Source organism: Ovis aries, chromosome 6 (assembly GCF_016772045.2).
Source record: "Ovis aries strain OAR_USU_Benz2616 breed Rambouillet chromosome 6, ARS-UI_Ramb_v3.0, whole genome shotgun sequence".
Lineage (NCBI taxonomy): Eukaryota > Metazoa > Chordata > Mammalia > Artiodactyla > Bovidae > Ovis > Ovis aries.
In genome coordinates, this window is record NC_056059.1 from 171,453 (window position 1) to 315,631 (window position 144,179).

A 144,179-nucleotide genomic window follows, 5' to 3' on the forward strand; every position below is an offset into this window, starting at 1 on the left:
CCCCCCCTCCCCTATCTGCTTACAACACCCAACGTTGAGATAAAATAATTTTCCAGTTATTTCAACCAGATCATCAGGTGCTCTGGACCAAACCCTAGACTGTCAGATTTGTACCCTTTGTATATTTCCTCAGGCTTCCCAGGTGGTTCAAGTCGTAAAAAATCCGCAGGAGATACAGGTTTGATCTCTGGGTCGAGAAGATCCCCTGGAGGAGGAAATGACAACCCACTCCAGTATTCTTGTCTGCAAAGTTTCATGGACAGAGGAGCCTGGTGGGTTACAATCCACAGGGTTGCAAAGAGTCAGAAACGACTTAGCCACTGGACACACACACACACATGTAATTCCCCATATTTTGTCTTTCCTCTTGTCATGATGGGCATTAAAGTCTTAAAATGAAGAGGGTCTACAAGCTTTTTCTCAGGGACAACCAGGAAGGATGGCAGCTGACCAACTCACTCAAGATGGCTGTTCCCTTGCTCTCTGTCCATCCCTTGCCAGATCAGTGCCTGCTTCATTTACACTTAGTCTGACCTTCCTACATACTTGCCTTGGGCCCCAGCTAGTGATTGTTCTTATCAAAGTGGTGGTGAGGGATGTGCCCTTCTATTGGTTTCCCTGGTAATTGATGAGCCCATCTGGTATTAAATCCCCTATAACTGGCAAACTCCCCCTCCACCAGGAGCAAAGAATGCTGCCACGTCCTGAAGGTGTCTGATGCACAGGGTTGGGGGGAGGGTGTTGCTCCAGGACTTTGCTTCAGACACAGGAGCTCCCCATCTGTCAAACCACTGATGTCTCTGTTGCTTGATGGATGTGTGCATGCTAAGTCACTTCAGTCATGTCTGACTCTTTGCAACCTTATGGGCTTTAGACCGGCAGGCTCCTCTGTTAATGGGATTCCCCAGTCAAGAACAATGGAGACGGTTTGCCATTCCCTTCTCTAGGGTATCTTCCTGGCCCAGGGACTGAATCCCCATCTCCTGTGTCTCCTGCATTGCTAGTGGATTCTTCACCGCTGAGCCACCAGGTAAGCCCTCTGTTGCCCAATACAGGCTTTCTTCTGTCTTAAAGCTGGGCAAATGCAAGTTTTGTAGGCTTGTGAGGTGCAGTCCAACAGGTGGGCATAAAGAGACCAGCTTCCTTAGCCCCTCAGGAAGGGCTGAGAAACTTGACAGTTTGGGGAGGTGGTGACAATTACCAAGAGGAGATGTGGTGGGGCAGGGGAGTCCCTGGGACCAGCCAAGGTGGAAAAGGAGAGCTTGAGAGGAGCTTGGCTGGGCCTGTGGATCTCCCCCTGCGGGGACTTAGGAGAAAGGGTTCCTCAAATACAGTGATAAATATTATTTGCCCTGTAATAGAATTCCATTTGAAACTGTTACAGCTGAGGTGTTACAAGCCCATTCTTGTGTCACAGAAAGCTAGGTCGCTCCTCCATTTGGAAGGTATTATTTTATTTTCCTTGTTCCTAAAATAGCACAAAGGAAGGCTTCTATTTGTTCTCCCACCTTGTGCTAATCTTAGAGCAACATGAAAATGCTTACTGTGTGTGGATCTTGAAACAACACTGAAAACTTCCAACATGGGAAAACAATTAATTCCCACTCCTTCCCCCTTTCCTCTTAGATTCCAATGACTGGCTGTGTTTAACCCTAATTTTGCCTACTCCTTCTCAGAAAAGTCACAGTAACATGCATGGATCTACTAGCAGGATCATAAATTCAGTAGGGTGTGGGATTCCAGCTTGATTCTCCTGGGGCTGACATCTCATCAGAGAACAATGAGTCCTAAAAAGCATATGTTCAGTGCTGGGTTTGGGGGTCTGCATGATAATGGCTTCAGGAATGCAGCTCAGACAAAAATCCCTGAGAGTTTAAACACTCAAGCTTCTTGGAGAAGGTGGGCCTCCAAAGATAGATGTAGAGAAGAGTAAAGAGAGCTGGTGAGTAAGTCAGAAAGAAAAAAACAAATATTGTATATTAATGCATGTATGATATGCATTATGGCAGGCTACAGTCTATGGGGTCTGTATGACCAAAGTCATGACCAAAGCAACTTAGCATGCATGCACCACACATATATACATAATCTAGGAAAACAGTATTGATGAACCTCTTTACAGAGAAGAAATGGAGACACAGGTGTAGGGAATGGACTTGTGGACTTGGCAAAGGAAGGAGAGGCTAGGACAAACTGAGAAAGTAGCATTGATGTATATACACTCACTCACTCTCAAAGTCACTCAGATATGTCTGACTCTTTGAGACCCCATGGACTGCAGCCTGCCAGGTTCCTCTGTCCATGGGATTTCCCAGGCAAAAATACTGGAGTGGGTTGCCATTCCCTTCTCCAGGAGATCTTCCCAATCCAGGGATCAAACCAAGTCTCCTTCATTGCAGGCAGATTATTTACCATTTGAACCACCAAGGAAGCCCCATGTATCCTCGTAACTTGTGGGAGGCTGCTATATAGCATAGGGAACACAACCTGGAGCTCTGTGATGACCTAGAGGGGTAGAATGCAGGGGGAGGGAGGTTCAAGAGGGTAGGGGGATATATATGCATATATATATATATATATATATATATATATATATATGCTGCTAAGTTGCTTCAGTGGTGTCCGACTCTGTGTAACCCCATAGACAGCAGCCCACCAGGCTCTGCTGTCCTTGGTATTCTCCAGGCAAGAACACTGGAGTGGGTTGCCATTTCCTTCTCCAATCCATCAAAGTGAAAAGTGAAAGTGAAGTTGCTCAGTCGTGTCCAACTCTTCGCAACTCATGGATTGCAGCCTATCAGGCTCCTCCGTCCATGAGATTTTCCAGGCAAGAGTACTGGAGTGGGGTGTCATTGCCTTCTCCGATATATATATATATATATATATATATATCATTGTGACTGATTAACATTGATGTATGGCAGAGAGAACCACAACACTGTAAGGCAATTATCCTCCAACTAAAACATATATATAGAGAGAGACAGGCAGGTGGAGGGTACAGGCAAGAGCAGCCTGTATGGGGCATCTCTGTGGAGAAAAAGGGACCCAGTTCACTGGAGACAGCAGTCATAGCTGAAGCAATTTCTGATTCAGTGAAAGCCTAAAGTAGGATTTTCCTCAGACTAATGGAAACCCTGTGTGTTACAAACATATCCATCAGAACATTAGAGGGAGGTAATGGATGACCTGACTCCTGGGACCTACCAGCTGAATATGGAGTTAGGAGGGGGACCGTGTTCAGAGAGGCTCAGCCTCTGTACGTCTGCTTTCTCTCCCGTGTTGCTCTGCCCAGTCGGGGCCGAGATACAGGTTCATGTGCCCCCACTTGTTCCCTGTAAACTCAGCTCGTATCATGTCTTTCTCTCGCTCTCTCCCTTCCTCTGCCTTTTCTGCTCATGGCCAGACGTTGAGAAGTCCTTCCTCGTTGTGAATTTTGGATGGAATGTCCACCTGTGACATCAGTCTTTTGTGTGCATGCCCAGATTAGCAGGGAGCATAAACAATGGGAACTCTATCAATACCCAGCTGGTCTCAGGATCAGGAGTCTCCAGGCCCAGCCCTAACACCTTTTAGCTCCTTGAACTCTGGCACTTCAACTACCTGTTCTTCAGTTTCATTTATTTGTAAATTGGAGACATTAATAGCTCCCTATCTACCTTACACAATTTCCTTGAGGCTTAAATGAAATATGGTTGTGAAAGTGCTTTGGAGACAAAGAAATATATTTATTAAGAGTAACTCAATACTTGAGGGGTTGCATGAGGGGGAAGGTGGTAAAACTGAGACATCTCAATAAATCCCATCCCGTCCTATGATTTTATAAAATTGTTTTATACTACTTTGTCGTTGATTAGTAACTAGGTTGTGTCCGACTCTTTTGCAACCCTGTGGACTGTAGCCGTCCAGTCTCCTCTGTCCATGGAATTCTCTGGGCAAGAATACTGGAGTGGGTTGCCATTCCTTTCTCCCAGGGATTTTCCCAACAGAGGAATTAAACCCACATCTCCTGCTTGGCAGGTGGATCCTTTACCACTGAGTCACTAAGGAAGCCCTTTATATTCCTTAAATAAGCTGAATTAGATAGCTTTTCCTGCTTTTCTAACAACTCTCACTCTAAAGGTATCTTTTTTCCTACCTAGAGCTCCTTAAAGGCAGAACCCAGGGCCTCCCTACACATTCCCGCTCACCTTGCTTGGCTTCCTCACCAGCCACTGGGCCTCCCAACCACTGAAGCAGCAACAAAAACTCTCACACAGCATCTCCAGAGGCTCTCTGGACTTCAGTCATCACCCCAGGCCTTCCAGCAGCAGCTGATGTAAAAAAATGTGAAAAGATTTTTCCTAAGACAACAAGATGCTCTACACAGAGACTTGGATGTCACTTGGCTCCTCGCTTAGAAATGACTTAGGAACCTTACTGTGAAAGAAAGTCCTGCAGTATTTCAGGAACAGGTATTCACAGCACAAACGTTGACATATTTATAAACTTAGGAATGTGATGATAGATACCATGGTGTGGATAAAGGAACATATGATAGTGTCCTTGGTGAGGTCGGCTGTGTGAGACCAGGTCTGAGAAGGATATAACCAGCACATCCCCAAGGTGCCACAAGCGGTTTAATGATGGGACAATTAACCGTGGTGTCATAGTTTGCTGGGGCTGCTGTAACAAAGTATTAGTCTCTTTAGGCTGCTGAAACAAAAATACCATTGATAAGTGGGCTTCCCTGATGTCTCAGAGGTAAAGAAACAGCATGCAATGCAGGATACTTGGGTTTGATCCCTGGGTTGGAAAGATGCCCTGGAGAAGGAAATGGCACCCACTTCAGGATTCTTGCCTGAGAAATCCCATGGACAGAGGAGACTTGTGGGCTACAGCCCACAGGGTCACAAAGAGTTGAACATGACTGAGTGACTAAATCACCACCACCATTGATGAGTGGCTTGAAAACAACAGACATTTATTTTCTGGAGGCTGGGAAGTCCAAGATTAAGATGTGGGCAGGGTTGATTTCTTTTGAGGCCTCTTTCCTTGCCTTGCAGACGGCTGCCTTCCCCCACAGACTGTCTTCTTTCTCTGCTTGTCGACGTCCTAATCTTCTGTTACTGTGTATATGCTAAGTTGCTCAGTCATGTCCGACTCTGGCACACCATGGACTATAGCCCGCCAGTCTCCTCTGTCCATGGGATTCTCCAGGCAGGAATACTGGAGTGGGTTGCCATGCCCTCCTCCAAGGTGATCTTCCAGGCCCAGGAATCGAACCCATATCTCTTATGTCTCCTGCATTGGCAGGCGGGTTCTTTACCACTAGTGCCACCTGGGCTTCTTATTATATGGACACAAGTCAGATTGGATTAGGGTCCACCTGTATGACTTTGTTTAACTTTAATTACCTTTTTGAAGACACTCTCCTAAGACAGTCACATTCTGAGGTCCTGGGGGTTAGAACTACAACATAGGAACAGGGGGGCAACGGTTACAACTCAACCCTTAACTCACACTGTGGGCAAGGTAAAGAGAATCAAGACGAATGGAGAAGCCACTGGAAACTATTAACAGCAGAAGCCTCTATCATCCTTGAGCCTGGAGAAACAAAAGAGAAAGGGTGTGCTATTCCTAGAACCCATCCAGAGCTGTGGTCATAGGGGAGGGGCTGCCCAGCATGGGTGCTATATGACAAAGGAAGGCACCCATGGTGGAGACCAGGCTCTGGCAGAGAGGGAGGGAGAAGACCCACCCCTCTCTCTCCCCGCCCGTCATACTCCTGCCTTCACACTCTGATAGTGCTTCCCTTTGGTCAAGAACCGAGAAATAGGCACTGAGAACAGCAAAGCCCGGAGGCTGCAGCTTATAGATGTCAGGCTTTGAGGCAGGGAACGGGCTGACAAGTGTGGCCAGGGGTGGGAGGGAAATGGTAGGATTTGAATGGGACAATGGAGAATTGCCAGCTCAGTGGAGAAAACAAAGACATTTGCAAAGGAGGAATTAATTATGCATACTCAGGTAACATAAATGGACTTTAAAGTGTCATTGGAAAACAGAAAATGCTACTTAACTACAAAAAAAAAAAAAATTAGTCATACATTCAAAACCGAACCGCATATTCATGTAATCATTTCCAGTCCCAGAAGTTTTTAAGATACTTGTTTGCAGAAGTAAAGCAGAATTATAGAAAAATAGGTTTGTCAATTTTGTCATATTGAGCACTGATGTTCTTAAAATGGAATGGGAAGTATTATTGGAACTGTTTTGGAATAGAAAGCAGCTCTCTGTTTCAGGAGGGTGCCTTGTGACCATACCCATTAATGGTCACACCATGGTTATATGAACTGGGTACATCCCCTGTGTTATCCCGCTGGGGTTGCCATAATAAAGTACCATAGGCTGGTGGCCTTGACAACAGAAATTCGTTTTCTTATCACTCTGGAGGCTGGAAGATTGAGACCCAATGTTGACAGGGTGGATATATGCTGAGAGCTCCCTTTGGGAGTTCCTTTTCAGTGTGTGCTCACATAGTCTTTCCTGGGTGAGTTTGCAGGAGGGAAAAGCAAGGGGATGGAGGGAGGGGGAGAAAGGCTGATCTCTTGGTGTCTCGTTTTTTTTTGTTTTTTTGTTTTTTTTTTTTTCCTAAGTTCTAATCATCCTGATTTTATGATCACAGAAATACTACAAATATCCACAGTTGGTGAACACCATTTTAACAAATACAGATAGAAGGATGGATAGATAGCTACATAGATAGAGTGACTGTAACAGGAATAGGCTCAATCTGCAATGCTGTTTTTAAAGTATAGTGTTGAATTTAATGTTACTTGAATTTTTTAAAAAAATTATTTGGCCACACCAGGGCTTAGTTAAGGCATGTAGAATCTAGTTTCTTGACCAGGGATCAAACCCAGACCCCCTGCACTGGGACACAGGCTTGATCCCTGAGTCAGGACGATCCCTTGGAGGAGGAAATGGCAACCCACTCCAGTATCTTTGCCTGGAAAATCCCATGGACAGAGGAGCCTGGCGGGCTACAGTCCATGGGGTCACAGAGTTGCAGACGACTGAGCAATTTAGCACACACTCATGCATTTCCCTAAAGGCCTCACGTCCAGATACAGCCGCTCTGGGGGTTAAGACTTCAACATATGAGTTTTGGAAGGGACACAAACATTCAGTCCATAACATCCCATTCATATAGTGATATGAAATAGATGACACTTGATATGTTGATACTGATAGTCATTAAATCAAGAAAACTTCATTGCACACCTACTGTGTGCCAGAATCTCTGCTAGGCTCTGAGATTATAGGTTAAAAAAAAAAAAAAAAAACTGTCTCAGTCTTTAATGAGTTTATAACTTGAAAAGAGACAGAGAAACGGTTAAAACACAGGGGTCACTACAAAGAGAGCCTGAGAATTTGTGCTATGTCACTCGGTTATGTTTGGATTTTTTAAATTTAAATTTATTTATTTTAAATGGATGCTAATTAATTTACAATATTGTATTGGTTTTGCCATACCTCAACATGAATCCTTCATGGGTGTACACGTGTTCCTAATCCTGAACCCCGCTTCCACTTCCCTCCCCGTAGCACCCCTCTGGGTCATCCCAGTGCACCAGCCCTGAGCATCCTGTATCATGCATCAGACCTGTACTGACGATTCATTTCTTATATGATATTATACATGTTTCAATGCCATTCTCCCAAATCACTCCACCCTCTCCCTCTCCCACATATCTCTTTGAGACCCCTTGGACTGTAGCCCGCCAGGCTTCTCTATCCATGGGATTCTCCAGGCAAGAATACCGGAGTGGGTTGCCATTTCCTTCTCCATACCCAGAGATCGAACCCACGTCTCTTGGGTCTCCTGAACTGGCAGCAGGTTCTTTTCCACTAGCACCCCTGATGGCTCAGATGGTAAAGATTTCATCTGCAATGCAGGTGACCTGGGTTCTATACCCAAGTCAGCAAGATCTCCTGGAGGAGGGCATGGGTGCCAATATTCTTGCCTGGGAGTTCCATGGACAGAAGAGCCTAACAAGCTACAGTCTATGGGGTCGCAAAAGAGTCAGGACATGACTGAGCAACTAACACTGTCACTTTCTGTTCAGCGCCTCTGGGAAGCCCCAGAGCACCTCAATTCAGTTCAGTTCAGTCGCTCAGTCATGTCCAACTCTTTGTGACCCCATGAACCGCAGCACGCCAGGTCTCCCTGTCCATTGCCAGCTCCCGGAGTTTACCCAAACTCATGTCCATTGAGTCAGTGATGCTATCCAACCGTCTCATCCTCTGTCGTCCCCTTCTCCTTCTGCCCTCAATCTTTCCCAGAGAGTGCCTAGATGGGATGAGTAAATCACTCCCTGGGTGCTGCAGAAGTGATGTGCAAGCAGAAACAGAGGATGAGGAATATTGGAGAGTAAACACGGGGTGGGGCAGACAAGGGGGAGCAATCAGGATTGAAGAAGACGATACACAGAACTAGGGTGACCAGGATCCTGGTTTGCCAAGGGTTGTCCTGGTTTTAGCACTAAAAATCCCACATCTGGGAAAGCTCGGGGTCGCTGAGCCTTATATGCTGCTGCTACTGTTAAGTCGCTTCAGTCATGTCTGACTCTATGCAACCCCATAGAAGACAGCCCACTCAAATGAACTCGAAATGAAAAAGGAGACATTACAACAGACAACACAAAAAGAGAAAGGATCATAAGAGACAATTAGAAACAACTGCATGACAATAAAATGGATAACCTGGAACAAATGGACAAATTCTTAGAAAAGTACAATCTTCTAAGACTGAACCAAGAAGAAATAGAAAATATGAATAAATCAAGCACTAACACTAATCACAAGCTTTAAATATGAACACATCAGTTACAAGCACTACTATCTGTGATCAAAAGTCTCCAACAAACAAATGCCTAGGACTTCACAGATGAATGCTCTCAAACGGTAGAGATGTGATAATACCTATGCTGGTCAAACTGTTCCAGAAAAATGTGGAGGAAGGAGCATTCTCAACTTATTCTGTGAGACCACCATCATCATGAACCGAAATGAAGCAGAAATGCCACATAGAAAAGAAAATTACAGGCTAACATCACTGATGAACATCAATGCAAAAATCTTGGGGAAAATTCTAGCAGAAACAAAACAAAAAACACATGAAAAGGGTCATACACCAAGTTCAAGTGGGGTTTACCCCAGGGATGCAAAGATTTTTCACTATCTGCAAATCAAGCAATGTGACATACTATATTAACAAATTGAAAGATAAAAACCATATGATAATCTTGATTGATGCAAGGAAAGGTTTTTACAAAATTAAACACTAGTTTATGATTTAAAAATCATCCCATAAATGGGTATGGAATAAACCTACCTCAACATAATAAAGGTCATATAGGATGTAGGAAAATCTTTCAGCAAACATTATTCTCAATGGTGTCAAGATTGAAGCATTTCTTTTAAGATCAGGATCAAGACCATGGTGCCCACTCTAATTCCTATTAATCAATACAGTTTTGTATGTCATAGACACAGCAATCAGAGAAGAAAACGAGAAAGAATGCATATTAGAAAAGAAGAAGTCCATCTCTCATTGATTGCAGATGACCTGTTTCTATTCACAGAAGACCCTAAAGGTAGAACCAGAAAATTACTAGAGCTAACCAGTGAATTTAGTAAGGGCCAGGATACAAAATTTATACACAAAAATCCTTTGCATACTTATAGCACAACAAGAAAAATCAGAAAGAAAAACTAAGGAAACAGTGCCATTCCCCACTGCAACAAGAATAGCATAGCTAGGAATGCTGCTGCTGCTAAGTCGAGTCAGTAGTGTAAGACTCTGTGCAACCCCATAGATGGGAGCCTACCAGGCTCCCCCGTCCCTGGGATTCTCCAGGCAAGAACACTGGAGTAGGTTGCCATTTCCTTCTCCAATGCATGAAAGTGAAACGTGAAAGTAAAATCACTCAGTCGTCTCCAATAATTCAGGAGCCCCTAGACTGTAGCCTATTAGGTTCCTCCATCCTTGGGATTTACCAGGCAAGAATACTGGAGTGAGTTTCCATTTTCTTCTCCAAAAGCTAGGACTAAACATACCTAAACAGACAAAACTCATGTATGCAGAAAGACAGGTTGTATGATGAAAGATAGCAAAGATGAAATAAACAGATAGAAAGATATGTCATGTTCTTGAACAGAAAGAAATCAATGTTGTGAAAATGACTATACTACCCAAACCAATCTGCAGATTCAATTCATCCCTACCAAACAACCAATGACATTAAAAAAAAAAAAAAAAGAACTAGGACTAATAATTTTACAATTTATATGGGGGGAAAAAAAGACCCAGAAAGGCCAAAGCAATCTTGGAAAGAAATGTGGAACTGGAGGAATCAGTCTTTCTAACTTCAGACTATACTACCAAGACACTATGGTACAGGCACAAAAACATGAACATAGAGCAATGGAACAAGACACAAAGCTGTGAGATAAACCCACACTCCTATAGGCACCTTTTCTTTGACAAGGGAGGCAAGAATATAGAATGGAGAAAGGACAGAAAAGAGAACCTCATCAGTGAGTGGTGCTGGGAAACTGGACAACTACATGTAAAAGAATGAAATTAGAACACTTCTTCACACTATACACAAAAATAATTCACAATGGATTAAAGACTAAAAGGCCAGAAACTATAAAATTCTTAGAGGAAAACAGGCAGAACACTGTTTGACATTTACCACAGCAAGATCCTCTTTGATCCACCTCTGAGAATGACTGAAATAAAAACAAAAATTAAAAAAAAAGGCACCTAGAGTATTTAAGCAGCAAAGAAAACTATAAACAAGATGAAAAGACAGCCCTCAGAATAGGAGAAAATAATTGTAAACGAAGCAATTGACAAAGGATTATCTACAAAGTACACAAGTAGATCATCAAGCCTCAAATCAGAAAAAAAGAAACCAAGTGAAAAATGAGCAGAAGACGTGAACAAACTTCTTCAAAGAAGACATTAAGAAGGCCATCAAATACATGCAAAGATGCTTCACATCACTCATTATTAAGGAAATGCTTATTAAAATTATATGAGGTGTCACCTTACACCAGTCAGAAAGGCCATCTCAACAATTCTATAATAATAAATGCTGGACAGTTCATGGAAGAAAGTAAACCCTCTTGCACTGTTTGTAGACATGTAAATGGATACAGCCACTATGGAGAAGGAATGTAGGTTTCTTAAAATAGTAGGAATAAAACTACCACGTGATGCAACAATCCCCTACTGGCCATATACCTGAGGAAACCATACGTCTAAAAAGACATACATACCCCAATGTCCATTGCAGCGCTATTTAAAATATCCAGGGCATGGAAGCAACCTAATGTCTATCAAGAGAACAATGGATAAAGAAGTTGTGGAACATATACACAATTAAATATTACTCAGCCATGAAAAGGAACAAATACGAGTCAGTTTAACTGAGGTGGAGGAACCTAGAAACTGTGATACAGAGTGAAGTAAATCAGAAAGAGGAAAACAAACATAGTACGTTAATGCATACACATGGAACCTTGTAAAATGGTACTGGTGAATATTTGAAGAAATAGATACACAGATGTAGGCCTTGTGAACTCAGCTGGAGAAGGAGAGGGTGGGACAAATTGAGAGAGTATCATTGAAACATAGCAACTACCATAAGTAAAATCACTAGCTAGTGGGAAGTTGCTATATAACATAGGGAGCCCAGCATGGTGCTCTGTGACGACCTGGAGGGTGGGATTGTGGGAAGTGGGAGGGAGGCTCATCAAAGAGTGGATAATATATTTATGGTCTATTCATATTGTTGTATGAGGAAAATCAACCAAACATTGTAAAGCAGTTATCCTTCAATTAAAAATAAATAAATACAATCTGAAAACTTTCATTCAACACATCTGTACTGTCATCTAAAGCTATATGGGATCATCTTCTATTCCTAGCTATTTTTCCACTATAAGTGCTTATAAATGTCATTAAATGTTTTAAAAATATGATTTTAATAGCTAAACAGTATTGCTTAATATCTCATACATAAATAATAAAGTTTCAGCCTCAACATAGAAACAATACCACAAAAGGTTTCCTTTAAACTAAAGCTTGCATTTTAATTCAGTTCAATGATAATTTCCCTGAAGATCTAAAATTCTTATGAAAAATTAATTATGTGGAGTCTTTCTTGCTTTCATCTGTTATGCCTTATTGTCATTTACTTTTAAGGACTCTTGGACTTTCAACAGTTTTGCCTTAAACTGTATTTTTTGACTCTTGAGAAATCTGTACGCAGGCCAGGAAGCAACAGTTGGAACTGGACATGGAACAACAGACTGGTTCCAAACGGGAAAAGGAGTACGTCAAGGCTGTATATTGTCCCCCTGCTTATTTAAGTTATATGCAGAGTACATCATGAGAAACGCTGCACTGGAAGAAACACAAGCTGGAATCAAGATTGCCAGGAGAAACATCAAGAAACTCAGATATGCAGATGACACCACCCTGATGGCAGAAAGTGAAGAGGAACTAAAAAGCCTCTTGATGAAAGTGAAAGAGGAGAGCGAAAAAGTTGGCTTAAAGCTCAACATTCCGAAAACAAAGACCATGGCATCTGGTTCCATCACTTCATAGGAAATAGATGGGAAACAGTGGAAACAGTGTCAGACTTTATTTTGGGGGGCTCCAGAATCACTGCAGATGGTAACTGCAGCCATGAAGTTAAAAGACACTTACTCCTTGGAAGAAAAGTTATGACCCAACCTAGATAGCATATTCAAAAGCAGAGACATTACTTTGCTGACTAAGGTCCGTCTAGTCAAGGCTATGGTTTTTCCTGTGGTCATGTATGGATGTGAGAGTTGGACTGTGAAGAAGGCTGAGCACCGGAGAATTGATGCTTTTGAACTGTGGTGTTGGAGAAGACTCTTGAGAGTCCCTTGGACTGCAAGGAGATCCAACCAGTACGTTCTGAAGGAGATCAACCCTGGGATTTCTTTGGAAGGAATGATGCTAAAGCTGAAACTCCAGTACTTTGGCCACGTCATGAGAAGAGTTGACTCATTGGAAAAAACTCTAATATTGGGAGGGATTGGGGGCAAGAGGAGAAGGGGACGACCGAGGATGAGATGGCTGGATGGCATCACGGACTCAATGGACGTGAGTCTGAGTGAACTCTGAGAGATGGTGATGGACAGGGAGGCCTGGCGTGCTGCGATTCATGGGGTTGCAAAGAGTCGGACACGACTGAGCGACTGAGCTGAACTGAACTGAAAATCTTAAATTTAGATATTAAGAATGTCAAGAAGCACTCTTATAAGTGTGAATAACTCAGTCATATCCAGTTATTTGTGACTCATAGACTGTAGCCCACCAGATCATCTGTCCACAGAATTTTCCAGACAACAATATTGGAGTGTGTAGCCATTCCTTTCTCGAGGGGATCTTCCTGACCCAGTGGTCAAACCTAGGTCTCTCGCATTGCAGGCTGATTCTTTACCATATGAACCACCAGAGAACACTGACCCTGGTGTACACGGATGTAAAAATCCTCAAAAGAATATTAGCAAACCAAATTGAAGATACATTAAAAGAATTATACACTATGATCAAATAGAATTTATTCTGTGCCTGCAAGCATGATTTATTATCTGCACATCAATCACTGTGATACAATATATGAGCAAAATTAAGGATGAAATCATGTGATCTCAATAATTGCAGAAAAACCTTTTGACAAAGTGTAACATCAATTTTGATACAATCTCTCAATACAGTGGTTATACATGGAACATCCTAAAGGGTATATAAGACAAGCCCACAGGTAGCATCCAACTCAGTGGTAAAGAGGTGAAAGATTTTCCTAGAAGATCAGGAATAGTACAAGGACGCCCACTCTCACCAATCTTGTTCAACATAGTAGTGCAAGTGTCCTACCCAGAATAACTAGGCAAGAAAAGGAAATAAGAGCATTCCCATTGGAACAAATGAAGTTACACTGCCACTATTTGATTATGACAGGATTTATATGAAACTATAAAAACTCCATCAAGTAACAAGTATTAAAACTAATAAACCCAGGAATGTAGCAGGATATGAACCATCAGAGAGAACAGAACAGTATCATATACAAATGCATCAAAAAAAAAAAAATAAATTTAACTGAGGAGCAGAAACACCTGTACAGTCATGGGCTCCAAGACATAGAGTCTGGATTCAAATCCCACCTTACCCACTGACCTGAAAAGTGACCCAGGGCAAATCACACAATGATCTGAAGCTCAACATATTCAACTGTAAAATAGACATAAACCCAGTATCTCCTCCCAGGGCTGTGAAACTCCAAGGAAATGCTTATTTAGGCCTGGGGTTGGAGTGTCTCTGGAAGCCTTTCCTTGTATGAAAGTCCTCTAGAACTGGGTTCTCCTGATCCTGTGGGTAAGGGTCAAGTATAGAGCCTGGGAGCCAAATGGGACTGGACAAGGACGAGGACAAAAAAAAAAAAAAAGCTCTGTGTCAGGGAGGGAAGCCACCTCCTTTCCAGATCTCAGAGTTGTTCCTGCACCAAGGGCCTGGGGGTTGCACAATCAGATGTGAAAGCTGAACCCCCCACAGCAGGGATGGAGCCTTTCTGGCAAGAACCTTCTCTCTGGTCCAGTCTCCAGTGTAATGTGGTGCTGCTCCCTGTGTTCCCCATGACTCCATCAGGCAAAGAGCTCTTGGGACTTGGAGGTCTATTAAACCACAGGTGCCTGAGAGTCAGAATGACACAAGGACTAACAATATTGAGAATTATCTATATTTTTAAAAAAATGACAGAATTACAGATGAGGCAGGGGATGTGAAGAAGAAGAATTAACTACCTCTGAATCCTTTAGCAGAAATATCTCCACACCAGCTCAGCAGAGCTCACTGAAGGAAAATATAATGGAAAAGCAGGCTATGGGTATATCTCTACACTGCTGGACCCAGGGACCCAAGTCCCAATCCACCAACATTGTTTTTGTGTATCCAGACACCAAAAGGAAGGAACACAGGCCTTGCCTTAGGAAGTCTTAGCCAGACATAATATTGGGCTTGCTGAGCATGGTCATACGGTCACTATGGACTCAGACCCTCCTCCATGCTCACATCCTCTGTCCTCACAGAAACATACACGGTTCACTACAGAGAACCCTCTGAGGGTACTTGTGTATACTAGAAACTGGCAATGGTGAAATGCGAAGAGAAGACACAGAAATGGAAACGTGCCTCTGGGGTGCTGTACAAATTTCCAAAGATCTGAAGTTCTTGATACTCAGCATTTTTTAAAAAAGCTTCTTAATGTATAAACACAGAAAGGACATTTCCAGGAGAAAGGACAAAGGAATCGTCCCATTGGGACAATTTGGTATCCATGTGGGAAGGTAAGTTGGATCCCTACCTCAAAAAACACCACCAAACGAATTAGGCACATACTAAAAACCAACAACTGAAGGAAAAACTTTACAAAATTTCAAACCATTTTTGATGAGGGAATATCTTTTCTTTAAATTGAGGTATTGATGATTTACAAAAATTTGTTTAAGGCGTACAGCAAAGTGATTCAGTGATTCAGACTCTCAGGTGCTTCCTTGTACACAATTCAATCCCTTTGGGAGGCCCCTAGGCTATGCCCTCTACTCAGAACAGCTAAGAATCCTGAGTAGGCAAAGCAGCATGTTGTGGTGCTCAGTGGGAGTTTTTAGACTGAATAAATTACTTTAGAATGATACAAGAAACAAGCCCAGAGTTTAAGAGAGAATCTCCAAACCTACTTTCCAAAAGGAGGTCTTGCTCCCTTGTATGTGGGTACGTGAAACAGCGCTTGGGAAGGGAAAATGTCTGTTATGAATATTTGGTCTGCAGAGGGGACAAAGTGGTGTGTAGAGAGGATGTGCAGGCACGTCCCAGGATACTGAGCACATGGACGCAGTTACTGGACTCTCAGTCCTGCTCTGGGGGCATTGCACTGTCTCCACCCTGGACACAGGGTTAGCAGCTCACACAGGTCCTGGAGAGTATGGTAATATGACCTGGACCTGGCCAATCGGTGTGTTCTATCTTCCTTGGAACCGTGATTGGCTCAGGACTGGGGCGCTGACCAGTCAAGACCCAGGGCCAGTCCTCATGCTGGAATCAAGGGAAGAGGAGCTCTTGTTCAGAAGGGGTGGAGCTGGGTGAGATCAGGCTACAGCAGTGGGAGGGGCATGATGTCAGCCTGGGGCAGTTGGTGGCCTTCCCGCGCCCATCAGGGCAGAGCCACTGGCCTAAGAAAGAGGGCACTGCCGAGCCCAGGGTTTGAAAGCGCCAGTTCCTGCTGTGGTCCCAGAGCTCAACCTGAGACCGGAGGGAAGCCGTCTGCCCGTGAGTCCTATCCTGCTTGTCTGTCAGCTTGTTTGAACCACGCTGGGTTTTCTGTCCAGCTGGCTAAGTGGAAACCCTGGAAATGCACCTGTGTGGGTTTATGCTGGCTTAAGGGAAGAAATGCAAGATGACACTGGGAGACTGCAGTTTAATCTGGATTCAGGTCATATCTCTTGAAAGTGAAATGAAAGTCCCTCCGTCGTGTCCCAGTTCAGGGACTGAACCCAGGTTTCCTGCATTGCAGGCAGATTCTTTACCAGGTGAGCCACAAGAGAAGCCCAAGAATACTGCAGTGGGTAGCCTGTCCCTTCTGTAGCGGATCAGCATTCCTGACCCAAGAATCAAACCGGGGTCTCCTGCATGGCAGGAGGATTCTTTACCAGCTGAGCTATCAGGGGAGCCCAGTATCTCTTAAGGCCAGCTATTCATTGTAGGATTACCCTAATTAGTCTTCATGGGTTTAAGGTAGTAACCTGCTAAGGTAGCACTAGATGTCATTTTTCTAGAGGACAAAACTGGGGTTCAAAGAAGGGGGTAACACAGCTACAGCAAGGAAGTGTGTACCTAGACAAAACCCCCAGATCCTGCTGTTAGAACTCAGGGAAGCCCTATGGTGTGGCTTGTCCATGTGACAGGGGCCAAGGTAACCAGCCCACACTGGATACGGTGGGGACCTGACTTGGTAACTGCCTTCTGGCAGCTCTGAGACTCAAAAAAGCAATTTGCACTGGAGAGAGGAAGGACGCATTCCTCCATCCACCCCACCACGCCCTCCAGGTACTCCCACACCCTGCCCCCTTTCTCTTGCTTTGTGAAGGGATAAGAGTCATCCTCATGTGACCACATTGGCTGTCAACTGCTCACAAGCTACCAACTGGAGCTGCTACAGGAGAAGCCAAGAGAAATTTCTCCTGAGTACCTCTCTTTCCTTTGCACCTTGGGGGCCCTCCTCCACACCTGCACACCAGAGCCCTTTTCTGAGACATGCAGGGACCCTCCTTCAGTTTGCAACAGGTTGCATCCATCACTGTCCTTTCAATGCCTCCCTTGAAACTCAGCTCATGAGCTCCTTTGTCTGCATTGCGGCCCACCTGGCTGCCACAGGAGGGACAGAGCTGACAATGAACCCAAAGCTCAGATCTGACAGGCAGGAATCTGTGTATAAACGGATCCATAACTAGGGCTTGAGCCCTAGTGACTCCACAGCTGTTTTAATGCCTGGGGAGGGTCTGGCTCTAGTGGGGGTAGGGTGAGTCTCCTGAAGTTCTGAAGGTCCACTGTGTGCAGGTTCATGGCACACAGAAAAGACAAGGGGGAGTCCTTCCCTGGAGGTGGTTACAGCTCATGGATGAGCCAGACAGGCAGGGCACAATAGCACCTGAGCTGCCTTCATGAATGTATGGGGTAGGGGCAGAGGAAGAGAATCAGGTCTGCTTCCTTACTGGAGCCCAGGGCAGGTTGTCACCAGACTAACCACTTACTATGTGGATGACCGTCACTGCTGTCTGCAAAGGGTTTACATTGGTGTGTGACTTCATCAAGTGGTCAGGCCACCTCTAAATTACACTGGCCATGGGCATTGCCTCTCCTTGGAACTTGACATGTTTCCTCTCTTCCTTACTGAACATTCATTTCCAAGAGGGTTTTTGGTCCACAATGATATTGGTTTTTTTCTAGGTCTGTCTCATGAGGAAAGCTTTTCCACTTGGCGTGGTTTGTTTTCCCAGCTCTCTTTCTTGGCTTGTTTTGTGAATTTGTTTCTGCCAGAGGAAGAGCTCAAAATTTGCCTTCTGGCTGAGATGTGACACTTACAACAGCAACGCCTACCTGGATATTATGACTACATTTCCTGAAAAGGCTTTGTTTTGCAGAAGACATCTTGAAAGTACCCACACTGTCTTTTCAGATACCCGAAGGCTATTTGAAATGAAAGAAAAAACAAGAATTCTCAAGTTTAGTCTTACTATATGTGGTTCAAGTGAAGTCACTCAGTCGTGTCCGACTCTTTGTGATCTCATGGACTGTATCCTACCAGGCTCCTCCGTCCATGGATTTTTCCAGGCAAGAGTACGGGAATGGGTTGCTATTTCCTTCTCCAGGGGATCTAACTGACCCAGGGATCAAACCCAGGTCTCCCACATTGGAGGCAGATGCTTTACCATCTTTGCCACCAGGGAAATCCCGTGGAGAAGAGAAACACTACCCACTCCAGTGTTCTAGCCTAGAGAATTCCATGGAGTGTATAGTCCGTGTGCTCACAAAGAATCAGACAAAATCTGATGACTAAACAACAACAACACCAAAGCTTCACCATTTGTCAAACAGAAATAACAACAGTATTTACATGACTGTGTGCATGTTCAGTGGCTCATTCACGTCAAATTCTTTGCAGCCCTGTGAACTGTAGCCCCTAAGATCCTCTATCTGTGGAATTTTTCAGGCAAGAATACTGAAATGGGTTGTCATTTTCTCCTTCAGGGTATCTTCCCGACCAAGGGATTGAACCCAGTTCTCCTGCGTCTCCTACATTGGCTGGTGGGTTCTTTTCTGCTGAACCACCTGGGAAACAAGTCATTACATCACTGGGTTATCATAAAGTACTGAACTTAGAGTCTGCCACTCGGGAAATTCTCACTGGTGATGTGCATACTCAGTCGTATATCATTATTGCTCATATGATAATGGAATGGCCATGCTCACAAAGGAGAAAGAAGAGCTTTTCCTAGTCCAATTAAATCCTTCACCACACATCTTTTTTAAAAACTTATTGACTTTGAAATGAACATCAAACATAAAGACATTGGTTATGGCCTCCAGAAAAGATCAAGCTGTACCAATAAGTGATGAAGATTCTTCTCCCAGTTCCAATATGCATGTGTTGTTTCCCCGGCACCACCGAGCCCTTCTCCAGTGGGCTCAGAGAGGCTGAGTCACTTACCATAGACAACACAGCAGCAGACCAGGACTCTGGCCCAGGTCGCTTAAACCACGTCTCCCTCCTGTGCCCATCTGACTTGCCCCCTCAGGGCAACAGAAAGATCTGGGCTCCCTTGGCGTGAGCCTTTGGGCCTGCCTCCACTCATCCATGCTGGGATATGTCCATTTCCAAACCATGCTCGGTGTCTCCTAGCCCTGGGCTGTCACGTCAGGCTCCAGGCTCCCTGCAGGTGAACTCCACACCCACAAGCACACCTCTGAGCCCTGCCCATCTGATCCCTGTGCCCGAGTGTCCTGATCCTAAGTGTGTTCTTGAGGCAGCCCCGGGACTGAGATCCTGGAGCCCTGCTTCTTTGAAGCTCCCTGCACCAAGCCCAGTGAGGCTCTGCCCTGTGGCCTCATGACAAGTGTGGTGGGCTGAGTGGTGGTTCCAAAAGCCATCCATCCTTCTGCAGTCTGCAAAGGTGGCCTTATTCCAACGAAAGTTCTCGGCAGATGGAAGTAAGTTTCTGACCTCTGCACCAGATCACCCGGGATGCATGTGGACCCTAAATCCGATGATGGGTATCCTTGGAAGAGAAGAGAGAGTGCTCTGAGGCACAGAGCCACCCAGGGGAGAAGGTTTGTGCAGTCAGGGTGATGTGGCCACAAGCCCAGGGAGGCCTGGGGTCCCCCAAGGGCTTGACCAGGCCAGAGGGACCCTCCCCTGGAGCCTCTGGAGGGGAGCTCAGCCCTACCTACACCTTGATTGCAGGTTTCTGACTCCAGAACTGGGAGGAAATGTATTTGTGTTAAAGCTGTCCAGTCTGTGGCCAGTGTCTGCAGCCACCCCTGGACACTGAGAGAGAACTTGCTGGCTCCAAGGTGAGAACAGTGGCAGGACTCGGCCCCCCCCCCCCCCACACACACACACACTCTCTTGTCATGAGGTTAAATAAGTTAATATGTGCAGATGCCTGAATCAGGGACTGACATTTGGATCTCAGCCACCTTCACCTCCTCTTCCTCCTCCTCCTCCTCCTCCTCATCATCATCATCATCATCGTCATCATTATTAGGGGCCCTTATCCAATCTTTCAGTGGACACGCAGTGCTCCTGCATGGCCCCGATGTGGGAAGTGAGGCCATAGAGCCAGGAGGCTCAGCACAGGACTCACCCTGCCTGCTGAGACTGCATGGACAAGGCCTGTGCAGTGACACAGAGGCCCCGGGAAAGGCTGGATCCTCTGGTCGTGGGAGGCATGGGTGCCTCATCATCAGAGGTGGAGGGGTGGGCTGGGTTCATCCTGGGGGCTGCAACACTTCATTCAAAGTGGGGGAAGAACCCCACGTGGCACCCAGTGTCCACTGTAAGGCTCGGAGAACCTCTGAAAAGGACACTCAGGGACAGCCTCTAGTGGACTGACAAAGTTTATTATCCAATTGTGTAGTTTTATAATTTTCAGGGAATAGAGCATAAGGCTGTTTTGCACATAGCCATTCCAGATAAACATTAAAGCTTTCAAGCATAAAATACAGTTTCCACTGCCCAAGCCATAACATAACTTTGGTAAGACTCTAAAGGGAGTCTTATCATGAAACAACAGTCCTTGCTCTCAGAAACAGGTGGTGAGAAGGAAGCCTTCAAGTGCCTCAAGGCTGGGTGTATTGACCCTTCGTCACGTGTTCCCAGCCTTGGGCACTCAGTAAACGCTCATTACCCTTTGTTTTGCTCGTCCCAGCTTCCAACCTTCGTCATGAGTGGAGCAAATACAATTTCAGTATTTGCTTAAAGCCTTCCAGCTCCTCCACATTTTTTGCCTTTTTCCTCAAGAGCAAGGACTGCTGCAGCCATGGTTACTCCTGCTTTTGGGGTGGCGGTGGCTCGAGCACATAACGTTCAGAATCCTATAAGAACAATAACAAACAATAAACAGATCAGTGCATAAGAAGCCATCGTATTGAGTACCCAATTTTTTGGATTTAAAAAGGAAGTACTAGCAGATAGTGTATTATAGAAGTCAGTGTTATATAACACAGGGGGAATGCTGCTGAAGGTAGACGTGATTTTTTTCTTCAGTTTCTCTATGTCTAGACTAGTGTTTGATTTTGAACCTAAAAGATGTAACTTTATTTGTTCCCAAGGATATTCCGTGACATTGTATTGCATATCAGTCAAACAGAAAGTAGTAAAATTCCAGTGACACCACAACTTCAACTGTATCTGTAAAGCATGCAGATTATCCCCCACATACATAAGGGCAGCTTGTAGTTCATCTAAGTATGTTTGTATTTGTTGATCTATCTGAGCTTGCCAGGCCCAGAGGTCATGAGAATCCTTCCAAGCAGTAATGAAATCATGATTTTGAATAGAATTGTACAATGCCATTCCAGAAACTGTACCAACAGTTACAACTGAAATAATACCCATTATGGCACCTATAATCCAGCCAATAAAGCATTTGCTTCTTTTTAGGGATTCTCTCAGAACAAAAGACAACAACATGGAATCTGACCAAGGTTCAGAAATCTTAACTGGAACCCACAAATCAGTCCTTTGCTGGACTAAAAAAACACTGTCTTTAGTAACATTAATTGGCACACTATGATTTTAAAAAAGTATACAAACGACACTCAGTACAGGACAGAATTGAGCCATTACTCCTAAATTGTCCAATAGCAAAAAGATAGGGCACATTTACACAAGTACGAACATAACCAGTATAATTATACTCAATAGTATAATTTTGTGGGATGGAAACATGTGCATAAGCATATGAGACCCTAAACCGAGACAAAGAAACAGGAATTTTCCAAAGATACCAGTGTTCAGGCCCCAGGACTGGACTGATTTTCTGGGGTCTGGGAGTTGAAAGACCTCCATTGTACTAGTTCAGAAGTTCATCGTGTTGATGCCAAAGTCCTGTTTGTGTTCTGTTAAAACGTGGTGCTGAAACATTATACTATTGGCAGGTGTTATTATTTTCTTGTGATTCTGAGCAATTCACAAAGAGTCCATGAGGTGCCGGGAGCCAGTGTGAGGAATCCCGCCCGTGACAAGGTCATGAGGAAGGAAGCTGACATACGCAAGGCGTGCTCAGACTTCAGGGGCCCCTCTGGAAATTCCTAAGCATGTACCCCAACAAAAATCTGCCGGTTTTTGTGCTCTGCTTTTCCACTCTTCTGACATTCTCTGGAAAAAGTCAATTCAGGGCTTTAGTCTTCTGCATTTGAAAGAGTGTTTCAATCCAAAAACCTCTCTGATGGCTTTCTAGCCTGCCTGCAGGACTCGTACAGCTGCACGTGTGATTGTTTGAGGCCTCCTGTCCGCAGGAGGCACAGGAAGCTTAAAACATCCTAGGAATGTAGGGGCAAAATATTTAGAATATTTAGAATAGGACTGATTAAAGGTTTCATTTGTTGAGCCAATGCTTGCTGCCAAATTTTCATATCCTTTATTTTTAGATATAGTTGGTATATAGAAAAACAAGTAGTAGACCTGGTTTTAGCAACATTAGATCTTTGAGTTAAGTACCTTCTTTGTTATAACCCACTGCACCTTTGTTCTATAGAGATGTAACTTTAGCGCTTTAAGGAGATGTAGATTAAAGAAAAAACACTTCAGGGGAAATGAAATTAACATTCATTAAGGAAGAGAGCCAAAAGTGTTAACAAGCCTCTTGGCCAGAAGATAATGTAAATCACCTGAGACCTTTTGTATACAAAAAGATATACAGAAAGAGTCTGGGCTGCGAATGCTACATAATTTTGTATTACCCATCGATCTCTATGTATAATCAAAAGTATAAAAGGCCTTGAAGGACAATAGAAGGAGAGCCAGTCGCTGGACTGGTTTCCCCCCTGTCTCCTCTTTACTATAATTTCAGGCTGAATTCCCATCTGGGGCGTGGAGGCTCACTATGTCTACTTACTTGTCCCGGCTTTTAAGATCCGTAAGAGAGAGAGCCCAAGGCGGGACACTCTCCGATATTCAAACGGGCACCTGCGGCCTAACGTAGATGGTGCAAGCTCCTTGTCTGGAACTTTATTGGCTTTCTACATAACCCAAGTTAATCAGCCTCTTTTCCCCACTTAATCTTCCTACTGCACTATTGTTCCTCAATCTAATCTTATATTAATAAACAAGTCTTTCCACGCCAATGCTGTCCACCCTTTGAATTCCCTGGATCCACCGGGGCTGGACCCCGGCAATGAGGCCCCCAATCAACAAAAGTCGTGTTGGCATGAACAGAAACTTTTCCAAACCTTCCTCTACAGATGGACCAGTCCATCCCTGGCACAGACAATTTTTTCTTCCAAGATACATTGTCACAAGGAGGCTCAGAAGGCTTAAATAGATAGTGAGTGAAGTTGGCTATTTGTCCATGATAGGTAGTCTCTGTCCAATTAAAAACAAAGGTCATGGTAGTGAACATTCCAAGACGGAAAGAGCCATTTGAGAAACAGTAAGCCCACCATTGTGGATATAGGCAGAGACACAAAGGGAGAGCACCAAAACAGATGGGGAGCACTGGATACATAAGTGTTAAATTAACTGTCTTTCCTTCTTCTTTTATTCGTGGTCCTAGATCCGACCAAGGGGCAGAAAAATGTAAGCTATCATTTGTGAAAGCCACAGGAGATGATTCTGTCCAATCCACCACTAGTAAAAGAGGTGGGTTGGGGATATAAGCCCAATAGGTGTAATTACCGCTTACCCCAGAAGCACAGGTTAAAACAGCCATCATGGCCAGCAACGGTTTTTCCAGTGTTACCTCACTGTTGGTCATCAACAGAGTATCCTCAGCTCATCTGGACAGATTTTTCATTTGTGCTCAGGTCAGAAAAGGTGCATTGCGTCGGGGATGTTTCATTTTCTAGCCGTCTTTCAGTGTCATCTGTTGCAATTTCTGTTTTAGTGCTGTTGCCGGTTGGGGGGTGTGGAAAAAGGCCTGCCTGTCTTCTGACTCTTCTGAGTGGGACCCACTGTTCGGTTCCATCATCTAAAATGACAAGACAATATCCCTTGCCTATGAACTTAAGTGTTCCTGGTTGCCATTGATCAAGACATTTAACCCAAACAGCAGTTTTTTCAGGCATACGCAAGGGTGAATCAGAAAAATGTCACTCTGCTCGTGTTTCCTGACTGTGTAGAGGCAAATTAAAATAAATGATTGTTAAAAGGGCTATAGGCAAAATGGCTTTAGGTCCATAGGGACCCCTTAGTTTATTCCCCCTGTTTTGTTTATTAAGAATGAGCTTGAGTGTATAGTGGGCCCGTTCAATGATGACTTGACCTTGGGGGTTGTATGGGATGCCAGTAAGATGGCAAATACCCCATTGATGCATGAAATCATGAAAAGCATTGGCTGTAAAAGCAGGACCATTGTCCATTTTGATGGAAGCAGGGATCCCCATCACTGAAAAACATTGCAGAAGAGCTGTGACAGCAGCTTTAGTAGTCTCGGCAGTGGAAGGAACTGCCCAAATGAAGCCGGAAAAGGTATCTATGACTACAAATAACAATTTAAAAGGGGGCAGTTTGTAATGTGTAAAATCAGCTTGCCATAATTCATTTGCTTGTAAGCCTCTAGGATTAGCCCCTTGGGGACTAGTGGTTAAATGAAAGGGGACACATGTGGCACAGTTACGAACAATTTTTCTAGCCGTTTGTAATGGTATCTTATATTGAACATGTAGTGCATTAGTGTTAGTATGGAAGAGCTGATGTTCCTGTTCAGGGGAAGAAAATATAGGGGCGATGAGGCAATCAGTCAAATCATTGCCTAAACTGAGGGGTCCTGGTAAATGGGAATGAGCACGAATGTGAGTAATAAAGAAGGGATGGGGTCTAGCTCTTATTTCTTGCTGAATCAATAAGAACAAATGTATAAGATCATTTTCATTGGATATAAAATGAGCGGTTACAAAAGATGGGAAAAGATGTGCCACATAGTGAGAATCAGTTAAAACATTCAATGGGGTTTTTATTAGAGTAAGTATACAATACAATGCGAATAATTCTGTTTTTTGAACGGATTGATAAGGACTTTTAATTTTCTTTTGCAGGTCGGGACCTATTATGGCTGCCCATCCTGCCTTATTTCCATCTATAAAATAATTAGGTGCATTCATGAGAGGGTGTTCAGAAACAATATTGTTGATGATAAGAGAAGTATTTTATAAGAAATTCCATAACTTTCCTTTAGGTGGGTTGGCCAATAATTCCCCTGAATAATCAGCAAGGGCTATCTGAATGGTAGTAGACACCTGGAGAGCATTATCAATTTCTGTTTTTGTCAAGGTAGGTAAATCTGAGTAGAGTCATATCCAGTTATAGTGCACAAACGAGACCGTGCAAGAAAAATTATTTTCCCTGTCAAGTCTATAGAGGAAACAATGCATTTAGTCTGTTTGGAATGGAGATATACCCATTCAATAGGGTGATTATCCTGCACTATAATGGCAGTAGGAGATATCTTAGTACCAAAGACATATATCTGAAAAGGGGAATTGTAATTAATACGGTAAACAAATGCTTGTTGAATTCTCTGTTCTACCAATTGTAATTCTTCCTCAGCTTCAGGGGTAAGTTGTCGGGGACTATTCAAATCAGAGGAAACTTCTAATAATTTGAATAAGTTTTGTAAAGCATATGTGGGAATTCCCAAGGTAGGTCGTAGCCAATTAATATCCCCAAGAAGTTTCTGGAAATCTTTAAGTGTTTGTAAATTATCCCTTCTAATAGAAAGTTTCTGTGGCTTTACAGTAGAGTGGTCCACAAGATATCCAAGATATTTAAAAGGGGAATGGTGCTGCAATTTATCTTCTGCTATTAGTAGCCCATGATTAGTTAAATTAGTTATGACCTCATTACCTAATAAACTTAATTGAGATTCTGAGGGAGAAGCCAATAAAATGTCATCCATGTAATGAATGAGATACGCCTCAGGGAATTGCTGTCTGATGGGCTGCAAAATTTTATCAACAATGAATTGACAGACCGTAGGGGAGTTCATCATACCTCGGGGCAGGACTTTCCATTGATACCATTGAGCAGGGGATTGATTATTAATAGAAGGTATTAAGAAGGCAAAACGTTGCCTGTCATCTGGATGTAAAGGCATAGTGAAAAACAATCTTGTAAATCAATAATCATAATAGCCCAGTCCTTAAGGACCATAGCAGGGCTTGGGACTCCTGGTTGTAATGCTCCCTTAGGAATCATTATAGTGTTAATATTCCTTAAATCTGTTAGCATTCTCCATTTACCTGATTTCTTTTTAATGACAAAAACTGGTGAGTTCCATGGTGATTGAGTAGTTTCTATTCTATTTTGTTGTAATAGTTCAGCCACCAAAGTATGCAAAGTGGACAGTTTCTCTTTTGATAGGGGCCACTGAGCTGTCCAGATAGGTTTATCAGACTTCCATTCTAACTTCAGTGGTTTTATCTCAGTGACCCCTAAGAAAAAGTTTCATTTAATTGTATAGTCGCTTGAGCTTGTTGTAGAAAGTCTCTTCCCCACAAACTTAATGGTAATGGGGCAATGTACAGTTTAATGTAAGCGACTAATTGATCAGGGCACAGGGCTTGTAAGTAAGATGAACTAACATAAGTTTGAGCTGCATCTGCAGTTCCTATTCCCACCAACTGGTGTGAGGCTAAAACTGCAGGCCAATCCAAAGGCCATTCCTCTATTCTTATGATGGAAATATCCGCCCCAGTGTCTAACATTCCTTCAAAAGTTCTTCCTCTGATTTTTAATTTTAACATGGGCTTATTGATTTCTTTTATAACCGTAGAAAGGGTTGCAGTAACATTGGTACTCCCAAAGCCACCTGTTCTGGTGTCTGCTTTTCTATTAAGTAGGGGCACATAAGGTAATAGCAATAGCTGAGCGAATCTGTCACCCTTTTGTAAATACAAATTATGAGTCACATGTAACATTACTGCAATTTCATCCGTGTAATCTTCATCAATGATCCCAGTATGTACAATTATCCCACGCATGGTGCTGCTGCTTCCTCCCAACAGAAGGCCTACAGTATTTTTTGGTATAGGGCCAAAATATCCAGTTAAGATTTTCATAGGATTATTTACCATTAATAATTTCATATCTCGGGGAGCAGGAATGTCTACACATGTGCTATGTCTGGTAGCCGCTGTTAATTCAGTAATATTTGGTCATCCTCCTTGTTTAACAGGGCTAGAGGAGAGCCCCTGTTCTAGTTTCCTGAAGGAGGTGTCTGAATGGGTAAAGCATTACTTTGTTTATCAAATCTGGAGCAGCATTCACTCAGCCAACATCTTGGGCAGAGCCCGGGGGGCTTAGTTTTAATAGCCCCTCCTTTGTCAAGAGAAAGACCTGTTTGTCTAGGCAAGTGACACTGCTTGCACATGTGTCCTGGCTTGCCATAGTTAAAACATTTAACTTTTGACTTTGGGGAAATATTTAAGGTTTCTAAAGTGGCTATTTTAGCTTTATGTTGAATCATACCCACATTCCTGCATGCTTTCAAGTATTCCATAACTCCTCCTTGCTCCCTAATAGGTCTGATAATAGCCTGACATTCTTCCTTAGCATTATCAAAAGCCAGTTGTTTCAAAATGATTTCTCGCAAAGATGCATACATAAGACTGTGATCAATGGTCTCCTTTAATTTACCAATAAATTGAGCATATTCTTCAGATGGTCCCTGCAATATTTTCACCAAAGATCCATTGGAGGTGGAACTCTCGATTTTAGCCCATGCTCTGATAGCTACTTCCTTAATCCAGTATAACATGGGCGGCTGCACAAATTATAATTGCGCAAAAGTTTCAGCCATAGCTCTGGTGCCAGTGAGAATTTCAAAAGTCCAGGAGGATTTCCCCTGCTTTGATGTTCTAGCAAGATTAATTTGGCTTCATCTGTGACCCACATTTGCCATTGTAGTAGCTGTTGTGAAATCATAACCATTTTAGCAACTGCAAAAAAATCTGCATGAAGCCATTCATCTGCCCAGCCCCTAAGAAATTCCATACAGTAGGGTGAGGTAGGCCCATATATCATACATGCCTTTTTGAATTGCATGAGCAAATCAAATTCAGGTGATTGCCATTGATTATGTCCAGGTTGAGAATTATTAAGTTGAACCGGAAAAGCCCACGCAGGAAGAGGCATGTCCCGAGGAGCAATGCTAGGAAATAGAGGGGCAGTAGCAGCAGCGGACAGCGTTGCAGTGGGCGGAAAGGCCGGTGTTAGAGGCTTGTTAATATGAGCTCACGAAAAGCAAGGTAAAGCCGGATCAGGGGCCTCTGGCAAAATTGATTGTTTGACTGCTTTCAGCATCTGTGACTCTTGTTTGTCTGTAATCTGCTCTAGGATGACATTTTTCTGATTTAAAACCTCTGATAGATCTTTCTCTTCTAATTCACATTCATGCAGTGATCAAACAGTTTCAACCTCTAAATCTTCTCCTGAGCCATCTAATTGCTCCATAACAGCCCATAAAACAGACCAAGTTACCCACCATTGTGGGGGAATTTTTACCCCCTGTCTATAAGCTTTTAAAACATTATTCTTTACTCTTGTCCAAGTTTGTAAATCCAAGGTTCCTTCCTCCGGAAACCATGGATATATTCAACCACTGTCTGGTAACAGCTAGTTAACTGCTCTTCAGGCAGATTAACCCCGTATTGTTTCAAGAAGTGATGCATGAGATGAACAAAAGGAATTTTATTTGACTGATGTCCCATTCTGCTTACCTAATTTCTGGAGGAGTGTGGCCCTTTTTCAAAATCAGTCTGCTGCTTCGAGCCCCATGTTGGGTGTCAGTTGTAAGGCTCTGAGAACCACACTCTGAAAAGGACACTAAGGGACAGCCTCTAGTGGACTGACAAAGTTTATTATCCAATTGTGTAGTTTTATAATTTTCAGGGAATAGAGCATACAGCTGTTTTGCACGTAGCCATTCCAGATAAACATTAAAGCATTCAAGCATAAAATACAGTTCCCACCACCCAAGCCATAACATAGTTTTGGTGAGACTCTAAAGGGTGTCTTATCATGAAACAACAGTCCTTGCTCTCAGAAACAGGCGGTCAGAAGGAAGCCTTCGAGCGCCTCAAGGCTGGGTGTATTGACCCTTCATCATCTGTTCCCAGGCTTGGGCACTCAGTGAACGCTCATAACCCTTTTTTATGCTCGTCCCAGCTTCCAACCTTCGTCATGAGTGAATCAAATACATTTTCAGTATTTGCTTAAAGCCTTCCAGCTCCTCCACAGTCCAGGAGCCTCCCTTTGCCCGGCGGTCTACGGGCAGAGCCATGGATGACCCGGAGTCTGCATCTCACTAGGGGCCAAGGCTGGCGCTGAGTGAATCTCCAGTGAGGATTTTTTCTTAAAAACCATCCTAAGTGACTTCAGCTCCATTGCTTTTTGCCAAAAACCTACAATGACCCCCAGAACTTTGTACACTCCAAGACTGGTGACTGGACGTGGAGCCCAGCACAGACCCAAGTCAGTCCTGCCCTGAGTCCCACAGGCCAGCCACATCATCCCCCTTCTGTGGCCTGGCTTTCTTCTGCCAGGACCCCCAGAATGGTGGAAAGGAAAGTGTGGCCTCAAGCTGAGGGCCCAGCGTGGACTCCAAGCCCCTGAGGGTCCCCTTGGGAAGTCTGCTGGACCATAGTCCCTACTGCCATTGGGCAGCTCTGTCTGGGGGTAATGTCGTGTTTCGTTGCTTTCTGTTGTGATGGGGCACTGCAGTTATCTCTGGGTGATTGGGAAGTCTGCTGGTGTTACATGCTCCTGCTTTAGATGGGGAAACATTATTGTAGCATTGATGCTGCTCACTCAATACTGGGAATCTGTTAAACACAAATGGCAAGGGGAACAGAGAAAAACAGAAAAAGAAAAATGGAGAGTTGCTGGGTTGCTTCAGGTCTCGCCTGTGATTAAAAGCATGTACAGCCTGCACATAAGTCCGAGTTCCCACACCTGCCAGCTACCAGGTGCCAGGCGCTGATTTTAGATCACCAGCTTCACTAAGGAATCATTGACAGAAACAGTTTGTGTGTATTTCAAGTCTACATTGTGATGACTTGATGCCCATAGACATCTTGGAATGATTACCCAACATGCACATCACCTCACACGGTTAACTCTTTGTGTGTGTCGTTTATGTTGATCTTACAATCCATGAACACAATATAGATAGCTCTCCATTTTTTAGATCTTCTTTAATTTATCTTAGAAATTTATAGTTTGCTGTATGTCTTGCACATGTTTAATTAGATATCTTGATATTTTCAGTGTCATTATAAATTCCTAATAGATAGAGATAGAATTGACTTTTCTATATTCACTTGCTAAATCCATTTATTTCAAATAATTCTAATTGTATTTATTTATGTGTACACAATTATGTCTGCAAATAAGTTATTTTTTCCCCCTTTGCAACTGTGATAACCCTTTTCTTTTTCTTGCCTTATTGTACAGACTGGGATCTCCAGTACAGAGTACAGTGGTGAACAGGATTAGTGAGAATAAGTATCCTTGTGTCTTTCCCATTATCAGAGGAAAAGCTTTCAGTATTTCACCATCACACATGATATTAGCTTTTTTGTAGATATTTTTTATCAAAATATATAATTTCTTCTCTGTTAATTTACTAAGAGTTTTTTCTTAGTCATGAACTAAAATTATTACATTAAATTTTCTTGTTTATTTTCTGCAGATTTTGAAACAGGTGATTTTTCTTTTATGTGGTGATTAAACTTTTAAAAAATTTTTTGATTCTAAAACAACTTCAAACTAATCTTGATGTATTCTCCTTCTGTTGGACTTTATTTGTTAGTGTTTCCTTTAGGATTATTTCATCTATACTCACAGTCTGTAATTTTACTTTCTTGTACTTCTTCTTGGTTTTAGTATCAAGGTTATGCTAGTCTTATAAAACAAGGGTGGAGGGTGTTCCTTGTTTACCCTGAGAACTCCTGTAAGATTACTGTTTTCTTTCCTAGAGTTTTGGAAGAATTGATTGGCAAAACCAGTTGGTTTCATTGTAGGAAATCTTTAAATTTCAGATGTAATTTTTTTCATGCAAATAAAATTTTCTGATTTTGTATGTATTCTTGGGTCTATTTAAGTAAAGCATTTCCCCCCTAATAGGAATTTATTGAGGCCAGCAGACTCTCCAATTAGTAAGTGTACTGTGGTTCATAATATCTGTCTTATCTGCCAAATGTGTTGTCTCTCTTTTTAAAAATTCTTGATACTGGTGATTTATGCTTTGTCTCTTTTTCTTAATCAGTCTCTCTAGGGGTTTATTAGTTTTAAAGAGCCAACTTTTGGCTTTTTTTTTTTTTAAATTTCATATTTGCTTTCTGTTTCCTTATTTTCTGCTCATTTTTTCCCATCTGCCTTGTGTTTCTTTTGCTTTGTTTTTTTCTGGTTTCTAGAGATAGAGGCTTAATTGATTTTTACCCTTCCTCCTTTTCCAATATATGTGTTTAAGGCTTTAAGTTACCCTCTAAACACAGTTCACTCTGTCCCACAAGGTTGAATAAGCCATATTTTCATTATCTTTTATGGAAAAGTATTTTCTAATTGTCTTTGTGTTTTTTTTAAAATTATTATTCATTATTATCATTTAACTTCCCAATGTTTGGGGAGGTTTTTCTAGTGACCCTTTTTTAATTTCTAGCTTAATTCGATGAAAAGGCCAGTCTTTGTCTTTTGGGCTACTGTTATAAATACCATAGACTAGCTGATAAACAACAGAAAGTTGTTTCTTATAGTCCTGGAGGCTGGGGAGTATCAAGATCACCAGCAGGTGCCACATCTGGTGAAGCCTGTTTCCTACTTCCTAGACTGCCTGCTGATTCTCCCTGTCCTCGAAGCATGGAAGCTCTTTCCTTCCTGACCTGACCCCTCCCAGAGTGCCTACCTCCTAGGATCATCACCACATGCTGGGTGAACTTTGAGGGCACATAAACCGTCAGCCTGTTGCAATCCCTAAGTATACCCTGCATTATTTCAGTCCTTTGAAATAATTTGAGCTTTCCTAATGGCCCAATATATATTCACTTTGTTATATGCTCCCTGGGCTCTTGAAAATAATATGTATCAGTGGGAATGCAATGTTCTATGTGTATCGGTTAGATCAGGTTTGTCACTCACGTAATTCAGATTCCGGTAGCCACGTTAAGTAAAACAGAAATAGGTGAAATTACCTGTAATATATTTTATTTTAGCACAACCAAAATGTATCATTTCAGTGTGTAATCAGCATGATAAAACCTAATGAAATATTTCATGTTCTTTTTTTCATGCTATGTCTTAAAATCCAGTGTGTGTTTCATGTTTGCAGCACATCTCATTTTAGAGCCAGCCACATTTTAGGTACTTCATAGCTGCAGGTGACTACGTACCAGGGAGCCCAGTTCCATGAGAGATGTGTCTTTTTTTTTTTTTTAATTTAGATTTTTACTTTTACTTTATTTTACTTTACAATGCTGTATTGGTTTCGCCATACATTGACATGTGTCTTTAACATCTCCCACTGTGATTATGAACTTGACTGTTACTCCTTTTCTATTTCTGTCAGTTTTTATGTATTGATATTTTGAGGTTATGTTATTCAGTTCAGTTCACTTCAGGTCAGTCGCTCAGTCTTGTCCGACTCTTTGCAACCCCATGAATCACAGCAACGCCAGGCCTCCCTGTCCATCACCAACTCCCGAGTTCACTCAGATTCATGTCCATCGAGTGAATGATGCCATCCAGACATCTCATCCTCTGTCGTCCCCTTCTCCTCCTGCCCCCAATCCCTCCCAGCACCAAAGTCTTTTCCAGTGAGTCAACTCTTTGCAAGAGGTGGCCAAAGTCCTGGAGTTTCAGCTTTAGCATCATTCCTTCCAAAGAAATCTCAGGGCTGACCTCCTTCAGAATGGACTGGTAGGATCTCCTTGCAGTCCAAGGGACTCTCAAGAGTCTTGTCCAACACCACAGTTCAGAAGCATCAATTCTCTGGTGCTCAGCCTTCTTCACAGTCCAACCCTCACATCCATACATGACTACTGGAAAAACCATAGCCTTGACTAGACAGACCTTAGTCAGCAAAGTACTGTCTCTGCTTTTGAATATGCTATCTAGTTTGGTCATAACTGTTCTTCCAAGGAGTAAGTGTCTTTTATTTTCATGACTGCAGTCACCATCTGCAGTGATTCTGGAGCCCCCCCAAATAAAGTCTGACACTGTTTCCACTGTTTTCCCATCTATTTCCCATGAAGTGATGGGACCAGATGTCATGGTCTTCGTTTTCTGAATGTTGAGCTTTAAGCCAATTTTTTCACTCTCCTCTTTCACTTTCAGGTACATTCAAATTTAGAATCCTCATCTTCTTGCTAGATTGAACTTGTATCAGTATGAGATGTTCCTTTTTATCACTAGTAATGCTTCTTTCTTTAGACACTATTTGCCAGTGATATTGCCATATCAGTTTTCTGTCCTTGTTTGCCTGCATATCTTTTACTTTCACCTTTCTAAAAGACCTTCCATCTTAACATGTACCTCTGTGAATAGTGTATAGTTTTCATTGTAATCAGTTTGACACTATCTTTTGAGAGTATTTGCTCTATTTATCATGCTGATATTTCAGTGTGTAGATACCACGTGACTGTTTGTTTTCTTTTTTTTTTTTTTACTCATTCTTTTTTTTTTTTTTTTAGTTTTTTATTTTTTAAATTTTAAAATCTTTAATTCTTACATGCATTCCCAAACATGAACCCCCCTCCCACCTCCCTCCCCACAACATCCTTCTGGGTCATCCCCATGCACCAGCCCCAAGCATGCTGCATCCTGCGTCAGACATAGACTGGCGATTCAATTCACATGATAGTATACATGTTAGAATGTCATTCTCCCAAATCATCCCACCCTCTCCCTCTCCCTCTGAGTCCAAAAGTCCATTATACACATCTGTGTCTCTTTCCCTGTCTTGCATACAGGGTCGTCATTGCCATCTTCCTAAATTCCATATATATGTGTTAGTATACTGTATTGGTGTTTTTCTTTCTGGCTTACTTCACTCTGTATAATTTACAAATTCAATGTTTGTTTTCTGTTTGTCCCACCTATTCTGTGTTCTTTTCTCTTGCCTTCCTTTAAAAGTATGAAGTGTTTTTCTAGTTTTGTACTCCTATCAGGTTGTTGGGTATACATTCGCAGATACAGTGTGTGTTTTACATTCAAGTCTAACTTAGTACTTTTACTGCTTCCTTGGCACGACTGTTTCCTCTTTGTCACTGTTACACTTTAAATTGTTAGATATATTTTTGGCATTAACATTATTGTTTTGTAAAGTTAGTATTTACCCTCACAGTTACCTCGTTGTTGGTCTTTACTAGTTTTTCATATTTCCATCAGAGACTACTTTTCTTTTCCACAATATTTTGTTAGTTCATGTCTGTGGGTGATGAGTGGTCTCATTTCCATTTACCCTAAAAGTCCTTATTTTGCTTTCACTTTTGAAGAGTGTTTTTCTTGGGCATAGAATTCCAGGTTGGTGGTTATTTGTTTTTCAGCATTTTACAGATGCCAGTCCATTATCTTCTGACTTCCTTGTTCTTGAAGTCAGCTCTTGGTGTTGTTGTGCCATTAAAAGCCACACCCTTTTTCCTCTGAGTGCTTGAACATTTTCTTCTTGCCTTAGGCACCGTAGAGAAACTGAAACCAATGTGTGGTTTTCATTTTTGAGTCAATGATCTGATTCTTGAACCAAATCTTGCCACTGTCCCTGTCAGTCAGTTCAGTCACTCAGTGTCTGACCCATTGCAACCCAATCCCATGGACTGCAGCATGCCAGGCTTTTCTGTCCATCACCAACTCCCAGAGCTTGCTCAAGCTCATGTCCATTGAGTCGGTGATGCCATCCAACCATCTCATCCTCTGTCGTCCCCTTCTCCTCCTGCCTTCAGTCTTCCCCAGCATCAGGTTCTTTTCCAATGAGTCAGTTCTTCGCATCAGGTGGCCAAATTCTTAGAGCTTCAGCATCAGTCTTTCCAGTGAACATTCAGGTCTGATTTGCTTTAGGATTGATTGGATGGATCTCCTAGCAGTCTACAGGGCTTTCAAGAGTCTTCTCCAACTCCCCAGTTCAGAAGCATCGATTATTTGGCATTCAGCCTACTTCATGGGCCAACTCTCACATCCATACATGACTACTGGGTAAACCATAACTTTGACAAAATGAACCTTTGTCGGAAAAGTAATGTCTGTTTTTTAATAAGCTGTCTAGCTTTCCTTCTAAGAAGCAAGCATCTTTTAATTTCACCATCTGCAGCAATTTTGGAGCCCAAGAAAATAAAGTCCGTCACTGTTTCCATTATTTCCCTGTTTATTTGCCATGAAGTGATGGGGCCGGATGCCATGATCTCCATTTTTTCAATATGAGTCTTATGCCAGCTTTTCCACTCTCCTCTTTCACTTTCATTAAGAAGCTCTTTAGTTTCAACCCCTGGAGGTTTTTTTGCCCCCTTTCTGTCTTTTCTCCACCATGAGTTCAGTTCAGTTCAGTTCAGTTCAGTCACTCAGTCATGTCTGACACTTTGCGACCCCATGAATTGCAGCAGGCCTCCCTGTTCATCACCAACTCCCAGAGTTCACTCAGACTTGCATCCATTGAATCAGAGATGCCATCCAGCCATCTCATCCTCAGTCGTCCCCTTCTCCTCCTGCCCCCAATCCCTCCCAGCATCAAAGTCTTTTCCAATGAGTCAACTCTTCACATGAGGTGGCCAAAGTACTGGAGTTTCAGCTTTAGTATCATTCCTTTCAAAGAAATCCTAGGGTTGATGTCCTTCAGAATGGATTGGTTGGATCTCCTTGCAGTCCAAGGAACTCTCAAGAGTCTTGTCCAACACCACAGTTCAAAAGCATCAATTCTCTGGTGCTCAGCCTTCTTCACTGACCAATTCTCACATCCATACATGACTACTGGAAAAACCATAGCCTTGACTAGGCAGACCTTAGTCCGCAAAGTAATGTCTCTGCTTTTGAATATGCTATCTAGTTTGGTCATAACTTTTCTTCCAAGGAGTAAGCGTCTTTTAATTTCATGGCTGCAATCACCATCTGCAGTGATTTTGGAGCCCCCAAAAATAAAGTCTGAGACTGTTTCCACTGTTTCTCCATGAGGTTCCCCATTTATAGTTTTTAACAACGTAGTTTAACAAGGAGCTCCTTCAATATATTCTATACTTTTTTCCCTCTTACATATATTTTTTAACTGACCCATCCTTCAGTTCACTGAACCTCTCTTCAGCTATGTCCAATTTGATGTTAAGCCCAGAGACTGAGTTTTTAAATTCAGTCACTGTTATTGTAAACTTCTGGAATCAGTTTTGGTTCTCAGAAATTTTTCCTTTTGTCAAGTATATTTTTGAACAGGTGACGTTTGCATCTGATGCTTCTAGCATACCTCTGATATGTTGATATACATCTGATACCTCTGGATCTGGTTCAGTTCTCTTTCTCTTGGTCCTATTGGTTGTTACAAACTCTTTTTTTTTTTAATTGCATGTTGGACATTATGTTTGGAAAACTCTAGAGGTTCTGGTGATGCTGTCTTCTCCAGAGTTTCCTCTGATGCAGAGCTGTCTGTCCCTCAGGCCTTTGAGGCTGGAGGATCCTTGTAAGCTCAGTCTCAGCAGCCTTCACCTACCTTCCCCCTGACCCCAGGGAGGAGCCTTCCAGAATCTCCGTCTGGAAGCCTGGGGTGCCTCTCAGGGCCCCTCCTTCTTGGCAGGTCCTGACCCACCATCTGTCTCCTGAGCACCATGAGGTGACTGATACTCAGCACTCAGCTGGTTTGGGCAGAGTGTTGTGTACATTTTCTGACATCCGGACTGACTTGTCAGGCCTGTGCTCGAATTTTTGTCTTCCAAGCCCAAGGAACAGTCCAGAGCTGTGTTAGCCAGCCCCCTCCCCTTGAATTTTTCTCTGCCTTTTCTTCACAGAGTGAGCTTTGTTCAGATGCCCCGAGGGAAGGAGTGGCCCTCTCAGTCTCCAACTCCCTCACTGGGCTTCCATTTCATTTGAAATTTTTTTATTGTGGCTGCCTAAGGACCTCTTTTAAAATGTATTTCTAGCTCTTGGTAGGCTGACCTACAAGCTGCTTACATCTGTCACTGGAAGTGGGGGTGCCCTGGGTGTCTTCAGTCATCTGAAGCCACATGTAACTGTCACAGTAATTGTATTGATCATCTTTATTTGATACCAGGGAAGACAAGAACCAGGGGTCCTTGCTTAGTACCCATGGTTGTGTTTCTGATCAGAATCCCCAGCTTGCCTGGGCTCTTTCAGTGCCACGTGAACTTGGGAAGAAGGTGGAACAAGCAGCCCACATGGCCTGGAGACAGAGGAGCTGGTCTGCCCTCTTCCCCTGCCCCTGCCAGCCCAGGCCTTGCGATGACAGGCTGCTGGTGGTGGAGGAAAAGGCCGAGGAGGGAGGGTGTATTCTGTGACATGATCACACTGTGGACTTTGTTTTTTGTTGTTGTTGTTGTTTGTTTGTTTGTTTGTTTTTTCAGTTTGGAAAATGACTGCTTTTAGTCAGTTTCACTTTAAGGTTGAAAATGAAGATTTTATTCTTAAAATTGAGCAAGTGATTTTTCAGTCTCTTTGAAAACAACAGCTGAGATTTTAAAAAGACATCTCAGCGAACTCTAGTAGATAATGTCAAAAAAAAGAGAATGTGTTCAGGGTGAACAGCGGGCGGGACCCCAAACTGTACTATGTCTCTCCCAGAGTGTGTAATTGCTGAGATGGGTGGATATAGAACCCCAAGCACCCTGGGAACCAAAGTCCTCAAGTGACAGCAGGGGTCCTGGCTGATCCAGGGATGGTGTGGCCTATGCACTGGCGAGTGGAGAGCCACGAGGGTAGGAGTGGGGCCAAGAGATGGGTGGAAGACTTGGGGGTGGAGGGTGTGGCAGCACCTGGTGGGGTCTGGAAGGCACTGGCTGTCACGGCTCAAGGCAGGAACACCCCTGAACCTCCACCATGCAGCCCCCATGGGGCAGAGTCATCTGGCAGCCCAGGGTCGAAGTTAAGAGGGCGAGTTTGCAGCAGGTTAAATGAACCCCTGTACCCACTGTGGGTTCATTTTAAGTGCCTGGAGCTAGGTTGGTCAAGCCCTTGTTGAGCTCGAGTGAGACAGTCAGTCAGGGAGGACCAAGCTCAGGGTGAGAGTGAGGGGCAGCTAGCGTGGTGAGTCCACCTCAGCTGAGTGGGTTCTGGGGATACCCTTGAGTTCAGGGGTGCCCCTTCAGTAGCCTCACTGGAGGCTTGTTTGGGTGTTGGAGGGGGAAGAAGCCCACTTAGAAGACGTGCTCATTCCTAGTGGTGGTGGTTTCTGAAGCAGTTTAAACTATTCAGTTCGACTGTGACCCAGTATCTTGCAAGGTCATGTTTGATGGTGGGCGTGAGCTGTGGGCACGGCTTTCCTTCTACCACACCCACAGTCAGCTGCCGTCTTTTTGGCAGCTCCTCCCCCCTCTGCATCCTTGACAGCGGGCCTGAGCCCAGCCCGCTGTTACCACGGAGCCCCTGGTGACTGAGTGGGTTCTGGGTTTCTGGATCCTGGGAGATGTGCTGTTGGCAGAGCCTTTGTGCCATTTCTTCTTGAGACAGTGTTGCTGGTGGTCATAGGGTGACAGCAGTGGTCATAGTGTGAGAGTGGTGCGTGTGAGAGTGGTACGTGAGAGCGGTGCTTTTGAGATCAGAAGTGAAAGTGGTGTATGTGAGAGCAGTGGTCATAGTGTGAATAGCGGTTGTCGTAGTGTGAGATCGGTGGTGATAGCTCGGGTGCTGATGTATGAGACCGTGAAACAGCAGTTGCTCCTGAGTGGAGGGCTGCCCCGATTCGTGAGGATGGGTCACAGCAAAGCCTGCCTGTGAGCTCTTTTTCAGTGCTGCAACCCCAAGGCAAAGGCCAAGACGAGGAAGAACTTGGCCTTGGCCCAAGTCCTGGAAGCAGAGTGGCCTGAGGTGAGAGCAGCTGGGGGCTGGACCGGTCGGATTGGTCCTCACCCCATGAAGCATTGGGGTTGTGTTTCATTTTGTTTCCATGGTTGTGGTCCCTGGCTGCCAGGACATTTTGGCCTTAGTGGGCAGGATCGACCCCAGCAGGTTGACCTTGTATGAGGTTGTGCAGGTGCTGCATGGAGGGTAAGCGAAGGCCCCACAAGAAGGGAAACACTGCCTGGGGTATTGAGGATTAAGCTAGAGAGTCAGTCCTTGAAGCAGTAAGGCTAAGCATCTTAATGTTCTCTATCCTACAAAGCACAGACCAGGGTGTCCAAGATTTTAATGAAGAGTACCTATTGTTTACATGTATAACATACACCCTCATAGCTTCAAATATCTACTACATGCCTCTTACAGGTGCTGGGCACTGTCTTGGGTGCTGAATACTCAGTGTGTAGTAGGGGATATGTAGCCCAGGATGTTTTGTTTTGTTTTGTTTTTAATCTGTGCTAAGAAAAATAGAAGAATGAAAGACTCAGTGGTTCAGTTTGAGCAAGTTCACCACGTGGATGGCCCCAGGTGCACGCAAATTGTGGTAAAATACACAACCCAGATAATCACGATGGTGTGACCACTCATCTAGAGCCAGTCATCCTGGAATGTGAAGTCAAGTGGGCCTTAGAAAGCATCACTACATACAAAGCTAGTGGAGGTGATGGAATTCCAGTTGAGCTATTTCAAATCCTGAAAGATGATGCTGTGAAAGTGCTGCACTCAATATGCCAGCTAATTTGGAAAACTCAGCAGTGGCCACAGGACTGGAAAAGGTCAGTTTTCATTCGAATCACAAAGAAAGGCAATTCCAAAGAATGCTCAAACTGCCACACAATTGCACTCATTTCACATGCAAGTAAAGTAATGCTCAAATCCTCCAAGCCAGGCTTCAGCAATACATGAACTGTGAACTTCCTGATGTTCAAGCTGGTTTTAGAAAGGGCAGATGAACCAGAGATCAAATTGCAAACATCCGATGGATCATCAAAAAAGCAAGAGAGTTCCAGAAAAAAAAAAAAAAAAAACATCTATTTCTGCTTTACTGATTATGCTAAAGCCTTTGAATATGTGGATCACAATAAACTGGAAAAATCTGAAAGAGATGGGGATACAGACCACCTGACCTGCCTCTTGAAAAACTTGTATGCAGGTCAGGAAGCAGCAATTAGAACTAGACGTGAAACAACACACTGGTTCCAAATAGGCAAAGGAGAATGTCAAAGCTGTACATTGTCACCCTGCTTATTTAATTTATACACAGTACATCATGAGAAAAGCTGGACTGGAAGAAGCACAAGCTGGAATCAAGATTAATGGAAGAAATATCAATAACCTCAGATATTCAGATATGGTTTTTCAAGTAGTCATGTATGACTGTGAGAGTTGGACTGTGAAGAAGCACAAGCTGGAATCAAGATTAATGGAAGATATATCAATAACCTCAGATATTCAGATAAGGTTTTTCAAGTAGTCATGTGTGACTGTGAGAGTTGGACTGTGAAGAAGGCTGAGCACTGAAGAATTGATGCTTTTGAACTGTGGTGTTGGACAAGACTCTTGAGACTTCCTTGGACTGCAAGGAGATCCAACCAGTCCATTCTGAAGGAGATCAACTTTGGGATTTCTTTGGAAGGAGTGATGCTAAAGCTGAAACTCCAGTACTTCGGCCACCTCATGCGAAGTGTTGACCGATTGGAAAAGACTTTGATGCTGGGAGGGATTGGGGGCAGGAGGAGAAGGGGACGACCGAGGATGAGATGGCTGGATGGCATCACTGACTCGATGGACGTGAGTCTGAGTGAACTCTGGGAGTTGGTGATGGACAGGGAGGCCTGGCGTGCTGCGCTTCATGGTGTCGCAAAGAGTCAGACAAGACTGAGTGACTGAACTAACAGATATGAAGATGACACCATCCTTATGGCAGAGAATGAAGAGGAACTAGAAAGCCTCTTGATGAAACTGAGATAGGAGAGGGAAAAAGTTGGCTTGAAGCTCAACATTTAGAAAACTAAGATCATGGCATCCGGTCCCATCACTTCATGGCAAATAGATGGGGAAACAGTGGAAACAGTGTCAGACTGTATTTTTTTTTTTTTGTTCCGAAATCACTGCAGATGGTGAGTGCAGCCATGAAATTAAAAGATGCTTACTCCTTGGAAGGAAAGTTATGACCAACCTAGATAGTATATTGAAAAGCAGAGACATTACTTTGCCAACAAAGGTCTGTCTAGTCAAGGCTATGGTTTTTCCAGTGGTCATGTATGGATGTGAGAGTTGGACTGTGAGGAAAGCTGAGCACTGAATTATTGACGCTTTTGAACTGTGGTGTTGGAGAAGACTCTTGAGAGTCCCTTGGACTGCAAGGAGATCCAACCAGTCCATCCTAAAGGAGATCAGTCCTGGGTCTTCATTGGAAGGACTGATGTTGAAGTTGAAGCTCCAATACTTTGGCCACCTCATGCGAAGTGTTGATTCACTGGAAAAGACCCTTATCCTGGGAAGGATTAGGGGCAGGAGGAGAAGGGAATGACAGAGGATGAGATGGCTGGATGGCATCACTGACTCGTTGACATGAGTTTGGGTAAACTCCGGGAGTTAGTGATGGACAGGGAGGCGTGGCATGCTGCGATTAATGTGGTTGCAGAGAGTCGGACACGACTGAACAACTGAATTGAACTGGACATATAACATAAATTTAACATTTTAACCAGTTTATTGAACAACTGAGTGACTTCAGTGGAGTCAGTCTAATAGATGGCCTTGGGGTCCCATCAGTCTTTTTCCCAGAGGAACACTCCAAAGCCTGGTGGCCTTGTAGGCCTTACCTCTTTTCTTCACTCTCCCCAGTGGTTCTAGGTCAGTTGTCTATGTGTTGTTTAAGAATTTCTTTATCCACTTTGTTGTTAGGTTTATGTTTAGGAAAGTTTCTTAGACATCCCTGGACGTTCTTGAGAAGGCAGGCTTGGATTCCGGGTTCTCCCCTGCTGCATGCCTGCCAGGTCGAGGTGGAGGCTTAAGGCCAGTCTGAGTTGTGGTGGTCTGTGTGGTCTTGGTGTCAGCGGACCCCCTCTTCTCTGGAGGGGCAGGGAGATCCTTTGTGTGGAGCCTGGAGAGACATGTCAGGGTCAGTCTTCAAAGTCTCACTCTCTTTTAAATTTGTGTTTGCATTTAGTTACACATTTAACTGTTTTCTAGGAGTGTCCAACTCCTACTGAAGAATTAAATATATGCAAGGAGCAGCTTCTTAAAAGAGAAGAAGAAATAGCTGTGCTGAAAGTGGAAAGGAGCAACACCAGGGTCAGTAGGGGGATTCTTACGTGTTGACATTTGCCCCGCAGGGATCGCCACTGGACTCCGTGTTGTTGTCTTTAAACTCTGTCTTATTTTTAAGTCACTTTCCGCATCTTCCCACTGAGCAGACCAGGGTGGATCAGTTCGGGGTTCTCATACCTTGCTTCAAATTTATGGTGAGAGCTAATGTAATTTTAGGACATTTGAGGGGGGAGTTCTCTCAACTTACATTTTTATCCAAGCTACACTTTCTGTGGGATCTTAGTTCCGCAAGCAGGGATTAAAACTCATGACCCATGCAGAAGTGTAGAGTCTTAACTACTAGGCCACTGGGAAAGTCCACTCTAACTTTAGACTGAACTGGCAGTATTCCAATGTACCTTAGCATGTTTTTGGCTATAGCATGAGGCTGAGAGGTGTTATCTGCCCTGAATTCAAATATGAAGTTGAAGGTGTTCCTTTGGCCCTGCCCTGCACCTGCTGCTGAAGCACCTGAAGTGCCTGGTTTCCTGATACGTGCCATCCCTCCAGATGACGGCGGGCAAGCAGCAGGTGCAGTCCCCAGCCAGCATGACCAGTGAGGTGGAGGTGCTCAGGGCACTGAAATCTGTTCGAGCACCACAAGGTCCTGGATGAGAAAGTACCAGCCACCCGGCTGTCCTGGATTTGTACACTTGCTGCCTTGTTAGGTGGATGAGTCATGTATTTATGTAACTAGTTGACTTTTGAGCTTCTTGAATTTTTGTAAATACATTTTTTTTCCATAAGAAGTCAGAGTTTTATGTGGTTACAAAGTGTTGGCTGTGTATATGCTCAGTCATGTCCCAGTCTTTGTGACCCTGTGGACTATAGCCCACCACGCTCCTCTCTTCTTGGGATTTCCTAGACAAGAATACTGGAGTGGGTGACCATCTTCTAAGCCAGGGGATCTTCCCAACCCAGGGATCGAACCTGCCTCTTGCAATGGCAGGCGGATTCTTTACCACTGAGCCACCTGGGAAGCCCCCAGTTAAAAAGTATTAGTTGGCATAAATATCTCAAGATTTATTATATTCTGTATATCAATTTGCAGTTTAAAAACTTGGCAATAGAATTAATTTAGGATAACATTTTGTTCCCTCAAACTTAGAATTTAAAGCTGTTAACAAGCAGATTTTCTTGACGTTAAGATCAATGAGAGACATTAAAGGTATTCTGTTACAGTAGCCATGTATTAGGGTGAGTATACAGTCAGACATGCACTAACATATATACACACATCAACACACGGTGACTCAACCCCTTTTATTTCAGTTGAGAGAGTGATTATGACTAGCAATCTAAAGGTGTAGTTTGTTAGAAGAAGAATTATGTGCTACACATAAAGAGGTAAGTTTGATCAGTCATCGTGTAATTTCGGTTAAGGGTTTGTCATTTGTATCCTTTCATTTTAAAAAAGTATGAAGGCTGTAGTGGTGGACATCAGATGTTATTTATCTTTCTGATTGAAGACAAGCCCACCTGGGTTATTTTAATAACTAGTAAACTAGACTTGTGGCTCAGACCTGCAGGATCTCTTAAGTACCCCTTTGTCCAGTAGAAGACAAATTCTGACTCTAGTCACCTGGTTGTATTCAGGATGGATAGCATCACCATGTATTTTCTTTTTATGTTATGTTTTCAGTTTTAGAGTTGAGTTTTTCCAGGTGGAGTTTTGCTGTCTTTACTAATTTCTTTACTCTGATTCAATTTTTTTGGTTTTAGCAGATGATTCCTAAAGAGAATAACCAGGAAAAGATACTAATGGACGGGGTGTTTGATGTAAATCATGAGCAAGAAAACATGCCAAGCGCCAATGGAAAGGCAAGTCCTTGGTCTCACTCTCTGTCTGGTTCTCATCTTACCATCCAGTCTGTGCGGGGCTGTTGGGACCTCTCACCAGTGCACCATGTAGGTCTGCGTGGCCGTGAGGCTCCTGTGAGCTCCCAGAGTGCAGAAGGCAGAGGCTCCTGTGAGCTCCCAGAGTGCAGAAGGCAGTTTTGACCTCACCAATTGCCCAGAAGTGCTGTGTTCCCTCCCTCCAAAAACAAGGCTGTCTAAGGCTTCCTTTCCCCCTTAGAGACCCTCCGACAGCTCTCTAAGCCATGAGGAAGACCTGGCTAAGGTGATCAAGCTCCAGGAATTCATAGACAAGCTGTCACAGGAGCAGAACCAGATGAAGGAGCGCCTGGCAGCCCTCTCTGTCCAAGTGACAGAGCTGGAGGAGGACCTGAACACAGCCAGGAAGGACCTCCTCAAGTCTGAGGAGGTGAACATGAAACTGCAGCGGGATGTCCATGAAGTGAGTGACAAAGGCTGTGTCTGTTCTGAGGTGGAATGTGGGTTCCTTGTTCTCCTGGTGATCTCAGCCTTGGGATGGCTGCGTGAGTAAGAGCAGAGCACTGGTGAGACCATGACTGGCTGCCTCCCTGCCTCTGCATCAAGGTTTCTGGGGCAGAAGAGGCCTGGTCCAGGTGGTCTGTTGGCAGTGGACCAACATGAGTGTAGCCCTAGCATTGTGCTGCACTCTGGGTGTGGACTCCTCATTTCTACAAGTTCTAGGGGGCCCAGTGTGTTCCTTTTTTAAAAATTCATTCACTTATTGGTGTACAGTTGCTTTACACTGCTGTGTCAATTTCTGCTGTACAGCAAAGTAAATCAGTCATATATAATATATATATATCCCTCTTTTTTAGATTTCCTGCCCATTTACTTCACCACAGAGCACTGAGTAGACTTCCCTATGCTGTATACTATGTCCTTACTCGTTGACTTTATACATAGTATCGGTACTGTATATATGTCAACCCCAGTCTCCTGGTTCATCCCTCCTCCCCCGCCACCTGCCTGTCGAATGTGTTCCTGATGATGCTGAAATTTCCTTCTGATTCACTCAGGCGAGTCTGATGATGTCTGTGGAGCCCGTTCTCTTGGAAAGATGGGAGCATGCTGTGTGGGCTCTGCTGAGGCAGCTTTGCTTGGCCATCTTCTCTAGTTTTCTGAGGTTCTGCTCCTTGAAGGGATGTGTAACAGTGATATCAGTGGTCAGACAAGTCGAGTGGCATTTCCTCACCCTCAGATCCTCAGGCCCAAACTGTGTGACCATGTGGAAGTGTGATGTTTCTGGTGGTCATGTCTGCGGGTTTCATGACTTATGAGAAACTGCCTAATGGTAACTGTGAAAACAGAAGAGTGCTGGGGTTCAGGCCTCCTCCTGTGAGCCTCACCTCTCCTTTGTATAGTGCCCACCATGCCCCACCCTTCCCCATGAGACTGTCTCAGACAGAACCCCTTCAACACGTGGTACAGCAGGTGTACTTGTTTAGTAGCTTGGTGTGAGTAATTCTATGTGAGAACTCAAAACAGAAACATTTGCACATGTTTGTATAACCTATTCACACTACTCTTTGGAGATTAGGTGGCAGAGTTTAATATGTAGAGAATTCTGGAAAAAGCATTTTTAAGAACTTTCACTTTTAATGTTAGGATTTTGCCCACATTGGTTACTTAGTGACCAGGGAGGGAACTGAAATGGATTTTGAACTGGCGGATAGGAGTTGCACCAGCAGCAAGTTCTGGTCCTGGTTTGAGCATTTCATACATGTGGTGTAACTCTGCTTTAGAAATAGGCTTGCTTGAGAAGGCTGCTTATAGTTGTGTTACACTTTGACTTCTGTTTCCACTTGTTAATATTCTTACTTTAATTTTGAGGAAATTGCATGAGATTTTCCCAACTTTTACCTGAGGAAACGAGCCTCAGAACTCCCTGTTGGGTCTGTTGAAGATCCCTCCCTGTTGGGTCTGTTGAAGATCCCTCCCTGTTCTGGGTCAAGCCTGCCTGTATGGTGTAGCAGACAGAGGTCCTGATTTCATGCCAGATATCTTTCCTCCTGGAATTCTTGTAATAACAGGGTAGTTTGGTATACTTTTTGTTTGCTGTTTGGGATTATTATGTAGAAAATAAGCTTGGTAAACAAAGTGGCCAGACAGAACATTAAGACAGATTGGTGCCAATCGTGGCAGATGTGGTAGGCACTTTTTGGCCTATGTCCAAGAAAACCGCCATGTCTAGCACTTTGTTGTTGTTGTTGTTGTTTTTTAAAATTTTTATTTTTACTTTATTTTACAATACTGTATTGGTTTTGCCATACATTGACATGAATCCACAGAGGGCGTACATGAGTTCCCAGACATGAACCCCCTCCCACCTCCCACCTCCCACCACATATCATCTCTCTGGATCATCCCTGTGCACCAGCCCCAAGCATCCTGTATCCTGCATCGAACATAGACTGGTGATTCATTTCTTACATGATAGTATACATTTTGTGGGTGCTAACTTTATGTTTGATTTGAAACTTAGGATTTAGTCCAGCTTTCTTTTTACTCTTAAGTGTATCGGAGTGTTCCATGATAATGGCTTCCCTTTTCTCCTCTGCAATGCCAGATGTAGGCCATGGCCCTGTAGGAGGACATGGAAAAGAGCATCACTACCCTTGAGGAATGTTACCTCACTGCACAGTACAAAGCCACCTCTGTGCACGACCTTAATAATAAACTTGAAAATGAAATTGCAAATAAGGATTCTATGCATCAACAGGTAATGGGTTTTACTGAACTGTGTCTGATTTTTATAGTAATGGATTACTCAGGAAGGAATGTTAAGACCTTTTCCTGTGACTACCACGTTGGAAATCAAGTCCTAGTGTAATGTTCTTATGACCCTAAAATATTGCATTAATAACTGTGGATGTACATCATGGTAAATCAGCTGTACTGGAAGGAAATACATTTTTTTAAAAAATTGGGGGTGACTGCAACTTACAAGTTTGAATTATTTGGGACTTGGTTTAACTATTTTGTGGAATTCCACTCCTGACTCTTTTGTTTTACTTGACTTGAATCTGTAGGCTTGTTAGCATTTTTCCTGAAAGAGCAGAGAGCAGCAGGGAACTTCATGGCAGCTGGCTGCCTGCTGGAAACTGGGGTCACTGTGACAAAAGGCAAGGTTAGAGCTCTGGTCTGATTAGGGTTTATCCTTCCTGCGGTTTGGTGAAACTTACTTGCTCCTGTTCCCATGTGGTCTCAGATAATCAGGACTTAACCAGGAAAACCAAATCTGGGTTCTCCAAAACAAAGTGAGTCAGTCTGGTGTGTGCCAAAGTGTATCATTGTCCCCACCACAAAAATAAAATACTAGAAAGCCATTGAAAAGTATGATGTGGGATGCTAATTAAGAGCATATACAAAACAATGGCTGTAAAAGGCAGATCAGAAAATACTACATACCATATGTTATTGTTTTCTGAGGATTTTAAATCATATTGTATTGTTTGTGTATGTATGTACATAGAGTCATACACACAGAGAAAAAATATGAAAGCTGCTTAGAAGCAAATGATAACCTCTCAGGAACCTGAACTTATAGATAAGTTTTTTTTTTTCTTTTCTAAAAAAGTGTTTGTCTAAATGTTCTACATTGAAAGTTTTTCAGAGTAAGAAAATCTATTAAAAGAATAATCGTGCATTTACAAATATTAGTTGACTGGCATTTCACCAGACCTCTAATCAGGTCTGTATTTCAGAGGAAATGAAAGCCATATTTTGGCTTACAGGCCCATGGCCATCTGCGGTCGGTAGGATTCTCTTCAAATGATGATTCTAGTGATGTTTTAAGAAGGGTCTCTACTGAACCTTTCTTCCCTTAATTTGCCAATAAGAATGAATAAGATTCTACAGAAAACTGATTTTCTTTAATATATAAGAATTTTTTTTAAGACTTCTTTGGGGAACATCTAGGAAAAGCAAATACTCTGGCAGGAGGTGTTCTGCTTACTGAGACCAAGCCCAGGAACACTGAGAGAAAATTTATTGTGACGCAGCTTCCTAAACAGACCTAATCCAGTAGACACTAGACACGTGCATTTAGGCTTTGTCTCAGCTTACTTAAAGTGGCAGTGACTACACCATTCGGCCTGTTTTGATCCTCTGCTCTCCCTTTGGAGACGGAGGATAAGAACCATCAGTTGCAGGAGCGCCTGGAGCTGGTGGAGAAGCTGCAGCAGATGCTGCAGAGGGAGACGCTGCCCGAGGTGGAGGCTGAGCTGGCGCAGAGGGTGGCTGTGCTCTCTAAGGTGCTGCTCTGTGTCCTGGAGGGGAGGGGGGGCGGGCGCAGAGAGGGCCTTTTCCCATGCTGTCCCACTGTGCCCCTGCCCATGCTGCTTAGTCCACACAGGAGCGCAGACGCGGGGGTCGTGCTGCCCGTCTGAGATGGGAGCACTCCCTGAGTGTCAGACAGTGCCCGCTTCTGTGTCATCCCTACGTTAATTTCCCTCCAGTTTTGTCCTGTGTTCTGTGTGTCCCCAGGACTCTTCAGCTCCGAGTCACTGCTGCTCAAAGTTCAGTCAGCCACTCAAAGCCTAGCAGGATAGAGACCTAGAAAAATCCCATTCTTGTTTAAGAGATGGCCAAAATAGCTCTATAATGAACACAGTTTTAAGTCTTTATTGAAGACTTCTTTACTTGTTGAAGAAGTCACAGAGGGGCATATGCAGACCCGGGGCCCCACTCCCAGCTTGCCATCCCCAGGAGCCCGCAGGTGAGAGGCCGTGTCCCAGGGATGTGGCGTTGTTGGGAGCATTGTCCCCACTGCCAGCCAGCCAGCCACTCCGTCCTTCTGGTGGGAACAGTGTTGCCCCGCACTGCTGGTGAGCACTGGCTGGGCATGGAGAGTCGGGTGGGCCTGTGTTGGCGCAGCTGTTGGGTGCATTGCCTGGAACTGAGTGAGCGGCTGAGGGGCCCTCTTGTCTCGGGTGGCCAGCAGTGTTGGGTGCTCACAGACCCTCCCAGGCCAGGGTCACTAACAGCAGCCAGGGGGGAGCCCTTCTACCTGTGATCTTCCTCTCAAGGCTTGCTTTCTTTCCCCTAGCATCTCTGCTGTCCCTCCCCAGACGGTCTTGTAGTCCGACGTTTTGTCTTCAGGAAGCTCTGCCACTAAGGAGACTAAACGGTTTGAACTTACCTCCCAGATTAGGAACGTAGAACGTGTGCCTCGTGTGTCCCACACTTGCCACTGCCTGCTGCCCACGCTGGCTCGCCACAGGCAGTCAGACGAGCGGGTGCAGTGGCCGTGGGTGCAGGGCCCAGGGCATGGGGGAGTGCGTCTCCTCTCATGAGCCAGGCACCAGCACCCTCCCTGACCCACGTGTCACACAAGAAGCTGCGTAGGCTGTGTGAGCAGGCATGCGGGCATGCCCCCCGCCAACCTGGGGCCCATAGTCCCCATGGCCCACTTGCCACCCCTGCAATCACAGCCCGCAAGCCATCAGAACAGGGTAGTTTCCAGCAGAGCTGATGCTGTTCTTGACCAATAGGCGGGAGAGAGACATGGCAGCACAGAGGAGAGGCTGTGCCAGGTGGAGGCCCAACTAGAGGAGAAGAACAAGGAGCTGCAGTGGGTGCGTGTGCTGACAGGGAGGCTCCGTCTGGGTGGCAGACACAGCTTGGGCAGGGGGCATTGCTGCCTCTCTCCGCTGCTCCCATCTCTGCCTCCAAGTGTGTGCATGTGTGGCCCCATCTGCTAATCCAGGCACCCACCTCCTCGGGAACAGGGCCAGAGGTGGTCGCCCATAGGCAGTGGGCAGAGGCCAGGGCGTCCCCATATTCAAAGAGGCTTGTTGTTGGTCTGAGCAGCCAGTCCAGAGAGCTGCTTGGGATACAGGTGGACCTCACGAGTGCCCCTCAGACAAACCTGTGGGTGCCAGCCCGAGGCCCATGAAACTGAAGGCATGGCACCCAGGTGTGGAGCCTGCTTGCCTTGAACGTGGCGCTTGCCTTGGACGTGGCGCTTGAGTCCCACATACCAAACTGCTTGTCCAGACACAGTATGTGTGTAGGATGGCTGCTCCTAGACAGGAGGAGAACCATAGTTGCACTGAGACAGAAGGCACGTCAGGAAAGGGTGATGGTGGAGGCTCGCATGACCAAGTCCTGAGAGAGGTTTCCTGGAAGGGCTGGCTCCACGTCAATACAGACCATCCAGGAAATGGAGTGGGGATCCCAGGTCCAGCCTCACATGTCAGTACTGTCCCCACTATGCCTGTGTTCTTGGGCCTGGACCACAGAGCCTCACACGCAGGCTCCTGGGGGGCAGTGATTCTGACTACCATCATGAGACCAATGGTGAGGCACCCTCCCCTCTTAGGCAGAGAGCTCAATATCTCCCGATCAGGGTGTACTTCCTTACTTTCAGAAGTGCTGCTCAGAGGCTGTTGAGATCGGGATGCTGTTTATGACTAAGCCAATTCAAAGTAAACTTTTGGTTTGTTTTAAAAATATTTGAATGCCAATGCTTTATTGTGGAAGCTGTGACAGGTTTTGTTTCCTTGGGCTCAAAAAGCACTGCAGACATGGTGACTGCAGCCATGAGATTAAAATATGCTTGCTCGTTGGAAAGCTATGACAAACCTAGACAGGGTATTGAAAAGTAGAGACATCACTTTGCCGACAAAGGTCCACATAGTCAAAGCTATGTTTTTTCCAGTAGTCACGTATGGGTGTGAGAGCTGGACCATAAAGAAGGCTGAGCACTGAAGAATTGATGCCTTCGAGTTGTGTTGCTGGAGAAGACTCTGTTTTAACAGAAAATTACCCGTTTGTTTAATTTTTTCTGGTGGAAAATTTCAAACATGCCCAAAAGTGGATGGAGTAGTATAATAAATACCCATGACCCATCAATTAGCCTCAGCAATTTCTAACACAGGGCCAATCTCAAATAGATCATTCTTTTGTCTTCTCTCCATTTTTTTTTAAACAGCTTTTTAAACCATGAAATTGATGCTCAATTTATAAAATACAGACTTGCCAACTTTGTTATTACATTTAAAATTGCTTGAGGTAATTATTTCATTTTTTAATACGAATTTTCATATTGGAAAAGACCCTGATGCTGGAAAGATTGAAGGCAGGAATAGAGCGGATGACAGAGGATGAGATGGTTGGACAGCATCACCAACTCAATGGACATGAGTTTGAGCAAGTTCTGGGAGTTGGTGATGGACAAGGAAACCTAGCATGCTGCAATCCATGGGGTTGCACAGTCAGACACGACTGAGCAAGTGAACTGAACTGAATATGAATTATCATTGGCAGAAAAGCTATGACCAACCTAGATAGCATATTAAAAGTAGAGACATTTCTTTGTCATCAAAGGAACACCTAGTTAAAGCTATGTTTTTTTTTTTTCCAGTAATCATGTATGGATATAAGAGTTGGACCGTAAAGAAGGCTGAGCACCAAAGAATCGATGCTTTTGAACTGAGGTGTTGGAGAAGACTCTTGAGAGTCCCCTGGACTGCATGGAGATCAAACCAATCAATCCTAAAGGAAATCAGTCCTGAATATTCATTGGAAGGACTGATGTTGAGGCTGAAGGTTTAATACTTTGGCCACCTGATGCGAAGTACTGACACATTGGAAAAGACCCTGATGCTGGGAAAGATTGAAGGCAGGAAGAGAAGTGTGACAGAGGACTAGATGGTTGGTTGGCAAAACAGACTCTATGGACGTGAGTTTGAGAAACTTCTGGGAGATACTGAAGGACAGGGAAGCCTGGTGTGCTGCAGCCCATGGAGTCACAAACAGTCAGACACGACTGAGTAACTGAACAACAGCAATCGTTACAAAGAATTCAAGTGATGTTGCATGTAAAGAAAAATATGTGAAAGTCTATTTCCACTGGCTTTTATCCCAAAATGAATTTTCTCAGCTTTTGCTTTATAAACTGAATATGCTCCTTAATCCAGACTCAAGCTTCTGTTTATATACTGGGGAAATTCCTCTACCAAGGTGTGTGTAAGCTGATCCCCTTTAAAGTCTGCTTGTTTCTGAGTGTAAATCTGCTTGCTCCCCAAGCCCCTGTGACAAGTAATGGCTGGTGACGCTAAGGTCTCCTAGGTGCTCTGTCAAAGAGAAGCATTGGGAGTGACCTTTGACAAGTGAAGTCCCTGCCTCCTCTGCACTTACCAGTCTGCTCTGGTGATTCCCAAGAGCCCACCAGAGGTGGCCATGGGAGGGGGCCTCCTAGGGAATCAGGGCACAGGCTGCTCACGTCGCTGCTCCACAGTGCTTTTATTTTTTTATTTTTTAATTTTTTTTTATTTCATTTTACTTTACAATACTGTATTGGTTTTGCCATACATTGACATGAATCCACCACGGGTGTACATGTGTTCCCAAACATGAACCCCCCTCCCACCTCCCTCCCTATAACACCTCTCTGGGTCATCCCCGTGCACCAGTCCAAAGCATGTTGTATCCTGCATTGGACATAGACTGGCGATTCGTTTCTTACATGATGGTATACATGTTTCAATGCCATTCTCCCAAATCATCCAACCCTCTCCCTCTCCCTCTGAATCCAAAAGTCCACTCTACACATCTGTGTCTCTTTTGCTGTCTTGCATACAGGGTGGTTTTAAAAGAAGGACCGTACTTGCTCTTGAAGTTTATGAGTTTTGGGTTTTTCTTGTTTTAGGCAAGGCAGAGAGAAAAAAATGAATGAAGAACACAATAAATGTTTATCAGATACCGTGCATAAACTTCTGTCCAAATCAGAGGAGAGGCTTCAGCTTCATCTGAAGGACAGAATGGCTGCTCTGGAGAGTAAGATGAGCCAGCCCCACAGTCCCTTTACAAAGAGGCACATCTGGCATGGCCCGGCCTGGCCTGGCCCAGTCTGTGTGAGGGGGAAATCTCCAAGCCAGAAGTTGGAAAAGTGTTCCCATAGAGGGCCCCAGAGTGAATGCCTTTACTGGTTATGAATAACTGAGTAGCAGCATTTCATGCTAGTCAATAAGCGTGGCAGTGTGTAAAGGAATAGACAATAGATATGTGCCTGCAACCCTTACAGAAAGCATCAGTGAGCCAGATCCACCAATGGCCGCGATGTTACCAGCTGCTGTGCTAGAACTTTCTTCTAGATCCACCCTCACCCCTTCGTTTCTTTCTTAGAAGTTTATTTCTGGGGCTTTTCTGGCAGTCCAGTGGTTGAGAGTCTGCCTGGCAAGGTCAGGGATGCAGGTTCGATCCCTGCTTGGGGAGCTAAGATCCCACATGCCACATGGCAATCACATCAAAGGAATCCTGTGTGATGTAGCTAAGGGCTGATCCAGCCAAATTAAGAAGTTTAGTTCAGGATCTTTTATATAATATGATAGAAAAGATTGGAGCAAGTAAAAGCAAGCATTCTTATATTCCAACTCCAGCCTTCTCTCTTTTCATTTGCTTTGGAAAATGTCTGAGAACCTATATCAGAGCAGCTCAGTGGGCAACAGTCCAATTCAGGTTTGGTGAAAACATGGCCTAGCTGCACTAGTGCCCTAAAGACGAGGCCCAGAATCATCCCTGATGTCGGCTTTTCTGAGAGAGACCTATGGTCACTGCAAGTACTGTGGCACATTTTCCCCCCACAAAACCCAAGATGACACATACACTTCACTAGAGACCACACAGGGTTTTCCTCTCACTTCACCCTGACCTGTGGGCTGGCCCTGAGGTGGGGATAGCTTTGTCTCAGGTTTGAATTTGGCATGTGAAACCTGTGCCAGTTTCCTGAGTGACCACCGAACTGCAAAAGCTGAAAGCAAGTATAAAGTAGTTTCACTTACCCCAGGGACCTGGCCTTCTTGTACCTAGAAGATCAGTCGGGGAGGGAGGAGATGGTTTGTGTATAAGTTAGTGCTAAAAGTTGTCAACCGGCCTCGTGCTGGCACTTCACTCTGGGCGCGAGGCCCGCCCCTTCTCCCAAGGTGCTTTATGCTTTCAAACAGAAGAGTAGCCATCCCACAGTCCACGCAGCATCTGTAAGAACTGACCCTAAAGCAGTGTGTGTATCTTTTTCACAATTCTCTCCTATGGGAAGTTGAAAATGCGAAAAAGCAATTAGAAGAAATGCAAAATGACAAGGTAGTTTAATGTCTAAATCCTTTAGAAATTTGGTTAAGAGCTGAATTGAGCTGGGTTTGTTATTACAGTCACTAGAGATGCTTAGCGGAAGTCAAGTTACATTTTCCTTATGGCTAATCCACTGCTGTAACAAGTATAGCATTTCTGGTTTTGAACATTGAATGTGTTTGCATTATAGGTGGATTTAGTGTGTGTGGCCATTGTGTGTGGTTCAGAATTCTGAGTAGTCCTTTCTGGGTTCACCCGAAAGCTGAGACAAAGCGTGAGTCTTTCAGATGGATGGTGCTGTTCTTCAGAAAGATAATAAGAGCCACATACACAATCTAAAATTTCCTAAAAACCAGTGGACTGCTTGACATCCTTCTTTCACCACAAGTCTTGAACTCTTCTGTGTGATTTCCATATCGAGCTTTGCACCAGCCTGTCTCATGTACTCAGGTGCTGCATGAGGCAAGCGACTGCCTTGGCCGACAGCACAGAGCTGCCAGGTTAAGTCAAGTGACTCAGAAACTTGGCCCATTTGTCTTGTTTTACCCTGTGAGAAAGTGAAGTGGGGTGTAGAAGAATTAATGTGAGGAATGCCCATGAATGCAGGTGAGCTCCATGGAGCCAGTTTAAAGCAAAGAGAGAAGCGAGGGCAATAGAGTAAGTTCTGTCCCCTGCCACCCGAACCCCCGCCCCAAGTCCAGCTTCTCTCTGCAGACTTCATCGTTGTTGACAGCTTGCCATGTTTCCTCCAGAAGCTTTGCTACACATGAGATGGAACTTCTTACTCATTATGATTTATAAGGGTTAATATTGTTCTGAGTGTTTATATTTGCTGTGGGACTCTTAGAGAACATTTTCTCAGAATTAAAATGTTCGAAGTTGATAACTGCTAATGTAACCTGTTATGCACATTTTGATGAAAGTCATTTTACATCCGGAAAGCAAGTGGTGCAGGCTGTGTCATTTGCTGTTTCGTAGGACCAGCTGATTCTAAACTTACAAACCCTGAGAGCCGAACTGGACCAGACAAGGCTGTGAGGGGCTCCCCTCCACCATGGGTAGGCTGCTCCCCCGGGCAGCTCCCCTCAGCACTGTCAAGTGTGACAAGGGCCTGTCTGGTGTGTGGACAGTATGACTGGGTGTCTCTCATTGTTGGACCTCAAGGACCCTGTAGCCTGTGGCCAGCGAGAGGGAAGAGACAAGCATTGATCCTTAGGGTTGAACTTGGTACCAGGAAAAGTGGTGGTCACAGTATGGACAAAATTCACAACCACAGGCAGAGGTTTGGAAGTGGGGGGCCAACCAGTTGATATTGGGTGTATTCATTTGAGGGGCCTGACAAACTGTGACACTGATGTTTCTTAAGAGGTGCAGAAGGTTAATGACGTGTAGTCTTTTTTATGTGAATGGAGACTGAGACATGACTTGCCGTTGACTGCAGTGGGAGGAATCGCCTGGTGAATGAGGCCAGCAGATTACTGAGCATCCTGAATTTTCATTACTTGTTTTATAGGGGCAGTAATTCTTATTAAGTATTTAAATGTTTCTGTGGTTTCTTGATGGAATATGGTCACAAGTGAGAGATAAACTTAAGCAAAAGTTATTAAAGTGCTTAACTGGTGACATTCATTTATGTGTAGGAAATCGACTGCTGCTTGAATCCTGAGTTAGGAGGCAATTTGGAGCCCATATGCATATTTATGTGTTTGTGTGCTTAGGGGATCCTTGTGGTCCAGGGCCCCTGCCCAGCCATCTTCTGAATTAAGGGGATATCATTCAAGACAAAGGCAGAGTCAGAAAATGGCCCTGTGTCTGAATCCATGGTGGGTGGAGTTCAAGGGGAGCACATGCCCTGCAGAACGGATAAGGGACATGGCCGGACTTGCTGGCAGAGCTCCTCCAGGGTGAGGGGCTGGTGCTGTCAGAGGTGGAGAACCCCTGCTCCCAGGATAGATGAGGTGAGTGTGAGGAGGACTGTGTAGACAGTGGAGTAAGAGGAGGTGGACATGGCCTACTGCTCTTGGGGGAATTGGGTAAGGATGGGGGTGCTGCTGGTGCTGGGACCCGAAGGCCTGGCATGGTTAGGGGGTTCAGATGGAGAATACTGGAACCTGGTCACCAGTCCCCTGTGTGTCAGTGAGAGTGAGAAAGGAGAAGAGGAAGCCGCCACGGGGCAGGAGGGGCCGCTGTGCTCTGAAGAGAGTGGGCCACAGTGGCTGGTGCAAGGGAGGGATGTCTCCAGGAGGCAGCTCTTGAGGGGTCATGGCAGTAACTTAGCAGCACAGGGGGTCCTTGGAGTGGGGCTTACAGGCAGTGTGGGCTGGGTGGGGGCCACTATGCTGTCTCAGGAGGGAGAGAGTGTGTACTGAAAACCTGGCTCACAGGCAGGGCAGGTTTGGCGTATTTGGCAGGACCTCCCAGTGCAATTGATCACCTTGTCTCTGAGACCTTCTCCTGGAGGAAAGCACCTCGAGTGAGAAGGGGGAGAGAGATGGAGGCTGCACTCTGCCAGGGGACTGGGAGGTAATAGTTGGGGGACAACCCAACCCAGAGGCCTCTGTGGCCCTCAGAGGATCTGCGAGGGTCTGCAGCCCATGGCGGGACCGTGTCATACCTCCCACCCAATTGCCGAGTGTGCTCTGGCCCCAGGCCCTTGGGTAGAAGTGGAGCAGAGAAAGGAATGGTTCTGTCAGGAGGGAGGGGAGATGAGAGGGATACAGGTGTGGTTCGGGGAGATTCCAGACTTCCATCTCCTGTGCAGTACAGTTTTCCTCGCAAAACCATTGAGCAGAGCAGAGTGTGAACCTGAACAGGCTGAGCTGGTGGTTGGCCCTGGCCACTCTGTAGATGTATGGGGTGTCCTGTCCTTGGAGGAGGGCTCTGTCTCCCTGGTTTAGGGACTCCTGCATGTGAAGGCGCCACCCTCTTCCCAGAGACAAGACTGAGCAGAGCCCAGGCAGTCCTGCAGTGCAGTGGCTCACAGTCAAGGAGGGGTTGTCCTGCCTCTCAGCAGGCCCCTGCTGAGTGAATTCCTGGCACAGGCAGGCCCAGGCCTTAGTGATCAGGGCCTGAGCATCTGTCCTGAGCCTTGTTCAGCCCAGAATCTGGTGACACGCTCATCTCTGCTTTTGATGGGAGACACCAATGTGGCTCAGCTCCGAGCTGTGGGTCCGAGGCCTTTCTGCTGCAGGCTGTCTGAGGTGCCGTTAGAAGCACTGAGAGTGGTGCAGACAGTGTTCCAGGTAGACAGGTGACTGTGATCCACAGACTTCACATGGGAAAGGGAGGTCAGAACAGGTGCAGCGAGAGGGGAGGAGGGGTGCCAAGGAGAAAGCAGAGCAGGTGCAGGCCCCGCCCTGGACCTGAGGGTGGGCTCCAGACGTCCCAACCCCAGACAGCTGATCCTGTCCTAGTCAGCGCCACACCCTCGCTTCAGCACTGCCTTCCCCACACACGGGACTTTTCCAGCTGGTGGGGCTGAGCCTTGAGTGTTTGTGGGACAGCGGAAGCCTGTTACTATTGGAACCAGGAGGGCAGTGCCCTCCTGGGGACCCTTTTGCTGTGAAATTGCCGATCTTCCAAATTGACAGGCTGTGGCTTGACTGACAGAGTAAGCTTCTTTCTTTCTCACAGTGCTCTTCTTTCCCTTGTGTTTCAGCTGACCCTACTTGGGCAGCACCCCGGACTTCAGGTTCCCTGTGGCAGACTGGCTGGCAGACTCCTCCAACAGCACTGCGCTGCTGCAGTGCCCCCAGAAAGGCCAGCTGGCAGCACTGTGTGATGAGCCATCTAAGACAAGGACCCCTGGCCCCTTCCCATCCCTGGTGGGCACCTCGTGAGGCACCTGCCCCCTCACACTGTGGTCCTGAGATGGGTTTGGAGCAAAGCATTGATAGATCGCTTTATATTTTCCCTTTTCTGGCTAAGAGTTTACTTTGCAGCATGCTTTTTTTTCTTAAAAGAACCAGTTTTGATAACTTGTGGCCTACTGTGAGGCCAAGCACGGTATAAATAAGCACAGTTTTGAAATCATCCTACAAGTAAGTGGATACATATATCCATCATCTTTTAGTGAGAAGAATTCTCATTGGAAGTTTAAGTGCCTTTATATTTTCACCTCATTCATGGCATGTATTTTTTCATACATGTCTGTGTTTTGAGCTTCCATATTCAGTGAGTAGCTAGTCTGTGCTAGACATCGTCAGAAGTATGACTCCAGCATTGAATTAAAAACTGTGTGTTCTTTATCCACTACTACATAACAAATCACTGCAAAGCTTAGTGACTTCCCAGTGAACAGCTCACAGTCCACAGTTCCTGTGCATTGTAGCAGGTGGGCCTGGTTCAGGGCCTCCTGAGGATGCAGACATGAGACGGCCCCCCAGGGCTGGATGGCAGGCTTTCAGACTCACCTGGTTGCTGGGGACAGGCCCAGGTCCCTGCCGTGTGGACCTTTTCACGGCCTGGCTTTCCTTGGAACTCCCTCTGAGAGCGAGAGCATGGGGTGTACCCCGGGGCCTTGCACGCCCCAGTCTTGGAAGATGAACACCTTCACTTCTGTTTGTGAGAGTGAGCTGAGAAGTCCTGCCTCACTCAGGGGCTGAGCAGGAGTTGCCCCCTCTGCCTCTTGAAGGGAGGAGGATGCAAGAATTTGTGGAGCCATTTTTGAACCCACACAACCTGTCGGACAGTGATGAGCAGGGAAAGGAGACCAGAGTGCCCAAGTTGTCCGAGGAGGAGGGGACGATCGTGTGTGAACAAGGTGGCCAGCGAGGTGACTCCAGGAGGGTGACCTTGAACCAGAGACCCAAAGGCAGGAAGAGAAGTAGCCACTTGGAGATAGAAAAAGGGTAGTGTCAATAAGCGGGGACAAGGGAGAGAGCGGCCTGCATTAGGGAGGACCTCAGGCTCAGGCGTGAGCATCTCAAGGCCAGAGCCTATTTCCTGAGGTGAGGAAGGCTGCCGGGGTGGGGAGCTAAGATCCCTGTTGAGGTGGACAAGCCCATGGTGTGTCCAGGGGACTTGTCAGGAGAGCAGCTGAGTATTCCAGTCTGCATCCAGGAGAGGATTCACTCAGCTCAGGGTGGACCTGGGGTCATGGGCATATAGATGGCATTTAAAGGCATGAGCATGGTAAAGTCACCAGGCAGGTGCCGGTGGAGACAGATGGGGTGCAAGGGTAGAGCCGTGGGGCACCCCACATTCCAAAGTTGAGAAGGGGCACAAGGGACTGAGCAATAACCCCAGGGAGGGCGGGGCCTGGAGCCCAGGGAGAGACATACTGAGGGGTCCTAGGGGAGGGCAAGGAGAGGAGGGGGCTTGGTAACATGGGATCTTTGAGCCCCCAGGGAGCTGCCTTGTGAGGGAGGGCACACCGCCTGCTTGCAGAGGGCTGGGCACTGGGTGGGGAGGGGGGCAGTATAGGCCGCTCCCAGGGAACTTTCAGAGACCCACAGTAGGCGCTACAGGGAGCCCTGGAGGAGGAATCTGCTGGTTCCCCTTGTGCAATTTGAAGGCGAGAGAAGGGAGAGGACATGCTGACCAGGCTGATGGGAGTGAACCCATAGGCAGCTGGTTCGCTGGAGCAGAGCAGGAATGATGGCGGGTGGTTCTTAAGCCAACGAAGGGGGTAGGCCAGCTCTGGGGAGGGATCGTGACAAAGACAAGGGGTGAGGGCATTGGCCACAGGGGAGAGGGAACCGGCAAGGCAGAACCTCGTGGCTGCCCCTCGGTTGCTTTGAAGTCATGTCTGGGAAAAGAAGGCAGGACCTGGGTGACAGTGGGGCAGGGGGAGAACTACGGAGAGAAGGATGTGAGGTGTGAGAGCAGGAGGGCAGCACAGGGCCCCGTGGGCACTCTCCTGTGTGTCTCTGATGACAGAGTCACACTTGCGGTGCAAGGAGCCATCCCCCAAAACAACCCAAGGGCCTGTGCCCCAAGAGGAGAGACGTGAGGGGCTGGCCTTCCCATCCCCTGACTACCCCTGCTCTCTCCTGTCTGTGGGTGTTCAGACCAGCCTGGGAAACGGAGGGCTGGGAACCTATGAGGACAGTACTCCTTGGTGAACTGGTACCAGTGATGACCAGTGAGGGGGACCCAGTGGCTGCAGAGCTGAAGGGTTATTTTCTCTTATTTTCCTTCAGCCTGGCTGATGGAGGCATGGATGTATTTTTTTTTTTTAATTTTCAGTTTTTGTCTCTGCCTCCATCAGCCCACCCTTGTGAACAACCTCATAGGATTGCCTTCCATCCACGCTAAGACCTGAATGTCACCAGGCCATCTAGGAACTGGATTCTCCTCCTGCCCCTTTGTTCATTACTGCTCGCGTAAGAGATGGCAGTGTCTCATAAGCATGGCCCATTTATACAGTTAGGGCTTCCATGTAAAATTGTGTTCAGTTCCTGATAGACTTGAGCTGCTCTAAATGTTGCTGATGAGACATGGTCCTCTCGTGTCCAGGTGCAGACCCTGAAGGAACAGGACTGGGAGTGTGCAGCAAGCCAGTGTGCTGGTCAACGTGGCCCAGGCATTCAAGAGTGACGAGGGCGTGTCGAGTGACGAGCGACAACAGGGTCACTCTCTTCAGCTCGGCCACTCAACTGTCGCCCAGCAGGCAGGCCAATGCCGAGACTCTGACTTTGATGCCTCGGGAGCAGCTGAACGCCATCAACAAAGAGATCCAGTGGGTGCACCTGATCCCAGCTCCCTGGAAACTCGGTTTCTCTGAGGAGCTGTCTTCTCCTTAGAGAAGCCTGAGTGTTCCACAGTAAGAAAACTGACTTCAGGTCTGCTTCAAGAATTTTCAGTTCCAAGATTGCCCTTGATTATAAAGCTCAGTCAGTGAGGGCATTCGGTCCACAGTGTGGTGTCAGCACTCTGGGGGGGGGGGCATTATGGGGTGTCCCTCCCCGTCTCTGAGCCCTAAGGTGGGTGAGGTGCTGAGGCAGTGTCCCCTGCAGCCCGTGCACCTTCCAGCACTGAGAGTTCACCCTCGTGTGTCCCTTGGAGACTCCCACGTTCTGGTGAAAAGCCACTTGGAACAGAAAAGCTGGGGTTTTGGGGTTGGAAAAATTCCCACTCAAATCTGCATTTTCCTTTTTAACTTAATACAGTGTGAATATTGGCTTGTTGTAAGACAGTAGCCCAAGGACATGTGTTTGAGTTTTTCTCAACTCATAAATATATTTAAGATATTTTCTTTAGACACCGCCTTGGCAGTTATAACAGTTTACAAAACATGATAGAATCAAAAGACCAGCCTTGTGGTGAGCATGGGGCCTTGGGTCTGGGTACAGCCAGGTGGCTGTGGGCCCCAAGGCCTGCCTGATGCCACACCCACATAGCTGTGCCCCGTCCGGAGTCCACATCCAGAGTGGCAGCAGGCTGGTGACCCTGCACAGATAGAGCTGCTGCTCAGACTCTTCTCATCACGTCAGCCCAGGCCAAGGTCCCCGTTCCTGTTTGCCTAGCACGGGGTGCTTGGGGGAAAGGCAGGGCCTGAATGGCACAACCAGCAAATGCAGGTGGTGCCACCTACACATTTGACGCTGAGACAGACTGCTTTATGGGCCTTGCTTGAGCACAGACAAGCTCAGAAAGATGGTCTTTCTCCATCTCCACAGGAAATACAGAACAGTTATATATTAATGTTTTTATTTTTACAGCAAGTTGTTAGGTAAAAGTGATTTTTCCTTATGCAACAAGTTGACTTGATGTAAATGGTAAATTCTCTCCATCAACTTGTTATCACCAGTGAAGAACTTTCAGGACATAGAAGTAGAAGTGAAACTGGATAGGTTACAACCTGCAAGAATCTTGTATTTTATTTAGAAAATCATTTTAAATGCATGATTGTATATTTAAACTGCTATATAAAGTCATCCATGACACATTAAAGGAGAAGAGCAGTAACCGTGAATTCTTGGCTAATGCCGGCACATTGACATGAATGCAGAAACTCACATAAAGCCGGTGGAGAACTTCATCAAGTGATGAGTTTGTACATATACAACCTTAAGAAAAAAAAAAACAAAATAAACTAGGCACTTCATCTGGTCTGGAGACTTGTGTTTAGAAACTCCAGCTTGTTCATGAATCAATGTTTCGATTGTACAGAGTTCCCGATTTCCAGTGGAAAAGACTTGAGGCACTGACATGCATCTCTGCCCTAAGAGGGAAGGGAAGGTAAAGGTTATCAACTTGAGGCATCTCCTCACAGGGAGAGAGTCACCACCCAGGAGTTGCTGCCCCATCAGAATGTTAGAGTAAATAAGTCAAATCAAACGTGAATGATCAGGGGACAGTTTGTAAGACTCAATGATAAGTTATTCTAAGTTTGAGAAAATTCAAAAGAGGGAAAGTCGAAGCGTTTTGCTGAGCAGCTGTTCCTGGAATTTGCTAATTGTGTTACAGAATGCCAGCCCAAATATGTTATCCAGACAGATTTCTCTGCTGACAAAGGCATGTGACGGGTTTTATTCTATCTTAGGTTGATGCAAGAAGGAGAACACGGAGCAGCGAGCCGAGGAGACTGAGAGTAGGGTGGGCGGGGGGAGCTTAGGCAACCTCCTTCATTTTAAATCCTTAAACTCCCTCAAGTTGTATCCCACCTCCTCGCTTGCTGGCTCCTGCCCACCCAGCAGTGTGCGCTCCACGCCCCAAAGGAGGCGCCACAGCCCGGTGTGGGAAGTAGACAAGCTGGGCATCATGACTCTGGTATGTGTCTGCCTCCTCCCTGCCACATCCCTCTTAGTTTTTTCTCTTTTTACCCAGGAGAAACTCAGGTACATTTGCTACACTCAGAGGTCTAAATTTTTGTAAAACTGCTTAGTCTTTAATCATTCCATAATCACACAGAGACAAATGTCATGATATTTGGACCGCTAGCTTTGTGTGTCATCATGAACTCAGCCAGAGCCTGCCTCTGTAACATTGGGCCTGGCCTGTGCTGGGCATAGCAGCTGCAGGGAAGTTTCTGTTCTCAGGGAGCAGACAGCTTTGTGAAAGTAATCATAGGCAGCTCTCATGGTGTGTGAAAAACATGCAGCACATTTTCCATTGGGGATGCCTGGCTGCAGGGTGCAGGGCATGCTGTGGGAACAAAACCAAGAATCTAAACTGGTCAGCTTGCTGATGGGCCTGGCTGCATGCTCAGGCCAGCTCTGCGTGTGAAACCAGGTTAAAAGCCTGGTACCCCATGGCCCCAGGAAGAAGTCGGGCTTCCTCACTCTTCTGAGTCTAAAAATGGGATGACGACCTAGGGCCTTTGGTGACAGAGTGTGTGGCTCTAAAGCTCATGTTCCAGCTTTCTTGCATGTTTAGCTTAGGTTTTGTGAGTGCATTGCTATTTAACCCCATGAAATCATGTGTACAACACTCTGCTTTGTAACTGGACTTGTATTATCACTTTTTTTGGTTACTACCCATTTCATGTTAGCTGCATTGTTAGTCAGCATATAATTAAATTAACTGTGAATCATTTTAGATGAATGTGAAATGTTAACTAGTCAATTTTGTGGTCTTTTGACACACTGTTTTTATAATTTGCATCATTGGCTAATTAGCTGATATGTAAAATTATTTGACCATTTCTCTGTGGTTTCTTTCTTGATTTCTTTCTGAGCATTTGTAAAAGAACAGTTCTGTATATGTTTTCCTTGTTGGAGTTCTCTGATGGTTTGTCTGCTTTCCTCATTGGTTTTGACTTCCTGTCTCATCCTGTTGTCTGTTCAGTTCAGTTCAGTTCAGTCGCTCAGTCATATCTGACTCTTTGTGACCCCATGAATCACAGAACCCCAGGCCTCCCTGTCCATCACCAACTCCCGGAGTTCACTCAAATTCATGTCCATCGAGTCAGAGATGCCGTCTAGCCATCTCATCCACTGTCGTCCCCTTTTCCTCCTGCCCTCAATCCCTCCCAGCATCAGGGTCTTTTCCAATGGGTCAGCTCTTCGCATGAGGCAGCCAAAGTATTGGAGTTTCAGCTTCAGCATCAGTCCTTCCAATGAATCCCAGGACTGATCTCCTTTAGGATGGACTGGTTGGATCTCTGTTTAGTCTTCGTCAATCCAGACCCGAGCCTCCCCTCCTCCCCTCCTACCCCCCGCCCCCGAGGCTGTAGTTTACCCATCCATCTCCTCTCCCCCAACCTCCCACTTGCTCTGGTCATAGTAGTGCTATGGTCCACAGCGTGTGTCCCTTTAGTCGAGTTTGTGCTTTGTCTTCATATCTCATTAAATGTTTTTCCTCATAGCAGTAAGTTTGAATTAGGGTATCACTATGCAGTTAGAGTAGAAGGCAAAGCAACCCACTCCAGTACTCTTGCCTGAAAAATCTCATGGATAGAGGAGTCTGGGAGACTGCAATCCATGGGGTCACAAAGAGTCGGGACACGACTGAGTGACTTCACTTTTCCTTTTCACTTTCATGCATTGGAGAAGGAAATGGCGACCCACTCCAGTGTTCTTTCTTGCTTGGAGAATCCCAGGGATGGAGGAACCTGGTAGGCTGTTCTCTATGGGGTCACACAGAGTCAGACACAACTGAAGCGACTTAGCAGCAGCAGCAGCAGCAGCCTGCAGTTACAAGCATAATGTAGATGAATCCTAAACTACATATCATGTGTAATTCATAAATGAGATTATCCTTATATAAAGAAATGATCCTCTTAAGTGTAGAACTAATGGACTTTTGACACAATATCATTTCTATGTTGGTGCTTGTATTTAAGACTGTAAATCACATCAGCTTTTGCACAGTTAATGTTTCTTTTAAAAGCTATCTTCTATGGTTAATAAAATGTAAAGACTGCACCTGCTATTATGCAAGCTTTTATTCTTACATATTTTCACAGGGAACCTGCTTTAATGAATTTATTTTGAGAAGTTTTATATCAAATTATATGTCAGGATTTCACATTAATGTCAAATAGGTGGTTAGATTTGTTCAATGTTAAAATAGGTATTATGGTAACGTCCTCATCAGTTAAATTACTAATTTAAAGTATAACATGGTTTTTATTAAGAGAAACTAACATATAGAGAAGTTTGGCTGAGAATAGACAACTGTTAAGGCCCTTTGTTGTACAGAATGCTGTGCTTTAATAAATCATGATGTTGTAATAGAATTGTATCTTCCTGAGTAATAATTTATAGTGTTTCTCTAGTAAATATTCAATAGCTTATTTAACTTCTGTGGTCCCCCCACCCCAAAAAAAAAGTTCTGTTACCAGTCACATGTTCTCTAAATCTTCATCTCACTTATATGTTTGCCATCATTTTGCTTTACTGTATTTGCCTATAATGATTTTTTTTTAATTTTTAACTTCAAATTAACAATAAATCTGGTTTCTCTTCACATCTGTGCATGCATCAATCAGCCTAGTGGTTTAAGGAAGCAGCGTTGAAAAGTAAAGTATTCAGTAATTTAGCATGCCTTTTTTCTCTGTGAAGTATTAAAGAGTCCTTAACGTTTAACATGAATGAACACTCTGTGCTTATGTACTGGTGAATAATTGACGTTTTAGTGGAAGTAATGAAACTCACCCACCACTTAAAATATGCTGATGGCTCTGTTGGAAATAGGTCATTCATTGGGACAACTGTAACACTTTGCCTTTCTGCCATTTGTTTGCCTTTGAATCATTTCATGTTTATTTATAATAGACACAGTATTATTTATTATTTTTAAATTTTTCTTTACATGCTGCACAGCTTATGGGATCCTAGTTCCCCAACCAGGGATCAGACCAGTGTCCTGACAGTGAAAGTGCCAAGTCTTAACCTCTGGACCACCATGGAATCTCTGCTTAGTGTTTTCTTATAAGAAATGACTGAATCAAAGCCACAGATGTTAGATTTGCAGGAAGCCAATTTAATGATGGTGGGTAGGAGTGTGCAGGATACTCTGTGCACTGGGCACCATGTCGAGTGCTTTCCAACCCTTTCGTCTAATCCTACAGACACCCATGTGAGGTCCAGGCTGCTGTTACCCCCATTCAGCAGACATGGACACTGAGGCTTAGAGAGGTCGGGAACTCTGCACAAGCTCACACACCCAGCAGTGTGGTACAGACTGGTCTGATCAGAGCCTGGACACTTAACCATGGTGCCATCCAGCCCACTTTCCTGGAGAGGCTCTCGTGTCCATCACAGCATCACTGATGGAGGGAGCAGCAGGAGGGAGCTCGCCCCCTCTCCCCTCGGGTCACTTGGATGAGCCCCTGTTGTTGGAGTCCAGTGCCCTGAGGGCTGGCCTTCCTTGTCCCTCTCCTACTCCCAGCCCACTGATCGAGCACTCCTGGGGCCTTCCCACAGGACTGGGGCAGCCGTGCTCCAGTTCAGGCAGCTCAGTGCCCAGGAGCCCTTCTGCTGGGCACAGCAGAGCAGCTCTGTCACCATAGGGTTGGTGACCTGGGTGTGCCGCTTGTCTGTTGTGTGGCCTGCTTTGCCCTCCTGTTAAGTGAGGACATGTGGGCACCTAGTGGGGTGGCTCCCACCCTGAGGGAAGCCGGCCAAGCTTGGGACCCAGAGGCCTTCCTCAGGAGGAGGCCTGGGGGAAGGGGCGTGGCCGCGGTCCCTGACTTTGAGGCATAGTCATTGAGTCCATAGTCAACCCAGGTGTGTCACTTCCATGCTCTGTTCTTTGTTGTTTTCTGATTTCTTTAAATGCTTATTTAACTGGAATTTGAGATTGATCCCTGTTCAGTTCCATGTGGATAATTTCTAGCCTTCTGTTTTCTGAGGGTTGCTGTTAGAGATCAGGAGAGGGTGCACAATTTATCCAGGTGCTGTTAAATGAGTTCAGCTGTATTTTGCACTAAGTTACTTTGTTGTCACCAAGCTCCTGTGGGGCTGCAGTGGATCAGTATTGTTTACAGAATCCCATTAAAAAGGCACAGGTTAGTTGGTTAAAACAACACACTCATTTTTATAAAAATACTTGCCATGCATGTTTTCTAAAACTTTCCCAGGCTTAACCACACACACAAATGTATAACTGAGACCTGTCTGGACCCTGAAGGGGATTATCTGTTCCCCACACTGTTGCCTCCATTGTCTTTCCTGTCCTCACACCCAGGCCCAATGGAAAAGGTGGGAGTCCAGGAGAGATCATCTTTTTCTTTTTTTTTTTTTTAATTAGTTTATTTTTTAATTGAAGGATAATTGCTTTATAGAATTTTGTTCTTTTCTGTCAAACCTCAACAGGAATAAGCCATAGGTACCCATATATCCCCTCTCTTTTGAACCTCCCTCCCATCTTCCTCTGCATCCCACCACTCTAGGTTGATACAAGGTCATCTCTTAGTGAAGACCTAGAGGTGCTTTATGTAAACCACACTGAGCAAATTATACTTGAACAGCGTGTAAGACTTCAATGTGTAGCCCCCAGTATGTATGTTACTGAGAAATATGAGCCAGACACATGGTGTTCACAGGGAGGGGTTAGGTACCTTTTCTGTGTTTCACTTGTTGTCATGGGTTCCAGTAACCTGCATCATCACTACAAATTATTTTGGGTGGTGACAGAAGCTGTGTCCTTTTCTCCTTCAAACAGAAAGATCTGGACAACTTTGCTGAGAGGTTTCTTTCTCTTGCAAGTGGTGCTTCTGAGTAGCACCTTGTGATGAGCACAATTGTTTCATCAGGGCAGTTCATGCCATCATGCAGGGTTCACAGTGCCAGTGTCACTCTGCTGTCCTGCCTGGTGGGGCCATCTGGTTGCTGGATTCCAGGGAGGGTGGAGCCCGGCTGCAGGTAGTCTCCCGTCCAGGGTCTCTGTGCTCAGTCAGGTGCTCTCCCTGCCACATGGTCCCGCGTCTCTTGAGCAAGACAGTCCTTTAAGATGGAATTAAGCTAGAAAAAGGGTTTGTTTTTTTTTGTTGTTGTTGTTGTTTTTGTTTGTTTGTTTTTTGTATTTTTGTACTTGAGGGAAAGCATAGCTAATAGATTTTCAAATAAGTTTCTGGTTATAATGTAAAGCTCCTAAGATTGCCCTTTTCAACAGTCTATTGTTAGCCAATTTTAAACTTACCTCTCATTCAGCTGCCAGCTTTATGGGAAGAGGTACGAGATGACAAGAGAAACAGCAAATGTGAGACCTTGACCCTTGCCTCTCTGCAGTCCCTTCGACTGGACCAGCTGCACATGGGGGCTCTGCACATGGCCACCCACGAGGACATCAGGGAGGCCCACAGGTAAGGGGCCTGCTTGCATGTCGTCAGTTTTAGGAGCACTGTGCCTCTTTTCTTGGAAGAGTTGCAAGGATGATCATAAAGGAATCCCACTGGGTTTGGTGCCTGTGTTTAGTGGTGAACTTCAGATGCTGGGGGAGAAGAGCTCAGTAACTGCAGTTATTTTAGAAAACCTGTTTCTTTGGATTGAATCCTGTGGGAACTTTCTTCCTGCTCTTGCTAGCGGTCTGCCCGGCCCGGGGTGCATTTCTAACGGTGACGGCCACGTGCCCCTTGGGTTCACTCTTGAGAGTCCCTCCCTTTTCCATAGGGGTCTTCTCTCAAGAGACTGTCCCCTCCTGTGACTGACACTATCCTCACTCAGACCACCACATGCTGAGCTCCTGTCCTAAGCCAGGCAGCACTCGATGGATGGCACGTGTGGTCACCTGACCAGCAGCCCTGCACGGTGACCGTCACTCCCCTGCCAGGGCCGGGAACGGTCACCCTGTGGGATGCCGGGGGAATTGCCCAGAGCAGGGGAGCTTGCCTTCTCCTGGAGCGTCCTCATCTGCAGAGCAGTGACCCTAAGGAAGGGTTGGAGCCTCCTCTGCACCAGCTGGCCTGGAGTCAAGCCCTCCTCAGGGGAGAGCTTGAGGCAGGGAATCTCAGCTTCCTGCGGTGGTTGTCTGTGGCCGGGAGACTGTGTTGCTCGTGTAGAGTGTGGTTGGTGAAGGAGACTCTACTGTCTGCTGTGAGGTTGAGGCCCAAGTGTTTCTGGGTTCCTGTATCTACCAGTAGGTCTTGTGGAGGCTGTGTGTTTGCACAAGGGCACTGGATAACAGTCGTTTTCTCTTCCCGAAGCTCGACAGGCTGTCAGTACAGCCCCAGGAGCAAACCCAGCAGCAGCACCAGCAACCAAGACATGCTGCACAAAGCCCTGAAGAAGAAGGGCATCAAGTCCTCCATCAGCTGCTTGTTTAGCAAAAAGGAAAAGGGCCAGCCTGGACACCCCCGCAAGGAGGGGCTACGACTAGGTGGGTGCTTCACTGTTCAGAGGGAGGAAGGCCTGCTGGCATGTCCCTTCTGTGTCTCCCCTGTTGTCCTCACGAGGCTTCTGTCACTCACGCTGGGGGTCCTCCTGGGAGCAGGAGTGGCGGAGGCATCTGTCTTCTTGGTGGGTCCGAGATGATCAGATGAGTTAATGAGTGGATGGGTGGATGGATGGATGGATTAGTGAGTGGGTAGATGGATGGGTTAGTGAGTGGATGGATGAATGAACATATGGCTGGCTGCATGGGTGGATGAACGGGGCATGGAATGAATAAAACAGATGTTTATACTCCAATGCTAGAAACATATTCTATGAAATTGATTGAGTAGGAGCTGGGCAATGATTGTTTCCTCCAGAATAGTGACACGTGTTTGGAAACGGCCTAAGTGCTCATCAGTGAAGGGTGAGGTAAAATCTGTGGACACCCCACAAGGAACAGACACCCTCCTTCCTGCCACCTTCCGCATCCACAGGAGCTCATCAGGGGTTCTGCCCATGCCCCCCACCACACCCCACCCCACAGCCACACAGGTCCTCCTGGGGTTTCCTCATCACACAGGGTTATCATCAGGCCCCCGTCTCGCTCAGCTTCATCTCCTTGAGGATAGGGTATGTCCCTGCCTCTTCAGCCACAAATTTGTTGAGTGTCTCGTTTGTGCTGGGTGTGGGATTTCCAGGGGTAAGTAAAACAGATGTGGTCTGGAGCACAGTTAGGTGACAAGAGAGAAAAAGGAGAAGGTGATTAAATGCTATCCCTATTATTAATAAATACAACGCTGACATGGATGGTACATTGATTATATATCAGATGCTGTGTGTGCCCCTCAGGAAGCAGGTGCTGCCACCTTCCAATTTACAGAGGAGGACACATGGTTAGGGAGTGGTGAGGGCAGGTTCACACCCACGTAGTGGGCCCAGGCACTTTGCCAAGCCCCAGCCACCTCTCTGGCGGATGCAACAGGAATGAGGTGGTTCTATGGCATCACTGATTCAATGGACATGAGTTGGAGCAAACTCCAGGAGATAGTGAATGACAGGAAAGCCTGGAGTGCTGCAGTCCATGGAGTGGCAAAGAGTCGGACCCACCTGAGCGACTTAACTAAAGCCTGAGTATGTGCTAAAGTGCTTCACTCGTGTATGACTCTTTGCAACCCCAGGGACTGTAGCCCACTAGCTCCTCTGTCCACTCCAGGCAAGAATACTGGGGTGGGTTACCATGCCCTCCTCCAGGGTACCTTCTCGACCCAGGGATAGAACCCAGATCTCTCATTATCTGTTGCAATGGCAAGCAGGATCTTCACCGCTAGCACCACCTGGAAAGCCCCAGTGAACGCTGACAACTAGGAAATGCAGAAAATAAGGGCTGCTCCTAAGTTAAACTGGAAGAGCAGCAAGCACAGGTTGTAAAGAGGAAACCACATGATGAACGACAAGAGTGCCGACAGAAACAAGCCTGGATGCGATCACCCGCATAAAGAAAATATCTGTGCCATTCAGAAGAGAAGCCCATGAGCCCTTGGAGGGACAGTTGGAACCGGAATGAAAACTGAGCCCATGGTCACTAGTGCCCACCCACACAGCCCGAGTGGAGTGGTGTCATTCACTGGACTTCCTGCATCCACGAAACTGCTGGTGGTAACATCTCTGAGTGCTAGGCTGGGCAGCATCCCTGAGTGAGCTGTCATCATTGCTCTCCTTCCAGTGCTGCTGCAGGGCCCTCTGTGGGCGGCCAGCCTCATCCCCTGCCCTCCCACCCGCTGGGGCCCGGCTGTCCCACTTGGATCCTTTCAGCCCTTGAGCTTGGGTGTTCCCAGCCCTCTGACACGTCAGACTGGGACACAACTCAGTACTTGGCTTGAGATATCGAGGAGACCATGATTCTGGAAGGGGACAGCCCTGGGGCCAATGAGAGAGCAGGAGATCAAAGCCCCCACTGGGAGGAAGCAGAGCTGGGGAATGTGCCCACAGCCTCCACTGCCGCCTCTACAAGTGCCTCTTCTTTGCCTCTGCTTGACCTGAAAAAAAAAAAAAAACCCACCACCAACAACAGCTGCTGCTGCTCTGCAGGTGATTCCTGAAGATGCACCTCCAGCAAGAGCTAGCGTCCTGCTGCTCTGGGGCTGCCTGAGTGTGTTCAGGACCGTCAGACAAGTAGGGCTGCCACACCTCATACCGGAGGTGGGGGGCCTGATACTGGGGAAGGGTCTGAGGCTGGAGGAGGGTCTGACGCTCGGGAAATGTCTGATGCTGGACTAGGGCCTGATGCTAGGAGGAACGTCTGATGCCTGGGGTGGCCTGATGCTGGACTAGTGTCTGATGCTGGGGGATGGCCTGATGCTGGAGGGAAGGCCTGATGATGGTGGACAGCCTGCTCCCAGATGTACACGGAGTGTAGGATAAATCTCTATGATAAATCATTTTTTCATACTTTCTGACCACCTTGCTGTGTTCTTTTTAACTTAAGGATAATTGCTGTGCAATATTGGTCTGATTTCTGCCATACATCAACATGAATTAGCCATAGGCGTACATGTGTCCTGTCCCTCTTGACTCTCCCTCCCACTTCCCCTTGCTACAATGTTGTTTCTGTGGATATATGAATAATAAAGACTGTTGACTAAAATTTCATGAAAAGCTCCCACACACAAGCGTGCACACGCACACTCCCTAATACATCATTCGGGTCCACGTCAGGGTTGCTGTCGGCCACCCCACCCTGGGACCGACGGTGAGCCTTGACACCTGCACTTTGTTCCCACCCTCGGCCTGCTGCCCATGCCTCAGCAGCACAGGGGCCCTGTCCCCACAGATGGTGAAGTGGTGGAACCTCTTTTCTCCAGAGCCAAGGGCATGAACACACTGTCGGTCGTCCTTTGGGGACACCTATGCTTCTGCCTTCTGGCCCTTCCATTGTATCCATCCGTTTCTCTTAACAGAATGTCCTTGTGATGACACGGGCTCCTATTACTGGCTCTGGTTTGTTCTCAGTGAGAGTACAGCTTACTCTCGGCACTCTTTATGGGCAGTGGGAAATTTTGCTTCAGTACTTTATTGAAATAAAGCAATAAATAATACTGTGATAAAAATAGTTCAAAAGTAGACTGTACATACTTTGTCACATATTCAGGAAGTCCACAAAAGATTAATAGGAAAATAGAACAGTAACAATGAATTGTACAAGTAAATTAAAGGCAGAACCCACATGTAAAGAGACATGGTGTCTCTGTCAACCGAGATACCAGCTGCATAATAAATATTCCACCATGATCTGAACGCATCTCTTGTTGGCTTTTTTAATGTGCCGCTGAAAAAGTAAAAGTTACATTTGCTACTTATACAATCCAGAATGGCTGTCATCACAATCTAAAAATGTATGCCTAGGTCCACTCTTTAAACATGTTTACAAACAGCTGTAAAAACCTGATTTACATAAAAATAAGGCCTTTGTCAGGACTGCACTATGCTGTCTGTCTGTAGGGGATGTGGCACCTTCACCGTCCAACGCACCGGCGCCACAGCAGGTGCAGGGCATCGCAATTGGTCCCCGAAGAGTCTCACCAGAGAGGAGGGATCCGGGTCTACAGAGACCAGGTTACGGGAGAGATTTTCATAGTCTTCTTCTAGCCATCCTTTCAGCCCAAATTTCATTAGAAGCTCACATTTAACACCCAGTACTTTTAAATCACTTCACGCTGCAGACAAAAAGCATTTCTTGCCAGAAAAGGTACAGTTTAGGTCAGTCGTTAAAACACAAAACACCTGGTTGAAATTAAGTTTGCTCATTTCAGAGTGATTGTTGGAGAGCTCAGTTACATTCTGGAAGGATAATGCACACCGTGTCATGACGATTTTACAATCTCAGGAAAACCCCTTCTCTCATGGCTTAACATTTAAAAATTAAACAGGAATAATTACAATAAGTGCATCATTTACAAAAGTCCTATATTTGTTCATAGGATTTACACAGACAAGCACTGCAGTACATTCATTTGAAAGACTAAAATCAGGTATCAGAACATGAATTGATATGAAAGGATGTTTAAGCCTGATTATACAAGAAAAAGTAAGTAATTATATAAATGAAGCCATAAGTTTACATAAATATAAGAAACATTAAATTCTAAAATATTTTCTTCTATGGTATTCATGAATTTATCACTAATTAAAAACCCTGTAATAAAATATCTTCTGGTCCATATAACAAATATTAACACAGTATAAAGATTGCATTCAGTTAAAAATGTAGTTTTTGTCGTATTCTGGATGCTATATAATCACCTGTATAATTAGCGTGGGTAAACTGGAAACAAACACACAGATGAGTCAGTCCTGGGATGGTGGCTGGTGCCTGAGCCCCTGCCCCTCCAGACATCCCCCGCCCCATTCTGGGTTTCAGCTGCTTTGAGAATTCAGAGAAACATGGAGGACCAAGCAGATCAAGGCGGTAACTCTGTGGCTGACTTTATTCTGACATATAGCTAAAAGCTGCTGGTATAAAACTCAAAACCCAATCCAGCTTTCTAGCTGAGATGTGAACAGGACAGAGCAGACAGCCTCCTTCCCTCAGAGTGGCTCGAGCAGGGCTGGGCCCCCAGGCCGGACCCACCAGAGGACTACCCAGAGCAGCACCTGCAAGGGAGGGTGGCCCCTCAGTGGCGGCCGAAACCCACATGATGGTGCACCTCCATGTGAAATGCTGGCCTCCGCACAGAGAGGCCCAGGGCAGGGCAGCCTCGTGAACCCTGACGCTCTGGGCTCTGTTCCCTCCGAGAACGTGCACACAGGGCATGGCCGGCAGCACTGCCACTGTGGGAGGGACACCCATGCGCACAGACGCGAGGGAGCCTCGGGCCGTGCTCTGATCACTCCAGCGACAGCTGGGCGCCAAGGTCACGTTCTCTGCTCCTGAGGGCTCTCCCGGCTGGCCTCCAGAGACCCACTGACCCTCCACTCCCAGGGCGTGGCCTCCGTGCCCCCGTGGGACCAGGCCGGCCTGTACTCACCCCAAAGCTCAGCAGGAGCAAATCCTGACTGTAGTGGAATCCAGCCTCTGCATGCCTGCCACGCTGCCTGGTCCCACGAGCGTGGGAGGAAGGGTGCAAACACCTTCCTTGCACTAACCTAATGCGCTTAGTCATGCAACAGCACACGGGGCACGGGGACACACACTCACACCCGCAGCAGTGCCCACTCCTGCTGAGGGTCTGGGGAAACTTCTAGAGGGTGGATGAGCCAGAGAGAGCGAGCCAGGGGTCTGCCACGTAACGGTCCCAGCCACCCGGGGGGGATGGCGGTCACACTAGAGCAGCAATGGCACGTTCGATGACAGAAATGCCATCATGGGGCCAGCTACTCCAGGTGAGCAGCTGCCAGTCTCTCCTTAGACCTCCAGACTCACAAGGCTGCTGGACCTCTCTTCCAGCCCTCAAGATTCGATCTGTGAGACTGGATGGGGGGAGGGACCAGCTGCTTGGGGGTCAGCAGATGGGCACTGGTGGCCTGGAGCCTCGCGATTGCTGTCCTGGGGGGCCAGGCCGCTCTACCCAGGCTGCTTCAGGGAGGGCCGTGCACGGGGCTGATCTAAGAAACCAGAAACTCAGTCTCAGCCTCCCTCGGAAATATCACCGCTGACGTTGTTTTCTCATCACAACCCAGGCTATAGGGCCCAATGGGTCAGCCTGGACCCCCGCTCCAAGTTGACTAAGGAATCTCCATAACCCCCTAGCAGAAACCCGCTGCTCCCAATTCAACGATTTCTGTCTTCCCCTGGGCCCATCAGGAACATATCTGATGAGTCGCTTGCCAGGGTTTCAGAGAGGGCTGAAGACAGCAGGGGCTGCTGATGGAGAAGGCCACCCATCAAAGCCCTTCTGATTCTAGGAGCCCCAGACACTTGCTGCACTGTGACTTCAAAAGCCATAAAAACAACCCAGTTACACAATTTATGCCCTGCCTATATCACGCGGTTTGTAAAAGGTCAGATCCTGTACATCATATTCCCAACACCTCTTTCTAGCATTATTTCTGATTTATCTAAACTCTAATGTCTACGTCACCATGTGCATCTGACAGGGAAATGTTGGATTTATAATGAGGAAAATGGAAAATATAAAAGCTAGCAGTTCGACTCTTCAACCGACTGAAAGCTAAGCTACAGTCAAGATTTGTAAAAATGAGCTGCATGCTCCTTGGAAGAAAAATGCTGTTCAAAAAAGGAGAGAGTCACTGGGTCCCCTCCACCCCTGGTAAAGCGTATTAGTGAGTTCTGGTGATGAGACAATGCAGCTTCCCCATAAGTCCCCTTACTGAATGTGCCCAGCTTAGCACAGGCTTTACCTAAATGTACTTTGCTCTGTGAGAGCAAGTGAGAGCAAAGCTTATAAATCTACTCATGGGAAGGGCTAATAACAGGGAAAAAAATGGCACCAAAGAGATCCTCCAGGCCCCACCCCGATGGGGTAAGTGCACACTCCCTCTGGGAACCCCCAGTGTGGCTGGCACAGGTAACCAGAGAGAAAGGAGCCACTGAGATGCACCTGTCATGGATGAGACACTGGGCGGCAGTGGGGGGTCGGGGCGTTGGGCACATGCATAAGGCATCTCCTGAGCCACAGAGCCTGACCCCAGCCCAGGCTGTCGGGCCATCTATCTTGACATCAAGTGGGGACACAGCGGCCCTGAGCATCCAGCCTGAACTAGCAGTGTTCTCTGGCAGAGTGGCTGTCAGAGGGAAAACCAGGACTGGGTTTGAAAGGACAACTCCCAGGATGGTGTACACTGCCTGGCTGAACTCGGGAGAGGGCCTCTCCTGGCCTTAGCTTCTTCCTTTGCCCCATCGACTGACAGTGTGCAAGGGACCGACAACGGTGGAGATGAGGACGGGGGAAGGACAGGAAGGTGGATGCTGCTGTCACTGAATATGGACTCGGCCATCCTCCCAGTGTGGAGATTCGTTGAGAGGCAACTGTGTGGCCTGAGAGTGACCCTACTGTTTTATGGAAGAGCTCTTGAGCACTGCCGGCCACACACACATCCCTACAAGCATGGGTGTCAATCTAATGCTCTGAGAACACACATGAGTCTCAGTTTTATTAGTTGGAAGAATATGCTAATATTCAACCAGACAAGAATTTGAAAAAAAGAAAAGAAAAACAACAACAAAAAAAAAACAACAAAAAACACATGACTGTTAAATGTTTATAAACAGATGTTAGGATTCACTGTAGAGCACTGACCCTTGGGCATGCAATGGCACTAAAGAGACCTGTAACCTGAGAAGCAGGCCATTCCAGCTCATCACCATTCTAGCCCAGGGCTGTGCACTATGCCTATCCTGTCACCTACTGTCCGGCTGCATCTTCTTTGCCTGCATCGAAGGTGAGGGCAGAGAGGACAGGACCCAGAAGCTTGCAGGCAGAGTCTCTGTGCATGCAGCAGCTAAGCCATGGACATCCATTGGTCTGAATGTTTTCCTCCAAGAAGGTGCCCTCCTAAAGCTTTTATCATCGTGCTTGGAAATTACAGGACAGAAAACAAGACCCAGAATTTAAAACAAAGGACAAAAACAAAAAGCCACCAGCCCTTTAAAATGGCTGAGTTTCCTACTGCACTTTTGTCCATGTGTATTTGACCCCATTTGTGATGACTGTGTGACTGATATGCCCAAACTGGGAACAGAGGAGCGTGACACAGGGTGGGGTAACACACGTACTGGGACCCTGACTGGACCCTAACTGCACTGCCCTGCCTACCCGGGTGGATGTTCCTCCTGACAGTTAGCAGGTTTCACTTCTCATCGTGGAGAAATCACCTCCTGCTATATAATACAACACACTGTCATTTGCCATGGAAATATTTTCAAGCTGTAACCAGTTCTGTCTCACTCTGGGACAGAGCCAATGGATGCTTCTTCAGGTGTCCGATTCTTCTTGTCAAACTCAAGTCTCCTTAAGGTCCAATGAAGAGAAGAACGATAGTGTGGGAGTGAACGAGTCATGGTTGTGTGTCAGGGGAAATTAGTGTTTTGTGTGTTTTCAATACACTTATGAAACAGTCCCCCAAAGCACACGGGCCCTAGAATAGGGTAAGGGCATCCAGTTGCTCCCCAAAACACAACTCACAGACAGCATTCCTAAGCGGAAACCAATGTTTTAATATGAAATATTTTTGAGGGGGCTAAAACTTAAATAGCAAAAACAAACAAACAAACAAACAAACAGACCTAACCCACCCTCTATCTTACTAGTGAAGACACTAGTTTTTTAATGACTCATTTGTTGATAAAATTTTAAGAGCAAAGTTTAACTTGTAAGATAAATTTATCTCCAAATTTAGAAGAGATACCCTGACTACATGGCTCATACAAGTGTAATAAAATAATTTCCATTAAGGCAACTTTAAAAATCATTAAGCTGAACACTTACTTCATCGAACCTTCTGTCAGTTCCCATGAAGGACTTGATGCCCTTCTTCTTCGGGGCTTTGTGCAGCAAGTCCTGGCCGCTGGTGCTTCTGCTGGGGTTGTTCCTGGGGCCATCGAGAGCCTGTCGAGCTTCGGGGAGAGAAAATGACCTTTAACCAGCACCTTCATGCAAACACACACCCTCCACAAGACCTACTGATAGAAATGGGCACCCAGCAACACCTGTGCCTCAACCTCACAGCAGACAGTGGAGTCTCCCTCACCAACCACACTCTACATGAGCAACGCAGGCTCCCGGCCACAGATAACCACCCTGGGAAGCTGAAATTCTCTGCCTTGAGCTCTCCGCGTAGGAGGGCTTGACTCCAGGCCAGCTGGTGCAGAGGCGGCTCTGACCCTCCCTCAGGGTCACTGCTCGGCAGGTGACGACACTCCAGGAGAAGGCGAGCTCCCCTGCTCTGGGCATTTCCCCGCGCCTCCCGCAGGGTGACCGTCCCCAGCCATGGCAGGAGAGCGACGGTCACCATGCAGGGCTGCTGGTCAGGTCGTCCTCCATCGAGTGCTGCCTGGCTCAGGATGGGAGCTCAGCAGGTGGTGGTCTGAATGAGGACAGTGTCAGTCACAGGAGGGGACCCAGAGCCTCTTGAGAGAAGACCCCTGAGGAAAAGGGAGGGACCCTCAAGAGCGAACCCAAGAGGCACGGGGCCGTCACCGTCAGGAACGCGCCCCCCCAGGCCGAGCAGACCACTAGTAAGAGCAGGAAGAAATCTCCCGCAGGAGTCAATCCGAAGAGACGAAGGTTTTCTAAAATCACTGAGGTCACTGAATTCTTCTCCCCCAGCACCTGAAGTTCACCACTAAACACAGGCACCGAACCCAGTGGGATTCCTTTATGATCATCCTTGCAACTCTTCCAGGACAAGAGGCACAGGGCTCCTGAAACTGACAATGAGGCACGCAGGCCCCTTACTTGTGGGCATCCCTGATGTCCTCGTGGCTGGCTGTGTGCAGCACCCCAGTGTGCAGCTGGTCCAGCCAAAGGGATCACGGCGAGGTAGGGGTCGAGGTTTCACATCTGACGGTGCTCTTGTCATCTCGTACCTCTTCCCGTAAAGCTGTCACCTGAGTGAGAGAGGTAAGTGTAAACTTGGCTTACAACAGACCGTGTTGAAAAAGCAATCTCACAGGATTTACATTATAACCAGAAACCTATTTCAAAATCTATTAGCTATGCTATCTGCCAACTACAAAACAAATAAACAAACAAAACAAAACAAAACAAAACAGAAAACCTTGTTCTAGCTTAGTGCCATCTTAAAGGACTGTCTTGCTCAGGAGAAACGGGGGCGTAGGGCAGTAAGAGCATGTGACTGATCGCAGAGACCCCGGAAGGGAGCCTCCCTGCAGCCGGACTCTGCCCTCCCTGGCATCCAGCGACCAGATGGCCCCACCGGGCAGGACAGCAGAGTCCCACTGGAACCGTGAACCCTGCATGGCATGAACTGCCCCAATGCAAGGACTGTGCTCATAGGCAGATGCTGCTCAGAAGCACCACAGCTAGAGTAAGAAATCTCTCAGCAAAGTTGTCCAGACATTTCTGTTTGAAGGAGAAAAGGACACAGCTTGTGTCACCCTCCAAGATCATTTGTAGTGATGATTCAGGTTGGAACCCATTACAACAAGTGAAACACAGAAAAGGTACCGAACCTCTGCATGTGAACACCATGTGTCTGGCACATATTTCTTGGTAACACACAGACTGGGGGCTGCACACTGAAGTGCTTACACGCTGTTTGAGTGTGATTCACTCACTGTGGTTTACATGAAGCACCCCTAGGTCTTCACTAAGAGATGATCTTGTATCAACCTAGAGTGGTTGGATAGGGAAGGAGATGGGAGGGAAGTTCAAAAGGGAGGGGATATATGGATACCTATGGCTGATTCATGTTGAGGTTTGACAGAAAAGAACATAATTCTGTAAGGCAATTATCCTTCAATTTAAAAAATAAACTAATTTTTAAAAAATGATGATTTCTCCTGGATTTTTCCGCTGGTCCTGGGTGTGAAGACAGGAAAGACAGTGGTGGCAACTGTCTGGACCCTCAGGGTCCAGACAGGTCTCAGTTATACATTTGGGTTTGTGGTTAAGCCAGGGGAGGTTTTAGGAAACGTGCACAGCAAGTATTTTTATAAACAATGAGTATGTTGTTTTAACCAACTAACCTGTGCGTTTTTAGTGGGATTCTGTAAAGAACACTGATCCACTGCAGCCCCACAGGAGCTTGGTGACAACAAAGTAACTTAGTGCAAAATACAGCTGAACTCGTTTAACAGCAGCTGGATAAACTGTGCACCCTCTCCTGATCTCTAACAGCAACCCTCAGAAAACAGAAGGCTAGAAATTATCCACATGGAACTGAACAGGGATCAATCTCAAATTCCAGTTAAAATAAGCATTTAAAAAAATCAGAAAGCAACAAAGAACAGAGCAGGGAAGTGACACACCTGCAGTCCAAGTGACTATGGACTCAATGGAAACAAACACCTGCCTCAAAGTCAGGGACCATGGCCACGCCCCTTCCCCCAGGCCTCCTCCTGAGGAAGGCCTCAGGATCCCCAGCCTGGCGGCCCTCCCCCAGAATGGGAACCTGCCCCACAGGTGCCGACTTGTCCTCACTTAACAGGAGGGCAAAGCAGGCACAAAGTGGGTGAGTGGCACACCCAGGTCACCAACCCCAGGGTGACACAGCTGCTCTGCTGTGCCCAGCAGAAGGGCTCCTGGGCACTGAGCTGCCTGAACTGGAGCACGGCTGCCCAAGTCCTGCGGGAGGCCCCAGTAGTGCTTGATCAGTGGGCTGGGAGCAGGAGAGGGACGAGGAAGACCAGCCCTCGGGATACTGGACTCCAGCAACAGGGGCTCATCCACGTGACCCACAGGGATAGGCAGCGAGCTCCCTCCTGATGCTCCCTCCATCAGGGATGCCATCATGGACACGAGAGCCTCTGGAGGAAAGCAGTCTGGATGGCAACATGGTTAAGTGTTCAGGCTCTGATCAGACCAGTCTACACCATGCTGCTTGGTGTGTGAGCCTGGGCACGATCCTGGCCTCATTAAGCCTCAGTGTCCATGTCTGCTGAAATGGGATAACAGCAGCTTGGACCTCACCTAGGTGTCTGTGGGATGAGATGACAGACTGGGAAAGCACTCAACACGGTGCCTGGCGCACAGAGTCTCCTGCACACTGCTACACCCGTCATTAGTTTGACTTCCCGCAAATCTAACATCCATGGTTCTGATTCAATCATTAAAAAAAAAAACAAAAAACTGTAAGTGGAAATTTCATGGTGGTCCAGAGGTTAAGACTTGGCACTTTCACTGCCGGGACACCTGTCTGATTCCTGGTTGGGGAACTAGGATCCCATACACTATGCAGCATGGCCAAAAAAAATAAGCAAGATTTTTTTTTTTAAGTATTAAATAATACTATGTGCGTGTGTGTTAGTCACTCAGTCATACCTGACTCTTTGCGACCCCATGGACTGCAATCCACCAGGTTCCTCTGTCCATGAGATTTTCCAGGCAAGGATACTGGAGTGGGTTGCCATTTCCTTCTCCAGGGGATCTTCCCAACCCAGGGATCGAACCCGGGTCTTCTGCACTGCAGGCAAATTCTTTACTGACTGAGCTACAAGGGAATGTCTATTATAAATAAGCATGAGATGATTCAAAGGCAAACAAGTGGCAGAAAGGCAAACTGTTACAGTTGTCCCACCAAATGACCTATCTCCAACAGAACCATCAGCATATTTCAAGTGGTGGGTAAGTTTCAAAACTTCCATTAAAATGTCAATTATTCACCACTACATAACCGCACAGTGTTCATTTTCATTCACGGAACACGATAAGGACTCTTTAATACGTCACAGAGAAACAAAGGCCTGCTAAATTACTAAATAGTTTACCTTTTGACGCTGCTTCCTTAAATCACTAGGCTGATAGATGCATGCAAAGAAGTGAAGAGGAACCAGATTTATTGCAACTTTGAAGCTAAAAATTCAAGAATCAGTATAGGCAAATACAGTAAAGCAAAAATGGTGGCAAGCATATAAGTGAGATTAAGACTTAGAGAGTCCCTTGGACTGCAAGGAGATCCAACCAGTCCATTCTAAAGGAGATCAGTCCTGGGTGTTCATTGGAAGGATTGATGCTAAAGCTGAAACTCCAATATGCTGGCCACCTCGTGCGAAGAGTTGACTCAGTGGAAAAGTCTCTGATGCTTGGAGGGATTTGGGGCAGGAGGAGAAGGGGACAACAGAGGATTAGATGACTGGATGGCATCACCGACTCGATGGACATGAGTGTGGTTGAACTCCGGGAGTTGGTGATGGGCAGGGAGGCCTGATGTGCTGCAATTCATGTGGTCGCAAAGAGTCGGACACGACTGAGCAATGAAGTGAACTAAGCTGATATTGCATGTGCGTTCTAATTATTGTTCATTCTTGCCAACCTTTAATATTGTCATAGCAGACATTTTAATATTTTCAGGTTGGTGGTTGAGTAGGGGTACTTCATTTTGTTATGAATTCAACTCCACTTTACGAATGTGGTTGATTTCCTATAATTTAGTTATTAGTCATTTGACTTGTCTTACTTCTTTGTGAAGGGCCTATTCAGTGTTTGTTTGTTTTTGTTTTTTTCCTTTTTATCTATTTTTCTATTAGGTTGCTAATACTTTATTATGAAATATGTATTTTATTATGCATTGTAAATAAAAGACCTTTTATGTTTGTATCGTGAATATTTTCTCCTAGATTGTGGCTGATCTGTTTACTCGGTTGGTGATATATTTAGGTGCAGACATTTCCTTATGTTTAATGAATCATTATCTATCAAACTGTTTCTTTACACAGTGAAGTGCTTCTAATACCTTATTTAGGATTCACTTCTTACCTCCAAAAGAGTAAAGATATTCTCATATTTTATGTGCTGAATTAGCACAAAATTCATACAGTATTATATTTTATATTCTACTTCTTCTATTTTCAATTTGGAGCTTTATTTTCTCTTTTTACATTGATTTTTAAATTTATTTCAAGCTGAAAGTAAATTTTGATGGGGCATGACTATAAGCCAATTTTATATTTTGACTTATTTGTGTATATTTACCCCTGAAATCCGTATTGAAAAATTCAATCATTGTAACCCTGCTCTGTGGTGCAAGAATATTCATAAAGTAAATATCAGTATATCTATAGTTCTGTTTCTAGACTTTCTGTATGCTTCTAGGTGTTTTATAATCAGAACTACCCTTAACTAATAGATTTTAACATCAAGTTGAGCAACTGCTAAAACGTTACTCTTTATCTTGCAGAGTTTTTAAGATATTCTTTATCTTTACCTTTTAAATCAAACTTTAGAATATTTCTTGTTTAGATCTAGTGTAGAAAAACAGTAGAATTGTAAATCTATTGGCAGAGAATCATGCAAATTTTGATCAGAAATTTGTTAAAATATGTTACCATTTCAAAATATTAAAGGAATTCAGTTCAGTTCAGTCACTCAGTCATGTCCGACTCTGTGCGACCCCACAGAAACAACATTGTAGCAAGGGGAAGTGGGAGGGAGAGTCAAGAGGGACAGGACACATGTACGCCTATGGCTAATTCATGTTGATGTATGGCAGAAATCAGACCAATATTGCACAGCAATTATCCTTAAGTTAAAAAGAACACAGCAAGGTGGTCAGAAAGTATGAAAAAATGATTTATCATAGAGATTTATCCTACACTCCGTGTACATCTGGGAGCAGGCTGTCCACCATCATCAGGCCTTCCCTCCAGCATCAGGCCATCCCCCAGCATCAGACACTAGTCCAGCATCAGGCCACCCCAGGCATCAGACGTTCCTCCTAGCATCAGGCCCTAGTCCAGCATCAGACATTTCCCGAGCGTCAGACCCTCCTCCAGCCTCAGACCCTTCCCCAGTATCAGGCCCCCCACCTCCGGTATGAGGTGTGGCAGCCCTACTTGTCTGACGGTCCTGAACACACTCAGGCAGCCCCAGAGCAGCAGGACGCTAGCTCTTGCTGGAGGTGCATCTTCAGGAATCACCTGCAGAGCAGCAGCAGCTGTTGTTGTTGGTGGGGTTTTTTTTTTTTTGTTTTTTTGTTTTTTTGTTTTGTTTTGTTTTGTTTTTTTCAGGTCAAGCAGAGGCAAAGAAGAAGCACTTGTACAGGCGGCAGTGGAGGCTGTGGGCACATTCCCCAGCTCTGCTTCCTCCCAGTGGGGGCTTTGATCTCCTGCTCTCTCACTGACCCCAGGGCTGTCCCCTTCCAGAATCATGGTCTCCTCGATGTCTCAAGCCAAGTACTGAGTTGTGTCCCAGTCTGGCGTGCCAGAGGGCTGGAACACCCAAGCTCAAGGGCTGAAAGGATCCAAGTGGGACAGCCGGGCCCCAGCGGGTGGGAGGGCAGGGGATGAGGCTGGCCGCCCACAGAGGGCCCTGCAGCAGCACTGGAAGGAGAGCAATGATGACAGCTCACTCAGGGATGCTGCCCAGCCTAGCACTCAGAGATGTTACCACCAGCAGTTTTGTGGATGCAGGAAGTCCAGTGAATGACACCACTCCACTCGGGCTGTGTGGGTGGGCACTAGTGACCATGGGCTCAGTTTTCATTCTGGTTCCAACTGTCCCTCCAAGGGCTCATGGGCTTCTCTTCTGAATGGCACAGATATTTTCTTTATGCGGGTGATCACATCCAGGCTTGTTTCTGTCGGCACTGTTGTCGCTCATCATGTGGTTTCCTCTTTACAACCTGTTCTTGCTGCTCTTCCAGTTTAACTTAGGAGCAGCCCTTATTTTCTGCATTTCCTAGTTGTCAGCGTTCACTGGGGCTTTCCAGGTGGTGCTAGCGGTGAAGATCCTGCTTGCCATTGCAACAGATAATGAGAGATCTGGGTTCTATCCCCGGATCGAGAAGGTACCCTGGAGGAGGGCATGGTAACCCCCCCCCCCCCAGTATTTTTGCCTGGAGTGGACAGAGGAGCTAGTGGGCTACAGTCCCTGGGGTCGCAAAGAGTCATACACGAGTGAAGCACTTTAGCACATACTCAGGCTTTAGTTAAGTCGCTCAGGTGGGTCCGACTCTTTGCCACTCCATGGACTGCAGCACTCCAGGCTTTCCTGTCATTCACTATCTCCTGGAGTTTGCTCCAACTCATGTCCATTGAATCAGTGATGCCATAGAACCACCTCATTCCTGTTGCATCCGCCAGAGAGGTGGCTGGGGCTTGGCAAAGTGCCTGGGCCCACTACGTGGGTGTGAACCTGCCCTCACCACTCCCTAACCATGTGTCCTCCTCTGTAAATTGGAAGGTGGCAGCACCTGCTTCCTGAGGGGCACACACAGCATCTGATATATAATCAATGTACCATCCATGTCAGCGTTGTATTTATTAATAATAGGGATAGCATTTAATCACCTTCTCCTTTTTCTCTCTTGTCACCTAACTGTGCTCCAGACCACATCTGTTTTACTTACCCCTGGAAATCCCACACCCAGCACAAACGAGACACTCAACAAATTTGTGGCTGAAGAGGCAGGGACATACCCTATCCTCAAGGAGATGAAGCTGAGCGAGACGGGGCCTGATGATAACCCTGTGTGATGAGGAAACCCCAGGAGGACCTGTGTGGCTGTGGGGTGGGGTGTGGTGGGGGGCATGGGCAGAACCCCTGATGAGCTCCTGTGGATGCGGAAGGTGGCAGGAAGGAGGGTGTCTGTTCCTTGTGGGGTGTCCACAGATTTTACCTCACCCTTCACTGATGAGCACTTAGGCCGTTTCCAAACACGTGTCACTATTCTGGAGGAAACAATCATTGCCCAGCTCCTACTCAATCAATTTCATAGAATATGTTTCTAGCATTGGAGTATAAACATCTGTTTTATTCATTCCATGCCCCGTTCATCCACCCATGCAGCCAGCCATATGTTCATTCATCCATCCACTCACTAACCCATCCATCTACCCACTCACTAATCCATCCATCCATCCACCCATCCACTCATTAACTCATCTGATCATCTCGGACCCACCAAGAAGACAGATGCCTCCGCCACTCCTGCTCCCAGGAGGACCCCCAGCGTGAGTGACAGAAGCCTCGTGAGGACAACAAGGGAGACACAGAAGGGACATGCCAGCAGGCCTTCCTCCCTCTGAACAGTGAAGCACCCACCTAGTCATAACCCCTCCTTGCAGGGGAGACACAGAAGGGACATGCCAGCAGGCCTTCCTCCCTCTGAACAGTGAAGCACCCACCTAGTCATAACCCCTCCTTGCAGGGGAGACACAGAAGGGACATGCCAGCAGGCCTTCCTCCCTCTGAACAGTGAAGCACCCACCTAGTCGTAACCCCTCCTTGCGGGGGTGTCCAGGCTGGCCCTTTTCCTTTTTGCTAAACAAGCAGCTGATGGAGGACTTGATGCCCTTCTTCTTCAGGGCTTTGTGCAGCATGTCTTGGTTGCTGGTGCTGCTGCTGGGTTTGCTCCTGGGGCTGTACTGACAGCCTGTCGAGCTTCGGGGAGAGAAAACGACTGTTATCCAGTGCCCTTGTGCAAACACACAGCCTCCACAAGACCTACTGGTAGATAGGGCTGACAGTCAAAGTGACTTTGTGTTTTACACAGTCATTATTCCTATTCTGAAACCCTTGAACTACAGCTTGGGGAACAAAGAAGTAAAAAATGCATCCATAAGATTAATGTCCACAAAATCACTTTGTCATGCCCCCTAATATTCTTACATTCATTATTCTATTTCTGAAAAAAGCTTATGAACTATGCTACAGATTGTTCCATTCTTGTAGTGCAATTGATGATTCAAATCTTTTAATAAATAAGCTTTTAGTTAATATATCTATGGCAGGACAACTTTTTATTGGTAGTTGTTTATTGATTGTTACATTCATCAATGTTTAGTAAAATAGTTGTAAAACACATGTAAACCTTTGTTGTGCAGAAGCTTTTAATTTTAATTAAATTCCATTTGTTAATTTTTGCTTTTATTTCCAGTATTCTGGGAGGTGTATCATAGAGGATCCTGCTGCAATTTATGTCGGAGAGTGTTTTGCCTATGTTCTCCTCTAGGAGTTTTATAGTTTCTGGTCTTACATTTAGATCTTTAACCTGTTTTTAGTTTATTTTTGTGTATAGTGTTAGAAAGTGATCTAGTTTCATTCTTTTACAAGTGGTTGACCAGTTTTCCCAGCACCACTTGTTAAAGAGATTGTCTTTTCTCCATTGTATATTCTTGCCCCCTTTGTCAAAGATAAGTTGTCCATATGTATGTGGATTTATCTCTGGGCTTTCTATTTTGTTCCATTGATCTATATTTCTGTCTTTGTGCCAGTACCATATTGTCTTGATGACTGTGACTTTCTAGTAGAGCCTGAAGTCAGGCAGGTTGATTCCTCCAATTCCATTCAATGTATGGCAAAACCAATACAGTATTGTAAAATTAAAAAAAAAAAAAAAAAAAAAAAAAAACCTTGGTGGATTCATGTCAATGTATGGTAAAACTAATACAGTATTGTAAAGAAAAATAAAGTAAAAATTAAAAAAAAAAACCCATATAAACCAAAACAAACAAAATTTTGACTGTTTTTTTTGTAATATTTGTAAATTGTTTTACAAATTGATTGAATCAAAATTTATTAACAGTTTATGGGTACAGGGTGAAATAAACTATTTTTCTGCCTTAGACAGTTGACATGAACATCATAAAAAAGGATGACTAAGGAGAAAGTTCATGTTTTATGCCAAGAAGGCATAAAACTATTTATAACTCCCTTTTCAAAACACAAGTCTGGGAAAATTAAAGACAGGAGGGCAACGTGGACTCCAAGAACTAATCAACTGAACACTCAATAGCAATAAAATATGAGTAACCAAACAACAACACAATTATACTAATCATACAATGACCAAACGTTGTCTTAGACTACAGTGTTTAGACATGCATGACAGCAATCTAGAAAAGAAGACACTTGGAGTCAGCAGGGAGAATAGAGCTTGATGAAAATTATTAGGTTTTGTTTCCCCCTTGGCCCCTGGTAACCCTGTTTCTTTTTCATTTTTTTAGGGTTCAAACTCGTACTTTATGAAAACAATCAGATACTATCAGTTAGAGTCACAGCCATGAAAATCAATTTTACTTCATATGTTTTGCTATTGATAATAAAAATGTCAACAATAGTAAGAGCAATTGTTAATCAAAGCTTTTCAATGACTGTTATTAATTAATTAATTTATTTTATTTTATTATTGGAGTATAGTTGCTTTAGGAAATCTTTACAATAAAGAGCATACTTTTATATGTGTGTTTCCAAAGAAAGGGCTTCCCTTGCAGATCAGCTGATAAAGAACCTGCCTGCAATGCTGGAGACCTGGGTTGGTCCCTGGGCTGGGAAGATCCCCTGGAGATGGGAAAATGTCAGGAGCCATGTTAGGTATTACTGACAAAATGGAGGCACGGCCCCAACCCCCTCTCCTTGTCCTGCAGGCGTGGACCCAGGATGAAAGAGTTAGGCCTTATAATTCTGACTTGCTTTTTCCTCTTCTCAGCTGAGTTGACTAAAAAGGAGTATTAAGGTGCTTATTGTTTTTGAGAGGAGCATGAGAAGGCACAAAGCCTTCTGCAGCTGTGCTCAGAGAATAATTCATAAAATTAATCATTGACATTTGTTCAAGGACATTTACAAAAGAGGGTTCCAGGATGAACACCTAGGCTGCAGCTTGAGGCCATGGGAGGGATTGCTATCTGAAGCCTATTTGTGAGGAAAATGTTTAAGGCAAAGGAGTTTATTGAATTTAGGGCTTAGAAATAATTAAAATAGTTAGAAGTTAAAGATTTAAGGAATGTTGTAATGTTAACATATTTTACTATAGCTTATAGAGGTTAGGAATTTTAGAGATACTAATAGCTGGAAGTATTTTTAATAGTTAGTGAGCTCAGGATACTAGGGGCAAACAGGACTTAGAAAGATAAGAAATAAGCTGAGGCTTGTGGTATGCATCCCAGACTTGAAGCACAAGTTACAATATAATCATGAGTTAAAGGAAAAACTATTCTGAGAGAACCGCTGAAGCAAGAACTCTGTTTGAAGGGCAACAATGATTTATAGAGATAATAAATCTGGGTGAGGGGGAACTGAAAATGTCAAACCTCTGACCTAATGCTTTTGGAAAAATATAAAGGAGAATCTTAAGCTTGAAATAAATAGGCAGTCCAAGAAAACTGAGAGGCTGCCTCAGTTTCTCACCAACACCACTCACCCCTTCAGGTTGAATCCCTGGCTGCTGGAGTTGGACTCTGGAAGGAAAGGCTATCCACTCCAATATTCTGGTCTGGAGAGTTCCAAAGGGGTCTCAAAGAGTGGGACACGACTGAGCAACTTTCCTTTCTAAAGAAAAACTGATTCTCAGCTCATCAGATATATGCAAGCCAAACATAAATCCCTAGACTAGGAATCATACTCCAGAGCTGGCTTAAGCAAATATTGTAGTTTATAATGAATCATTTGATAATCATTGCATAATAAATGGTAGAAGTCAATTTCTATTCATGAAATATAAAGCCTGCTGACCAACAAACACAATTAAAATATCATTCTACTTTCCCCATGTTCAAATCCTCATTTTATTACAAAAGCTTTTCCAGTAATCAAGGCAATAGGAGATGAGTCTAATAGGGTACCAAAATGGACTCAAGTGTCTCTGGTCATTTAAATTTCAAAAATACCTGCTATTATAATTCAATAGAGAAATGATAATTTTCAATAAACAAGGCTGAGATAACTGAATATCCACATGGAGGAATAAGCTCTTATTTTTACTTCATAACATACACAACTATTAACATGAATGAAATAAAATGAATCGTTGCTGTTGTTCAGGTACTAAGTCATATCCAACTCTTTGCCACCTGATGGGTTGCAGCTCATCAGGCTTCTCTAGCCTTCACCATCTCCCAGAGTTTGCTCAAACTCATGTCCATTGAGTCAGTGATGCTATCCAACCATCTCATCCTCTGTTTCCCCCTTTGCCTGTCCTCAACCTTCCCTAACATCAGGGTATTTTCTAATGAGTCGGTTCTTCTCATCTGATGGCCAAAGTATTGGAGCTTCGGCTTCAGCATCAGTCCTTCCAATTACTATTCATGGTTGATCTCTTTTGAGATTGACTGGTTTGATCCCCTTGCTGTCCAAGGGACTCTCAAAAGTCTCTAGCACCACAATTCAAAAGTAAAAATTTTTCATCACTCTGCCTTCTTTATGACCCAACCCTCACATGTGAACATGACTACTGAAAAAACCATACCTTTGACTATACAGACCTTAGTCAGCAAAGTTATGTCTGTACTTTTTATTTATTTTATTTTTTATTTTTTAAAGCTCTAACCTGACTTGGCTTTATGGATTTTTTTTTAACTTTACAATATTGCATTGGTTCTGCCACACATCAACATGAATCCACCATGGGCGTATGCATGTTTCCCATCCTGAAGCCCCTTCCCACCTCCCTCCTCGTACCATCTCTCTGGGTCATGCCAGTGCACCAGCCCCAGGCATCCTATATACACTGTCTAGGTCTGTCATGGCTTTACTTCCAAGAAATCATAGATGAATGAATCATAGATGTAGACATAAAAATTAAAACTAAAAAATTTAGCATAAAACAAAATATCTTTTAAAACTTGGGGTGAGAATTTTTTTAATGAACATAAAAATGATGGATCTTTAAAAAACAACAAAAGGAACTTCATTACCATTAAAAATAATTGGTAAAAGTTTCTTAAGTATAAATGACACCATTAATAAAATGAAAATATAAGCTATAGATTGTGAGTAAATATTTGCAAAACTTATATTTGATAAATTATTTTATCTGTACAGAGAAGACTTTATAGTCAAAACAACAAGAAAAAAAAAGCTACTTAAAGGTTTGATGAATTATCTGAGCACACATTTGACAAAATAAAACACACAAACCATCTATAAACACATGAAAAAATACTAAGCATCATTAGTCATCAATGCCATTCTTATTAAAATTACAACTTAAACCACAAGAAGAGACTATTGTACCCTATTTAGAATAGCTAAAATGAATAAGAGCTTCAAATCTTGGTGAAAATGTGGAACAAGTTGAATGCTTATGCATTTCAAATAAGAATACAAGGTTAAATATCTTTTAAAATAGTTTAGCAGTATATTATAAAGTTATGCGGCAGACTATTATGCTACAGAAACTGTGATAGCAGTTTAAGTCTCTAAGTTGGTGGCAATTTATTGTACAGCATGGAAAACTAATATCCAAAAAGGTTGCTAACTCTGGATGACTAGAGTGTAGATATCAGCTTCAAAGTTACTCCAGTGTACAGAAGTGTCAGCGATGGGGGGAAGATGCATTGTGGAACTCAAACCTATCTCAGTAAAAGAATAGCCACGATGACTTGTGGGATTTTGAATCAAGATCACGCGGTGTACAATAATTCTGTGCCTAGTGGGAAACAGCCTCTGGTGTGTTATGGCTTCGTGGTAGAGTCTGGCAAGTTGTTAGTCAGGTTTTCAGGAGCTAGGGACAGCATTTGTTGTTGTTTAGTCACTAAGTTATGTCCAAATCTTTTGCAACTGCATGGATGGCAGCCCACCAGGCTCCTCTGTCCAGTGTATTTCCCAGGCAGAATACTGGAGGGGGTAGCCATTTCTTTCTCCGGGGTTTCTCCCTGACCCCAGGGATAGAAACTACATCTCCTGCATTGCAGGCAACTTGTTTTTTTACTGCTGAGCCACCAGGCAAGTCACTGGATCTACCTGTGTGATATTTCAGTGTAGTGAAACCAGTGGATTGATTGACACTCAAGTTTTAGAGATTTAAACATGTTTCCAAGATGCATTTGCCATTTTTAAGAGATTATATTATTTAATTGTATTAATATAAGCAGTATGCAAACGCAAAATGATAGGATACTGAAAGAGGCACTCCCCACGTCTGTAGGTGCCCCATATGCTACTGGAGATCAGTGGAGAAATAACTCCAGAAAGAATGAAGGGATGGAGCCAAAGCAAAAACAATACCCAGTTGTGGATATGACTGGTGATAGAAGCAAGGTCTGATGTGGTAAAGAGCAATATTGCATAGGAATCTGGAATGTTAGGCCCATGAGTCAAGGCAAACTGGAAGTGGTCAAACAGGAGATGGCAAGAGTGAACGTAGACATTCTAGGAATCAGCAAACTAAAATGGACTGGAATGGGTGAATTTAACTCAGATAACCATTATATCTACTACTGTGGGCAGGAATCCCTTAGAAGAAATGGAATAGCCATCATGGTCAACAAAAGAGTCTGAAATGCAGTACTTGGATGCAATCTCTAAAACGACAGAATGATCTCTGTTAGTCTCCAATGCAAACCATTCAATATCACAGTAATCCAACTCTATGCCTCAAATAGTAACACTAAGGAAGCTAAAGTTGAACTGTTCTATGAAGATCTACAACACCTTTTAGAACTAACACCCCCCCCCAAAAAAAATATGCCCTTTTCATTATAGGGCACTGGAATGCAAAAGTAGGAAATCAAGGGGCTGATGCATGGGGATGATCCAGAGATGCTATGGGGTGGGAGGTGGGAGCGGGGTTCAGGATTGGGAACTCATGTACACCCGTGGCTGATTCATGCCAATGTATGGCAAAACCAATACAGTATTGTATAGCAAAATTAAGTAAAAATAAAAATTAAAAAAAATAATAATAAAAAGAAGAAACTCCTGGAGTAACAGGCAAATTTGGCCTTGGAATATGGAATGAAGCAGGACAAAGGCTAATGGAGTTTTGCCAATAGAATGCACTGGTCATAGCAAACACCTTCTTCCAACAACACAAGAGAAGACTCTACACATGGAGATCACCAGATGGTCAACACCATATCATCAGATTGCTTATATTATTTGTAGCCAAAGATGGAGAAGCTCTATACAGTTAGTAAAAACAAGATCGGGAGCTGACTGTGGCTCAGATCATGAACTCCTTGTTGCCAAATTCAGATTAAATTGAAGAAAGTAGGGAAAACCACTAAACCATTAAGGTATGACCTAAATCAAATCCCTTATGATTATACAGGGGAAGTGAGAAATAGATTTAGGGGCCTATATCTGATAGATAGAGTGCCTGATGAACTATGGAATGAGGTTTGTGATATTGTACAGGAGACGGGGATCAAGACCATCTCCATGGAAAAGAAATGCAAAAAAAGCAAAATGGCTGTCTGAGGAGGCCTTACAAATAGCTGTGGAAAGAAGAGAAGTGAAAAGCAAAGGAGAAAAGGAAAGATATAAGCATCTGAATACAGAGTTCCAAAGAATAGCAAGAAGAGATAAGAAAGCCTTTCTCAGCAATCAATGCAAAGAAATAGAGGAAAACAACAGAATGGGAAAGACTAGAGATCTCTTCAAGAAAATTAGAGATACCAAGGGAAAATTTGATGCAAAATGACCTCGATAAAGGAGAGAAATGGTATGGACCTAACAGAAGCAGAAGATATCGAGAAGAGGTGGCAAGAATACACAGAACAGTACAAAAAAGATCTTCATGACCAAGATAATCACGATGGTGTGATCACTCACTTAGAGCCAGACATCCTGGAATGAGAAGTCAAGTGGGCCTTAGAAAGCAGCACTATGAACAAAGATAGCGGAGGTGATGGAATTCCAGTTGAGCTATTTCAAATCCTGAAAGATGATGCTCTGAAAGTGCTGCACTCAATATGCCAGCAAATTTGGAAACCTCGGCAGTGGCCACAGGACTGGAAAAGGTCAGTTTTCATTCGAATCCCAAAGAAAGGCAATTCCAAAGAATTCTCAAACTACTGCACAGTTGCACTCATCTCACATGCTAGTAAAGTAATGCCCAAAATTCTCCAAGCCAGGCTTCAGCAATACGTGAACCGTGAACTTCCAGATGTGCAAGCTGGTTTTAGAAAAGGCAGAGGAACCAGAGATCAAATTGCCAACATCTGCTAGATCATCAAAAAAGCAAGAGAATTCCAGAAAAACATCTATTTCTGCTTTATTGACTATGCCAAAGCCTTTGACTGTGTGGATCACAATAAACTGTGGAAAATTCTGAGAGAGATGGGAATACCAGACCACCTGACCTGCCTCTTGAGAGGAAGCAACAGTTAGAAGTGGACATGGAACAAAACACTGGTTCCAAATAGGAAAAGTAATATGTCAAGGCTGTATATTGTCACCCTGCTTATTTAACTTCTATGCAGATACATATTAAACATCATGAGAAACGCTGGGCTGGATGAAGCACAAGCTGAAATCACGATTCCCGGGAGAAATATCAATAACCTCATATATGCATATGACACCGCCCTTATAGAGGAAAGTGAAGAAGAGCTAAAAAGCCTCTTGATGAAAGTGAAAGAGAAGAGTGAAAAAGTTGGCTTAAAGCTCAACATTCAGAAAACTAACATCATGGCATCTCGTCCCATCACTTCATAGCAAATAAATGGGGAAACAGTCGCAGACTTTATTTTGGGGGGCTCCAAAATCACTGCAGATGGTGACTCCTTGGAAGGAAAGTTATGACCAATCTAGATAGCATATTCAAAAGCAGAGACATTACTTTGCCAACAAAGGTCTGTCTAGTTAAGGCTATGGTTTCTGCAGCGGTCATGTATGGATGTGAGAGTTGCACTGTAAAGAAAGCTGAATGCCGAAGAATTGATGTTTTTGAACTGTGGCGTTGGAGAAGACTGTTGAGAGTCCCTTGGAAATCAGCCCTTGTTGTTCTTTGGAAGGAATGATGCTAAAGCTGAAACTCCAGTACTTTGACCACCTCATTGGAAGAGTTGACTCATTGGAAAAGACTCTGATGCTCGGAGGGATTGGGGGCAGGAGGAGAAGGAGACGACAGAGGATGAGATGGCTGGATGGTGTCACCGACTCATGACTCATGAGTTTGAGTGAACTCTGGAAGTTGGGGATGGACAGGGAGACCTGGTGTGCTGCAGTTCATGGGGTCGCAAAGAGTCGGACACGACTGAGCAACTCGACTGAACTGAAGCTTGGAGGTATATATAGCTCATATTTAGAAGGAAACACAATTTAGTTTCAGTAAAGAACATCACTGTTTCTGCAGAGAATACTATTCATTTAAGTTAGGCAATAAAACCAGAGACCAATTTGTGTTGTTCATGCATCTCAAAACACATGGCACTTCATACACAGAATGGGACAGAAAAATCATAAAGTAAATATATATAATAGCAGCTATTAATATCTTTGTATGAATAACTTATTTATCTTTAATTTGAGGTTTTATTTTAGTCACCATGTTATTTTTCTATAATTTTTTTTAAGAAATCCATGAAATATTGTATTGAGGCTCTATCTCCAGTCATTTAGAGGAAATTACATTCTTGCAAATTGCCACATAGAAAAACATTCAAGTTACTTTCTGGATGTCGGATATAAAAAGTAATAGCTCAAAAAATACTCTCTAGGATCTAAATCCCCAAGGTCATGGAAGCATAAATAAGCCTTACATTTTGTTTATAGGCATTAGATTCAGCTTCCAAATCTCTCTCTCTTTCTCTCTCTCTCTCTGTCTCTTCCTTTCTCCTAGTTTTTCTGGATATTAAAAAAGAATTATATTCCAGTCCCATTACATTTTTTTGTGGACTCCTGCTACATTGACCAACTCCTTAATATTTTGCATGATATTTGAATTCAGAGTGGGAACTCGCCTGGAGATATTTAAGAGTAGAAACAGGATCTTCAGGTGAGTTGGTTTCAGGTGGGATGGTCTATCGTGTTTCTTTTCTCTCCTTTGGGGAACTCAGATCCTGAAACCTCTGAAGCAGTGGACACTCTCTGTCAGTTTTTGTGTGGTGATGTCTCCCGAGTCCATTTCCCTAAAGGCTGAACTTTGATCTCTTTCCCCTTCACTGGGGTATTATCTTGATTTTTGCTCTGAGGATATCCACACTGTGCTTAGCAGAATAGTCACAATGAAATTTTTAAAAATATTATAATGCCCGAGAATTCCTCAACACCTCAAAATTGAGTCAAAAAAGGTAAGAATCATATGTATATAATAATAATGAACACCATAATATACGATTTCATTTTTCTGACTAATTTCCACAGGTATGTCAAGGGTGTAGGAAATATGGTTGAAGTGAAAGGGAAAATCGTCCTTATGATAGCAATTTTCATGAAATGCTTGGTATATTATTAAATTGCTGTATCAGTATGTAAGAAAAGAGGAAATTACAGGCATTATAATCTGAGAATACTGGCGCTCAAAGAAGGTTGAAAATTGAAGAATATAGCTAGGATAAGGCTTTAGGTAAAGCTGAGCAGAGAAATTTAGACTTGATAAATTAGTTAATAGGGAGAAATTAGAGTTTTTAAGAGTCAGAAACTGTCATAAAAGAGTAATCGAGAAAAGAAGAAATTCATTTTCTCACAATGCAGGCTAGCAGCACTACAGGCAAGTTGGCTGAGCCTAGGTGACCATGAGATTAAAATTAGATGATTAGCAAGAGTCAGATAATTATGATAACATGAAGGGGAAATGGAGTCAACTTATTGAAGGATAGTGATTGATGAATTAACATGAACAGGGCCAAGAGGAAATTCAAGAAAAAAAAAATTAGTTGAGCTATTCTTCAACATTACAAATTGTTTCTTCATTTTTATTGCTGCCAACTTTGGACCTTGACCTGTTCCTTAAATTGTTTAAAATAATATGTGTTTAAAAATAATAACAGTTATTCAGAGTGTTAAGAATTAAAAGGGATGAGGGTGGGAAAACGTATACATTTTGAACTCCATAACTGTCAGACTTTGGGCTAATTATATTAACGTCATTTTCTAACTTAATACTTATACACTTATAAAATATATATTCAGTTCAGTTCAGTCGCTCAGTCGTGTCCGACTCTTTGTGACCCCATGAATCGCAGCACGCCAGGCCTCCCTGTCCATCACCAACTCCAGGAGTTCACTCAGATTCACGTTCATCGAGTCAGTGATGCCATCCAGCCATCTCATCCTCTGTCGTCCCCTTCTCCTCCTGCCCCCAATCCCTCTCAGCATCAAAGTCTTTTACAGTGAGTCAACTCTTCTCATGAGGTGGCAAAAGTATTGGAGTTTCAGCTTTATCATGTCACTATTACTGATAAAGAAGTTGAGGCTCATAAAATCTGAGTGATTCACCAAAGATCATACAGTAAATGACAAAGCTTGAAACTGAATTTAAATCTATGTTTCCAACTCCTCCTTTCATTGTGCCAGTCTGTCACTAACTCTTTTCCCCTTACTACCCATTCCCTTTTCTGCATATAGGAAATACATTTTTTGACTGTCAAAAGTACCATAAAGATATTCAAGAAATAATCAATTATTTCTCCCTTCACATGGTCAGACAAAACTAAAATTGCATCTGTGTTTATGACAGTCTAACTGATAGTCTTTATTAATCTGAATATTTCAGATGTGTGCTTATTATTGGTTAGCTTATTTTAAAATCTTTGCTAAATAAATATGCTTCTGTTGTTGTAAACTGCTTACCAGTACAAGATGCTATTGTTTTCCCAAAATAATCTATACAAATAATTGTATGACTCAAAGCAAGATTATCACCTGTAGTTTTAATCAAACTCAATAGCCCTGTCACCAGAAGTTTTGAAGGTGGTAATGTAACCACTCGTATTTATCACTGTATTTTCTGATTTTCTTGAGAAACAGTATAGAATGTGGAAGAGCTGAGCAAAATATATTTTAAGTTACTATGTAATTCAGATATTCTATAAGCATCTAATGCTATAATATTCCTAAAAAATTATTATATTAAAAATATTGATAGCAAATTAGAGATATTGATCAAATAATTTAAAAGACTATATCGAGAGTGTTAATGGCAATATGTGAGACAAACGATAAACAGTCAAACAGGAAAGAAAACAGTAGTGAGGGCACTACAAATTATAATATGGCATCATTACTTTACCAGGTCAACGCATTGAACACAAAGCCAACAATTTCAGCATCAAACTGGAATCATTGGAAAACTTGAAGATAGAGCTTTATTTCTTTCAATGTCCATTTATGTTTTCCAAAATATGAAAATTCTTGCGGTGACCCATGACCTCTGCCTTTTTGATGATCTTCAGTTTGAACATAATGATAGAAGTACTACTGCCTCTAAAAATATTACTCCTCCTGCTTTTGAAAATAAACTTGAGTGCTATGATTTCATTTATTGTTATGTTAGTCCCATTAAACAACACTGACCTTCAGAATGATAGAACTGTGAAAAACATGTTTTTCTATGACACTATAGAAAATATTTCTCTCTGACTCTAAATTAAATTCAATTTATGTCACTCATGGTCACTTCAAACCTATCTCATCACCAGCAGGCTGTGTTAATTCAAACAAGTTTCTTAACTCATATATACTACCATTTCCTTTTGTAAAATATGAGACTGGTTGTTTTGAAATTCATAAGTCTTATTTAGTGGTCAAAACAAACTTACCAATATTTTAGCACCATATCTGCCACACAACAAATGTGATATCCATGGACTGTCATCATTATCACTGTTACCATTTTATTATCACTATTTCAGATTTTCTCCAACAATAAATATGTGGTTTGCTGAAGGAAATCAGAGTGCTGGAACCATGCTCAGCCTCTTGGACTTCTCAGAATATCCTGACCTCCAGGTGCCCTTGTTTCTGGTTTTCCTCACCATCTATGCAGTCACCGTAGTGGGGGACATGGGCATGATCACCATCATCAGGATCAGGCCCAAACTCCACACCCCCATGTACATTTTTTGCAGTCACTTGTCCTTTGTTGATTTCTGCTTTCCACCACAGTTACACCCAAACTCTTGGATAACTTGGTGTGGAAGATAGAACCATCTTTTCACAGGATGCATCATGCAATTCTTCTCAGCTTGTATGATTGCAGTGGCAGAGACATTCCTGTTGGCAGTGATGGCCTATGACCAATGTGTGGCCATTTGTAAGCCACTACTCTATACAGTGGCCATGTCCCCAGAGCTCTGTGCATTGTCAGTGGCTGGTCCCTGTACGTGGGCTGTAGTCTCCTCCCTGACATTCACCTGTCCTATCCAGACATTATCCTTCTGTGGGTCTAACATCATAAATAATTTCCTGTATGAGCTCTCTGTCATTGTCTCAATCTTCTGCTCTGATCCCTTCATCAGCCAAGAGCTATTTTGCCATTGCCATATTCAATGAGGTGAGCAGCCCGACAATTATCCTCACTACTTATTTTTCTATTTTTGTCACTATCATAAAAACGCCCTCTGCTGGGATTCGCCAAAAAGCCTTCTCTACTTGTGCCTCCCATCTGACCGCCATCACCAGGTTCCATTGGACTGTTCTGTTTCTTTGTCGTGTAGCCAGCTCCAAAAACTCATGGCTCATGGACAAAGTAGGTTATATATTTTATACAGTGGTGAGTCCTTAGAAAGCATCACTAGGAACAAAGCTAGGAGAGGTGATGGAATTCCAGTTGAGCTGTTTCAAATCCTGAAAGATAATGCTGTGAAAATGCTGCCCTCAATATGCCAGCAAATTTGGGAAACTCAGCAGTGGCCACAGGACTGGAAAGGTCAGTTTTCATTCCAATTCCAAAGAAAGGCAATGCCAAAGAGTGCTCAAACTACCACACAATTGCACTCATCTCACATGCTAGTAAAATAATGCTCAAAATTCTCCAAACCAGGCTTCAGCAGTACGTGAACCGTGAACTCCCTGATGTTCAAGCTGGTTTTAGAAAAGGCAGAGGAACCAGAGATCAAATTGCCAACATCTGCTGGATCATGGAAAAAGCAAGAGAGTTCCAGAAAAAAAAACATCTATTTCTGCTTTATTGACTATGCCAAAGCCTTTGACTGTGTGGATCACAATAAACTGTGGAAAATTCTGAGATAGATGGGGATACCAGATCACCTGACATACCCCTTGAGAAATCTGTATGCAGGCCAAGAAGCAACAGTTAGAACTGGACATGGAACAACAGACTGCTTGCAAATAGGAAATGGAGTATGTCAAGGCTATATATTGTCACCCTGCTTATTTAACTTATATACAGAATACATCATGAGAAACGCTGGACTGGAAGAAATACAAGCTGGAATCAAGATTGCTGGAAGAAATATCAATAACCTCAGATATACAGATGACACCTCCCTTATGGCAGAAAGTGAAGAGGAACTAAAAGGCCTCTTGATGAAAGTGAAGGAGGAGAGTGAAAAAGTTGGCTTAAAGCTCAACATTGAGAAAACGAAGGTCATGGTATCCGGTCCCATCATTTCATGGGAAATAGATGGGGAAATAGTGGAAACGGTGTCAGAGTTTATTTTGGGGGGCTCCAGAATCACTGCAGATGGTGACTGCAGCCATGAAATTAAAAGACGCTTACTCCTTGGAAGGAAAGTTATGACCAAACTAGATAGCACATTCAAAAGCAGAGACATTACTTTGCCAACTAAGGTCCGTCTAGTCAAGGCTATGGTTTTCCTAGTGGTCATGTATGGATGTGAGAGTTGGACTGTGAAGAAGGCTGAGGGCTGAAGAATTGATGCTTTTGAAATGTGGTGTTGGAGAAGACTCTTGAGAGTCCCTTGGACTGCAAGGAGATCCAACCAGTGCATTCTGAAGGAGATCAGGTCTGGGATTTCTTTGGAAGGAATGATGCTAAAGCTGAAACTCCAGTACTTTGGCCATCTCATGTGAAATGTTGACTCATTGGAAAAGTGATGCTGGGAGGGATTGGGAGCAGGAGGAGAAGGGGACAGCAGAGGATGAGATGGCTGGATGGCATCACTGACTCGATGGACGTGAGCCTGAGTGAATTTCGGGAGTTGGTGATGGACAGCGAAGTCTGGCGTGCTGTGATTCATGGGATTCAGAGTCGGACACGACTGACCAACTGAACTGAACTGAACTGAGTCCCATGCTGAACCCTGTGATCTATAGCCTCAGGAACAAAGTTGTGAGAGAGAGCATCAGGAAATTAATTAATCACTTAATACAATTTGGTTGAATATCTGTGTGTCCAAAAGAAATTTGACCTGTTACATAGTGTTGATTAAATATTCTTATAGGGATGATGACTCAAATTATGTAGTCAACTCTCTAGATCATAAATTTAGAGTCATAAGTTGCCTATTTGATCTTTTAGTTTCTGTTCAGTTCAATGTCAAATAAAATAGCTGTATAACATGTGTGAAATGATGTGTGTTGTGGGTATGTGAAAAGTGAAACTGTGAGTTGTTCAGTCATGTCCGACTATTTGCCACCCCACAGACTATAGCCTGCCAGGGTCCTCTCTCCATGGAATTCTCAAGGAAAGAATAATGGAGTGGGTAGCCATTGCCTTCTCCAGGGGATCTTCCTGACCCAGGGTTTGAATCTGGGTTTTCTGCATTTCAGGGAGATTCTTTACCTTCTGAGCCACCATGGAAGTGCTGTGGATGAATAATGTCCCCCAAATATCCATGTCACCCAGACCTCAGAATGTCACCTTATTTGAAAATAAGATCTTTGCAGATGTAATTAAGGTAACAGTTAAGATGAGCTTAAAGTGAACCCAAAATGTAATGAGTGTCCTTGTAAGATACAGAAAAAGATATACAGAGACACACAGGGAAGGAGGGTGTGTGAATTCTGCTTCTCTCTCTTTCCTCCTAAACCACACACAATTCTCAAAAAAAAAAAAAACCAACAAAACTCATTTTTAGTATTTTTGGTACATAACTGCTTCCTGGATGTTTGTAAACCTGCACTTTATACAACTATTGTTGCCCAGCAGCTGTTTCCATCCTTTTGGCTGATGCTACAGCTGAGCATAGACTATTTCTTACACTCATCCTTTCAGTTGTACTCCCTACTGTGAATCCATCATAGTTAACATATTTGATATGAATAATCTGCTGCCCTTTTAGATCTTGTTTTACTTTAGCCAATTCAATGAACTAAGAAAGTTCATAGTCATCATTTCCTAGCTTTCCCTTCTGTCACTATTTTAAAGATACTTTCTACCTGTGGACATCACAGAGTCCTGTCTACCTGTGCCTTCCACACATCATCATCCTTTCTCTATATATTATGTGCATGCTGTGTGCTAAGTCACTCCACTCGTGTCTGACTCTTTGAGACCCTGGACTGTAGCCTCCAGGCTCCTCTGCCCATGGGATTCTAATGCAAGAATATTGGAGCGGGTCGCCATGCCCTCCTGCAGGGGATCTTCTGGATGCAGGGATTGAACCCCAGTCGCTTATTCTCCTGCAGGTACCTTATCACTAGCGCCACCTGGGAAGCCCCTCTACAGTATGCTCAGTTCCAAATTCTCATAAATAATTGTTCAAGTAGAGTCTCTTTTATACCACACTAATCCTCACACTGAACTCACTGACATACAGTATACATACTGATATACTCACTGACATAATACTTGAAATACAAAAACATGAAACACCTTGTAAAGAAGTTAATAGACACCAAAATATTTTAGTGCTCAATCCAGCATTAATAAATATATTTCAATTAAATCATGTATGTGCATATTCAACTATCACCTTCCAAGAAAGTTCTTTTTTGAAAGCCTAACATAATGAGATAATCACTCCTTATTCCCTTAACTTGATTTATATTTTTTCCTAGAAATTGATGATATATTTAATACATGCAACAATTTATTTGTCTCTTATTTCCTTCTCCTTGTATACACTCCAAGAGAGCAGAAATTTCTGGTATTATTATTGTATATTATATCTTTAATGCCTAAAAAATTACCTAGAAACATGTTTGGCCTTCAGTGAATACTTGTCAGATGACTAAAAGATAAAAATAAATGAAAATTTCTGACTAAATAATAGTTAGTAATAATAATAATGATTTATAATAATAATAATAATTCATAATAATTAGTACTGTGTTCACCTAGGTAAGGGAGCTTCCCTGGTGGCTCAGATGGTAAAGAATACTCCTGCAGTGCAGAAGACCCATGTTCGATCCCCAGATTGAGAAGTTCCCCTGGATAAGGAATTGGCAACCCACTCCAGTATGCTTGTCTGGAGAATCCCCTGGACAGAGTAACCTGGCTATAGTCCATGAGGTCACAAAGAGATGGATACTACTGAGTGATTAACACTTCACCTAGGTGATGTCTCTTTAACGAATATAGTTGTCACATGAAATTCAAAAGGTAAAACAATGTAAATAATACACTCAAAGATAAAAACATAACCATACTTATGTAAATGCTTCTATTGCTGAGTACGGTACCCTGAAATATATTTCTTTATCTAATTTTAAGTATTTAGTTGTAGTTGCATTTTCTATAAACATTTGACTCTTGCAGTTTTCAGAACCACAGAAATGACACTTTCATTATCAAAAGTGTCTCATAATTAGACCTTGAATGTAGTTTATTAAAACTGGTCATGTTCAATTTAGGGATTTTGCCCTTTATAAGGTAATACAGATTTCAGAAAATCTGAAGAGTTTATTCAGTAATGTAGTTAATACTGTAGCTATATTAGTTCATTTGAATTACTTGGATCCAGAAATTCAAACTTGTAGGGTTCTAGATATAATTGATAAATCATATCTTTGATTAGGTTGATTCTGGTCCACCACAATTGGAGAAATTTGTTTATAACTTGAATTAAAAGCCAGAATGATACTGGATCATTCCACATATTTCTGGCTAAACTAGTTTGGGACACCTACCAAGTGATAATTGTGCTTATTGGAAAGCTTGAAATAATGACACTCATATTCCTATTCCTGAAGTATAGCACCTCAAAATTATTCAGGTTCCAGAAAAATTGTATGATTCACAAGAAAATGTGTCTCAAATATGTAAAAAACCCTGTAGAAAGTCTGTAAAAATCTCTCTATAAGCAATTATACTTACTTGTTATGCTAATGTTCTTATAAAAGTTGGTCTCTCTTAAGGCAATGAACAAATTATGAATTCAGTGTAGGTAAATATTAAAAATCAAAATAAACGTACCATGTTAGAATTAAAATATGTTATATTGAAGCACATGGAAACATTAAAAAGAAGCCTCAGAATGAGAGAAAAAACATAAATATATTTAAAAAGCTGAAGATCAATATCTACAATAAGTATCTAGTAAATATCAATATTACAATATCGATGACAAAATACTTAGGAAAATACAGTAAAGAAGTTATAAAACTGAGAAAATATGTGGAATAAATCATCTTCAGTTTTTCCTTGTGTATCCAACAGGTATTTTTTTTCTGTGTATGTCATCACATGAAAAATCATGGCAAATCACTGCTCTGGAGAAACTCAAATGTACATGCACAAAAAGATATGAAAAAACATTCAGCTGCATATAGATTGCAATAACAAAAAATGAAAATAGCCTTAATGGAAATTTTTAAAAAATGATATAGTCACACAATTAAATACTGTACAAGTTAAAACTATTGCATTAGAAAAGTATACCAGTTAGCATAAATATCATTCAATCTCATCTATAATCAAAAGTACAGTGAATACTATATATCTTGATTATAAATATTCACATAGGTACTACAAGATAAACAATATCATGGGAGTGAAAATAATCAAATTATAGATTAAGTTACTCATCAAGGAATAAGAAGGGAATGAACTGCTATCCTAAAGGAGATAGGTCCTGGGTGTGCATTGGAAGGACTGATGTTGTGGTTGAAACTCCATTACTTTGGTCACCTCAAGCAAAGAGCTGACTCATTGGAAAAGACCCTGATGCTGGGAGGGATTGAGGGCAGGAGGAGAAGGGGACAACAGAGGATGAGATGGTTGGATGGCATCACCTACTCAATAGACATAACTTTGGGTAAACTTCAGGAGCTGATGATAGACAGGGAGGCCTGGTGTGCCATGGGTCATGGGATTGAAAGAGTCGGACACAACTGAGGCACCGAACTGAATAGAACTGAACTGCCAGGAAGTTATGAAAGGATCTTTGATCTGTGATATAGTGTTCTAAAAAAAAATAAATAAATAAGCAATTTTTTTTTTTTAATCGAGCTCTCAGTGCTTCAATGGCAAAGAAAAGTCACAATGGAAAGTCTCGGTGTTCTTTATTTCTTCCCCAAGGGAGATCATTAAAAGTACCAAAATATCTTTTTCTAGGAAGCAATTACTTTTTGATGTTCAGGGAGTTTGGAGTTGATAAAACAACGTGTCTTCATATTTAGTTTTCTTGTTTATAACCAGTGTGACGTAAATCTAAAACCATTTAAACATTTCACATGTAGAAGATTTAGAAGAGCTGTGAATGGTAAATGGTTCTTATCAAATGATATATTGGTATAGAAAAAAAGCAGGCTCTAGAAAACTTAAAAAATGAAACTGCTCATTTAGTACTCTGAAATATTTAACTCATGGAAAAAACTAAAATGTTAGCCAAAAGGCAGAGTCACCTTGAATTACAACATAATCATAATGAAATTTTTTTCCAGAAGAGAAGCAGCTTATTTCCAAAGAAAATATACACATAGCCATAAATACATGAAGACATGTTCAACATCACTGATAATTAGGGAAATACAAATTAAACCCCAAATGAAATATCACTAACACCTTTTGGAGAAGGAATTGGCAACCCACTCCAGTGTTCTTGCCTGAAGAATCCCAGGGATGGAGGAGCCTGGTGGGCTGCCGTCTATGGAGTTGCATAGAGTTGGACACGACTAAAGCGACTCAGCAGCAGCAACACCTTTTTCAGAATGCTTATTATCCAAACATTAAACAGAAAGAAAGAAAAAAAAAAAGAGGGAGAGGAGAGAAAATTTGCTAATAGTGAAGAGAAAACAGAATTTGGTGCACTGTTGGTGACTGTATAGAAAATGGTGCATAATAATGAACATACAACTATCGTATGATTTGGTAATCTCACTTTTGAGTACATGTCCAAAAGAAATGAAATCAATTTATCTTGAAGAGATATCTGCCCCCCTACATTCATTGCAGCATTATTTGCAATAGTCAAGACATGGAAGCCATACAAGTATCATAAGTGTCCATTGACAAATGAAAGGATTAAGAATGTTATGAGTATGTATAATAATATATAATATTATTCAGGTATAGAAAAGAAGGAGATCCTGCCATTTTCAGCAACATGGATGAATCTTGAGGGCAATATGCTAAATAAACTAAGACAAAGAAAGACAAATGCCATGTCATCTCACTTATATATGGAATCAGAAAATATGATCTCATAGAAACAGAGTTTAATGGTGGTTTGCAAGGGTTAGGGAGTGAGGGAAGCAGGGAGATACTGGTCTAAGGGTGCAACTTCCAGTTATAAGACAATAAGTTCGCCAGTCCAGGTTTGATGCGTGAGACAGGGTGCTCAGGGCTGGTGCACTGGGATGACCCTGAAGGATGAAGGGAGGTGGGAGGGAGGTTCAGGATGGGGAACGTGTGTGCATCCATGGCTGATTCATGTCAATGTATGGCAAAAACCACCACAATATTGTAAAGTAACTAGCTTCCAATTAAAATAAATAAATTAAAAATAAATAAATAAATAAATAAATAAGCTTTTCAGAAAAAAAAGAAGACAATAAGTTCTGAAGACCCAATGTACAACATGGTGACTGTAGTTAAAAAATACTCTAGTGTATACTTGAAAGTTTCTAAAAAGTTGATCTTAATGGTCTCACCACACACACATTAGTAACTATGTGAGATGACAGATATGCTAACTAACTTTATTGTAATGTTTCCCAATACATGTGTATATCAAATCATCCCATTGTACACATTAAAATTGTATAGTGTTATAAGTTAATAAAGCTAGGAAATAGTATGCCTCAATAAAAGTGGGAAGGAGAAGAAAGCAGCAAATTTCATCTCTTTATTAAATGGAGAAGATGATACAAACAGAAGACAAATTTTTCAAATAAGTGCAGATACAGTAGAGGACTATAACAGCAACAAAGTCCTGAGGGGCGGGGGTGGTTATTTCCTCATAACAAGTATAATTCTTCAATGCTTTGTGTATCTTGGTGGAAGAAGAAGATAGATAAATACACGCATGACAGTGTAAGCATATAAATACACAAATACATTCATGTGCCTACACACAAATACATACACACTTACAAAGTCTTCTCAGGACAAAATTAGAAAATTACTGTGAGAGACTGAATAATAGCTCCCAAAGTCACTCAGGCTCTAAATTCTGGAATCTGTGAGTGACCTTCTATTATAAGGGGACTTTACAGCTGTGATAAGTACTTTGAGATAGGAAGATCATCTGAGTACAAAATATAAGGGTCTTTACAAGAAGAAGATGGGGGAGATTTGTTACAGAGGAGATGAAAATGTGACAATGCACCAGAGACTGGAGTGAGCCTGCTGTAAGTCAAGGAATGCCAGCAGCCACCAGAAGCAGGAAAAAGAGAAGGATGAATGGTTCCTGGAATCTCCAGAAGGAAAGAGCTGTGCCCATTCCCTGTCTCAAGCCCCATAAGACTCATTTTGGACTTCTTGCTACCAAAATAATAATTATGAATTGTTATAGGCCACCAAGTTTGTGGCAAATTTTTAAAAGTAACAATAGGAAACTAATAAAGTGATCTTTCTAAATATTTAACCTTTTAAGATGCATGATCAGAGGCTAAAAAATATGACCACAACTTAATATGTTGAATAATCTCTTAGCCAAAGATATGTGGCAAGAATATCACAAGAAAATCATAAATCCAGGACATTAGTATTTTCAAAACATCTCTATATTACTTAGACTGACCTCTCTCTAGGAAAATCATGAGAAAAAGGAGTCATGGTATGGATGCCTCTGGAGCTTGTTTTCATCCTATAAGAGTAATGTTATAGGTTATAGTTATACTATACTAGAGGAGAGCAATATAGTTATTCTGGATGCAATTACACTAGAGGAGAATAAATTAGGCTGTTTCAGAAAAATTGACAGAGACAAACCTAAATTCTTCTCTCATTTGTCAATCAAAACTGACAAAATTTTATTGAAATATAAGATAAAGGCCTATTTGAATATCATTCAAAAGTCACCTAGACAACTTTTCACAAACTGATTTACAAATAAAGTGGTACAGTTTCACAGAACTGGCAAATTGTTGTGTGAGCTATATGGAAGATGCCATGTGTTTATTTTATACAAACAGATGAGGGAAGAGGTCAACAGTGAGTTCAGCCACAAAAAGAGGCCAGGATAGTGTCCTTGTCTGATTTCAGTTGGATGGAAATCAAATATTAATGACTCCATCATCAGTTCAGTTCATTCACTCAGGAATGTCCGTCTCTGTGATCCCATGGACTGCAGCATGTCAGCCTTCCCTGTACATCACAGGGGGTCCCATTACACACAGGGTCAGTTAAGTTCAGTTGCTCAGTCGTGTCCAACTCCTTGCAACCTCATTAGCTGCATCATGCCAGGCCTCCCTGTCCATCAGCAACTCCCGGAGTCCATCCAAACCCATGTCCATTGAGTCGGTGATACCATCCAAACATCTCATCCTCTGCTGTCCCCTTTTCCTCCTACCCTCAATCTTTCCCAGCATCAGAGTCTTTTCAAATGAGTCTGCTCTCTGCATCATGTGGCCAGAGTATCGGAGTTTCAGCTTCAAAATGAGTTCTACTAATGAACACCCAGAACTGATCTCCTTTAGGAAGAACTGGTTGGATCTCCTTGCAATCCAAGGGACTCTCAGGAGTCTTCTTCAACACCACAGTTCAAAAGCATCAATTTTTCTGTGCTCAGCTTTCTTTATAGTCCAACTCTCATACGTGATCTCATATGTGATCACTGGAAAAACTATAGCCTTGACTAGAAGGACCTTTGTTTACAAATCGATGTCCCTAGTTTTTAATATGCTGTCTAGGTTGGTCATAACTTTCCTTCCAAGGAGTAAGCGTCTTTTCATTTCATGGCTGCAATCACCATCTGTGGTGATTTTGAAACCCAGAAAAGTAAAGACAGCCACTTTTCCCACTGTTTCCCATCTATTTGCCATGAAGTGATGGGACCAGATGCCATGATCTTAGTTTTCTGAATGTAGAGCTTTAAGCCAACTTTTTCACTCTCCTCTTTCATTTTCATCAATAGGCTCTTTAGTTCTTCACTTTCTGCTCTAAGGGTGGTGTCATCTGCATATCTGAGGTTAATGGTATTTCTCCTGGCAATCTTGATTTCAGCTTGCGCTTCTTTCAGCCCAGCGTTTCTCATGATGTACTCTGCATGTAAGTTAAATAAGCAGGGTGACAATATACAGCCTTGACATACTCCTTTTCCTATTTGGAACCAGTCTGTTGTTCCATGTCCAGTTCTAACTGCACTTCCTGACCTGCATACAGGTTTCTCAAGAGGCAGGTCAGGTGGTCTGGTCTTCCCATCTCCTTCAGAATTTTCTGCAGTTCATTGTGATCCACACAGTTAAAGGCTTTGGCATAGTCAATACAGCAGAAATAGATGTTTTTCTGGAACTTTCTTGCTTTTTTGATGATCCAGCACTTGGCAATTTGATCTCTGGTTCCTCTGCCTTTTCTAAATCCAGCTTGAACATCTGGAAGTGCATGGTTCACATACTGCTGATGTAGCTGACTGTGAATTGACTTGTGTCCTGTTCATTATAATTCAAACATGAAATATACATCTGATAAAATGCTTTCTATGAAAATATTTGCAACACTGTGTATATCATGTGTGAAAAAAGTTGGAAAATGTTAAACCAAATTGCAAAGAAAATTATGTATATAAACTTCCAATTTTAGACATCATTTTATGTGTGTGTATATACACACGCACACACACACACACACATATATATGGCTTTTTTCCATTAGCTTCAATTTCATGTCATTATTCCAGGGGCATTTTAATTACATGGAAACAAATCCCAGCAGCCAATTTCAAGCCACAATTTTTTGTGTAATTCCAAAAAATTTCTAGTCATTAAAAATGGTATGAGGCCTGCCATTTGCCTTAATGATCTGATGTGATGCTTCTGAGGAAAATGTTGCTAGTGGTCCTCCAGGGTTTGAGTCCCTAGAGCTACAGATTCAGATGTAAGAGGCTTGGTCTCCCTGTTATACTCAGGCCACAGAGAAACAGAATGGTGGAGACCTGCTTCTCTGTTGCAGGTAAGTTTTTAAAGTTGTTTGTGACACAGTAAAAACATTATTTTCTTATAATGGTAACTGAGGTCTTCTTTTCACTTTTCTTTTTATGTTCAGTTAAGCTCAGTTTAGTCACTCAGTCATGTCCGACTCTTTGCGCCCCCATGAATCGCAGCACGCCAGGCCTCGCTGTCCATCACCAACTCAAGGAGTTCACTCAGACTCACGTCCATCGAGTCAGTGATGCCATCCAGCCATCTCATCCTCTGTTGTCCCCTTCTCCTCCTGACCCCAATCCCTCCCAGCATCAGAGTCTCTTCGCATGAGGTGGCCAAAGTACTGGAGTTTCAGCTTCAGCATCATTTTCTCAAAAGAAATCCCAGGGCTGTTCTCCTTCAGAATGGACTGGTTGGATCTCCTTGCAGTCCAAGGGACTCTCAACAGTCTTCTCCAACACCACAGTTCAAAAGCATCAATTCTTCAGCGCTCAGCTTTCTTCACAGTCCAAATCTCACATTCATACAAAACCACTGGAAAAACCATAGCATTGACTAGACGGACCTTAGTTGGCAAAGTAATGTCTCTGCTTTTGAATATGCTATCTAGGTTGGTCATAAATTTTCTTCCAAGGAGTAAGCGTCTTTTAATTTCATGACTGCAATAACCATCTGCAGTGATTTTGGAGCCTCCCAAAATAAAGTATGTCACTGTTTCCACTGTTTCCCCATCTATTTGCCATGAAGTGATGGGACCAGATGCCATAATTTAGTTTTATGAATGTTGAGCTTTAAGCTAACTTTTTCACTCCTTTTTCACTTTCGTCAAGAGTCTCTTTAGTTCTTCTTCACTTTCTACCATGATGGTGGTATCTTCTGCATATCTGAGGTTATTGATATTTCTCCCAACAATCTTGATTCCAGCTTATGCTTCTTCCAGCCCAGTGTTTTTCATGATGTGCTCTGCATATAAGTTAAATAAGCAAGGTGACAATATATAGCCTTTCCCTATTTGGAGCCAGTTTGTTGTTTCTTGCCCAGTTCTAACTGTTGCTTCCTGACCTACATACACATTTCTCAAGAGTCAGATCAGGTAGTCTTGTATACTCATCTCTTTCAAAATTTTCCACAGTTTATTGTGATCCACACAGTCAAAGGATTTGACATATTCCATAAAGCAGAGATAGATATTTTTCTGGAACTCTTGCTTTTTCGATGATCCAGTTGATTTTAGTAATTAGATCTCTGATTCCTCTGCCTGTGTTAAAACCAGCTTGAACATCTGGAAGTTCACGGTTCATGTACTGCTGAAGCCTGGGTTGGAGAATTTTGAGCATTACTTTACTAGTGAGTAAGATGAGTGCAATTGTGCAGTAGTTTGAATATTATTTGGCATTGCCTTTTTTTGAGATTGGAATGAAAACTGACCTTTTCCAGTCCTGTGGCCACTGCTGAGTTTTCCAAATTTGCTGAAATATTAAGTGCAGCACTTTGACAGCATCATGTTTTAGGATTTGAAATAGCTCAACTGGAATTCCATCCTCTCCACTAGCTTTGTTCATAGTGATGCTTTCTAAGGCCCACTTGACTTCACATTCCAGGATTTCTGGCTCTATTTCAAATAACCTGGCATCTTATGTTTCTTCTTATGAACTGGGTTTTTCTAATGACTTAGAAAATGTCTAATGACTGGGTTTTTCTTCTGTCTAATGGCTTAGACAGAATATTGTGTGCCATATCTTAATTATCTTTTATCTCTTTTTCCAGGATAAATTAAGATGTAGCAAAAGTTTCTGAATTAAATACAAAATTCTTTTTTTTCTCTTTGTTTAACTTCATGCATTTTTTCTCACATATCTAGAACTTGCACTTATGTCATTAACAATCATGCATTAATAATAATGTCAGAAAGGCTAAAATTTTAACATATGTCCTCATGTTTCAATCATGGAGTGATTGAAATCCAGCAGACTTTCAATCCCCAATAATATATATTTTACTTATTTATTTAATGCATTGAGAAGGTATGGCTCTTTGATTGTCCCTTACCCTTGTATTCACTGAATCACATAACACAATCTCAGCTTCTAACTTTGGTTCCTACTTGACTAGACATTTCACTCTGCCCAAGCACTTTTCTTTTCTCAGTCAAATGATGACGTATCTTCCACACAGTTTTCTTGACGAAGTTACTCCTGACTCTCAACCAAGACAAAACCCAGGAAAGACACACAGAGACTATGTTAAATATTGTCTTAACTATCAAGATCCCTTCTTCTAATGTTCCAGCTCTTAGAACAGTGAAAAAAATAATAATAAAGAGAAACCTCAATTAAATTGTATTGGTAGATCAGTAGCAGGGACATTTTACACCTTGTGACAACACAGCCCAAAATACAAAAGAAAAGACTTTCCTTTCCTGACAGAGGCTCAGCCAAAGAAAAGCCATGACCTCTTTATTTGTTATAACCTGCCTTTTTCTCTGTATAAATAATTTCTCCTTCACACTCGTTTTTCGAGGACTTACACAGGCTCATGCATTTTTCTTGCCAGGGTTTCAGACCCCACATTGTGATTCTCTGTTAATAGTGAATAAACTTCTTTTTGCTGGGGAAATATCTCACAGTCTCTTTATTTCATATGAAGATAATAACTTTCTTTCTCTTCTGGATACATTGGAATATGAGGAGAAAATATTCTGCCCATTCCGTTGTAAATTAGATTTGACAAAACATTCATAGTAACATTTGATCTGGTTTAATGTAATTTTTTTCCAAAAGCATTTGGATTTCTTTAGAGTATACATGTATAGAATGTATATGCATGCTGTGTGTATCTGTGTGTGCATGTAATGATTGTGTGTGTGTATATATGGTGTGGGGGGCTTTAGAGTATTGGAGTTGGATGGGAAATTATCATCCCATCACAGAAATGCTATGCAAATAAATAAAATTTTATTATCATTTTTTTTTCCTTTTCTTGAAGTTCACAAATTGGCAAAAAATCAGACGATATTGCACAAGGCTACATACAAAATATATTAAAGTAAGATTAGCTATTTATGTTTTGCTCAGCATGTTAGTGAAAAACAGAAGATTTAAGAAATATTCACAGTTGTCAATGCGTAATTTAAGAAAATCCCTCCATTAATATGGGGCTTTCCAGGTAGCTCAGTGTTAAACAACTGGTCTGCCAAGCAGCAGGCACAGGTTGAATCCCTGGATCTAGAAGATCCCCTGAAAAAGGAAATGGCAACCCACTCCAGTATTGCTTGGGAAACTTCATGGAGAGAGGAGCCTGGTGGACTACACTCCATGAGGTCAAAAAGAGTCAGGCACAACCTAGCGACTGAACAACAACAATCTATATAGCTATATCTATATTTATCTGTATCTCTATCTCTATCTCTATCTATATACATATGTGTGCATTCTAAGTCACTTCAGTCATGTCCAACTTTTTGTGACCCTATGGACTGTAGCCCTCCAGGCTCCTCTGGCCATGGGATTCTCCAGGCAAGAATACTGGAGTGGGTTACCATTTCCTACTTCAATATGTATATATAAATCCATAAAAATTAATTTCTTCTGTTCAGTTTCTAAGTCGGGTCCAACTCTTTGCAACTCCATCTACTACAGCCTGCCTGACTCCCCTGTCCTTCACTATATCCAGGAGTTTCTCAATATCATATTCATTGAATTGGTGAGGCTATATAACCATCTCATCTTCTGTTACCCCCATATATATATATATATATATATATATATATATATATATATATATATATATATACACAAGCATAACTTTTAAGTTATATTAAATAATAGTTTACCCACATAACTTTGGATATAGTTCATATGATGTCCCTAGCTTAATGACTGATATGTAATAAATATTCTAGGTGTGGTTGAGAGTTTTCATCTGAGAAACTGTCAGCCCACTGAAAGGTGGTTTATGGTACATTTGCTTTCCTAAATCCTGATGTGCCCAGTTTGCTGGGATTCTTATCTCATGTGCTTCATCCACACAAGTACATGTTGTAAGAAGACTAGCCCTAGAAACTGAGGGCCCTGAACATGAAATGGCTATAAATCTCATTTTAAGTCTCAGTTCAGTTCAGTCACTCAGTCGTGTGCAACTCTTTACTACCCCATGAATCGCAGCATGCCAGGCCTCCCTGTACAACACCAACTCCCAGAGTTCACTCAAACTCATGTCCATCGACTCAGTGATGCCATCTAGCCCTCTCATCTTCTGTCATCCCCTTCTCTTCCTGCTCTCAATCCCTCCCAGCATTAGGGTCTTTTTCAATGAGTCAACTCTTCACATGAGGTGGCCAAACTTTGGAGTTTTAGCTTCAGCATCAGTCCTTCCAATGAACACCGGGACTGATATCTTTATTTTTTTTTTATTTGCATCATTACAGTATTTATTTTGAGACTATTTTTCATGTGGATAATTAAAAGCATAAAAATCCATATACATTTCATTTTTATTACCAAAGTAGTTTTCAAAGATATTTCTAGGCCCAAAATATACAATAGGTATTAAATAAGGTTAAATTTAATGTATTTTTTCTATGATGAAAATTTTGCACTTATGATAAAAGGCTAACATAGAATGCTGACTTAGCTCAGAAATTTTAGTCTACTCGTGAAAAACAATTTCTTCTGGTGGGATAATTTTATTTTTATTTTTATTTTTTTTAATTTTTTTAGTTTTTTTATTTTTAAAATTTTAAAATCTTTAATTCTTACATGCATTCCCAAACATGAACCCCCTCCCACCTCCCTCCCCATAACATCTTTCTGGGTCATCCCCATGCACCAGCCCCAAGCATGCTGCATCCTGCGTCAGACATAGACTGGCGATTCAATTCACATGATAGTATACATGTTAGAATGTCATTCTCCCAAATCATCCCACCCTCTCCCTCTCCGAGTCCAAAAGTCCGTTATACACATCTGTGTCTCTTTCCCTGTCTTGCATACAGGGTCGTCATTGCCATCTTCCTAAATTCCATATATATGTGTTAGTATACTGTATTGGTGTTTTTCTTTCTGGCTTACTTCACTCTGTATAATCGGCTCCAGTTTCATCCATCTCATCAGAACTGATTCAAATGAATTCTTTTTAACGGCTGAGTAATACTCCATTGTGTATATGTACCACAGCTTTCTTATCCATTCATCTGCTGATGGACATCTAGGTTGTTTCCATGTCCTGGCTATTATAAACAGTGCTGCGATGAACATTGGGGTACATGTGTCTCTTTCAATTCTGGTTTCCTCGGTGTGTATGCCCAGCAGTGGGATTGCTGGGTCATAAGGTAGTTCTATTTGCAATTTTTTAAGGAATCTCCACACTGTTCTCCATAGTGGCTGTACTAGTTTGCATTCCCACCAACAGTGTAGGAGGGTTCCCTTTCCTCCACACCCTCTCCAGCATTTATTGCTTGCAGATTTTTGGATCGCAGCCATTCTGACTGGTGTGAAGTGGTACCTCATTGTGGTTTTGATTTGCATTGACTGATATCTTTAGAATGGACTGGTTGGATCTCCTTTCAGTCCAAAGGACTCTCAAGAGTCTTCTCCAACACCACAGTTCAAAAGCATCAATTCTTTGGTGCTCAGACTTCTTCACAGTCCAACTCTCACACCCATACATGACCACTGGAAAAACCATAGCCTTGACGAAACGGGACTTCGTTGGCAGAGTAATGTCTCTACTTTTGAATATGCTATTTAGGTTTGTTACAACTTTCCTTCCAAGGAGTAAGCGTCTTTTAATTTTATGGCTGCAATCATCATCTGCAATGATTTTGGAGCCCAGAAAAGTAAAGTCTGACACTGTTTCCACTGTTCCCATCTATTTCCCATGAAGTGATGGGACCAAGATGCCATGACCTTCGTTTTCTGAATGTTGAGCTTTAAGACAACTTTTTCACTCTCCTCTTTCACTTTCATCAAGAGGCTCTTTAGTTCTTCCTCACTTTCTGCCATAAGGGTGGTGTCATCTGCATATCTGAAGTTATTGATATTTCTCCCGGCAATCTTGATTTCAGCTTGTGCTTCTTCCAGCCCAGAGTTTGTCATGGTGTACTCTGCATATAAGTTAAATAAGCAGGGTGACAATATACAGCCTTGACATACTCCTTTTCCTATTTGGAAGCAGTCTGTTGTTCCATGTCCAGTTCTAACTGTTGCTTCCTGACCTGCATACAGGTTTCTCAAAAGGTAGGTCAGGTGTTCTGGTATTCACATCTCCTTCAGAATTTTCCACACTTTATTGTAATCCACACAGTCAAAGACTTTGGCATAGTCAACAAAGAAGAAATAGATGTGTTTTTTTTTTTTTTTCCTGGAAATCTCTTGCTTTTGCAATGATCCAGCAGATGTTGGCAGTTTGATCTCTTGTTCCTCTGCCTTTTCTAAAACCAGCTTGAACATCTGGAATTTTATGGTTCATGTATTGCTGAAACCTGGCTTGGAGAATTTTGAGTATTTATTAGCATGTGAGATGAGTGCAATTGTGCGGTAGTTTGAGCATTCTTTGGCATTGCCTTTCTTTGGAATTGGAATGAAAACTGACCTTTTCCAGTCGTGTGGCCACTGGTGAGTTTTCCAAATTTGCTGGCATATTGAGTGTGGCCCTTTCACAGCATCATCTTTCAGGATTTGAAGTAGCTCCACTGGAATTCTGTCACCTTCCCTGGCTTTGTTCGTAGTAATGCTTTCTGACTTCACATTCCAGGATGTCTGGCTCTAGGTGAGTGATCACACCATCGTGATTATCGGGGTAGTGGAGCTCTTTTTTGTACAGTTCTTCTGTGTATTCTTGCCAACTCTTCTTAATAATTCTGCTTCTTTTAGGTTCATACAATTTCTGTCCTCTATCGAGCCCATCTTTGCATGAAATGTTCCCTTGGTATCTCTAATTTTCCTGAAGAGATCTCTAGTCTTTTCCATTCTGTTGTTTTCCTCTATTTCTTTACACTGATTGCTGAGGAAAGCTTTCTTATCTCTCCTTGCTATTCTTTGGAACTCTGCATTCAGACGCTTATATCTTTCCCTTTCTCCTTTGATTTTCACTTCTCTTCTTTTTACAGCTATTTGTAATCCTTCCTCAGACAGCCATTTTTCTTTTTTGTGTTTGTCTTCCATGAGGATGGTCTTGATCCGTGTCTTCTATACAAGGTCACAAACCTCCATCCATAGTTCATCATGCACTCTGTCTATCAGATCTAGTCCCTTAAACCTATTTCTCACTTTCGCTGTATAATCATAAGGGTTTGATTTAGGTCATACCTGAATGGTCTAATGGTTTTCCCCACTTTCTTCAATTTAAGTCCGAATTTGGCAATAAGGAGTTCATGACCTGAGCCACAGTCAGCTCATGGTCTTGTTTATGTTGACTGTATAGAGCTTCTCCATCTTTAGCTGCAAAGAATATAATCAATCTGATTTTGGTGTTGACCATCTGGTGATGTTCATGTGTAGACTTGTCTCTTGTGTTGTTGGAAGGCAGTGTTTGTTATGAACACTGTGTTCTCTTGGCAAAACTCTATTAGCTTTTGCCCTACTTCATTCTATTATCCAAGGCCAAATTTACCTGTTACTGCAGGTGTTTCTTGACTTCCTACTTTTGCATTCCAGTCCCCTATAATGAAAAGGACATCTTTTGGGGCTGTTAGTTCTAAAAGGTCTTGTAGGTCTAAAGATACTTAATTTTCTTTGAGCTTGTTTTGTGTTTATTTGCTTATCTACTCTTTGAAACATATTATAACAAGGCCTGGGTGCTCTAAGTGTGAGCCACATTCTCATGCAACATATTGTGTCCCAAATCTCAGGTATGATTTCATGACATTATATACCTGCATCTAAATGATGATACCTTGAAATTAGTCACTCAATTATATATTATCATAAATATCTAGAAGCAGAATTGTTGGAACATAGCATATGGAGCTTGTGCAGATATTGCCAAATTGTTTCAACACTTTTGTACAATTTTATACTACTTTCAAAAACATATGAGTTCTATTTCTCCATTGAAAATTTGTGTTTGTTTTTCTCCTTTTTCTCTACTTTCTATTAATTCATTTCAATAAAGTTTTCTGTGTGATTGATTCTATCAAGAATAAACCTTTGCGTTTTGTATTCTCTACTTAGAACTGTCAATTATGTCATTAATTTTGTAACTTAATATATCCTCATTTCCATATAGTTTTGATTTCATTGGCTTTTCTCTTCCTGAAACTCAATTCATAATACTTATAGATTTTTGACTATAAAACATACTTCTTTTTAATGGTAGGATATTTTATTTACTCAGAGTTACTAGATTTTTCAAATCTAGAAGCAAGCATTAACTTTACAAATACCCATGGTCTTTATTCTGTTGCATCCTGGTTGTTGAGTTTGTTATTTAACCTCTAAAAACTATGATGTCTCATATGCATAATAGAGGTAATAACATGTGCTGTATGAGTGCTCAGTCGTGTCTGACTCTTCTTGACCCCATGTACTGTAGCCTTTTAGGCTCCTTCTCCATGGAATCTGGGAAACAGACTCACTCAGAAAGACAGTGCAGATAGTGGAGTGCAGTTTATTACACCAGCAGGCCCAGGGCCGAGTTTTCTCTTAGCCAAGGATCCCAACCAGGTTTTGTGAAAACCTTATATACCCTAAGTGTACATGCCCAAACCCACCTCCCCCAAATTCCATGAAACTAGTCTGAACAAATGAAAAGAAAGATACAAACAAAGTTAATCTGTGATTCATATGCCTTAAGCCTAGGTAGTTAACAGTGGACAATTATCAATAGGCCTGTGGTCATATTCCAATAAGCATAATAGAATGTATAATTTTATTCAGTAACACAGATAATTAGGGTATTCTTTTAGGCATTGGAGAGTCTAGGTATGAGCCCTGGGGCTCTTCAATTGGGCCGGGTTGTGAGGTGGGGTCTTGTTTTACAGTTGGTATGTCTTTTCCATAGATACTGGACATCCAGCCCAAAGTCCACAGTCTGGCCCAAGATGGAGTCCTGCTTTCAATATGGAGCTGTTCTGTCTGTTTCCTCCTTCACTCCATCCATGGGATTTTCCCAGGCAAGAATACTAGAGTGGATTTTCATTTCTTCCTCCAGGGCATCTTCCCATCCCAGGGTTCGAACTCCTGACTCCTGTGTCTCCTGTATTACAGTTTTTGTTTTGTTACTTTTTCTCTAATTTCAGGTAAGCATATTACAGATATTCTTCTAAAAGTCATTCATTATAGATTTTACCTGGGAAATATTCTTTATACTACTTACCTTCTCTCCAAAACTCATAAATAAATCATGATATGCTCTAAGTTTTGTGAATCATGACCCTAAATGTTTAAGTGTAAGTGACTTAAATTTCACACAATTGTTAGAGCTTTTTTGTTGAAGTATTTTTTTAATCCAACAATTAATTAAATGTCTTAACTGCTTCTGAAATAACTATGTATAGACAGTTCAGTCAGTTCAGTCACTCAGTCATGTCTGACTCTTTGCGACCCCATGAACTGCAGCACGCCAGGCCTCCCTGTCCGTCACCAACTCTGGAGTCCACCCAAACCCAGTTCCATTGAGTCAGTGATGCAATCCAACCATCTCATCCTCTGTCGTCCCCTTCTCCTCCTGCCCTCAATCTTTCCCAGCATCAGGGTCTTTTCAAATGCATCTGCTGTTCGCATCAGAGCATCAGCATCTTTTCAAGTGAGTCAGCTCTTCACATCAGACAGCCAAAGTATTGGAGTTTCAGCTTCAGCATCAGTCCTTCCAATGAACACCCAAGACTAATCTCCTTTAGGATGGAGTCGTTGGATTTCCTTGCAGTCCAAGGGACTCTCAAGATTCTTCTCCAACATCACAGTTCAAAAGCATCAATTTTTCAGTGCTCACCTTTCTTATAGTCCAACTCTTACATCCATATTTTTTTTTGTTTGTTTGTGTTTTGTTTATTTTGTTTTGTTTTTGGGCAGGGGGAAGCAAGCAGGAGGCACTCCAAGAAGATCTGGCAGTGTCAAGGAGGGGTTGACGTGGCTTGACGGGAGGGGCCGAGCCCTAGACCCGAGGCGGGCCTTTCATGGTCGTGTGACTGGGGTCTGTGCAGAGGGGAGTAGGGGGGAGGGAGACCCCAGGGTGGCCTGCATTCTGAGAGCTGAGTCATCACTTGTGGAGGCTCTGGCTGCCACGGATGCCACTAACTGGCACCTTCCTTCTTTTTCCAGATGAGCCCCTGGAAAGACAATTCGAGGTGGCCATAACCCGCATGTCAGGGCCTGGGGGCCCCAGGGCTTGTCTGACGTGGGGCTGAGGCCCGAGGTGAAGCAAGGGGAAAGTCTGACTGCATGGAGGGGGTGGGCAGGAGGGGCCATCCTGAGCCACGGGGTGCCCAGGGGGGCGAGTGTGTGCACCGGGGTCATTTGAGTCAAGCACTGGGGATTCTTGCACGCAGGCAGCACCATCTGCCCTGAGACTGTCTCTGAGGCCATGAGTCATGGGCAAGGACCAGGACTGGAAAAACCATAGCCTTGACTAGATGGACCTTTGTTGGCAAAGTCTCTGCTCTTTAATAAGCTGTTTAGGTTGGTCATAACTTTCCTTCCAAGGAGTAAGCGTCTTTTCATTTCATGGCTGCAATCACCACCTGCAGTGATTTGGAGCCCAGAAAAACAAAGTCAGCCACTGCTTCCACTGTTTCCCCATTTATTTGCCATGAAGTGCTGGGACCAGATTCCATGATCTTAGTTTTCTGAATGTTGAGCTTTAAGCCAACTTTTTCGCTCTCCTCTTTCACTTTCATCAAGAAACTCTTTAGTCCTTCTTCACTTTCTGCCATAAGGGTGGTGCCATCTGCATATCAGAAGTTATTGATATTTCTCCCAGCAATCTTGATTCCAGCTTGTGATTCCTCCAGCCCAGAGTTTGTCATGATTTATTCTGCAGAGAAATTAAATAAGCAGGGTGACAATATACAGCCTTGACGTACTGCTTTTCCTATTTGGAACCAGTCTGTTGTTCCATGTCCAGTTCTAACTGTTGCTTCTTGGCCTGCATACAGATTTCTCAAGGGGCAGGTCAGGTGGTCTGGTATTCACATCTCCTTCAGAATTTTCCACACTTTATTGTGATCCACACAGTCAAAGGCTTTGAAATAGTCAGGAAAGCAGAAATAGATTTTTTTTTTTTCTGGAACTCTCTTGCTTTCATGATGATCCAGCAGATGTTGGCAGTTTGATCTCTGGTTCCTCTGCCTTTTCTAAAACCAGCTTGAACATCTGGAACTGCATGGTTCATGTATTGCTGAAGCCTGGCTTGGAGAATTTTAAATATTACTTTACTAGCATGTGAGAGATTGTGCAAACCTTTAGAGGCATAAATATTTAAACTCTCATGTTAATTTTAAGAAATTTCCATAAAGCTTCAGCTAAACCTGTTTGTGTCTTAATATTAGGGTTTGTGATATATTTCATACATGCATTTTGGAGGATTAAAAAATGCCTGTTTTTCCTTTGCAATTTGCTTCTGTAAATTCAGGTTGCAAAAAGGGAGTTAAATGTTTGTGGTGTGAAGGAATAAATGAATGGAATTGGCATTGTGGAAAAACAAAACAAACAAACAAAAAAAGCCACTGAGCCATCATCTGGGAAGTGCAGAGTTAACAGTACTTCGGTCAAAATATCCATTCTTATTCATATTAAGGGGCTTCCCTTGTGGATCAATTTGTAAAGAATCCTCCTGCAATGCGTGAGACCTGGGTTCGATACCTGGGTCAGGAAGATCCCCTGGAGAAGGGAAAGGCACCCACTCCAGCATTCTGGCCTGGAGAATTCTATGGACTGTAGAGTCCATGGGGTTGCAAAGAGTTAGACACAGCTGAGTGGCTTTTACTCACTCATTCATATTAAATAAAATAGTGAACATGAACTACCCAATAATCTCTCAATAAATTATTTTACTATTATTAATTTGCTAAATAGTTTGGTCTTAGCAGTATTGTATCAAGTCTGATACTATAAACTGCAATTTTCTTAAGTTTTAAATGCCTGTAAAAGTATATACTTACGCATTTGTTTCAGAGGGAGACTAATCAAACTTTAGTGTGTGAGGATGAGACTGAATAAACAACCTATAAATATTCAGTTTCAAGGGGAAAAAACAAACAAACAAAAAAAACTGAAGAGGAAACATGATACATGTTTTGCTGTATATTGAGTACTTCCTTCCTCTAATTTTTCCTTTTTTTTAGAAAAAGACTGTTTATGCTTTTCTCTTTTATTTTCTCATCTTCCATTCCCAAATGATCTATTCTGGCAAAATTGGTCCCTTGAAACAAGTAATTTTGTACCAGTTATGATATTGAAGGTCATCAATTGTATTTGTTTATCTACTCTGCACAGCTAGGATCTTGATAATGGTCCATAGTTAGAATGTAAAATTCCTGTAATTGGTTCTCTGCCCTACCTCAGCTCAGATTTTCCTGAAAGCCAGCCTGGTACTATTACATGCTATATCAGTTTTCTTCCTAATCTTCAGAAAGCTGGAAGAGCAGAGCAGTCAGGTTTCCCTGAACTGTTTTGCCTGTAGCCTTTTTAGGACCCCTGGGAAAAAATGCCTGAATCAAGATAAATTATGGAAAGTCCTCGTCCCATTGGAAGCAAGGACATTGCCAAGGACAGTGACTCAGCAACATTTGACTTGGGTCTGTTTAGAAGATGCCTTTGGGGATATAATCAGTTAGAGCTCTCAAGGACCTGTTAATTTATGGTTGTTAGTTTCATTTATATTCTGTTCTTTTGAACCAAAATTTCTTCAGGCATAAGCATGCAATGAATAGGGTGTAAATACCTGTGTTAGCTTTTGAAGGGATTGAAACATACTTTTTGTTTATTTTTAGTGAATTAGTACTGAGATGTTCAATTGGCATTTGAACTTCCTAGCCTGCTTTCCTGGGGGCATAAAGATGTACACAGTAGTTCTAACAGTTCATTTCCCTTACAAGCCTGTAGAGTTTTTGAGATGTATTGAAATTTCCAAAATATTTGCAGAGAATTAATTTGGATGTGTCTGAATTATTAGTTTATAATTTATTTATGAAATGTAATTTATCACAGTTTATTGCAGTTTTTGATCCTAGGGATGGATTGACAAAGTAGGCATCTACAGCAAAATTCTTGATCAAACTGAAACAAACCTGATAGCCACTCAGAACTTTTGGCAGTTTATTACTCATAGCACCTGGATTTTGGAAAGTGTCCAAGTGTTAGTCATTCAGTCTTGTCTGACTCTTTGTGAACTCAAGGACTATAGCCTGCCAGACTCCTCTGTCTATTGAATTATCCAGGCAAGAATACTGAAATGGGTTTTCATCCCTTCTCCAAGGTATCTTTCTGACCTAGGGATCAAACCCAGGTCTCCCACATTGCAGGCGGATTCTTTACGACCTGAGCCCCATCAAACATGTGCTAGGCTAATTATATCTTCTTTCTATTTATTCTATATAATTTCATTCTAAAGCCTATAACTTCTTTTGCAGTATATGATAATTTGTTTACTGTAAAATGATTTATCATGCCTTAATTTTAATGGTGCATTACATGTAAACAAGGTTCTTACTAAAATAATACACAGTTAAAACATTTTCTAATAATTGGCAGTGAATATCATTGTGCACTATTGTTATGTTTATATGCATTCCTTCATATTACCATTAAGACATATACTAGATTATGCTTCAATATCTACAGTCATGAAAATATCAAAATCTGGCATCTCACAGTAGACTAGTCTGACCTGAATTAACTAAGGTAAGTTTATACCATGCTACATTTTGATACATTAAAGAAAAATTTGAGTATGCAGTGGAAGTTTTAAGTTTAAGAACTTCTTCAGTTCAGTTTACTTCAGTCGCTCAGTCGTGTCTGACTCTTTGCAACCCCATGAATCGCAGCATGCCAGGCCTCCCTGTATATCACCAAATCCCGGAGTTCACTCAAACTCACGTCCATCGAGTCGGTGTTGCCAGCCAGCCATCTTATCCTCTGACATCCCCTTTTCCTCCTGCCCCCAATCCCTCCCAGCATCAGAGTCTTTTCCAATGAGTCAAATCTTTGCATGAGGTGGCCAAAGTACTGGAGTTTCAGCTTTAGCATTATTCCTTCCAAAGAAATCCCAGGGCTAATCTCCTTCAGTATGGACTGGTTGGATCTCCTCACAGTCCAAGGGATTCTCAAGAGTCTTCTCCTAAACCACAGTTCAAAAGCATCAATACTTCAGCGCTCAGCTTTCTTTATACTCCAACTCTCACATCCATACATGAACACTGGAAAAACAATAGCCTTGACTAGATGCACCTTTGTTGGCAAAGTAATGTCTCTGCTTTTGAATATGGTATCTAGGTTGGCCATAACTTTTCTTCCAAGCAGTAAGTGTCTTTTAATTTCATGGCTGCAGGCACCATCTGCAGTGATTTTGGAGCCCCCAAAAATAAAGTCTGACACTGTTTTCCCCACCTATTTTCCATGAAGTGATGGGACCAGAGGTAGTAGATTTTCGCAATTAAGGTTATGAGTTCTGGACCTACGTAGAATGAGATACTGGCTCCAAAATTCACTTGGAGCATAATCACAGATAAAATATATAACCTCAGCTTCTTCATCTATAAAATGAATAATAATGTAATTAACTCTGAGATCTGCTGTAAAGATATGATGAGTTCACTTATATAACAGCTTAGGACAGAAACTGGTACATATTAAGATAAAACGTTTAGTAAATATTCATTGTCATTGAATATATTTATATTTATCATATCAATGGCTATATTGTATTATTTTGAATAGCTTATTTACAATGTGTAATATTGTAACATGGGATAAATATGGATAAGACATAGCAGAGTTTCCCTTCTATAAACAATCTGCTCTTTCTTAGAAGGCTGGGGTTGCTCACTTTGGGGAAACATCCTATCATGTAGCCAAATCTTTCTCTTTGGTCTGGGTTGAGCTGACTTTCCACATTTCTGAAGGTAAATGTACTGCTTATTTCAGCCAGTTAATACTTTTGTTTTCTTTCTTTTGAATTAATTAACCTTATCCAATTAGACAGTTGTTTATGTTCCCCTTTGATAATTTTTCTTCATCTCAACTAAACTTAGGAAAAAGATACCTACCACTTAAATACTATCCATTCAAATAGCTTGTTTGAAAATTTAATCATACATTTTTGCTTCTGCATAATCTTAGAAGCATACTGGTGTTTTGATTTTAAATTTTTTAATATATCTTCAGTTCCTTCACTGAAATACTGTCCACTTATCTGATGGGCCAGTTCATTCTTCTTCATATTAAACTTTTTTTCTATAGTGGAATCCAAAGGGCTAGTAATATGATTAAATTTGTGAAATGTGAAAAGACAAGTAAATCTAGTAATATTTTTATAGCTGCTGAGAGACATGGCACTGATAACTTTAAGAGCTCATGTGCAAATCACAACTCATGATACTTGCAGCCAGGTTTTCCCAAATAGTAAAAATAGCATTTTAAAGTTTCTGGAATTTTTCAAAGGTTAGTTAGAAGGCTTCTATCATAAATACAATCAGACTGATTCAAATATTCATTTTAAGGAAAATCACTATTATAATTAGGAAGTGGATTTAACTTTAACAGCTCTTGACTCATCAGAGAGATTTCTTATAAGATGTAGCTTCACACCTAATATAAAGTCAGAATTTTAAAAATTATAATTTCCATGAAGTAATCCATCTTTAATTGCATAAAATCTTACAAGAGAACTCGTGAGTTCCACTGCTACAGATAAGCTTGGTAAATTGAACTAATTTTTAGATTTTTTTTCCATGCATTTTTTCCATTTATTTTTTCCACAAAAAATAAATATGTGTCTCTCTGATATTTTACCTGTCTCTATAGAAAAGTGACATATATACATATATATGTATACATATATACATGATATATTCTGCTTGATGTTAAATTGGCATTTAAGGAGAATTCTGACAAAATGTGTAATATAGAAAAGGTCTCAATATCTCTGACGATACAGAAATTTCCCATCAGTATACTTTGCCAAAGATGTAAATCATAGCTTCAATTTCTCAATTTCTACCTAATAAATAAACATGCCAAAGTTCTTAATTATATTTCCCTATTGCATCAACATACAAAGCACTGAGATCAGACATGGGACATGGAAACTATGAGGAAATTGAGTATATAATGACTATGGACATGGAGTATATAATGCTCATTTGTCAGGACAGGGCAGAATCAGTTAGCTGAGGAAGGCTGAAGTGAACTGCCATGGGAAATACTGAGAATCCTACAGATAGAATTAAAAGTTCAGAGAGTAGACTCAGGATTTAAGACTTAATTTTTCCTGGGGAGAAAAAAAAAAAAAAAAGCTTGTTAGGGCATTATAATTTATGGCTGATGCCTAGAAAAGACTCCTATATTTACCCCTATGCTTTTCTTTTTTTCAGGAAGCTCACATCCCCCCATGGGCTTCTCTTGCAGATGTGCAGACAATTTCCCAATTTATCTTTGTAAGGCAAACTCCATTGTAAAAGGATATTCTTTTTTTCTGATTCAATTTTCCATATTTTGCAGAATATGTCGCATACATTTGCAGAATATATTACATATATTGCAGAAAATATATTTTTAAAAGAACTATAACAAAAATAAAGTGGTCTCAAATTTATTCATATAAAAATATTTACTATCTCCTAATTCTAAAAGGTCTGACTTGGACAAAACTTACTATAGAAAATGCATTTGCTGTTGTTTAGTCATTAAGTTATGTCCCACTCTTTTGCAAATCCACAGAATGTAGCCTGCCAGACTCTGCTGTGCATGGAATTTCCCAATAAGAATATTGGAGTGGGTTTCCATTTCCTTCTCCAGGGGAACTTCTTGACCCTGGGATCAAACTCACATCTCCTGCATTGGCAGGTGGGTTCTTTACCATAGAGCCACCAGGGAAGCCCTAGAGAATGTATTTAGTAGTGAACAAAACAGCCTTTGTCCTCAACGAGGCTGGAGACTAAGGAAGAGACAGACAAATGAAATAAACAAGAAAATAAGCAAATGTATAATTACAAATAGTACATTTTAAATAAACAAATAGGAAGTTGTGGGTGATTTCTTTTTAATCTATAGAATTTTTAGTCAAGTGTAAATCTTGGACATTCTTATGTTATACAGATATTTATTCCTTAGTTGCCTCTTGAATTTTACTTTCAGTTCAGTTCAGTCAGTCACTCAGTCGTGTCCGACTCTTTGCGACCCCATGAATCGCAGCACACCAGGCCTCCCTGTTCATCACCATCTCCCGGAGTTCACTCAGACTCACGTCCATCGAGTCCGTGATGCCATCCAGCCATCTCATCCTGGGTCGTCCCCTTCTCCTCCTGCCCCCAATCCCTCCCAGCATCAGAGTTTTTTCCAATGAGTCAACTCTTCGCATGAGGTGGCCAAAGTACTGGAGTTTCAGCTTTAGTACCATTCCTCCCAAAGAAATCCCAGGGCTGATCTCCTTCAGAATGGACTGGATGGATCTCCTATCAGTCCAAGGGACTCTCCAACAGTTCAAAAGCGTCAATTCTTCGGCTCTCAGTCTTCTTCACAGCCCAACTCTCGCATCCATACATGACCACAGGAAAACCATAGCCTTAACTAGACGGACCTTAGTCGGCAAAGTAATGTCTCTGCTTTTGAATATACTATCTATGTTGGCCATAACTTTTCTTCCAAGGAGTAAGCGTCTTTTAATTTTATGGCTGCAATCACCATCTGCAGTGATTTTGGAGCCTCCCAAAATAAAGTCTGACACTGTTTCCACTGTTTCCCATCTATTTCCCATGAAGTGATGGGACCAGATGCCATGATCTTCATTTTCTGAATGTTGAGCTTTAAGCCAACTTTCTCACTCTCCTCTTTCACTTTCATCAAGAGGCTTTTTTAGCTCCTCTTCAATTTCTGCCATAAGGGGGGTGTCATCTGCACATCTGAGGTTATTGATATTCTTCTCCACAATCTTGATTCCAGCTTGTGTTTCTTCCAGTCCAGCGTTTCTCATGAATCATAGAAGTTAAATAAGCAAGGTGACAATATACAGCCTTGATGTACTCCTTTTCCTATGTGGAACCAGTCTGTTGTTCCATGTCCAGTTCTAACTGTTGCTTCCTGACCTGCATACAGATTTCTCAAGAGGCAGGTTAGGTGGTCTGGTATTCCCATCTCTTTCAGAATTTTCCACAGTTTATTGTGATCCACACAGTCAAAGGCTTTGGCATAGTCAATAAAGCAGAAATAGATGTTTTTCTGGAGATCTCTTGCTTTTTTCCATGATCCAGCAGATGTTGGCAATTTGATCTCTAGTTCCCCTGCCTTTTCTAAAACCAGCTTGAACATCAGGATGTTCACGGTTCACGTATTGCTGAAGCCTGGCCTGGAGAATTTTGAGCATTACTTTACTAGCATGTGAGATGAGTGCAACTGTGTGGTAGTTTGAGCATTTTTTGGCATTGCCTTTCTTTGGGATTGGAATGAAAACTGACCTTTCCCAGTCTTGTGGCCACTGCTGAGTTTTCCAAACTTGCTGGCATATTGAGTGCAGCACTTTCAGAGCATCATCTTTCAGGATTTGAAACAGCTCAACTGGAATTCCATCACCTCCACTAACTTTGTTCATAGCGATGCTTTCTAAGGCCCACTTGACTTCACTTTTCAAGATGTCTGGCTCTAGATTAGTGATCACATCATCATGATTATCTGGGTCGTGAAGATCTTTTTTGTACAATTCTTCTGTGTATTCTTGCCACCTCTTCTTAATATCTTCTGCTTCTGTTAAGTCCATACCATTTCTGTCCTTTATCAATTTTACTTTATATAATTCTATAAGACAATTGTATTTTCTCATCAATTTTTTACCTGCAAATGTAGTATTTATATTTGTTGAAAAGTTGAAATCATATGACTGGATTCATCTTTTAAAAAATTTACTTAATCTTTATTGTTTGTCTGAAAGCTTATAAGATCTTTTCATGTACCATTGAAATTTTTTAAACAGTTGGTGGGTATCTGTGAATGGATCTATTTCTATAGTTTCTTTAAAGTTTACCATTTGTCAAAGGATACATTTTAAAAGAGAATATTATTGAATTTTTATGCAAATGTTGAATGGACATGTCAAAGATTCTATTGAATTTATTATTAATATTTAATGTAGAAACCAGTAAGATGTTACCATCAGTTCAGGCAACAGTTCACCACATATTTTCATCAGTAAGGGGTGCTAAAATGAATTTGTAAGTTGATGCAAAACTAGTCAAGTATCCAAAGGGCTATCATTAATTACATTTCACCTGACACAATTTGAATATCTATGGCCAGACTTTGTTGACATCGATATTATTTTGTGAGTCAACTTCTCTATTTTGAGTTGTAAAATATCTTAGCCAAAAATTATGAAAGGTAGATAATAACCTGAATGCAAGAACTAGTAAGATCACTCCCTAAATTAAAAAGAATCTCACTATTCTCTTTCTTGATATTATATATGCTATTAATGATCCAACTGAAGAGAAAAATATGGCTGATGCTCTTAAGAAGCTGAGAAGGGAGGAGATCAAATTGCAAAAGTAAAGGAGTTAAATCATAATTCCCTGGTTAATGATTGATATTGACAATGAAGTGTTTGCTTACTTATCTTATTAAACTATAGTTTATTTACAATGTTGTGTTGGTTTGGGGTATATAGTCATGTGATTCAGTTCATATATATGTGTGTTCATATGTATGTATATTTTTCATCTCAGATTACTTTTCATTATAGGTTATTAAAAGTTATTGAGTATAGTTTCCTGTGCTATACAATAATCATTGTTGTTTATCTATTTTATGTTTGGTAGTCTGTATCTGTTAATCCCAAACTCTCAATTTATCCCTCCCCTCCCCTTTTCCTTTTGGTAACTATGTTTGTTTTCTGTGTCTGTGAGTCTTTTTCTGGTTTGTAAATAAGTCCATTTATGTATGTTTAAAAAAAGAACATGTAAGTGATTGCATATATTTGTTTTTATCTGTCTGACTTACTTTACTTAGTAAGATAATGTATTGGTCCACCCATGTTGCTGCAGACTCCAGGTATTTTAATAATCCACATTCACAACTTTTATTCCAAGAATAAAAATAAAACAGAAACATTTGTGTTAATTTTTGAAGTTTTATTTTTTAATAATACAAGTCTCATTGGTTGGAGGATAGGGCTTCTGAAGCAGAAGGAAACTTTGAGGGTTGGCTGATCTTCTTATTAAAGACCCTGCTTATTTCACACCAGAAAGTGATCTTTCACTTTCCTGCTCTGTTGTGTTCTCTGACGTGTATACTGTGCATGCCCTATCCAGGAGTATTCGATAGCTGTTAAGAACTATATTTAAAAGAACAACACGCAAATATGTTAGGATTTTCTATAAGAATTTCTAGCACATAATGTTTTTAGGTTTATTTGTTGGGCATTTTCAACTGAGTCATAGAACTATGCTATTTTTCTTTTTTACATTATGAACCCATTTTAAGAATCCTCAACATTGACAACTCATTTTTATCTAACCTGGCTTTCTCTACAACTTGAAAACAAATTCTCATGCAAGTACATCATATCTACGAAGTTTTTTTAAGACTTTTGAAATTCTACCCATTCCTAACCATTTATCTAGAGGCCTGATCTTGCTCCTAGTTATTTCTGACATTGGGCAAAAGTTCTCCAGGATGACTTTCAGTTCCTACTGAAAAAACTGATATTAACTTGAACAGTGACAAAGATGTGATCATTGACTTTAAGTGGTATTCTCTACTTGCCCATTCTAAGAAAAAAATAATAATTTCACCAGTAATAGGTGCCCATTGCACACCGTGCTGTGCTTAGTCAGTCAGTCATGTCCTACTCTTTGTGACCCCCTAGACTGTAGCCTGCCGGGTACCTCTCTCCATGGGGATTCTCCAGGCAAGAATATTGGAACAGATTGTCATGAGTTCCTCCAAGGGATCTTTCCAACCCAAGGATTGAACCCAGATCCTTCACATTGCAAGTGGATTCTTTAGTGTCTGAGCCACCAGGGAAACCTAGTTGAAACATGACAGTAATATGAGTCCCATTCTCACACCCTCGCTTCTCCAAAGGAAAGTTATTATCAGAATGGTTACATTTCTGATGCATAACAGGAGACTGGGCAATAAAATAGCGCATATGTATTGAGCATTTACTGTGTGACCAAGCAGTGTTTCAGTCCTGCACATATCCTCACAAGACTGTGTGTTGGACTATTATTATCACTTGGTGGATGGCTTGTTGAGCATCTGTTTGTTGAGCATATGTCCCAGTCTTCACAGTTAGTAAGCAATTCTGGGTCCAGAACACATACCCATAACAAATATACACTATCAGGTGCTAGAATTAGCCAGAGTTACAGTTCACGTTTACATGGACAAAGTTGAGAGAGACAGTTCCTTTGAACAAAAGAAAAGAGATTGATGTGGGGCTTAGATAAGAGTACTGGTGTTGGACATATGAGAAGCTCCAGATGGCTTCTGGCTACACAATTATCAGAGTAGAAAGCTATATTTTTAAGAAATTGCAGGTCCAAAATTTGGTCTTTTAGGATATTCTTTAAATGATGCAAGTAAAATGTTGGAATTATCTTCTAAATCATTGCTACCCAGAATTGGCTTTATTGAATAAAGTCACATACAAGAATGGGTTCTATGGGTTCTCAGTGTTTATTTGTATTACATGATGCCTTTGATAGTCTACTGCAAAATATCTAAATTGACTATACAGCCAAAAGATCAGAGGGGAAGAGGAGATATAAATAAGAAAACAAGAAAACTAGTAAAGAGCACAGCAGAGAGTATGGATAAATCCAGGGAGTTGTAAGCTTTTGCTCATAATTAAATCTATATATTGCTAAAACAAAATGAAACAAAAAAGCCTATAAGGAAGCATTATACATTTTAAAGTCTTCAGTGTAGAAAATTACTATATTCAACAAGTTCAGTGGTGAAAATCAAAGGTATCTTTTAGTTCATTTCCTTTCTTACTGCGATATGGCACTAGAGTTTCTTTATGGAATTCTTCATCTCAAATTTTCTCACTGTGTAGATTAGAGGATTGAGCATGGGAGCAATGATAGTACATAAAAGAGGGAACACTTTGTCTTCTGGTAAAGTAGTTACAGGTCGAAAGTAAACGTAGAATAAAGGAGCAAAAAAAGGACCACCACAGTGATGTGGGAACTGCAAGTGGAGTAGGATAGAGTAGGATATCAACAAGACCACAAAAGTCACCAGGCCCATGAGGCCCGAATCGGCGATGACCAGGAGAATGATTCTGGTGGTGTCAGTGCAGGCCAGTTTCAGCAACGGATACCCATCGCAGAAGTAACGATCTATTTCCTTGGGGCCACAGTACGGTAGAAAGATGGCCAGGAGAAACTGACCGAAGGAACACAGGAACCCCCAGCGCAGGAAGCAGCAATCATGGCAACACACTTCTGTCTGGTCATGATCAGATTGCAGCGCAGAGGCTTACAGATGGCCACCTAGCGATCATAGGCCATCGCCGGGAGGATGAAGACCTTGATCCCCCCAAAGAAGTGCATGACGAAGAGCTGTGTCATGCAACCATGGTAGGAAATGGTCTTCTTTGCTGCCAGCAAGTCAGCGATCAACTTGGGGGTCACAGTGGAGGTGTAACAAAGGTCTGCGAGGGAGAGGTGACTCAGAGAAATACATGGGCTGCTTCATAAGTTGACTGGAGGCTATAGAAATCATGACAAGTAGGTTTCCAATCAGAATTGCAACGTAACAAAGTAAGAACCATAAAAAACAGAGAATTTCAATTTCCTTTTTCTGAGAAAGTCCTAAGAGAATAAATTATGTGACATTATTCCTATTTTCCATGACTCAGAGCAGTTTGTAGCCACCTGAAATTAAATAGTTATCAATCTTTATAAATATGTAAGTAAATACAATGATGTATATTATTTCTTGTCATGGGCATTTTAAAATGGAAAGCATTCAAAATGTGAAGAAAAAGATTTTGATTTTGAAAGGTTTTCCTTGCATTCTTTTTGTCCCTTTCTGAAAAATATTAATTCCTGATAAACAACTTTGATACCTGATTTAAAAACTAACACTGTAGAATGCAGCATATTTATGCAACCATTCTATTAGCATGTATTATCAAACATAACTGGATAATATGCCCTGGTAGAATTCAAGAAATGGTACTGTAGAAAAAAATCAGTCATCCCTTTCCTATTATCTTTGTTATTGAGAAATAGACAGAGAAATGAAAACTTGAGAGAAAATTTAAAAAGCACTTATCTGTGGATAATGTTATATGTGAGAAATTTCCTTCCATCTATCCTAGGTGAAAATGTGATAAGTAGAAAAAATTAACCAATTTGGAATCATGAGGTTTATATACATGGCCAAAATCAGCTATATATCTGCCTTACCTAATTTACAAATATGATTAATTTACAAATGTGCTTAATTTACAGATAGAATATATTTTATAGTCAAACAAAAAGATAACAAATAAAGTATAATTACCTCTATTTTTTCAAAAGGTATCATCTCAAACTTTAAAAATATTTATTTTCTACATTCAGTAAGGCATTTGAGGTTAATAGTATGTTTCACTTGAATTTTAGGCTCATACAGTGTCTTACTCACTTGCATAAATTGGCTCCTTTCTAATCGATGTACTCAAGCTGTTCAACTCTTCCTAATAATCAGTCATCCTGAAAATGTTTGCTTCTTTCTGTTCCTGTATCACATGTATCTCAGGCTGGTGTCTCAGTTCCTGTATCTCAGGCTGGCTTTTCTCTCTTCCATTCCTATTACCTCCTCCTCCTCTTAGTCCCTGCTGTAAAGTAATGTAAGATCAGCTCTAATAATATGCTCATAACTATTACACCTTTGAACAAACCAATACCTTTCTACTGGCAGAAGTTCAAGAAGCATAGACTAGGGAGAACTACTGAGAATTAATCATTCCACTAAATCACACCAAAATTCTCTACTTCAACTATATAAAACACAAGACCTTAGTATTTAAAATATTTTATTTCATTTACTCCAAATTTCAGAACCAATATATTCACAATTTATTTTCAAATCTGTAACTCTCCTCTCATTATTTTTCATTTTCAGTGAAATTGACATTCAAATCTGTGTACATAAAGTAGGGTTTGGAAGAGAAAAACTGCAAATCTATCTATTGTATGAGAGTCATCATCAGTGGCCACGAAATGACATTTAAATATGTAACAACTGAAGAGTGAAGAGAGGTTATTTGTAGTGGTCAAATAAGCCATCTCATTCAAATAAAAATTACATTTTAGGCTTTTAAAATAATTCCCAATAATTTAAAAGAATGCAGGGCTCTATTCTAACTTCTCCCTTAAATTATATTCTTTTGATTTGGTTGGAAACACTGTAAGTTATATATTCAATCACAAATTATTCTTTATTTAATACTTGACTTACTGCATGAATTAATCAATTAACATATTTTCTCAGCTTTTTTTTTCCCCTTACGATTTGTCTAAAATCCTACCTCTGAGATTCTTTATCAGATAGCAGGTTAAATCATATTTGAAAAAGACAATGTAAATGCCATTTTGGTAAGTGCATTTGCATACTAAAAGTGGAAAATCAATGAAATGATTATGAATTATCAAGAAAATAAGCAAAAGCTTTTAAAATGCAGATTCTTTTGCCTTACCAATACTTGATTATTTAAGGCAAATTGAAAATTATTTAAAAATTTTAATCTTGAAAATGCACTCAGTCTAGGCCATTCGAAAGAGAAGGAATATGTGAAAAATACCTAGAAATTAATTTGCATTTTAAAATATAAAAACTGTTTAATGCATGACCCAAAACTATAATCTATATTCCTGAACAACTTGAAAGCATTTTCCCTATTTTCAGTTATGTCTATGGAAAATAGAAACCGTGATTCATATATCTATAAGAGTCATTTTCATATTTTCAAAAATTAATAATTATATCAACAGAAGATATTCTTTAAAATACTGGACTATTGGAAAAGTGAAGAAAAATATTGTCTCCTTCATCTTGTTGTACTATTTTCTAATTTGTTGGCATGAGTATGCCACATTCATTTTTTGTATTTCAGTTTAGGCATCAATAAGCAATGGGAGTTAAACTATACGTTTAAAAATCTCTGCTGGACCCTAACTCCTTGTCCATTGTTCCAACATAAATTTTGAGGAGTCAATAGCTGGATGTTGATGACTATTATTTTCCAAACAAATAATTTACAACTCCCCTCCAGGTTATTGTGTCTCATTTCCTTTAAGATTAACTGAGCCAGTCTCAGAAAGAAACACAACTCCACCAGCTTTCCTTTTCCTTTGATCCTTTATAGTCTGATATTTTAAATTATCTGTATCCAGTCCAGGTATATAGAAGGCTCCATCATCTATAGTTCAGACTTAAGTATTCTTCTCTGGAGTCCCTAATTATTTCCTGAAGTAGTGAACATGGACTAGAAGTTTCAAACCAATCTTTACTCAATACTATCACAGTCTATTAAACTCCTACTACTTCCAGGTAGATTTCAGTAACTATAGCCCACCATGCTATAGTTACTCACATATTCTAAGTCTTGTGGTTCTTAGAAATATCTACCTTGCTTCATTTTTTTCCCCCTAATTATTACCAGATACCGTTAAGTGCTTTAGCTTATCTCTCTAAAACAATCTTGGTGAGAGTTAAGGCCAGTGCCTCATTTTCTCCCTAACCTGGACATAATGAAAAACAAAACCAAACAAAACTTATGCCATTCAAATCTATGTTGAATAGTGAATGTTTGACTTTGGAACAAATTATATAAACTTTCTGAGCCATTTTACTTGTTTAATCCCTAAAGAAAGGAAACTAAAACTCATGTCTTTTGGATGTGGGATAGGTTATTAACCAGTTATCAATTACTATGTGTCAGGAATTGTGCTAGGTGGAAAAAAGACTAAAATCATCTAGGAGGCTTTATTAAAATTTTCATTTAGTAAGTAAGTTATCTAGTTCTCCCATAATAAGATTGTGACTGGATAATGACAAGTTATGAAGGATTTGATGAATTAGATTATACAATACATTCCTCATTTAATCAATTATATGGCACTGTATCTCATCATGAATTAAATTATTAATTCTGTTAGTTTTCCCATTATATCCTCACTCTACACTTTGATTATGTTAAATATTCAGTATGCATTTGTCAAATAAATTTTATTTCAATATTTGATAGAGTGAAATGAAAATTAATTTTAATTGCATGTCATTATCATTATAATTATTTTGTCATATATTTAAGAGACAAAAACACAGAATGCTTACAATAAAATTTACTTCAGAATGATAGACTCAGAAAGTTCACCTTAGAATTGCTTTCTAATTTTTCCTAGTAGTCTATTAGAAAAAAAAATCATTTGAAGGTCACATAAATTCTCCCCTGTAACCTTCCCCCACTTCTCACTCCTTTGGCTTACTGTGGAGACTAGACCTTTAAGAGTAGTCTTATATATTAAAACTCTGTCACTTGCCCTGAAACCCTGGTTTTCTCCAACCTGGCTGGTCTCCAAAATGTGCAGAACTAAATCTGACCATGCACTATTAGCCACTCTTTCATTTATTCTGAATATTTATTCAGATCATCTTCATTAACCTCCTATTTTAATTGACAACCCTGTCTTGGCCAAATTGTAATAGAAAAAGTGGTGTTTTTAAATACAGGAGTGAGAAACTCAAGCTACAAATAGGGCACATTCAGGCAATTAATAGAAAGTAAGAGCAGAGTGATTTAACATACTTTGTACCTCTTCAGTTTTTCTTTAACAAATTTTCTGTGTCCTTTACTGAAATATAAGTCACCAGCTTTCTGCTTTACTAGCTTCCCTTTAACATTCCCCAAGTTATGAAAAAAATGTTTATCACTGTCATTTTTAATACTTTATGCAATTGACATAGGAAGGGTAAGTTATCACACATGAATTGTACAAAAAATATGTAGCCATGAAAGAGATGCTCTGTATTACCAGGTATATAGAGCAATAGTTTCAAATGTTGACTATAAGAAAATGTGGTTAAAGTTTTGTAACAAACATCAGCCAAGGGGCAAATGATCATTAAATTATATTTAAATAATAAATTCTAAAAACATATTGATCTAGCAACAGTGATTAATTGTGGATTGATTAAAGAAAAGTTAATTCATGTCCAACTCACCAGATACTTGGCTTAAATCTCAGGTACATGTAATATTTCACAGTACAATAATGTAAATTAACCAGTAAATTCTATGACTATGTAGTAATATGTTTCATTATACAAATAATTCTGTAAAAATCTGAAAATAGAACTTACCTGCTCTCTAAGGTAAGGTGTCCAGCTTTTTTCTTAAGCAAATTCAAAATGCTTTTCCCAGTTTTATTTTAATATTTAAGAGAACAAAATGGTGCCATCATTTATGTTGGCAACTATTCTTTATTTCTCTTTAAATAACACTTTTATTATATTCTATGGTGAACATTAAAACAAAGACAACACAAGGTTCCTATCTGATTTCTAAGCAAATTTAACTGGGAGATATTTAATTTGCAGACATTTATTGGGCTCCAAAATCACTGCAGATGGTGATTGCAGCCATGAGGGTAAAAGACGCTTACTCCTTGGAAGGAGGGTTATGACCAACCTAGGTAGCATATTCAAAAGCAGAAACATTACTTTGCCAACAAAGGTCCGTCTAGTCAAGACTATGGTTTTTCCAGTGGTCATGTATGGATGTGAGAGCTGGACTGTGAAGAAAGCTGAACACCGAAGAATTGATGCTTTTGAACTGTGGTGTTGGAGAAGACTCTTGAGAGTCCCTTGGACTGCAAGGAGATCCAACCAATCCATTCTAAAGTAGATCAGTCCTGGGTCCTCTTTGGAAGGAATAAGGCTAAAACTGAAACTCCAGTACTTTGGCCACCCCATGCGAAGAGTTGACTTATTGGAAAAGACTCTGATGCTGGGAGGGATTGGGGGCAGATGAGAAGGGGATGACGGAGGATGAGATGGCTGGATGACATCACTGACTCGATGGACGATTGTTTGAGTGAGCTCCGGCAGTTGGTGATGGAGAGGGAGGCCTGGCGTGCTGCAATTCATGGGGTCATAAAGAGTCAGACAGGATTGAGCGACTGAACTGAACTGATTGCAGTATCTCTGTGAGTTTGGAAATTCTCTTTGGTGTAATGTGACCAAAGTGAAGCTGAACTTTTCTGAACATTATTCAAAGACCTAAAAATAATTATATCAACCAAATCATATGTTCCCTATGTGTATATGGAAACTAAGTACAAATCAGCTTCTATTTTATTATGGGGACAATTGTGAGAAAACTTAATGATCTGGAAAGAAAGCTCATAATACCCACACCTCAGAGAGAAGAGGCAGGTAAAAGGAAAACATTGATACTACCTCAGTTCAGTTTGTGGAGCGTGCTGGCTATTCCAGCATGCATCTCCTATAGTCTATTAATAATAAAACCACTTTGAAAAGTTACCACACCCTGTTGTCCATTCTTCCTCAGTGTCTTTCACTGTTGATTTTTCTGTCCACAGTTCACCCAAATAGCTCCCTTATATACCTCATCCCTGTAATGGAGGGTAATACCAAGTCGTTTTATGGTTACTTACGTTTTTCTTATTTCTCAGTAACATTTTGAGACAGTATTTTCTCTTCTCTGACAGCACTTTATTCAAGCTCCAGAGACCATATTCCTCAAATGTTTACATTTTTTAAAATGGCACTTAACAACTTTAAGTGCACAACTCAGTAACATTGCTTTTATTTACAATATTGTGTAATCGCTATATATTTCCAAAACATTTTCATCACTCCAAACAGAAGCTTCACACCCATTAAGCAATGACTCTTCATCCTCCTTTCCCTCTGCCACTGATATCCTTTAATATACTCTGCCCCTGTGAATCTTCTTACATTTCATGTAAGTGAAATTATGCTCCTACCCTTTTTGTTGTTGTTGTTAATAACTTAGTTACTTTGGCTGTATCAGGTCTCAGCTGTGGCACACGGATCTCTCATTGTGCTGCCTGGGCTCTTCACTGCAGTGGGGGTTGTCAGTTGCTCTTCCACAGGTGGGATCTTAGTTTCCAACGAGGGATTGAAGCCACGTTTCCTGTGTTGCAAGGTGGATTCTTAACCACTGAACTACCAAGGAAGTTCCCTATCTCTTTTTTTCTACATTCCAATTTAATCTTGATTTTTCACAAAATTCTTTTCTGCTTTAACAATCTCTTTCTTGAGTCCAACCAACTCTTTTTGGCATAATCTCTTTTTTCTATTCATGTTTTATTTAATATTAATGACATATTTTTAGTATTTTCAAATAATCATCTAAAGACATTTAGTTCAATTCAGAGTGTTATGGTTTTTGTCTGTTTTCTCTGAGTGTGCCTTTGTGTACATGTGATGTTCTTCCAACAACACGAGAAGACTCTACACATGGACATCACCAGATGGTCAACATCAAAATCAGACTGATTATATTCTTTGCAGCCAAAGATGGAGAAGCTCTATACAGTCAACAAAAACAAGACCAGGAGCTGACTGTGGCTCAGATCATGAACTCCTCATTATCAAATTCAGACTGAAAGTGAAGAAAGTAGGGAAAACCGCTGGACCATTCAGGTATGACCTAAATCAAATCACTTATGATTTTACAGTGGAAGTGAGAAGTAGATTTAAGGGCCCAGATCTGATAGATAGAGTGCCTGATGAACTATGGAATGAGGTTCCTGACATTGTACAGGAGACAGGATCAAGACCATCTCCATGGAAAAGAAATGCAAAAAAGCAAAATGGCTCCCTGGGGAGGCCTTACAAATAGCTGTGAAAAGAAGAGAGGTGAAAAGCAAAGGAAAAAAGGAAAGATATAAGCATCTGAATGCAGAGTTCCAGAGAATAGCAAGAAGAGATAAGAAAGCCTTCCTCAGCGATCAATGCAAAGAAATAGAGGAAAACAACAGAATGGGGAAAACTAGAGATCTCTTCAAGAAAATTAGAGATACCAAAGGAACATTTCATGCAAAGAAGGGCTCGATAAAGGACAGAAATGGTCTGGACCTAACAGAAGCAGAAGATATTATGAAGAGGTGGCAAGAATACACAGAAGAACAGTACAAAAAAGATCTTCACAACCCAGATAATCATGATGGTGTGATCACTAATCTAGAGCCAGACATCCTGGAATGTTAAGTCAAGTGGGCCTATGAAGGTGATGGAATTCCAGTTGAGCTGTTTCAAATCCTGAAAGATGATGCTGTGAAAGTGCTGCACTCAATATGCCAGCAAGTTTGGAAAACTCAGCAGTGTCCGCAAGATTGGAAAACGTCAGTTTTCATTCCAATCCCAAAGAAAGGCAGTGCCAAAGAATGCTCAAACTACCGCACAATTGTACTCATCTCACATGCTAGTAAAGTAATGCTCAACATTCTCCAAGCCAGGCTTCAGGAATACGTGAACCGTGAACATCCTGATGTTCAAGCTGGTTTTAGAAAAGGCAGAGCAACCAGAGATCAAATTGCCAACATCCGCTGGATCATGGAAAAAGCAAGAGATCTCCAGAAAAATATCTATTTCTGCTTTATTGACTATGCCAAAGGCTTTGACTGTGTGGATCACAATAAACTGTGGAAAATTCTGAAAGAGATGGGAATACCAGACCACCTGACCTGCCTCTTGAGAAATCTGTATGCAGGTCAGGAAGCAGCAGTTAGAGCTGGACATGGAACAACAGACCAGTTCCAAATAAGAAAAGGAATACGTCAAGGCTGTATATTGTCACCCTGCCTATTTAACTTCTATGCAGAGTACATCATGAGAAACACTGGACTGGAAGAAACACAAGCTGGAATCAAGATTGCCGGTAGAAATATCAATAACCTCAGATATGCAGATGACACCACTCTTATGGCAGAAAGTAAAGTGGGACTAAAAAGCCTCTTGATGAAAGTGAAAGAGGAGAGTGAAAATGTTGGCCTAAAGCTCAGTATTCAGAAAACAAAGATCATGGCATCTTGGTCCCATCACTTCATGGGAAATAGATGGGGAAACAGTGGAAACAGTGTCAGACTTTATTTTGGGAGGCTCCAAAATCACTGCAGATGGTGCCTGCAGCCATGAAATTAAAAGATGTTTACTCCTTGGAAGAAAAGTTATGACCAACCTAGATAGCATATTCAAAAGCAGAGACATTACTTTGCCAACTGAGGTCTGTCTAGTTAAGGCTATGGTTTTTCCTGTGGTCATGTATGGATATGAGAGTTGAACTGTGAAGAAGGCAGAGCACTGAAGAATTGATGCTTTTGAACTGTGGTGTTGGAGAAGACTCTTGAGAGTCCCTTGGACTGGTAGGAGATCCAACCAGTGCATTCTGAAGGAGATCAGCTCTGGGATTACTTTGGAAGGACTGATGCTGAAGCTGAAACTCCAGTACTCTGGCCACCTCATGCGAAGAGTTGACTTATTGGAAAAGACTCTGATGCTGGGAGGGATTGAGGGCAGGAGGAGAAGAGGACGACCGAGGATAAGATGGCTGGATGACATCACTGACTCGATGGATGTGAGTCTGAGTGAACTCCGGGAGTTGGTGATGGACAGGGAGGCCTGGCGTGCTGCGATTCATGGGGTCACAAAGAGTCAGACACCACTGAGCAACTGAACTGAACTGATGTTATTACAGGGACATATTCATTGTTTGGAATGTTTTGACACATTTTATGCTTTTCCCCTCTCCCTTTGTAGTAGCATTATATGGATACAAATTTTTTTCTTTTCTTTCTTTCTTTCTTTTATTTATTTAGTTTTTATTACTTTGTGGAGTAAATTTTGGGTTTTCTGTGGCTTATAAGGATTCTAGTTTAGTGCTTTTTTCTTCTGTAGTGTAGTAAAATGAAGTATATATGAATACACACACACATACATATACTAACACATATATACATGGATATGTATGAATGTGTATATTTTGTTGTTGTTCAGTTGCTAAGTCATGTCTGATTCTTAGAGACCCCATGGACTGCAGCTTGCCAGACTTCCTTGTTCTTCACTATCACTCAGAATTTGCTCAAATTCATGTCTGGTGAGTCAGTGATGCCATCCAACCATCTCATCCTCAGCCACTCTCTTCTTCTTTTGCCTTCAATCTTTCCCAGCATCAAGGTCTTTTCCAACATGTCAGTTCTTCACACCATGTGGCTAGAGTATTAGAATTTCAGCTTCATCATCAGCATATACATACATACATATATATATATGTATATATATATATATATATATATATATATATATATATCCCTCTTTATCTAAAATGCATGGTTGTTGAGAGATTTTGATTATTAGTTTTTTGTGTGTATGTTTCTTTTATCATGTTTCTGGAAGATCCTTAACACAATTTACTCATTTTGCTTCTCTTAACATTTATAGCTCTATTGTAATCCTTTTCCTTTCCTCCTTTGTCTTAGAAAGAAATTTCCCTGAAGTTTGCACCTCATATCCTATACAATTGCTAGCCTTCTTCTTGCTTCCTATCAGACTTTTGACCTGCTTTCAATTACTGATTATGTGAGTAGAACTTTATTATTTATTTTTCCTGTTTTGTCCCACTAATAAGATCTCTACTTTCATTTTCCCTTTTCTAAACTGTGTCTTCAGATTTCTTCATTCTACACACTTAGAATTATGGTAATTTGAGACCCAGAGGTCTTTGCACTCCTTTATTTACTTACAGGTAAATTTCACTTCATGCAGTTATCTTCCAACAGTGATGAAAAAGTTTGGTTTATTCATTTGATTCCCCTGGCCTGAAAAGTTTTTGGGAGGATGGATGGGAAGATTAAATTTTAGGTCCTAACAGTATCTTAAGGCATTTTTATAGATTTTGCCAGAAGAATGCTTTATCTATTTTAATTTTGTTGATATCAGTATGTTATAACATGTAGCTTATTTTGATTATCACCTAGATTATATCTCATATAGTAACTTTTGCTATGGTAGTCTATTCCTTTGTAATTTTTTAAAGGCATGACTTTACAGTTTAAAATGGATTGCCTTATTTACTCTTGTATTTGCTAGTAACCAATAAATGATAATTTTATTATTAAAATTGTTGTGTTTTACTTATGGGCTAAGACATAGTCAATTTTTTAAATTACTTAAGAAAGATTGGAAAAAATTCTATTCCTTATTAGTAAATTTCTATGATATAATGTAATTGTGTTATTTGGGATTATAACAGAAACACAATCACACACACACACACACACACACACACACACACATATATATATATATATATAATATTGTTTTTAGTTTGAATTTAGAGTCTGTTTATTTCTCCTCTCATCTCCTATAGTTTCTGGCTTATGAATATGTTTGCTTTGTCATTGAATTATATATATATATATGATAATAACA

General features: G+C 42.4%; 3 pseudogenes; 2 read left to right on the top strand and 1 right to left on the bottom strand.

Annotated features, from left to right (window-relative positions):
• The first annotated feature begins 39,191 nt into the window (after positions 1-39,191).
• Positions 39,192-85,976, top strand: LOC101112139 (liprin-alpha-1-like; annotated as a pseudogene).
• A 13,060-nt stretch (positions 85,977-99,036) lies between these two features.
• Positions 99,037-102,732, top strand: LOC121819862 (olfactory receptor 5D13-like; annotated as a pseudogene).
• Positions 102,733-132,713: 29,981 nt separating this feature from the next.
• On the bottom strand, positions 132,714-133,562 carry LOC106990647 (olfactory receptor 4P4-like; annotated as a pseudogene).
• Between the last annotated feature and the right edge of the window lie 10,617 nt (positions 133,563-144,179).